The 121896-nt window shown below is 45.0% G+C and overlaps 2 protein-coding genes, 1 long non-coding RNA gene and 3 other non-coding genes across 9 annotated transcripts; 2 read left to right on the top strand and 4 right to left on the bottom strand.

Annotated features, from left to right (window-relative positions):
- The first annotated feature begins 662 nt into the window (after window positions 1-662).
- On the top strand, window positions 663-19179 carry eif4a3 (eukaryotic translation initiation factor 4A3). Its single transcript, XM_033025804.1, has 12 exons — window positions 663-847; window positions 6038-6110; window positions 6196-6262; window positions 6686-6748; window positions 8939-9071; window positions 11264-11344; window positions 12009-12150; window positions 13844-13982; window positions 14732-14847; window positions 14946-15053; window positions 16462-16589; window positions 18867-19179. Exons 1-12 carry the CDS (start codon window positions 703-705, stop codon window positions 18881-18883), a joined length of 1212 nt encoding a protein of 403 aa, XP_032881695.1. The 5' UTR covers window positions 663-702; the 3' UTR covers window positions 18884-19179.
- A 4475-nt stretch (window positions 19180-23654) lies between these two features.
- LOC116975763 lies at window positions 23655-33472 on the top strand. Its single transcript, XR_004412755.1, has 3 exons — window positions 23655-23669; window positions 24421-24426; window positions 33306-33472. It is a non-coding gene; the product is annotated as an uncharacterized LOC116975763 (long non-coding RNA).
- LOC116976574 lies at window positions 24641-24754 on the bottom strand. Its single transcript, XR_004412983.1, has one exon. It is a non-coding gene; the product is annotated as a U5 spliceosomal RNA (small nuclear RNA).
- LOC116976573 lies at window positions 28877-28990 on the bottom strand. Its single transcript, XR_004412981.1, has one exon. It is a non-coding gene; the product is annotated as a U5 spliceosomal RNA (small nuclear RNA).
- LOC116976577 lies at window positions 31247-31360 on the bottom strand. The gene has a single exon (XR_004412986.1). It is a non-coding gene; the product is annotated as a U5 spliceosomal RNA (small nuclear RNA).
- Window positions 33473-42518: 9046 nt separating the features above from the next.
- Window positions 42519-84739, bottom strand: atl2 (atlastin GTPase 2). 4 transcript variants are annotated; one of them, XM_033025801.1, is made up of 15 exons: window positions 84245-84410; window positions 63884-64131; window positions 62734-62868; window positions 60178-60282; window positions 59784-59834; window positions 59465-59521; window positions 58017-58109; window positions 57394-57532; window positions 56495-56622; window positions 56325-56381; window positions 55044-55115; window positions 52061-52492; window positions 44619-44633; window positions 44224-44505; window positions 43794-43909 (listed from the first exon to the last, which is right to left on the bottom strand). In XM_033025801.1, the coding sequence occupies exons 1-14, from the start codon at window positions 84393-84395 to the stop codon at window positions 44404-44406; spliced, it is 1785 nt and encodes a 594-aa protein (XP_032881692.1). In that variant the 5' UTR covers window positions 84396-84410; the 3' UTR covers window positions 43794-43909; window positions 44224-44403. The 4 variants fall into 4 exon arrangements, with proteins under 4 accessions (XP_032881694.1, XP_032881691.1, XP_032881692.1 ...); XM_033025803.1 differs by lacking the exons at window positions 44224-44505; window positions 44619-44633; window positions 84245-84410 and adding an exon at window positions 84621-84739 and having other exon boundaries at window positions 42519-43909; XM_033025800.1 differs by lacking the exons at window positions 44224-44505; window positions 44619-44633 and having other exon boundaries at window positions 42519-43909; window positions 84245-84432.
- Between the last annotated feature and the right edge of the window lie 37157 nt (window positions 84740-121896).

Below are 121896 nucleotides of genomic sequence, written 5' to 3'. Positions count from 1 at the left end.
CTACCTGTCCCGCTGTGTTACTCCAGTATTTTGTGTCTATCAAGAGAGTCAAGTGTGTAGAAAGGAACTGCAGATGTTGGTTTCTACCAAAGGTAGACACAAAATGCTGGAGTAACTCAGCGGGACAGGCAGCATCTCTGGAAAGAAGGAACAGGTGACATTTCGGATCGAGACCCTTCTTGATCTGGACATATTGCAATCTTCCCACCTCAAGTTGCGATGCTTTAGAAATCATGTTCTTTCCTCTTGGTTATAAAAAATAACTATTCTTGCTTGCATTCTTCTTAATGCTGCCGCGCTGTCAATATTTTGCAGTATTTCGTGTTCCCTCTGAGTCAAGCGAATCTAAAGACGAAAATCCCATCACCTGTCCATAACCACGTGCCCCTGTCCCTGTCAATCAGCCTTAGGACCGCCCTGCGATGACGCCAACACGCCGAGCACGTCCGGCCCCCTCGGTCACGTGATCACGCTTGCCTCGGGAGGTTGTGTCGGCTGCACGCAATGTATGTGTCCGGACGCATGCGCGGTGTGGGCCCGGGAGGCCAGTGCCGGCTCGCTGCGCATGCGTGTCGCGGTGGCTGGCTGATCTCGGCGCATGCGCGGTGTGGGCCCGGGAGGCCAGTGCCGGCTCGCTGCGCATGCGTGTCGCGGTGGCTGGCTGATCTCGGCGCATGCGCAGTGCGAGGCTGGTGTAGAGCGATGGCGGGCGTGGGGAGGAAGCGCGTCCTGAAGGAGGAGGACATCTCCAAGGTGGAGTTCGAGACCAGCGAGGAGGTGGACGTCACCCCCACCTTCGACACCATGGGGTTGCGGGAAGACCTGCTGCGGGGCATCTACGCCTACGGTGAGTGCGGCCGCGCCGGCCGGGGTCTGGGCCTGGGCTGTAGGCCGCTGTCGCAGCGCATCGTGCCGGGATCTCGGCTCCGGGGGCCGGCGCCTCGCCGGGGGGGGGCCGGGCTCGAACCTCGGCTCAGGGTCCCGGGGGCTTCAGCTCTGGACCAGGCCCTCGTGGGGAGCCTCGGACCCCGGGCCACTGTCTCTTGATGCTGGGGCCTGCGGTCTACATTGCTGGGCAGCCCCCGGTCCACGTACTGAATTATCGTTGGTGTCGGCTCAGTGGTATGAGATCAGGAGCTTTTAATGGTTCAATGGTTCGTTACCGACGTGCAGTGAAATTGTATTTTTTTGCGCACAGTTCAGTAAAGTATTGCTTCACCCAACCACAATCCCCGATTGGTACAAAACAATGACATTCTTACTTGCCAAAGCTTAATGGGCGGTCCCGATGAGTTACTCCAGCTTGTATCCATCTTCGGTTTAAACCGGCATCTGCAGTTCCTTCTTACATAATGTAAACACAATAACATGTGGATAAATATACAATGAAACATAGAAAATAGGTGCAGGAGTAGGCCATCCTGTACCTGCCTTCTCTCCATACCCCCTGATCCCTTTAGCCACAAGGGCCACATCTAACTCCCTCTTAAATATAGCCAATGAACTGGCCCCAACTACCTTCTGTGGCAGAGAATTCCAGATTCACCACTCTCTATGTGAAAAATTAATCAACAATACTAGGGAACCATAACAATTCAAAACTGGAGTCAGTAGTGAAACCAAAGACACAGTCCATGGTGTAGGGGGGGTTGCACGTAAGGTCACTGGGTCATAGGGCTTGACGCACAGTGCCGCGCAATCCATCTGGAAGACATCCATAACTTCCGGTATATGTTATTAATGCTAGAATCGCGTACTCTACTACAGGTTAAAAACCGCCAAAATGTTGAATTTTTGCGCTGAAAAAAAATGTGGAAGTTGGGGTAAGTGTGAGAGACATGTACACAACTTCAGAATTCCAAAAGTGAAGCGAAATGAAGGTAAAGAGAAGCGAGAGCTGAAGGGACAAAAACAGCTAAAGTGCTTGGTGAACATTGGCCGAGTAGATATCGGAATTGGAAATATTGGGAATTATCGCGTTTGCTCACTGCATTGCATCAACAGTAAGGTATTATTTGTGGTTTTTCTTGATTCCTTTGGTATCTAAAAAGTCTCAGAAGTGATAAATCTGGCTGTAAATTTTGCTTCAGAGGCGTTTTCATTTTGTATGTAAAAACCCAGTTGAGAACCATGGGCGATTTTAAATTTTACAGCCAGAATTATCACTTCTGAAACTTTTTAGATGCCAAAAGAATCAAAGCAAATGGCCAATGTTCGCCAAGCACTCTGGCTGCTGTTGTCCCTTCAGCTCTCGCTTCTATCTACCGTAATTTCTCCTCACTTTTGGAATTCTGAAGTAGGTTAAATGTCTCTCGCGCTTATCTGATTTCCATAATAATTTACAGCACAAAAATTGACAGTTTCGGCGGGTTTTAACTGGCCCGCTACGCTGGAAACAATGGTGTGCAGTTCATCGCGTGTACTCCACTTGGAGTAGCGTAGCAACAGCACGGGTCATGGGTCGTGACCCGACTGCCATGAAACCTCCCTATATCATAGTTGCTGAGGTTAGTTTTGAGCAGCGTTCAAGATCTTGAAGGTTGCTGGGAAGAAGCTGATCTTGAACCTGGTGGTCATGGTTTTCAGTCATACAGCACAGACACAGACCCCTCAGCTCAACTTGTCCATGCTTGCCAAGGTGCCCTTTCTTCACTAGTTCCACCTGCTAGTGTTTGACCCATACCCCTCAATTCTCCTACCCGTGGAAAACAAACATAGACTGTTTCATCGAACGCTTGCGATCGATATGCTGCTGGATTTCCAGGTTGCTAACCAAAGAGTTATTTCCCTTCTCGTTCCAACACCGACCTTGCTGTCCTGGGCCTCCTTATTTGCCCCAGTAAAGCCACACATAAACTGGGGGACAGCACCTCTTTCCACTTGGATAGCATACGACCCAATAGTATGAATATTGAATTCTCCAATTTCAAGTAGTGAAGATGGTTGTGAAAGATTGCAGCAGGATCCGGATCGAATGGCCATATGGGCTGAGGAATGGTTGATGGAATTTATAGTGATGCAAACCCGCTAACGGCGCTCTCAATACAAACCCTCCCGCACTGCCTCGGCGTGCGGGAGAGTTTGTATTGAAAGCGCCGTTAGCGGGTTTGTAAGCAGCGGCCGCTATCAGGGCGGGCGGGAGGAGGAGGAGATGGAGCCGCTGTTAGGGACCCGTCATTCGCTCCTACCCTTCCTCACCCCGCACCTAGTATCTTTCCCACGCAATACTGCCGTCACCGCCGACACAAAACGTCGCGTTCCTTTTCTCCAGAGATGCTGCCTGACCCGCGGAGTTATTCCAGTTTTTTGTGTCTGTCTTCGGTACAAACCAGTATCTGGTTGCCATGCCGGTCAAAATGGCTCGGTATTTAGGTTGCCCGGCGGCGCTTTGAGTGGTCAGTGGCACCCGGGCTACCGTTAATTTTGAGCCCTGTTTACAGAGTACTATGTTTACATATTCTGTTGTGCTGCTGCAAGTAAGGATTTCATTGTTCTAACTGGGATGTGAGAGAATAAAACACTCTTGACTCTTGACTTGGTCACTAATGTGTGGGATAGAACTAGTGTACGGGTGATCGATGGTCGGCATGGACTCGGTGGGCCGAAGGGCCTGTTTCCAAGCTGTATCTTTAAATTAAACTAAAACACTAAAACCAGAGGAAATCTAAAGAAGGGTCTCTACCCGAAATGTCGCCCAATTTCTTCTATCCAGAGATGCTGGCTGCTCCATGGAGTTCCCCCGCACAACTAAAGCATGGAATAGTCTTCACCCTACCATAATTATCCAACCAGAGGCAATTAAATTTAAGGTAGCTCTTTTTTCCCCAAAATCCTTTTTTGCTTAAGTCCAAGTCAAGAGAGTTTTATTGTCATGTGTCCCAGATAGGACAATTATATTCTTGCTTGCTGCAGCACAACAGAATATGTAAACATAATACAGAACAGGAGATAAAAGTTCAGTGTGTCTATATACCATAGACCCTATATACACACAATAAATAAACAGATAAAGTGCAATAGGCTGTTATTTTCAGAGTTTGGTGGTAGAGGGTCCACTCCAGTTTAAATTCCATTTGGAATATGTTTGGAGGACCAGGAAACCAAGAAGCAAGAGTTACTCCAGGGAGTTATTCCAGCTCCAGGGGGTGATTCTGTGTTGGTTTTCAGTGGTCGTGGCGAGGCGGCGACCGGACAGCAATGGTGGCCAGATCTCCCACAATGCAAAAGGAGGGAGAAAGTGCCCGGCACCGACCAGTTGCCGTGGCAGTGAGCATGTGCAGGACGGCCGATAATGTGCTGGCCGTGGTTGCGCGCGGGTGCAGGGGAGGGTGTGCAGGCCGTGGCAGTGCACATGTGCAAGGCGTCCGACTGCCAGCGGATGAGGAGCGGGCGGAGATCGGAGAACCGGCGGCCCGAACATGGATACGGATGGCGGAGAGTGACAGAGATAGAGAGGGGGGCCCGCTCAGAGTTGAACGATAGGTGTCCCGGGTGCGTACCAAGCCGGGCAAAATGGCACGGCTTTTAGGTTGCCCACCGGGACTTTAGGTGGCCGTTGGCACCCGGGCAACCGTTAATTTCGATCCCTGTAGATGCCCAGAGTCTTTTGCCCAGAGTAGGGGAATCGAGGACCAGAGGATTTAGGTTCAAGGTGAAGGAGAAAAGATTTAATAGGAATCCGAGGGGTAACTTTTACACACAACGGGTGGTGGCTGTATGGAACAAGCAGCCAGAGGAGTTAATTGAGGCTGGGACTATCCCATCGTTTAAGAAACATTTAGACAGGTACATGGATAGGACAGGTTTGGAGGGATATGGACCAAGCACAGCAAGTGGGACTAGTGTAGCTGGGACATTGTTGGCCGGTGTGGGCAAGTTGGGCCGAAGGGCCTGTTTCCACACTGTATCACTCTAGGGCTCTTAAGTAATACCCTCCCCAACTCAGTACACACACATCTCCCCCACTATCCCATAGCTTTTCTACCCTCTTCCCTTCCACTAATATTCCTCCCTCCTTTACATTTCACTCCTCCTCTTCACACCTTAGCTAACAACCTTTTGTCTCCTTGTCACTTACTCCACCCATCTGCCAATCACCCCACCACCTGTATCCACCTATAATTTGTCAAGCTTTGTCCTGTCTCCACCTCTCTTTTCCAGCTCTCTCCCCCTACTCCATTAGTTTGAAGAAGGGTCCCGAACCGAAACATCGCCTGTCCATTCTCGCCACGGTTGCTGGATGACTCGCTGAGTTCCTTCGGCATTTATTTTATTTTATTTTGTAAACATGCATCTGCAGTTTCTTGTGTCTTCATTGAATGATACCAAGATATGACCTGTGGTGTCACAGTCATCGAGGGAGCCTCCGTACAGACTTGACCATGGCACCCAAGTTCAGGGTGGAACCTGGGTTTTTGGATCTGAGGTAGCAGATCCATCACTGCACCATTGTGCTGCTTGTTCTCCAAACCCACTGTTGGTCACCAATGGGCCAACTCATCAGCCACTGAAGCTTGGCATGTTTAGCAGCAGGCTTAGATTACATGTAGACTGTGTCTTTGGTTGCAATACAGCCTATGGTTTGGCACTATTATAGTTTCCCAGTATTATGATTATTAATTTATGATAATGCTGATTATTGTGTATTATCTGTGTATTGTTGCATTAATGGGCCTGTTAAGCTTCAAGTAAGAATTTCATTGTTCTGTTACCAGTACCTATGATGGTTAAACACACTTGACGTACCAGAAATTCTTATCTTAATATGTGGCTCAAAGGTGGGCGGGTATGAATTTAATAATGTTATCCCTCACATCTACTAATAAGTTAATCCTCACCTCTGTAGTGGTTGTTATAAAATAACAGTTTGCCCTGAGTGTGCTGTTGATACTTTATCATCACATGTACCTAGTTGCTATTAGTGACGTACACCCTTTTCCCTCCCTTGCACCACAGAAAACACGTGTCGTATTTTATTGCAAAATGATTTTATGAGAATTGTCCAGTGTAATATAAAACAATGTTTTTCTGCTTGTAGGCTTTGAGAAGCCATCGGCTATTCAGCAAAGGGCCATTAAGCAAATAATTAAAGGAAGAGATGTCATTGCTCAGTAAGTATCTCTCGCTCAAGTTGTGTAACTACACATTGTTCAGATTGATGTGTTGATATTTAATCTGTTGATATTTTCTCCCCAGATCCCAGTCCGGAACAGGGAAGACAGCAACTTTCTGTGTGTCAGTGTTACAATGCCTGGACATTCAGGTAAGGCACCTAATAGTAGAAACAAGTAATTGTGGATACTGTTTTACCAAGATTAGACACAAAATGCTGAAATAACTCAGCGGGCCAGGCAGCATCTCTGGAGAACATGGATAGGTGACGTTTTGGATTGGGTTGAAGAAGCGCCCCGACTCGAAATGTTACCTATCCCTGTTCTCCAGAGATGTTGCCTGACCTGCTGACTTACTCCAGCACTATGTGTCTTTCCTTAATACACACTAATAGCTGGATTTAACTATATTTTTAGTAAACCAATTATATTTCAAAATTGCGTACAGGGAATAATTAAGGATATGACTTGCTAAGATTTATTTCAGTAGTAATGTGGGATTAATAAGGGCCATTTTGCAGTTCATAGTGGAATGTTGATTGCTTCTCTCTTTAAAGCACTTTTTTTCAACCTAGGTTCGTGAGACCCAGGCTCTCATACTGGCGCCAACACGGGAGCTGGCAGGGCAGATACAGAAGGTAAGGACTCCAGTTTTTACAAGGCAGGCTTTCTTCAAAAGTCAAGAGTGTTTTATTGTCATATGTCCCAGGTAGAACAATGAAATTCTTACTTGCTGCAGCGCAACAGAATATGCAAACATAGTATGATATGACAAAAGAGAGAGGGAAAAGAAAAGCTCAGTGTGTGTGTGCATACACACATACTCACAACATACCCATATACATACACACACACACACCTCAAAAAACAAACAAAATAGTGCAACAATAATAATGATAGTCTATTGTAGTTCAGAGCCTATATGAGGCTGTAGTATTTAATAGCCTGATGGCTGTAGGGAAGAAGCTGTTCCTGAACCTAAACGTTAAGGTTTTCAGGCTCCTGTACCTTCTTCCCGATGGCAATGGTGAAATGAGTATAAGGCCAGGATGGTGTGGGTCTCTGATGATGCTGGCTGCCTTTTTGAGGCAGCGACTCCGATAAATCCCTTTGATGGTGGGGAAGTCAGAGCCGGTGATGGACTGGGCAGTGTTCACCACTTTTTGCCATAAAACAACGTGAAATATTTCTTCTTCTTTTGTGTGGCGTGCACAGCCTAAAGTTGTAGGACAACTTGTTCTATTTGATCTTCTGGTTGTGCACGTCGAGTTGATTACATTAGTCGAAATGATCAGCCGAGTTGGATGATCAGCCATGATCATATTGAATGGCGGTGCAGGCTCGAGGGGCCGAATGACCTACTCCGTCACCTATTTTCTATGTTTCTATGAAACAGGGCGGACCACGTGAAGGTTGCAATCTTCCACCCTGTGAAATATTTGATTTCTTCCTACACAGTCCCTGTAACTGGGTGCTCCGCTTCGCTCCCACGTGTTTGTTGGTTAATTGGCTTCTGTAAATTGCCCCTTAGTGTGTAGGAAGTGGATGTGAAAATGGGATTACAGAACTAGTGTGACCGGGTGATCGATGGTCAGCATGGACTCAGTGGGCTGAAGGGCCTGTTTCCATGCTGTATGTTTCAATCAATATAACTGGAGGCTCAGTGACGGATTACGTTCTAGATGAACGGAAGCATTTTGAGAAGCTGCTCATCTGATAGCTTTCACTAAGAATCATTGTGCATTGTCATGGTGTCTTGTTAAACATGATTGAACTGACATCTACCTATCTAGACTTAAGAGGTGTCTTTAAAAGCAAAGCGCAAGTAAGATATCACAACATATCTAGTGAGTAATTAACACCTTAATTCTTAAATTGGAAATTGGAAGTAATGACCCTGCCAACCAATGTCTGTTCATATCTTCAGATAGCTTCCATTCATATAATATCTTCCAAAATCTCCAAGATGTCCGAATGAGATCAGGATGGATTACTTTATGCTGTAAGCTGGTTGGGGTACGTAGAGAGCAGTCTTGCTCTTCCCTGCAATATTCCTAAGATCTAGACATGAGGAACTGCAGATACAGGTTACAAAAAGTGCTGGTAGACAAAAATGCTGGAGAAACTCAGCGGGTGAGGCAACATCTATGGAGCGAAGGAGTCGGTGACGTTTCGGGTCGAGACCCTTCTTCAGACCGTCGCTCCATAGATGCTGCCTCACCCGCTGAGTTTCTCCAGCATTTTTGTCTACCTTCGATTTTTCCAGCATCTGCAGTTCTTTCTTAAACAAAAAGTGCTGGTGTAACTCAGCTGATCGGACAGCACTTTGGATTGAGATCCTGTCTGAAGAAGGGTCCCGACCAAAAACATCACCTATCCATGTTCACCAGAGATGTTGCCGAACCCGCTAAGTTACTCCGACACTTTGTGTCCTTTTTTTTATTCCTAAGATCTGCCATTCCTCATTCTTACTATTTAAAGCTTTGTGGAAGTTTTCTGGAATCGGATGAGGAAGACAATCCGCACTTTGTGAATCTCAACTTTCTCAATATCTTAATTAGCAACTTTTTAAGATACTGTGCCATTTCAGTGTGTTGTGTGTGCGTTGGTCACCTCCCTCGCTCTGGCTGACTACATCAACCTACTGTGTGTGTGTATTGGTGAGGTACCCTCACCCTCGGTGACTACATGAACGTGCAGTGTGTATGTTGGTCATGTACCCTCGCTCTGGGTGAATACATGAACCTACTGTGTGTGTGTATGTTGGTCATGTACCCTCGCTCCGGGTGAATACATGAACCTACTGTGTGTGTGTGTGTGTTGGTCAGGTGCTGCTCGCCCTCGGTGACTACATGAACGTACAGTGCCACGCTTGTATCGGAGGGACCAACGTTGGAGAAGATATCCGGAAGTTGGACTACGGGCAGCATGTAGTTGCTGGGACTCCGGGCCGTGTATTCGGTAAGGAACCCGTTTTAGCCATTTATTTTTAATCATCACACATTTAATTCCTTTTAAACAAGTTTGCCGGTCTGCATTTTAACCTTAATACCTTAACTAGGTAAATACTGTATTTACCCCTTGCACATGGTCAGTTTTGGCAATCTCAATGAATCACTCCAGTATTTTCCCACCCTTCTCCATGGTGCAAGTATTAAATACAAGAGCACATAGCTTTGAGGTAAGAGGGGCAAAGTTTAAAGATGTGTGGGGCAAGATTTTTATATGGCGGGGGCCGGGAACACACTGCTGGGTGGTGGTGGTGGTGAAGCCAGATACAATAGTGTTTAAAAGGCTTTTAGATACAGTGCATTCAGAAAGTATTCAGACCCCTTCACTTTTTCCACATTTTGTTACGTTACAGCCTTATTTTAGAATGTATTAAATTCTTTTTTTTTGTCGTTAACCTACACACAATACCCCAGAATGAAGAATCGAGAAGTTTAGAAATGTTTGCAAAGTAATTAAAGAGAAATAACTGAAATATCACATTTACGTAAGTATTCTGACCCTTTGCGGTGACACTCAAAATTGAGCTTAGGTTCATCCTGTTTCCTTTGATTATCCTTGAGATGTTTGTACAACTTGATTGGAGTCCACCAGTGGTAAATTCAATTGATTGGACATGATTTGGAAAGGCACACACCTGTCTATATAAGGTCCCACAGTTGACTGCATGTCAGAGCAAAAACCAAGTAATGACAACGAAGGAATTGTCCGCAGACCTCCGAGACAGGATTGTGTCAAGACACAGATCTGGGGAAGGGTATAAAACAATTTCTGCAGCATTGCAGGTCCCGAAGAGTACAGTGGCCTCCGTCATTCTTAAATGGAAGAACTTTGGTACCACCAGGACTCTTCATAGAGCTGGTCGCCCGGCCAAACTGAGCAAACGGAGGTGACAGGGAAGTGACCAAGAACCCGATGGCCACTCTGACAGAACTCCAGAATTCCTCTTTGGAGATGGGAGAACCTTCCAGAAGCACAACTATATCTGCAGCACTCCACCAATCAGGCCTTTATGGCAGAGTGGCCAGACGGAAGCCACTCCTCAGTAAAAGGCACATGACAGCCCGCTTGGAGTTTGCCAAAAGGCACCTAAAGGACTCTCAGACCATGAGAAACAAGATTCTCTGGTCTGATGAAACCAAGATTGGCCTGAATGCCAAGCATCGCTTCTGGAGGACAACAAGCACTGCTCATCACGTGAAGCATGGTGGTGGCAGCATCATGCTGTGGGGATGTTTTTCAGTGGCAGGAACTGGGAGACTAGTCAGGATCAAGGGAAAGATGAACGGAGCAAAGTGCAGAGAGATCCTTGATGAAAACCTGCTCCAGAGCGTGCAGGACCTCAGACTGGGGCGGAGGTTCACCTTCCAACAGGACAACGTCCCTAAGCACACAGCCAAGACAACACAGGAGTGGCTTCATGACAAGTCTCTGAATGTCCTTGAGTGGCCCAGCTAGAGCCCGGACTTGAACCCGATCGAACATCTCTGGAGATAGAAAATAGCTGTGCATTGATGTTCCCCATCCAACCTGACAGAGCTTGAGAGGATCTGCAGAGAAGAATGGGAGAAATTACCCAAATACAGGTGTGCCAAGCTTGTAGCATCATACCCAAGAAGACTTGAGGCTGTTATCGCTGCCAAAGGTGCCTCAACAAAGTACTGAGTAAAGGGTCTGAATACTTATGTAAATGTGATATTTCAGTTATTTCTTTTTAATTACTTTGCAAAAATTTCTAAGCACTTGTTTTTGCTTTTTTATTATGGGGTATTGTGGCTAGATTGATGATTAAAAAAATGAATGTAATCCATTTTAGAATAAGACTGTAATGTAACAAAATGTGGAAAAAGTGAAGGGGTCTGAATACTTTCTGAATGCACATGGACCTGCAGGGAATGGAAGGATATGGATCATGTGCAGACAAAGGAGATTAGTTTAACTTGGCCTGAAGTTCAGCACAGACATTGTGGGCTGAAGGGCCTGGTACTGTGCTGTACTGTTCTATGTTCTTATCAAATGACAGGAGCAGGCCGGCAGTCTTCCAAGACTTTAACCTTTGCTGAGCTTCTACTCCAAACTGCATGACTGACAATAACTTCAGAGGTCACATGGAAGGGACTTTAATTGTAGGTTTTATTTCACAGATATGATACGGAGACGGAGTTTGAGGACTCGTGCCATCAAAATGTTGGTTCTGGATGAAGCAGATGAGATGCTGAACAAAGGTAACTGCTCGCTAAATTCTGCGACCAGGTTCAATCAGTGTGTAGAAGTATTCCTTTCGGTGAAGAAGTAGAAGAGGTGTTACAGCTAAAGCTTTTACATTTTTAACGGAAATCTGGAGGATGATCATGAGGAAATATTTTACAACATCTGGGGGAGGGGGTAGAAACCAGACCATGGGGCATCGCTTACAAATTTGTGTCAAGATCAGGAAATGCAGAATCAGCTGGCTCTACGAAGACACAAGGAACTGCAGATGGCTGATGTTTCAGGTCGGGGCCCTTCTTCAGACTGATGGTTAGGGTTAGATGAAGAAGGGTTCTGACCAGAAACGTCATCTGTACATTGCCTCCACAGATGCTGCCTGACCCGCTGAGTTCCTCCAGCTCAGTAATTTTATATATTGTACCTGAAACAAGTAGTGGAATTGCAGAGAAATTGTAAGCAGTATGGCTTCCCATTTTCCATCGTCTGACCAGTTGTTTCACGAGTCCTAAGACTAAAACTGTTTGAATCGTTGTTTTAAATCAACACATCTGTGGAAGGCTACTGATTTAGTGCTGAATTGTGACTGTGACTAGCGTCAAGGATTGTATTTGAGATGCGGTGTGGGCGGTGGGTGTTGTGTGTCTGACGGCACCATGTAGCTTGGTTTCCCACCTGCAGGTTTTAAGGAGCAGATCTATGACGTGTACAGGTACTTGCCGCCGGCCACGCAGGTGATTCTCATCAGCGCCACCCTTCCCCACGAGATCCTGGAAATGACCAACAAGTTCATGACCGACCCCATCCGAATCTTGGTCAAACGGTACGTGTCTCCCTGTTTGCCTCAGAAGCTCATAGTGTTGTTTGTGTCATTTCAACATAGGGAGAGGTTGGATAGGCTGAGACTTTTTCCTTTGGAATGTAGGAGGCTGGGAGGTGGCCTGATTGAGGTGTACGGGACAACCTTTAATTGGACTTTACAGCAATTTATCTTGCACTAAATGTTATTCCCTTTATCCTGTATCTGTGCACTGTGGACAGTTTGATGGTAATTATGTATAGTCTTTCCACTGACTGGATAGCATGCAACAATACAGCTTTTCACTGTACTTTGGTACACATGAGAATAAACCAGACTAAACTGAACTGATAAACGAAACCAAAAAAAAAATCAGCTGTTCAGGCACTAAGTGGTGGCATTATTCCCAAAGTCTGTTTTGGTTCCATTTAAGCATGAAAAGATGCAGAGAAGATTTACAAGGACAGGCTAGGACTTTATTCCTAGGAGGAAGGCTGAGGGGTGATCTTACAGAGATGTATAAAATCATGAAGGAAATAGATAGGATCAATGCACAGCCTTTTTTTCCAGGGTGGGGGAATCAAGAACCAGAGGACGTGGGTTTAATGTGAGAGGGGAAAGATTTAATAGGAACCTGAGGAGCAACTTTTTCCACACAGACTGGTGGGCATATGGAATGAGCTGCCAGAGAAGTGGAAGCAGTCTGAAAAAGAGCCCCCAACTCGAAAAGCCACCTATTCCTTTTCTCCAGAGATGCTGCCTGGCCCACTGAGTTACTTCAGAACTTTGTGTCTATATGCCAGAAGAGGTAGTTTAGGCAGGTACTAAAACGGCATTCAAAATACACTTGGACAGGTACATGGTTAGCAAAGGTTAGAGGGATATGGGCCAAACAAGGGCAGATGGGACTAGTGTAGATGTGGTATCTTGGTCGGTATGGACCTCTCAAAGCCCAGTCTGCCAACCTACCTTGTTGCAGCTTTTGCACTTTTTGTTTTCTCAGTAGCATAAAACTATATTCTGCACTGTTTCCTCTCTCTTCATACTCGTATGGTTTGTTTTACCTGTATTGCAAGCAGAACAGGGTTTCACACTTTGACTCTCTGACTCTATTTACATTCTGACAGATCCGTTTCCCATTTTGTTCTCTTGATGCTTTGGGGTTAGTATTGTAGAAATAGAAATATAGACATTTCATATATATGATTGTATGCAAAGTATTACTGGTATTGAAGAGGTTTTACACTAGCAGACTGACCTGTAGATCAGAAATTGACCTATTTCCAATGATAGCTTAAAATGTATTCACAGGGACAATTCAGATGCCTGCTGTTTTAGGATTAGGTTTATTATTGTCGCATGCACCAAAGTTTTGCATGCTCTCCAAATTGAGTTCAAACTCAAGTACAATAGGTAGAGCAAAGGGGAAGATACAGAGTGCAGAATATAGTTGTCAGCATTGTAACACACCAGTTCCAGAGACAAAGTCCAATGTCCGCAATGGGGTAGAGGAGAATCGGATGGTGACCATGCTTATGGAAGAACTGTTCAGAAGCCTGATAACAGGGGAAGGAGTTATTCCTGACCCTGGTGGTGCGAGTTTTCAAGCTTCTGAACCTTCCGCCGGCAAGAAGGAATGGCCGGTGTGGGTCTAGTTTAAATGGGGGCTTCTTGATCGGCATGGACGAGTTTTAATGTGACTATGTTTTGCCCGCAGTGATGAGTTGACCTTGGAAGGAATCAAACAGTTCTTTGTGGCAGTTGAAAGGGAGGAGTGGAAATTTGATACCCTGTGCGATCTTTACGACACGCTGACCATTACCCAGGCTGTCATCTTCTGCAACACCAAGCGGAAGGTACAGGAACGTTCCTTCTCCACCACTGCGGAATTATACATTGTAGCCACAGCTTATCATCAATTCCTTTTACGCATTTTGAAAATGAGAAACAACATATTTTTGATTCATCTCAAGGGCACACAGGAAGTAAACACTATTGCCTCTCAGATCTGTATTTATTATGATCGCCAGCATGGACTCTGGAATTTGTTTGTTCCCTGTCACAATATAACAGGAAGAAGTCACACAGCACAGAAACAGGCCCTTTGACCCAACTCGTCCATGCCAATCAACTTGCTCCATTCGTGTCAGTCCCATTTGCATGCAGTTGGATCCATGTCCCTCTAAACCTTCCCTATTCATGTAGCCGCCCAAATGTCTTTTTATGCTGTTATAGTTCCTGCTTCAACTATCCTCTGGTAGTCATTCCATACGCCCACCACATTGTGAGTGAAAAGGTTGCCCCTTGGGTTTCTCTTAAATCTTCCCCCATCACCTCAAACCTATGTCCTCTGGTTCTTCATTTCCCTACTCTGCATTAAAGACATTCAGAGGTCGCGATCGGCCGCCTCACCAGGCCTAGGCGCTACATTTTCGGGGGGGGTGGGGGAAGGTTGTCTGGATTAACGGAGGGCACACCACCAGTTGCTGGAAAATTGAGGGTGGACCTGTATTTTGCTTGCAAGTGCTCATTGGGGTTCAGAATTGCCCGGCTCAAAGCGAAGGTAAACAGCCAGCTGTTTTCAGTGGCCGTGTCTTTACCGCAGGTCGACTGGCTGACTGAGAAAATGCGAGAGGCCAACTTCACGGTGTCCTCCATGCACGGCGACATGCCGCAGAAGGAAAGGGAGTCCATCATGAAGGAGTTCCGCTCTGGTGCCAGGTGGGTAATGCAGAGGGTTCCCACCCCTCGGCTAGCAATTTCCAGTGCCTGAGATGGTGTACAGCTACTGCCTGTGTCCTCTCCTCTCTGTTTTCCAGCCGGGTGCTCATTTCCACAGACGTCTGGGCCAGAGGGTTGGACGTTCCCCAGGTGTCGCTGATCATAAACTACGACCTACCCAACAACAGAGAGCTCTACATCCACAGGTAATCGCCAGGGGCTGCACTGCGCCGAGCCTCACAACGCCACAAGCCCATGGTCTTCATGGTCCTGGTTCTCTTTATAATCCAGTTCATGTGTGAAGTTGCATCAGGTTCGTAGAGCAGTACTGCATAAAAACAGGGTATTTGGCCCACCTTGTCCATGCCAACCAAGTTGGCACACTGGGCTCAGCCCATTTGCCTGTATATGGTTTATAAACCTGTCCTGACAATATATCTGTTCAAATGTCTTAAAAGTCCGAATTATTTTCGCTTATAGCTTCCTCTGGCAGCACATTCCAATAAGGACTACCCTCTAAGTGGAAAAAGTTGCCCATGAAGTCCCTCTTAAATCTCTTCCCTCTCACCATAAGCCTGTGGCTCTAGTTTTAGAATCTTCTATCCTGGGAAAAAGGCTGATGATGATGATATCCATGCCCCTCATGATCTTATAAACCTCAATAAGATCACCCCTCAGCCTCCTACGCTTCAACGAAAAAAGTCCCAGTCTATCCTACCTCTCCCATTAACTCAAGCCCAGGTAACGTCCGGGTGAATCTCTTGTGCTCCCTTTCCAACTTGACGGCATCCTTCCTGTAGCTGGGTGACCAGGACTTCACACGGTGCTCCTGGTGTGGTCTCACCAACCACTTGTACCGCAGCATCACAATCTCCTGCCACGATGCTTATGTTGAAATTCAGAGTATCCAAGCACCACCTGATAATTATTTCCCTGGTTGTGTGTTTCAAACAATCTGTATTTACAGCCAATTTATTTTAAAGAAATACTGTATTAAAATACAAAGTAAGTAAACGACTTGACTGAAGATAAAACATTCAAGTTTGAGAATGTTGCCAGGACTCGAGGACCTGAGCTATAGGGAGTGGTTGAGCAGACTAGGTTTTTATACCTTGGAGTGTAGGAGGCTGAAGGGTGATGTTATAGAGGTGTGTAAAATCATGAAGGGAATAGGTTGGGTAAATGTCTTTTTTTGGGGGGTAGGGGAATCAAGAACCAGACGACATAAGTTCAAGGGAAAGGGTTTAATAGAAATCTGAGAGGCAACTTTTTCCACACAGAGGGTTGTGGGCATATGGAATGAGCTGCCAGAGGAGGTAGTTGAAGCAGGTACTATAATAACATTTAAAAGACTTTTGGATAGGTACATGGATAGGAAAGGTTTAGCGGGATGTGGGCCAAATGCGGGCAGGTGGGACTAACCAAAGGGCATGTTTCCATGCTGTATTGTTCTGTGTTGGGAAATGCTAAGAGATCAGAGGAGTGTTTATTGTAACAATCAGCTTTACTTGGAGAATGTCCCTGCATGCAGCCTCAGTGGGGGGGTGGAGGGGTTGACATCTCTCCCTCCCCCATCCCTCCAGCACTGGCCCATGCTGTTTCTTTCTGTTGCAGGATCGGCCGATCTGGTCGTTACGGCCGCAAAGGCGTGGCCATCAACTTTGTGAAGAACGACGACATCCGTATTCTGCGGGATATTGAACAGTACTACTCCACGCAGATCGATGAGATGCCCATGAACGGTGAGCCCTGGTCACAATCCCTCACGGCTGGCTGTCTGTCAGACAGAGGCTGGGCAAGGCTGGAGTCACAGTTACAGACACACAAGGAGTCGCAGATGCTGGAGTCATAGTTATTGGGCAAATTGTCAACCAACGGCTAGCAACTGAACTGTTTTATCAGCACTAATAATAAATTAATGGCATCAATAGTAAACTGGGATCCGTTAGCTTGCACTAAATTCCCCATTGAACATGGCCTGTGGAATACAAGCACCAGACCATGGGAGGCCTTGGGTAGTGTTGATACATCATAGAACAGTACAGAAACAGGCCCTTCAGCCCACAAAAGTCTTAAACGCCACTATCATATCTGCCTCCACCACCCCCTGTCAGTTAAAAAAGACTTTGCCTGCGCACCTGCTTTAAACTGTGCCCCTCTCATCATACAGCTATTCCCTCTGAACTTTGATATTTCCATCTAGGGAAATGGTTCTGACTGGTTGTTTTACCATTGTCAATTTCAGTCAGAACGAGCGATGCTCACTGTATTATGCTCCTAACTGAGCTGATAAAATGCAAGGACAAACACGGGTGACAGTACCCCTTGATGTTCATAATGATAATCATAATCATGCTTTATTAGCCAAGTACGTTTTGCAGCATGCGAGGAATTTGATTTGCCATACAGTCATACCAATAAAAAGCAACAAGACACTCTAAATCAATTTTAACATAAACATCCACCACAGTGACTCCTCCATATTCCTCACTGTGATGGAAGGTGAAAAAAAAGTTCAATCTCTTTCCTTCTTTGTTCTCCCGCGATCGGAGGCCTCGAGCCTTCCGTTGACAGGGAAGATCTTGGCTCCTGTAGCCTGGCGTTCAGGCCCTCCGTGTCAAGTCAATTAAGCTCCCGCATCGGGGGGATCTCAGCTCCCCGCGCCGGGCGATCGGACCCCGGGTTGGGGCTGGTCGAACCTCATGCGAACGTCCCGACATAAATCTCTACCCGAGACTGCGAGCTCCTCGATGTTGAAATCCAATGGCACGTCGATCCCAGGCAAGGGATCGCAGGCTCCGATGGTAAGTCCACGGCCCTGCGATGGGGCTCAATGTCAGTCTCGAGCAAGGCCTCCAGCTCCATGATGTTAGGCCGCAGAGCGACCGGAGATACGATCCGGAAAATCGCATCTCCGGCAGGGAAGAGATTGAAAAAAAGTTTCCCCCGACCCACCCCCCACATAAAATACACCAGGGAACATTAACACAAACTTTTAAAAACGCATTAAAAATAACAAAAAAGACGGACAGACCATTGGTGAGGCTGCCATCGCTGTCAGTGCCACCGGGTGGCGCCGCCAGTTACCTTTTACCCACTTGCACCGTATTAAGCCATAAATAATGTTAAGTCTAGAAGGAGTGAATCCTTCGACCTTCTTCTGACACTTTGGTTGATATAATTTTGCTTCTACTTCACTTCCCTGTAACTTCTGCTCTTGGAATCCACAAATCATTCTATCTATCGTTTACCTTCCACAGCTCCCTAGGATGAAGAATTCCAAAGATTCACTGCACTCCTCCTCAACTCTGTTTGAAATGTAACATCCTCACCACATTCACCCAGTCAAGTTCCCTCTGAGTCTTGAGGTTCAAAATAATCACTTATCGTTCCACAAAACTCCACCGTGTATAAGCTGAACCTTTCATCTGCCAGTGTCTTCATCCAGGGATCCTTTGAGATAACTTTAATGCAAGTCAATCCCTCAGTGAATAAAATTTGGGTGGCACAGTGGTAGAGGTGCTGCCTTACAGCGCCAGAGACCCGGGTTCGATCCTGACTACCTGACTATATTGTCCCTAGTGTGTATGATACTGTTAGTGTACGGGGTGATCACCGGTCGGCGCGGACTCAGTGGGACGAAGGGCCTGTTCCCACTCTGTATCTTTGAAGTCTAAAGTAAAGCTAAATGCACAGAACTGCAGATGCTAGTTCACAAAAAAAGACAAAGTGCTGGAATAACTTAGTGGGTCAGACAGCACCTGTGAAGGGAATGAATAGGCTGCTCTATGTTCTCCAATGATGCTGCCTGACCTGCTAAGTTACTCCAGCACGTTGTGCCCTTGTTTAAAGTTGAAGGCTATATGTTAATACAGTGAAGGCTCCAGTTTTCTTTGGAGGCATTTTTCAGAAGATATTAAGTTTTATGCCGCAGATTTTGAATGGAATGTGTTGGTCGAGTTCAGATTATGCCAAATTAACATGAATATGTTAACATTCTCTATTTGTTTCTTTTCCAGTTGCTGATCTTATATAAGGGGAATGGAAAGAGCAGAGGGTCTGAATGACCAACGGATCGCATTTCTTTCGCTTCTGTAGAACAACCACTGGATGCTGTAGATCCAAAGAAATTCTTCTGTTTTTCACACCTGATGTTGGTTTCAGTACCCCCTCATTTTGTAAAGTAATGTTTTTGGTTTCTTTTGTACGCAAGGGATTGCTTGGATTTTCTTTTACGACATTGGTAAATGCATTTTAGTATTGAATCTGCAACTGTAACACTGTTTGTGGATACCATTTAACCATTAAAGTTTGGTATCAATTTTCCTTCAATTCTCATCTAAAATGCAGGATATTTAGTGTAATTTAGAGACACAGCATGGAAATGGGCTTTATGGCCTACAGTCCGTGAAAATACCATCGATCACCTGTTCATACTAGTTCTATGTTATTCCACATTCTCATCCACTCACTACACACTAGGGGTAGTTTACTGAGGCCAATTGACCTACAAACTCGCATGTCTTTGGGATGTGGGAGAACACCCACGCTGTCACAGTGAGAAGGTGCAAGCTCCAGACAGACAGCACCTGAGGTTGGGATCGAACCCGGGTCTCTGGCGCTGAGGCAGAGGCTCTACCCGCAGCTCCATATTGTCTCCCTCACTGGTTTTCTCGGTGACTACCTAGAGTCATTAAGGTGTACAGGACAGAATCAAGGGTTACAGTGGGAAGGGGGGAGAATGAGAGGGAAAGATAGAGTGATCGAATGGCAGAGTAGACTCTGGGCCAAATGGTCTCATTCAGCTGCTGCCTCATGGTCTTGTCAGTCAAAAGATGTTGACCCCCCATGAGAAGTGTATGTGACTGACAAAATCAGCTGCAGGATCGAAGAATTGCAATTCTAACTTTATTTAGAGGTTTTAATTTTTGAGATTCTCGTGAGCTTGCAGAAATTGGGACGTCCATAATGTTTGGGACAAAGACCCATCATTTATTTATTTGCCTCTGCCCTCCACAATTTGAGATTTGTAATAGTAAAAAACCACATGTGGTTAAAGTGCACATTGTCAGATTTTAATAAAGCCATTTTTATACATTTTGGTTTCACCATGTAGAAATTACAGCAGTGTTTGCACATGGTCCCCCCATTTCAGGGCACCATGATGTTTGGGACACAGCAATGTCATGTAAATGAAAGTAGTCATGTTTAGTATTTTGTTGCATTCCTTTGCATGCAATGGCTGAAGTCTGCGATTCATGGACATCACCAGTTGCTGGGTGTCTTCTTTGGTGATGCTCTGCCAGGTCTGTATTGCAGCCATCTTTAGCTTATGCTTGTTTTGGGGGCTAGTCCCCTTCAGTTTTCTCTTCAGCATATAAAAGGCATGCTCAATTGGGTTCAGATCAGGTGATTGACTTGACCATTTTTTAGCTTTGAAAAACTCCTTTGTTGTTTTAACAGTATGTTTGGGATCATTGTCTTGCTGTAGAATGAACTGCCGGCCAATGAGTTTTGGGACATTTGTTTGAACTTGAGCAGATAGGATGTGTCTATACACTTCAGAATTCATTATGCTACTACCATCAGCAGTTGTATCATCAATGAGGATAAGTGAGCCAGTACCTTCAGCGGCCATACATGCCCAGGCCATTACACCCCCACCATCTTGTTTCACAGATGAGGTGGTATGCTTTGGATCTTGGGCAGTTCCTTCTCTCCTCCATACTTTTGGATGGCTCTTGCCATCACTCTGATATAAGTTCATCTTCGTCTCATCTGACCACAAGACATTTTTCAAGAATTGTGGTTGCTCTTTTAAGTGCTTCTTGGCAAATTGTAACCTGGCCATCCTATTTTTGCGGCTAACCAGTGGTTTGCATCTTGCAGTGTAGCCTCTGTATTTCTGTTCATGAAGTTTTCTGCGGACCGTGGTCATTGACAAATCCACACCTGACTCCTGAAGAGTATCTGATCTGTCGGACAGGTGTTTGGAGATTTGTCTTTATTATGGAGAGAATTATTCTGTCATCAGCTGTGGAGGTCTTCCTTGGCCTTCCAGTCCCTTTGCGATTAGTAAGCTCACCAGTGCTCTCTTTCTTCTGAATGATGTTCCAAACAGTTGATTTTGGTAAGCTTAAGGTTTGGCTCTAAAAGTTTTATTCTTGTGTCTCAGTCTCATAATGGCTTCTTTGACTTTCATTGGCACAACTTTGGTCCTTTTGATTAACAAGTTCCAAAGGTGATGGAAAGACTGGAGGAAAGACTAGGTGCTGAGAGCTCTCTTATAATCTGCATTAAGGAGGCATTTAAACACACCTGAACAATCACAAACACCTGTGAAGCCATGTGTCCCAAACATTATGGTGCCCTGAAATGGGGGAGACTATAAACACAGTGTAATTTCTACATGGTGAAACCAAAATGTATAAAAATGGCCTTTAATAAAATCTGACAATGTGCACTTTAACCACGTTATTTTTTTTCTACTACAAATCTCAAATTGTGGAATACAGAGGCAAATAAATAAATGATGGGTCTTTGTCCCAAACATTATGGAGGGCACTGTGTGTCTTTGTTCAGTAAAGTCATCTCTGACAGAACTGCAGATGCTGGTTTACAAAAAAGTACACAAAGTGCTGGAGCAACTCAGCGGGCCAAGCAGCCTCTCAGAAGAACATGGATAAGCAATATTTCAAGTCGGGATCCTTTTTCAGGCCGATTGTGGTCGTGAGGCAGAAGAGGTGAGGGGAAGGATAACGGGAAGGATAACGCCTGGCAAATGATAGATTGGTGGATACAGGTGCGGAGGGGAGGAAATAATGGGCAGATGGGTGAACAAAGGCCAAAGTTGGAAAGACAAAGAATGTCAGATAATGATAGAAAAGTTGTGACCAAAGGAAGGAATATCAGTGGAAGATGAAGGGGAGAAATTAGTACCTGGTGGGGCACGGAAAAAAGAAGGGGAGGAAAAGGTATGTTAGGGGGGTTTGGGTTACTTACCTAAAATTGGAGATTTCAACGTCATTTCATTGTAAGCTGCCTAAGTGGAATATGAGGTGCTGTTCCTCCAGTTTGCGTGTGGTCTCACTCTGGCAATGGAGGGGATCAGACTATCTGTGATCTGACTCTGCCAGTCTCGGCTACATATCGCTGTCTGTTTCCCCACTCTGCTTGATCCCTGCATGCTCCAAATATGTGTCCAGTGCAGCTTTGGTTCAACATCTGTGGCATGAAGAAGAACTTCTGACTGATCAGTGTTAAAGAGCTCACCCCTCCCCTCACACTAAACCCTTTGGTTACAGGTTTCAACCTTCCTAGGAGCACACATCTCTGAAGTCCTCTTTGGTATTTCTTAGATCCCAAGTCAAATGAAGTTGTATATGTGTACACAAATAACTGAACTTGCTGGTGTAGCTCTAGAGTGGGTGTTTTGGGTCAGGACCCTTCAGTAAGATACAATGACCTTGAGTCGATGTCGTTTGGAGCTTATTTGGAGGTTGTAAGGAAGAAGCTGCTCCTGAACCCCTTCTTCCCGATGGTAGGAATGAAATGGGAGACGGTGTGGGTCTTTGATGATGCTGCTGCCTTATTGAGGCAGCTCCTCCTGTAAATCCCTTTGATGGTGAGGAGGTCAGTACCAAATTACAGCCTTTTTGATTGTGGAGACCTCTGAGACTTCACTACAGTTCTTGTCGCTCGACTACAGGAAAGATGTCATTAAGTTGGAAAGTGTGAAGATCAGCAGGATGTTCCCTGAGCTTGAGTTACAGGGAGACGTTGGATGGGCTGAGATTGCTTTCTTTGGAGTGTAGGAGGTTGAGAGGTGACCTTATTGAGATGTACAAGTTAAGGAGGGGGACCAACATTCTTGCAGCCAGGTTTGCTAGTGCTACACGGGTGGGTTTAAACTAAATAGTGGGGAGGAGCAGTTGACAAATTGGGAGTATAAGGGTGGAGTTAAAGGAGAAGAGAGTACAGGAAAAGTTATGAAAGACCAGAATTAATGAGACGGAAAGTTCAAGGGATAAGAGAGTAAGGTCAGGTGAAAGAGGAACCGGTGTGAGAGGGAAGGTGAGTACCAAATTAAAAGTGTTATATATGAATGCGTGAAGTATAAGAAATAAAATGGACGAGCTTGAGGCGCAATTAGAAATTGGTGAGTATGATGTTGTGGGAATTACAGAGACATGGCTGTAAGAGGATCAGAGCTGGGAACTGAATATTCAGGGGTATACATTGTAGATCAGTGCATGCTCCTTTAACATAGTGACCTCACCACTACTAACCACTCCCCATTGTCTCTTGTATAATTGTAGCTTCCCCACCTCCAGCTCTCTCTCTAGCTCCAGTGATGACCACGGACAGCTAGTGCATAGTGTGTGTAGTGCTTATAATAAAGTTATCGAGTAAAACACTTTGTGTGACAAGCAAGTCATTTTACATACATCCTATCGAAAAGACAGACAGGTGGGCAGAGGAGGTGGGGTGGCTCTGTTGGTATGGAATGAAATTCAGTCCCTTGCGAGGGGTGACATAGAGTCAGAAGATGTAGAGTCATTGTGGATAGAACTGAGAAATTGTACGGGTAAAAAGAACCTAAAGGGAGTTATCTACAGGCCCCCAAACTAACCTGGAAATAAGGTGCAAGTTGCATCAGGAGTTAAAATTAGCATGTAACAAAGGTAATACTACGGTGGTTATGAGAGATTTCAACATGCAGATGCGGCGTAGACGGAGGAATTGGGGGTAGGGGATGGAGTCCCTACAGGGAAATGTCGGAAATGGTCCAGGAGTATTTGAGTGCCGGATGGAAGTTAGTGGTGAAATGGATGAAGTCAGTGAGTTGTGTGTGGGTGCAGGAGGTAGCACCAATGCAGTCGTCGATGTAGCGGAGGTAGAGTTTGGGGATAGGGCCACGGTACGTCTCGAACAAGGATTGTTCGACGTACCCAACAAAGAGGCAGGCATAGCTGGGGCCCATGCGCGTGCCCATAGCTACGCCTTGTATTTGGAGGAAATGGAAGGAGTCAAATTAAAAGTTATTACGCGCAAGGACCAGCTCCACTAGGCGGAGGAGAGTATCAGTAGACGGGGATTGGTTGGTTCTCCGGTCGAGGAAGAAACGGAGGGCTTTGAGACCCTCCTGGTGGGGGATGGACATGTAGAGTGACTGGACATTCATGGTGAAGATGAGGGGATGGGGGCCTAGAGAATGGAAGTCCTGGAGTCGACGAAGAGCGTGTGATGTGTCTTGAACATAGGTAGGGAGGGAATTAACCAGGGGGGATAGGATGGAGTCGAGGTATGTAGAAATAAGCTCGGCAGGACACGAACAGGCAGAAACAATGGGTCTGCCAGGACCCACAGTCAGGTTTGTAGATTTTGGGGAGAAGGTAAAATCGGGCCGTGTGGGGCTGGGGAACGATGAGGTTGGAGGTTTGGGTGGGCAGGGAGCCGGAGTTGATGAAGTCAGAGATAGTGGCCTGGTGCTCGTCTGTGGGGTCATGGTCCAAGGATAAGTAGGAGGAGGTGTCTGAGAGTTGGCGAGTGGCCTCAGCCTTGGGGGGGAAGGAGGGGGTATGAGGACTATAGTGGGTGGGGAAGAGCTGCGGTTACATGGTTCGAGGGGGAAGGGGAAAAACCAGTGGAACAACGAGACCTGAGTGTCCTTGAACATCAGTCACTGAAAGGTCTGTTTTAGACCTGTTCCCACAACTGTTAGCTGAGATCACAATATCCACAAGCACTCCATCTCAAGAAACAATTTATTTCTATTTTTTGTTTAATGACAAGCCCCACAGAAGCAGGGCATCAAAAAATTAGTGAAAACTCTGAGTGTTCCTCTCCACGGAAATCTTTAGTAAAAGGCGAAAGATTTATACGATCTGAAGAGAAACCAGAGTGTATTGAATAGAACAGTCTGCGCCTCCCCCTCACTCTGCGCCTACCTCTCTACGGTAACGGTGAGCAGAATCATTCATAACCAAAACCACACCAGCAGTGAGAACACCACCCAACAACATGATAACGTTATTTATAAATCAGGATAGAAGAAACACGGAGAAAACGCGTTATAATAATTTCCTTCTGTGCAAAGCATTCTGGTATGCAAATAGAGAGTTAAATCCCTCCCTAACTATGTTCAAGACACATCACACGCGCTTCGTCGACTCCAGGACTTCCATTTTCCAGGCCCCCACTCCCTCATCTTCACCATGGATGTCCAGTCACTCTACACCTCCATCCCCCACCAGGAGGGTCTCAAATCCCTCCGTTTCTTCCTCAACTGGAGAACCAACCAATCCCTGTCTACTGATGTGTTCAAAAGGGAACTGCAGATGCTGGAATATCGAAGGTACACAAAATTGCTGGGGAAACTCAGCAATTTTGCTGCTGCACCCGCTGAGTTTCCCCAGCAATTTTGTGTACCCTGTCTACTGATACTCTCCTCCGCCTAGTGCAGCTGGTCCTTACCCTTAATAACTTTCTTCTCCTCTTCTACTATAGATGAGGGTCTCACCAGGGTCTCTTCTATACCCTGTGACTCTACTCTCACTCCCCATCCCCCCCACTCGTAACAAGGGCAGAGTCCCCCTTGTCCTCACCTTCCACCCCACCAGCCGTCACATACAACAAATAATCCTCCGTAATTTTCGCCACCTCCAATGTGATCCCACCACTCGCCACATCTTCCCATCTCCTCCCCGTCTGCTTTCCGCAGAGACCGCTCACTCCGTATCTCCCTGGTCAATTCGTCCCTTCCCAACCGAACCACCCCCTCTCCTGGCACTTTCCCTTGCAACCACAGGAAATGCTACACTTGTCGCTTTACCTCCCCCCTTGACTTCATTCAAGGACCCAAGCAGTCGTTCCAGGTGCGGCAGAGGTTCACCTGCACCTCCTCCAACCTCATCTATTGCATCCGCTGCCCTAGATGTCAGCTGCTCTACATCGGTGAGACAAAGCGTAGGCTTGGCGATTCGCTTCGCCGAACATCTCCGCTCGGTTCGCAATAACCAACCTGATCTCCCGGTGGCTCAGCACTTCAACTCACCCTCCCATTCCGAATCCGACCTTTCTGTCCTCGGTCTCCTCCATGGCCAGAGTGAGGACCACCGTAAATTGGAGGAGCAGCACCTCATATTTCGCTTGGGCAGTTTGCACCCCAGCGGTATGAACATTGACTTCTCTAATTTCAGGTAGTCCCTACTTTCTCCTCCCCTTCTCAGCTCTCCATCTGCCCTCTGGATCCACCTCTTTCTTTCTTCTTCCCCCCCCCCCCCCCCCATGTTTTGTCTACCACGTATCAACATTATACTGCATCTGCCATGCATCTGCCCACTCACCCAACTTGTCCAAATCACCCTGCATCCTCATAGCATCCTCTTCACAGTTCACCCTTTCACCCAGCTTTGTATCATCTGCAAATTTGCTAATGTTACTTTTAATTCCCTCATCTAAATCAATAATGTTTATTGTATAAGAAAGAACTCCAGATGCTGGAAAGTCGAAGGTAGACAAAAATGCTGGAGAAACTGAGCGGGTGAGGCAGCATCTATGGAGCGAAGGAATAGGCAACTTTTCGGGTCAAGACCCTTCTTCAGTCGGAAGGTAAATAGCTGCGGTGCCAGCACCAAGCCTTGCGGGACCCCACTCGTGAATGCCTGCCATTATGAAAGGGACCCGTTAATCCCTACTCTCTGTTTCCTGTCTGCCATCCAATTTTCTATCCATGTCAATACCCTACGCTCTAATTTTGCCCACTAATCTCCTGTGTGGGACCTTATTAAAAGCTTTCTGAAAGTCCAGGTACACTACATCCCCTGGTTCTCCCATGTCCATTTTACTTGTTACACCCTCAAAAATTCCAGAAGATTTGTCAAGCATGATTTCCCCTTCGCTGACTTGGACCGATCCTGTTACTGCTAACAAATACGCCACTATTACATCTTTGATAATCGACTCCAGCATCTTCCCCACCACTGATGTCAGGCTAACTGGTCTATAATTCCCTGCTTTCTCTCTCCCTCCTTTCTTGAAAAGTGGGATAACATTAGCTACCCTCCAAACCACAGGAACTGATCCAGAATCTATAGAACATTGGAAAATGATCACCAATGCGTCCACAATTTCTAGAGCTACCTCCTTGAGTACCCTGGGATGCAAACCATCAGGCCCTGGGGATTTATCAGCCTTCAGTCCCATTAGTCTACCCAACACCATTTCCTGACCAATGTGAATTTCCTTCAGTTCCTCCATCACCCTAGGTCCTTTGTCCCCTGGTACATCTGGGAGATTGTTTGTGTCTTCCTTAGTGAAGACAGAACCAAAGTACCTGTTCAACTCGTTTGGGGATTGGATGGAGTCCAGGTATGTGGAAATAAGCTCGGTAGGACACGAACAGGCAGAAACAATGGGTCTGCCAGGACAGTCAGGTCTGTGGATTTTGGGGGAGAAGGTAAAATCGGGCCGTGCGGGGCTGGGGAACGATGAGGTTGGAGGCGTGTGAGGACAGGGAGCCGGAGTTGATGAAGTAAGTGATGGTGCTAGAGATAGTGGCCTGGTGCTCGTCTGTGGGGTCATGGTTCAAGGATAAGTAGGAGGAGGTGTGTGAGAGTTGGCGCGTGGCCTCATCCTTGCAGAGATCAGCGCACCAGACTACCACGGCACCTCCCTTGTCGGCAGGTTTGATCACTCAGTCTGGGTTGTTACAGAGTGAGTGGAGGGCTGTACGTTCACGGGGGGGGGGAGAGGTTAGAGTGAGACAGGGAAGTGGAGAAGTTGAGGCGGTTGATGTCCCGCCAGCAGTTTAAAATAAAAAGGTCTAAAGATGGTAGATGGCCAATGAGGGGGAGTCCAGGAGGAGGGGATCCGTTGGAGACGGGAGAAGGGGTCATCAATGGGGGGCGAGGACTCCTTCCCATGGAAGAACGCTTTGAGGCGGAGGCGACGGAAGAAGAGCTCCACATCATGGCGGACGCAGAACTCATTGAGGTGTTGACGGAGGGGAACAATCGTGAGGCCTCTGCTGAGGGCAGACCGTTCGGTATCAGAGAATGGGAGGTCAGGGGGGATAGTGAACACATGGCAAGGATGGGGGTTGGGGCCGGAGGAAGGCAGGTGAGTGTGGACTGGAGCCGAGGCAATGTCTGGTGGGGGTGGGAGGGGGTAAACATAGAAACATAGAAATTAGGTGCAGGAGTAGGCCATTCGGCTCTTCGAGCCTGCACCGCCATTCAATATGATCATGGCTGATCATCCAACTCAGTATCCCGTACCTGCCTTTTCTCCATACCCTCTGATCCCCTTAGCCACAAGGGCCACATCTAACTCCCTCTTAAATATAGCCAATGAACTGGCCTCGACTACTCTCTGTGGCAGGGAGTTCCAGAGATTCACCACTCTCTGTGTGAAAAAAGTTCTTCTCATCTCGGTTTTAAAAGATTTCCCCCTTATCCTTAAGCTGTGACCCCTTGTCCTGGACTTCCCCAACATCGGGAGCAATCTTCCTGCATCTAGCCTGTCCAGCCCCTTAAGAATTTTGTAAGTTTCTATAAGATCCCCTCTCAATCTCCTAAATTCTAGAGAGTATAAACCAAGTCTATCCAGTCTTTCTTCATAAGACAGTCCTGACATCCCAGGAATCAGTCTGGTGAACCTTCTCTGCACTCCCTCTATGGCAATAATGTCCTTCCTCAGATTTGGAGACCAAAACTGTACGCAATACTCCAGGTGTGGTCTCACTAAGACCCTGTACAACTGCAGTAGAACCTCCCTGCTCCTATACTCAAATCCTTTTGCTATGAAAGCTAACATACCATTCGCCTTCTTCACTGCCTGCTGCACCTGCATGCCCACTTTCAATGACTGGTGTACCATGACACCCAGGTCTCGCTGCATCTCCCCTTTTCCTAGTCGGCTATGAGGACTATAGTGTGATCGAGGAAGGAAGGGCTGAAAGGTCTGTTTCCAACCTGTTCCCACAACCACCAACACACAATTTATTTCTGTTTTTTGTTTAATGACAAGCCCCACAGAAGCAGGGCATCAAAAAATTAGTGAAAACTCTGAGTGTTCCTCTCCACGGAAATCTTTAGTAAAAGGCGAAAGATTTATACGATCTGAAGAGAAACCAGAGTGTACGGAATGTAACAGTCTGCACCTCCCCCTCACTCTGCGCTTACCGCTTTTAGGTAACGGTGAGCAGATTCATTCATAATCAAAACCACACCAGCAGTGAGAACACCACCCAACAACATGATAACGTTACTTATAAATCGGGATAGAATAAACACGGATAAAACGAGTTATAATAATTTCCTTCTGTGCAAAGCATTCTGGTATGCAAATAGAGAGTTAAATCCCTCGCTAACTATGTTCAAGACACATCACACGCTCTTTGTCGACTCCAGGACTTCCGTTCTCTAGGCCCCCATCCCCTCATCTTCACCATGGATGTCCAGTCACTCTACACCTCCATCCCCCACCAGGAGGGTCTCAAAGCCCTCGGTTTCTTCCTCGACTGGAGAACCAACCAATCCCCGTCTACTGATACTCTCCTCCACCTTACCCATAATAACTTTTCGTTTGACTCCTCCCATTTTCTCCAAATACAAGGCGTAGCTATGGGGATGCGCATGGGCCCTAGCTATGCCTGCATCTTCGTAGGGTATGTTGAACAATTCTTGTTCGAGGCGTACCGGGGCCCTATCCCCAAACTCTACCTCCACTACATCGACGACTGCATTGGTGCAACCTCCTGCACCCACACACAACTCACTGACTTCATCCATTTCACCTCTAACTCCGGCACTCAAATACACCTGGACTATTTCTGACATTTCCCTACCATTTCTTGACTTCACTATCTCCATCGCAGGTGATAGACTACTGACCGACATCCATTATAAACCCACTGACTCCCATGCCATTCTGGAATACACTTCTTCCCACCCTGCTTCCTGTAAGGACTCCATCCCCTACTCCCAGGATGAGGTGTTCTGTAAACCATGCTGACTCGGACCGATCCTGTTACTGCTATCCAAATACGCCACTATTTCATCTTTGATAATTGACTCCAGCATCTTCCCCACCACTGATGTCAGGCTAACTGGTCTATAATTCCCTGCTTTCTCTCTCCCTCCTTTCTTGAAAAGTGGGATAACATTAGCTACCCTCCAAACCACAGGAACTGATCCAGAATCTATAGAACATTGGAAAATGATCACCAATGCGTCCACGATTTCTAGAGCTACTTCCTTGAGTACCCTGGGATGCAAACCATCAGGCCCTGGGTATTTATCAGCCTTCAGTCCCATTAGTCTACCCAACACCATTTCCTGACCAATGTGAATTTCCTTCAGTTCCTCCATCACCCTAGGTCCTTTGTCCCCTGGAGATTGTTTGTGTCTTGCTTAGTGAAGACAGAACCAAAGTACCTGTTCAACTCGTTTGGGGAAAGGATGGAGTCGAGGTATGTGGAAATAAGCTCGGTAGGACACGAACAGGCAGAAACAATGGGTCTGCCAGGACAGTCAGGTTTGTGGATTTTGGGGGAGAAGGTAAAATCGGGCCGTGCGGGGCTGGGGAACGATTAGGTTGGAGGCTTGTGAGGACAGGGAGCTGGAGTTGATGAAGTCAGTGATGGTGCTAGAGATAGTGGCCTGGTGCTCGTCTGTGGGGTCATGGTTCAAGGATAAGTAGGAGGAAGGTAAATAGCTGCGGTGCCAGCACCAAGCCTTGCGGAACCCCACTCGTGTGTGAGAGTTGGCGCGTGGCCTCAGCCTTGCAGAGATCAGCGCGCCAGACTACCACGGCACCTCCATTGTCGGAGGGTTTGATCATTTAGTCTGGGTTGTTACAGAGTGAGTGGAGGGCTGCACGTTCAGGGGAGCGGGGGGAGAGGTTAGAGTGAGACAGGGAAGTGGAGAAGTTGAGGCGGTTGATGTCCCGCCAGCAGTTTAAAATAAAAAGGTCTAAAGCCGGAAGATGGCCAATGAGGAGTCCAGGAGGAGGGGGTATGAAGACTATAGTGTGGGTGGGGACACATGGTTTGAGGGGGGAGGGGAAGACCCAGTGGAACGAGACGAGTGTCCTTGAACACCAGTCACTGAAAGTAAGCATGCTGGTACAATAAGCAGTGAAGAAAGGGTAATGGCATGTTGGCCTTCATAACGAGAGGAGTTGAGTAAATGAGCAAAGAAGCCCTTCTGCAGTTGGTGAGGCCACACACCTGGACTATTGAGTGTGCCATTTTGGTCTCCTAATTTGACGATCGAGGAAGGAAGGGCTGAAAGGTCTGTTTCTGACCTGTTCCCAAAACTGTTGGCTGAGATCGCAATATCGACAACCACTCCATCTCAACATACAATTTATTTCTATTTTTTGTTTAATGACAAGCCCCACTTACGCAGGGCATCAAAAAATTTGTGAAAACTCTGAGTGTTCCTCTCCACGGAAATCTTTAGTAAAAGGCGAAAGATTTATACGATCTGAAGAGAAACCAGAGTGTACGGAATACGACAGTCTGCACCTCCCCCTCACTCTGCGCTTACCCCTCTAAGGTAACGGTGAGCAGAATCATTCATAATCAAAACCACACAAGCAGTGAGAACACCACCCAACAACATGATAACGTTACTTATAAATCGGGATAGAAGAAACACAGAGAAAACGAGTTATAATAATGTCCTTCTGTGCAAAGCATTCTGGTATGCAAATAGAGAGGCGAGGCCTATTTGGAAACAGATGCCAGCTGCAAGAAACAGGACTGTGAGCCAGTAGAGGCTGAAGTTGCAGGAGTTCCCTTTCCAGTAAGTTGGTCAACAAAAACAGGATTTAGATGCGATGAAAGCACAAAAACTGCAGATCAGTAATAAAAATGTAAAATGCTGTGAAGTGGGAACACCCCGAGCAAGAGCAGCCAGAGCACAGAGAGCTGGAGGAACTCAGTGGGTCAGGCAGCTTCTGTGGAGGAAATGGACAGACGATGTTTCAGGTCAGGACCCTTCTTCAGACTGATGGAGTAAGAGGGAGAAAGCTGGAAAAGCGAGGTGGGGACGGGACAATTGATAGTTGGGTACAGGTGGTCAATAGTCAATTTGTCACATGTGCAACTACACAATGACATTTATTTTGCAAATATAATACATGTGGGCGCCAACATTATTGGCGCCATTATTCAAAGTCCAGTCGTCCCACGCACTTGGATTACTGGAACATTTCCCGCAAACCAGTGTCCCTCTCCTCTCCTAGACCGGTCTCCTATAGCCGACCTGAAGGTGCTGGAGGCATTCTGGAAGAATTACCCTGGTGCACCCTCCTACCGATCCTTGCCACTCGTGTCTGACTTCTCCAGCTCCCTCCCTCCTGGTAACATCATCCGCCAACCACGATCCTTCTGGCAGGTTCCTGAACCCGCCGAAGACCACGACAGGTGAGCCGGGTCTTGTCAGGTAGCTCCTCTGAGGTCGGGTCTGCAGGGCGGGTTAGCCGGGCCTACCAGGCGGGTGAGCCAGGCCTGCTGGGCCTGCCGGGCTGGTTAGCCGGGCCCACCAGGCGGGTGAGCTGGGCCTGCTGGATGGGTGAGCCGGTCGTGCCGGGCAGCTCTACCAAGGTTGGTCCGCGCGGCGGGAGAACCGTGCCTACTTGCCGGGAACATCCCAGCCCGCTGCCCAGTCAGTGATTGGCAGATGGGTGGAGCAAGTGGCAAAGGCTGAAGGGAAAGAGGAGACATAAGGGTTTCATATAACGAGAGAAGGGGAGTGAAATGTAAAGCTGGGGGGTGGGATAAAAAGGAAATGTGCGACTCAGGGATGAGAGATGAGTTTACGGAGTAGGGGAAAGCAGCAGGGTGTCTGGAGGAGGGTGGAGGAAATGTGTGCACCCCGGGGGAGGCCGGCAGGGGAAGGAGGCAGGAAAGGAGGAGGGAGGGGGGGGGGGGGGGGGGAGGGATAATATTTGAAATTGAAAATTCAATGTTTCTACCATAGAAACAAGGAACTGCAGATGCTGATTTATAAAAAGACAGATACTAAGTGCTGGAGTAACTCAGTGGGTCAGGCAGCATCTCTGGAAGACAATGAAGTGTGATGCTTCGGGTCGGGATCCTTCTTCAGAATGTAAATGTTAAAGCCGTTGGGTTGTAGGTGACCCAAGCAGGATATGAGGTGCTGTTCCTCCTGTTTACTGCATGTGAATGCATAACATATTGTATGGAAATGTCCAAGGCAGAGTCACAGAGTCATACGGCACGGAAACAGGCCCTTCAGCCCAACAGGTCCAGGCCAACCAAGATGCCCCATCTACACCAGTCCCACTTACCCGTATTCTAAATATCCACCCACCCACCGACTGAAAAAGTTGGCCACTAATAAACCTACAAACCTGCAAGTCTTTGGAATGTGGGAGGAAACCGGAGCACCCGGAGGATACCCATGCGGTCAGTATATAGGAAGCTATTACTAGGGAGAAGGTGCTTGGGAAGCTGAAAGGACTGAAGGTAGATAAGTCACCTGGGCCGGATGTACTGCACCCTAAGGTTCAGAAAGAAGTGGCTTTAGAGATTGTGGAGGCATTGATAGTGATATTTCAGGAATCACTAGAGTCAGGAGTGGTCCCAGATGATTGAAAAATTGCCAATATTACCCTGCTGCACAAAAAGGTTGCTCCCTTAAGGTTGCCGCAGAATAGTGGGAACTATAGGCCGGTTAGTCTGACTTTGTTGGTTGGTAAGATTTTAGATCCCATTATAAAGGATAAGGTCATGGAGTACTTAGAAGTTCATGATAAAATAGGCCGAAGTCAGCATGGCTTTGTGAAGGGGATAAATTTGCTGGAATTCTTTGAAGAAGTAAATAGCAGCCCAGACAAAGGAGAATCAGTAGATGTTGTTTACTTAGATTTTCAGAAAGCCTTTGATAAGGTGCCACACGTTAAGCTGCTTAGGAAAATGAGAGCCCACGGTATCAAAGGGCAGATACTAGCATGGATAGCAGGTTGGCTGAATGGCAGAAGACAAAGAATGGCAATAAAGGGAGCTTTTGCTGGCTGGCTGCCAGTGACTAGTGGAGTTCCGTAGCAGTCGGTGCTGGGGCTGCTACTCTTCACGTTGTATATTAAAAATTGGATGAGAGGATTGAAGGCTTTGTGGCAAAGTTTGTGGTTGATACAAAAATAGGTGGAGGGGCAGGTAGTGTAGAGAAAGCAGGGACTCTGCAGAAAGACTTGGACAGGTTGGGAGAGTGGGCAGAGAAGTTGCAGATGGAATATAATGTAGCAAAGTGTGGAGTCATGCATTTTGGTTGTAGGAATAAAGGCGTAGACTATATTCTAATTGTGGTGAAAATCCAGAAATCGGAGGTGCAAAGGGAATTGGGGGTGCTGGTGCAGGATTCGCAAAATGTTAATCTGCAAGTCGAATCGGTAGTAAAAAAAGCAAACTCAATGCTAGCATTTATTTCAAGAGGGCTTGTATGCAATGTTGAGTCTCTATAAGGCGCTGGTAAGGCCGCATTTGGAATATTATGAGCAATTTTGGGCACCATAACTGCGGATGTGCTGGCTCCGGAGAGGGTCCAGAGGAGGTTTCCAAGAATGATCCCAGGAATGAGTAGGTTAACCTATGATGAGCATTTGTTCGCACTGGGCCTGTACTCTCTGGAATTTAGACAATAGACAATAGGTGCAGGAGTAGGCCATTCGGCCTTTCGAGTCAGCACCGCCATTCAATGTGATAATGGCTGATCATCCCCAATCAGTACCCCGTTCCTGCCTTCTCCCCATATCCCCTGACTCTGCTATTTTTAAGCCCTATCTAGCTCTCTTGAAAGCATCCAGAGAACCTGCCTCCACTGCCCTCTGAGGCAGAGAATTCCACAGACTCACCACTCTGTGAGAAAAAGTGTTTCCTCGTCTCCTTATTCTTATGAAGAGCGTTTGTTGGCACTGGGCCTGTACTCGCTGGAGTTTATAATGAGGGGACACATCATTGAAACATACAGAATAGTGAAATGCTTGGATAGTGTGGATGTGGAGTGGATGTTTGAGTGGAGGGGAGAGTCTAGGACTAGAGGTCATAGTCTCAGAATTAAAGGACGTTCTTTTAGGAAGGAGATGAGGAGAAATTTCTTTAGTCAGAGGGTGGTGAATCTGTGGAGTTCTTTGCCACAGTAGGCTGTGGAGGCCAAGTCAGTGGATATTTTTAAGGCAGAGATAGATAGATTCGTGATTAGTACAGGTGTCAGAGGTAATGGGGAGAAGGCAGGAGAATGGGGATAGGAGGGAGAGATAGATGAGCCCTGATTGAATGGCTGAGTAAACTTGATGGGCCAAATGGCCTAATTCTACTCCTATTCCTTATGACCTTATGAAGGAACTGCAGATGCTGGTTTACACCGAAGATAGGCACAAAATGCTGGTGTAACTCTCCGCTGCCTCCACGCATTCCACTCTCTGGGCCCTCACCCCCTCATCTTCACCATGGATGTCCGGTCACTCTACACCTCCATCCCCCACCAGGATGGCCTCAGAGCCCTCCGGTTCTTCCTCGACCAGAGGAGCAACCTATACCCAGCCACTGACACTCTCCTCCGCTTAGCGGAGTTGGTCCTCACCCTCAATAACTTTACATTTGACTCCTCCCATTTCCTCCAAACACAAGGCGTAGCTATGGGCACACGCATGGGCCCCAGCTACGCCTGCCTCTTTGTCGGGCACGTTGAACAATCCTTGTTCGAGACGTACCAGGGCCCCATCCCCGACCTCTACCTCCGTTACATTGACGACTGCTTTGGTGCCACCTCCTGCACCCACACACAACTGACTGACTTCATCCACTTCACCACATACTTCCATCCGGCACTCCAATACACCTGGACGATTTCCGACACTTCCCTACCATTCCTTGACCTCACCATCTCCATCGCAGGGGACAGACTCCTGACCGACATACATTACAAACCCACTGACTCACATGGCTATCTGGACTACACGTCTTCCCACCCTGCCCCCTGTAAAGACTCCATCCCCTACTCCCAATTCCTCCGCCTACACCGCATCTGTTCCCAGGATGAGACATTTCATACCAGGGCATCGGAAATGTCCTCGTTCTTCAGGGAACGGGGATTCCCCTCCGCCACCATAGATGAGGCTCACACCAGGGTCTCATCCATACCCCGTAACACTGCTCTCTCTCCCCATCACCGCACACGCAACAAGGGCAGAGTCCGTCTGGTCCTCACCTTTCACCCCACCAGCCGGCAAATACAACACATAATCCTCCGCCATTTCCGCCACCTCCAACGTGACCCCACCACTCGCCACATCTTCCCATCTCCCCCCATGTCTGCCTTCCGCAAAGACCGCTCCCTCCGCAACTCCCTCGTCAATTCTTCCCTTCCCTCCCGCACCACCCCCTCCCCGGGCACTTTCCGTTGCAACCGCAAGAAATGCAACACCTGTCCCTTCACCTCCCCCCGCGACTCCATTCAAGGTCCCAAGCAGTCGTTCCAGGTGCGACAAAGGTTCACCTGTATCTCCTCCAACCTCATCTACTGCATCCGCTGCTCTAGATGTCAGCTGATTTACATCGGTGAGACCAAGCGTAGGTTGGGCAATCGTTTCGCCGAACACCTCCGCTCAGTCCGCAATAACCTACCTGACCTCCCGGTGGCTCAGCACTTCAACTCCCCCTCCCATTCCCAATCCGACCTCTCTGTCCTGGGTCTCCTCCATTGTCAGAGTGAGCAACAGCGGAAATTGGAGGAACAGCACCTCATATTCCGTCTGGGGACCTTGCGTCCTTATGGCATTAACATTGAATTCTCCCAATTTGGCTAGCCCGTGCTGTCTCCTCCCCTTCCTTAACCCTCTAGCTGTCTCCTCCCACCCTCCCATCCGCCCACCCTCGGGCTCCTCCTCCTCCTCCCCTTTTCCTTCTTTCCCCACCCCCCATCAGTCTGAAGAAGGGTTTCGGCCCGAAACGTCGCCTATTTCCTTCGCTCCATAGATGCTGCTGCACCCGCTGAGTTTCCCCAGCAATTTTGTGTACCTTCGATATTCCAGCATCTGCAGTTCCCTTTTGAACGCTGGTGTAACTCAGCAGGTCAGGCAGCATCTCTGAAGAAAAGGAATAGGTGACATTTCAGGTCGGAACCCTTCAGACTGAAAGATAGAGGGTGGGGGCGAGAAAAGTCCAGAACAGATTTGTTCTGACAATAATGACACTTTATTATTACTTGTCACAGTGAAATTCTTTGTTTTGTACATCATACACAAAGTATTAAAGAGTCGCCACATATAGAGGGCCGACAAAGTTACAAAGTGTTCAATGTAGTCCCAATGGTCCGTCTTTGTTCAAGGCGGTCCCTCTTTGTGCTCTGTCTTTGTGCCCAAAGATTATAGAGGAGCGTACAATATGTTATGCTCCTCTATAATCTTTGTTTGTGCCCATGGTGCCTCCCACAGGTGTGTCTGAAGAAAGTTTGCACGCAGGCAACTGGCAGCTGTATCCGTGCTGCCCCGGGTCCCTGTTTCCTGCAACACATGCCCATTATTGGAACTGCTCAATGCATCCTAACATTGGCACACAGATTCACACAATGACTCTTTGGCAGAGGTGAACATTCCCAGCGGTAGGGGGTGGTTATGTGAATCTGTCCCAACCTGAATTCTAACCTCTTTCCAAGGCCAACTCTTTCATACACCTGCCCTGATAAGCGTAACCATTTACCTTCAGGGTTTGATGGTTCAACGCGTCTTTTAATTGAGATACATAAACGATTCCACAATATTCACTGAGCTGTGCAGCACAGAAACAGACCTTTTGGCCCAATTTTATCCATCTTAATGCTCTTCAAGTGCCCCAACAGCACCTCCTTCTTAATTAGTATTCTCCACACTGATCTCTCGGTCCTCTGTCCTGTAGAAACAAGGAACCGCAGATACTAGTTTACCAAAAACAGACAATGTACTAGAGTAACTCAGCAAGTCATTCAGAGATGCTGCCTGTCCCACTGAGTGACTCCAGCATTTTGTGTCTCCTTTCACTGTTCTCCATGTCTTTGGTGAAAACAGATGCAAAGTACTTGTTTAATACCATACCTTCATCCTCCGATTCCAAGCACATCGCCTCCTTTTATCTGCAGTGTCCCACTTTCTCTCTGGCACACCAGCCACTGTCCATTTTTCAGCCCCTGTGGCTAACAGTGACACAAATCTTTCTGCTAGAACTGCATCAATTTCTTCCCAAGCTTCCCACAACGTCCTAGGATAGACCTGATCAGGCCCTGGGGGTTTATCTACCTTAATATGCCTTATGACTTCTAGCACCTGCTCTTTTGTGATATGGAGATGATCAAAGACATCACCATTTATTTCCCTGAATTCCTTAGCTTCCATGACTCTCCCACATTAAATACAGACCGGAAAAATTCATTCAAAAGCTCACTCAGGTTTGGTGGTTCCATACATGGACCACCATATTGATCCTCAAAGGGACCTATTCTCTCTGCCGTTACCCTGCCTCTCCCAAGAATCAAGAATATTTCATTGTCATATATACTGAAAACAGAACAATTAAATACTTATTTGCAGCATCAGAACAGGTAAGAAGTAGGGTCTCGATCCGAAACGTCACCTATTCCTTCGCTCCATAGAGCCCTCCCCCACCGAGTGTGGCCCTCCCCCACCGAGCCTTGGCGGTGGCTGCACTGAGCTTCAGTGAATCCCTCAGCATGTACTCCTGCACTGCTCCCGATGTCCTGGATGCGGTGATCAATACAGGGAGGGCCGGGCCACTGATACTAGCCTGTGCCTCCCTAGCCAATGACCTTACCGCACGTCACTGCCGTCCAGGTGAGACAATGGTTCATGTCAACCTCCTCTAACTTCATCTCCTACATTTCATGCTCCCGATGTGATTTCCTGTACATCGGTGGGACTGTGCTTACACTCGGCGACCGTTTTGCTGAACACTTGCGGCGGGTCTGTCAAGTGCTGCTGAGTCTACAGTGCGGCATTCCCTCGACACCCCTCCGACGCCGTGCTCCCTCCGCCCCTCCCACAACGCGGCGCTCCCTCGTAGCCCCTCCTACAACACCGTGCTCCCTCACCGCCCGCCCACAACACGGTGCTCCCTCACCGCCCTCCCACAACACGGTGCTCCCTCCGTCCCTCCAACGGCACGGCTGCGGGAGACGCCCTGGGGCATGGAGGGCGAGCAAGGGCCATCGGAGGCGAGGGGACGGCGGTTTAGTGGGCCGCTGGAGACCCTGCAGCAGCCTAGGGCTCATTTGGATCGGGCGCCGCTCGAGATTATAGGATCGTCGTAGGAGTGGCAGCGGCAGGCAGATTACCAAGTTTCACTTGTACTGGTGGGAGTTGAGTCTGGAGCGGTGTTTGTGGTCAGTAGCATCAAATTAGCTCTCTCCCACACAGATTTACCCGGTCCAGGTGTACTGGGTAAGAACAGTAAAAGTGTCTTGGATTTCGTTGAAGCCGTGGGAGGCGACGGAGACCTATGCCAATTTTTGACGACATAGGCATAGACATCCCTATCTTATCACGAGAAGACTGCTTTAGTTACTTTCCAAAACAGACCTTCACAAGACTGCTGCAAAAGCATGGAGGTGCAGCAACAGCAGAAAGACTGGTTTGATTTATGAAGTACTGATACTTTTTGTTTTGTGCCACGCCCTAACGATGGCGGCCTCTCGGAGTTATGCAGCTGCCGCACGTTCGGCAGCCTCCGAGACTAAGTCCCATGAGTTGATGGGGCGTACACATGGTGTAAAAATGAATTTGCCGAACAACCAATCCTCTCAGGCCATTCTAGATGCTCTGGATGAGACTATTGGCAGGGAAGCCATAGTCTCAGGCGGGGTGGTCAGTGGGAAGTTTGTATGTATACCAATGACTGCGTATACTAAAGGCGATAGCCCTAGATCTGGAAAGGGGGATAAGGGCGGGCGGTAATTTCACGGCGGTGGACCCATGGGGGGGTGAAATGACTTTTTGTAGTTTCTGCTTGCACGAGGCTGAAGGGCTTGGCCAGGCAAAGACAAGGATCAAACCCGCAGTGGTTTAGGTATTGAATAGGGGATTCGTTGTTCGTTCAAAAATATGTTTAGTTGTTCCAGTGCTTGACTCAGTATTTTACTGAACTAGACTAAGGGTGGTAAACTTTAGGAGCATATTTACAGTTGCAGCCCCTGTTTGACTATCTGAAGGGGCTGCTCAAGTATTGGTTGCATTTTAGCCCCATGCTCGATATTTGGGCACCCGGTACAGAGGGGGGGAGGGGGCGTCTCCCTGTCAAGAGGGGGGAGGGGGCGTCTCCCTGTCAATTTGCTCCTGGCCAAGATGGCTATTCGCAGGTCTAGGCAGCGGGTTGTCGACAGCCGCACCAGGGTTGGCTGCCTACTCCTTTCCCAGGCCTACGGTGTCCAGGGGGACTTAGGAGGCCTTCCATGAACAATGGTCGCAGCGGAAGGTCGAGTGTATTGTTGTTAAGTTGCCGATATATTAATTTGATGACTGTTTGTTTGTAAACTCAATAAAGCCAGTGTGTTAATACTCTGTTTTTATTTTCTGAATAAAAGTATTTGTATATCAAAAAAGAATTTAAAAAACTGCACAGTACTCCCTCCGCCCCTCCCACACTGATTGACATCTATGATGACACGTTGCCCAGCCCCACCTCCTCTCCTGGCACATCACCATGGCGAGGCCTGACACGCTGGCCGCCTACAGCAAGGCCTTGGAGCAATACAGAGCGGGAGGTGCGGAGGGATAGCCGACTGCTGCTGCCCCCAACCTATCCAGGGCAGTCACGGGCCAAGAGCCTGTTGACCCTGGCCCAGCTGAAGGTGGAGACTGCCTAGGCGCAGCTAGGCCAGAGCACACAGGAATACCAGCAGGGCCTGGAGGCTGTAGGCACTGGGCAAGGTACAGGAGCAATGGACCAAGATGATCCGTTTCTTGCAGATGATGTCCAACCTGATTCCAGGCAGCCTGGTCACTGGTGGATGACTCCAGCTAACGTAGTTGGGCCAGGTCCCAGTTGTAGAGGCCACCGACATCTCCTGTCTACACAATCTCCCAGACCTCCCTGGAAGTCTCTAAGCACCCATTGGACCCAGGCTCCCAGAGGAACCCGGAAATCATGCTGGAACCTTGAGATGTTGTCTTAATCACCTCCTGCACCATAAAACTGACACTGAGCAGCCAGGTAGTTGAGGGTGCAGGAGCAGCTTCAGGCTATTTCCTTGGCCTCTGCCTAAGAGGCAGAACCTCAAGAATTCCCTGAAGGAGCAGCGAGCCTAATGGAGAACAGGGATTAATTAGCGAGGGCACAGAGGCAATAGGCCAGCACTGCATACAGCCCAACCAATCTTTTATAAAGCCACATCATTACTTCCTGACTCTAATACCAAGTCCTGATCTCTGAAGGCACAAATACCATATGCCCCTTTCATCACTCCTTTTACTTGTTTTGCCACTGTAAAGGAGCTATGGACTTGGATAATAAAAATCCCTCTGTACCGCTTCGTTAACTGTATACCTTCCCTTTACATTTAAATTTCCAAAGTGCAACACCTCACACTTGCTCAGATTAAACTTCATCTGTCATTTCTCTGCTAGTTTCTGTAGCTGATCTATATCCTGCTATATGCTTTGACAGCCCTTCCCCAGTCTGCAACGCCAGCAACTTGTCATCTGGAAACTTACTAACCGACTCACCTACATTTACTATGTAGTTTATATACATCACAAATAACCTAGCCCAGAGCCCTGTAGAACTCCACTGGTCCAGACCTCCAGTCAGAACACCCTTCCACCACTACCCTCCGCCTTCAATGGCTAAGCCGGTTTCAAATCCCGTGCGGGAAGGAACTGGTATAAACCGAAGATAGACACAGAATGCTGGAATAACTCAGTGGGTCAGACAGGTGAACTTCTCTAAAGTAGACATACCTTGAGGAGATTTCACAGTAGGGCAAACAGAATGTACAGGAAGGAACTACAGCTGCTGGTTTAAACAAAATGTGCATCAGCTTCAGCCTATCATAAACAATAGGTGCAGGAGTAGGCCATTCGGCCCCTCTAGACAGCACCGCCATTCAAAGTGATCATGGCCGACTGATCATCCACAACGTACCATGAGGTGCTTTACCATATGCCTTACTAAAATCCATGTAGACAATATTAATTGCCCTCTCATCACCAGTCACCCTAAAAAAGCTCATTACATAGACATTGCCTGCTGCGGTAAGGCCATGCTGACTCTAAATTATCTTCCAAATGAGAGGCTTGAGCAACGTGGTGTAGGGAAATGCTTTAACCAACAAACTTGTCATTTTTCAGTGCCATACATACTTTGCAAAGCATGCTAAAACGGTACAAATCATGCTTATCAATGACCATCAGAATGACTTGTGTAGCTTTGTCTAATTGATCATGGTCTACCTTGGGTCAAACTAATTACTCCAGCTGATTTTGAAATGCACATCCAACTAAACCATAAAGTAGTAACTGCAGGGTCAATTGTTTTCAATTATGTTTCAAGAGCAAAATAAAGTTTTATTAATGCTAAACTAAATGTCTTTATTCCATCTGAACCACAATATACAATACTGAAACACTTGAATGCTTTTATGCAACACAATCAGTAAATTGTGAAAATTGTTTAATGTTTAACTAAACAATTTATATTACCCATTACTGATTATATACAGACACAATCACTCAGGAAAAAGAAAACATGTTCTTTGTTGACACTTAAATGAGGCCAATATGACCTAGATACATTTTACAGATTAAGTCTTAAATTTTAAAATGCTTTTGACATTTAAATCACCTGTACAATACATCTTGCAGGTTTCATTCATTTCACAAAAAAAAACAGAAGCTGGAAACGTCAGAGTACTTTAATTTTGTGTTGAAAAATAAATTACAGGATATAACTTTAAAATGCAACAGAAGATAACCGAATTTCACAACTAACATTACCAATGCTTTGCAATAAGGGGTGGGATTGCAATGCTCAAGGCAGGTAATTATCACAAACATATCAAAACCTCAAATTTAATGCATTCTGATGCTTACATCACTCACAAATACAGTCCTTTACATTAACTGCACGGAGCCTACCACTGTACCAGATTTTGCCATTAACTACAAAAACTTTGATACAAAATTTGGTATTTATATATTTATATTTAATATACATGCCCCATCTCTATAATTTGATAGAAAATTAAAAATAACGCAGTGTGCAGGCAAATGCTAACCGATAACTATGGGTAAGAGTTCTTTGTGGACGGAGTGATCGCCATCAGAAAGAGAAAATTAAAGCACATTGGATGGATTTATGGCAGTAATGAAGTGAAGTTCCCCGTAGTTCAAATGTCACTGATTCACAAGGTCCTCGGGTTTTGATCAGGAGCAAGGCAAGCCTCACTCACTCTCATCCAACAGTAGGTTTGTCCACAACATAACCTGACAATCTGGCTAGTTTGGATTTGCAGTGTAATACTGGTAATTCAGGCAAAGCATTAACAAAGAGAAAATGCAGACTGGTTTCAAGCTTTACTATTCATCACCATCTCCATTTATCTGTACTGAACACTACGATGCACCTCAGTCTCTCGCACAAACCCACCAATGGTGACCGGAATAAGAGTTTCAACTCGTGTACATGACAAAAAGTAACATTCAAAATTAACTTTTAAACTCATCCCCGTACTTTCTTGTTTAGTCATGTAATTCACTCTACCCAGTATAAAAATCTTCTGTCAGTTTCTTCTTTCTTCAGATCTTTGTGGCAGCATGAGGTGAAGTTGGGACTTTCACTTCAAAATCTATGCAGACTAATTATAAATTGACTCACCAAGTTCATAACATACAGGCAACACTCGACAGCATGAGGCAAGTTGGATTGTCAGTTTGTCTTTAATTTGGCATGCTGGGAGGCCTGCTCGGTCAACCCTGCTTTGATGGAGTTTGCTACAGTTTGCTTTATGTTCTCCTCCATCAAATTGTCACTCAGTGGCTTCAACATCTGTAAGGTGGGAATGTTAAAAGAAAAGGGGAGACTTAAAAACAAGCAAGTAACCGACAGCAGCAATACCATGACCATCAAAACTTCCCCTAATAAGGAGCTTTGACAATAAAAGGACACAGGAAAAATGGAATGGAAACCAAGTTCAACCCTGACTGGTAAAGAAAAGTTAAGTGAAAAGTATGCTAAATCATGGCTTGTGCAATTGTGGCATATATAATACAATGGATAACAAGATTTTTAATATATATATATTATATATATATATAAAACAATTTTTAAAATGTCAATGGTCTTAATTAAGATGCATTTACCACAACTCTTTCAAGTCAGTCTTGTAAGTCACTTGAAAAAAAATAAGCAGCGCTGCACCCTATGTTGAGTTAGCCATATACAATTTATAGCTTGCCGCACAGCCAAACCCTGATCAGTTCAGCACTGTACAGGCCACCGTCCACACTTCCATCCCCATCCCAAGCAATGAGAAAGCACATCTAGTTTTTCTTCTTGTTGTTGTTTGATGATAGCCTCAGTGTAGATGTAACAGAACGATGGATCACTTTATTTCGAGCTGAAGTGAACAGCTTGCTTAATACCTAGAACAAGGAGTTGTTAGTTAGTGAGCACCAAAGCACTTGATTTCTCAAAAAAAAGAATCGATGGGGACAATTAAAATATTGAACAAGTTTTCCAGAAAACAAATTTTCACCTTCTTTGGACTCCTCTGGATTGCAAGTAGAAAAGAGAGAAAAAGGCAGTTAGTGTACAGTGACAGTATAGACAAGATTTAAAAGTCCAGGAACCGAAGCTTAATTTGAAGATCCCAGATCAGTCTGCAGAGCACAAAGCAGCCAGGGGGAGAATCTGTTCTATTTATCCCAGAACAGAAACATTGATTGAGCTGCCCAAATCAAGTTTTCTTAAAAAAATTCACAACCCCCTCCCTAAACTGAACAGCAACAGTCTATGTACTTTTACTTTATTGAACTTTCCTTTGCTTATTTGTTTTAAGTGTAGAGTTTGCAGACCTGTTGTGCTCCTGCAACAAAGAATTTCATTGTTCTGTTTCAGTACACATGGCTATTAAAAAACAGTCTTGACCCGGTTTTGCCTTTCAATGAGATCAAAGCAGACCTGATTACCCTCCTGCATTCTCATCTTTACCACAGAGTCCCTTAATACTTTAACACAATGCAACTAAGGACAAATTTGAAATTATCAGTTGTTTTAATGCCTAGTAATGTTTGCAGAGTTCCAAATTTCATGCTGCAATGAACTAGGAACAGGCCCTTCAACACACAATGTCTATGTTGAAAATGCTAACTTAATCTAATTTCATCTGCCTGCACATAATCCATATCCCTCCATTTCCTGCATATCCATGTGCCTATCCAAAAGCCTTAAATGCCATGATCATTTCTGCCTCCTCCACCACCATCCCAGGCACCCGCCAGCCTGTTTTTTTTAATGTCCTGCACATCTCCTTTAAGCTTTGCCCCATTGGAATATAGAATCCAGGCATATTTAAACTTACAAGAGGCTCAGAATGAAGAGAAAGGGAATATCTGTGATTAGATGGGTACCAAGATGGAGGACAAAGAATGGTGCTAACCAGGAGAGGGTGCTAGAGCCTTGTTAATGGCAGCTAATCTGTCTGGAAGAGAAATAAATATTTGCTGGAACTAAAATACAGAACACAGCAGCTGCATGAAATCTAAAATTAAGGAAAATACTGAGAAACCCCAGCAGGTGAGGCAGCATCTGTAGAGAGAAAATCCACATCAGAACTGGCCTGGGCAAAAAAAAAAACTGCAGACCATGAAATTCATATAAAATGCTGGAAACACTCAGCACTCAGGTAATCAAGATGGGAGGGAATACATCGAAGTCCCTCACCCTGAGCGTAGGATCGCCCCAGGGTTGCGTCCTCAGCGCCCTACTGTACTCCCTGTACACACATGACTGTGTGGCTAGGTTCAGCTCCAACTCAATAATCAAGTTTGCTGATGGCACTGTGGTGGTGGGCCTGATCTCAGACAACGATGAGAAGGCCTACCGGGAGGAGGTGGCTGATCTGGCACTCTGGTGTCAGGATATCAGCCTCCTCTTGAACATCAAAAAAACTAAGGAGCTGATCGTGGACTTTAGGAGGGCACATCATCCGAGGACGTACACACCATTGAGGATAAATGGGGATACTGTGGATAGGGTGAGCTGCTTTAAATACCTGGGAGTCGACATCTGAGGATATGACATGGATATCACACGCCGCAGCACTTGTGAGTAAGGCAAGGCAGCACCTCTACCACCTCAGGCAATTGAGGAAATTTAGAGTGTCTCCGAGGATCCTCCAGTGCTTCTATTCAGCGGCTGTGGAAAGCATCTTGTCCGGAAATATTACAATCTGGTTTGGGAATTGCTCTGCCCAGGACAAGAAGGCTCTGCAGAGAGTAGTGCGTTCGGCCGAACGCACTATGGGAACTTCACCCGCCCCCCTGCAGGAACTATACATCAGGAGGTGCAACTCCAGAGCTAATAAAATTATGGGAGACCCCTTCCACCCCTGCAACGGACTGTTCCAGCTGCTAAGATCAGGCAAACGCCTCCGTGCTGTGAGAACGGAGAGGTTGAGAAGGAGTTTCTTCCCAGAGGCCATTAGGACGGTAAACTCCTATCTCACCTGGGACTAACCTTACTGTACCACTCTACTGCTTTAAAAAAATAAAAATTTTAATTCCCCTTTTTCCTTCCGCCCACAATATTTAATATGGAAAAGAATATGTGATTCTGTTACATTCTGTTTGTAGTTTGTTTGGTTGTTTGTTTGTCCTTTTGCACAAAGTCCGCGAGCATTGCCACTTTTCATTTCACTGCACATCTCGTATGTGTATGTGACGAATAAACTTGACTTGACACTGAGAGACAAACAAAAGCTAACACACCAGGCTTAGATAAGGAACTGCAGATACTGGAATCTTCAGTACAACAAATAGGTATGTTGCAAAGCCTACCTGAAGCGTCGCTGAAAATCTGTCGCTGCGGGTGTGCGCGATTTTGGCGCCGTTTAGAGGGGGCGGGTTTAAAACGCGATTTTCTCTAGGCTGTTCAAATCGAAGATGTTTAGCCTAGTTAATTATTAACGAAAAATCGCTGGAAGACCCCGTCGCAAAAGCTATTATTAGTTTTAAAGGCCTCGTATAATAGTTATAGTAGTTTAAAAATCAATCTCTAAACCCGCGAACAACGGCAGCTGTCAGGGTCTCATAGAGCAAACAACTGAAGGTAGGTTGCATATTTTTACATTAAAAAGGGCTTCTTAAGATCCCTTTATACAAAGTTTAATATTGCGAGTAGCTCATTTTGGGCCCATTATATCCTGCAGTATTTTTCTGGGCATTTGAGGCACAAATCTAGCGCAATGTGAACGTTCTAAACCAGCGCGTTCACAGGATCCCAGTAGAAAGCTGATTTAAAATGGACTTTAATTTACAGCAATTGAACACTAAATTCCTTCCATTTGGCCTATAAATTAATGTAAATGAGATTTAAAAATCATGTTTTATTGTGAATTATTTATGAATATTATTTGCACACTTAAGCTATTTAAAAATGTTAATCATTTATTAAGAAATGGATAGATGTTTAGATCTAGTAATTGAAGTTTGAAATTAGCTACACTTGGGTAACTAACTAATTATATGCTTTAATTTCAGGTCATCCAAGTAAGATTATTTTATATTTGTTTCAGAATGGCTCAATCTACGATAACTGAAAATTTCATTCAGTTCTCTTAATTTTTAAGAAAGTTATGGGCTTTTGACTGCACACGATCACAGCTTTTTTGTTATGTCCATAGAAAATCAATAGGGAACAAGATGCTCATTTCCGAGTATGAAAATGGCCATAACTTTTTAAATACTTGAGATATGAAAGTGAATTAGGTGTCAAATTAAACTTCTTTTTATGCTTTATCTGATGGGATAAATTACAGACTTGATTTTTTAAATCTCAAAATTTTGTGACATTGCTACAACAAATGTCAAGCAACATCTATGGAAGGAATACTATAGATGGCACGTCAGATTGGGTCCCTGAAATGCCACCCATCTATTCCTTTCAGATGCCGCCAGACCTGCTGAGTTACACCAGCACTTGGTTTTAATTACAGACTAGGCCAGTGAACCTACAAGGACATTGACCTCAATGCCAATCTTGCGCAGACACCTTGCCCACAAATCCCCGTGGACCTGCTGGGCAGCACCTGCATTGCCTGCTTAGACCACAATTAACCACCTGTTATAGGCTGGAAAGGCTCACTTTCTGAAGGCGTGGAAGGCAGCATTGAGCCTGCGGCCAATGTTTGCAGAGAAGGTGAGATGCTCCTCCAAAGGATTGGGCCTTGTTTGTACAATGCAACTGAGTGGGGGTGGGATGAAGGACTCCATACTCAGGATCAGCCCTGCAGACTAAATGAAGGTGTTCTGCAAAGCAGTCAGCCCAGCTCTGTAAAATAATAAGAGCAGTCATAGGCCAAGCAGCACTTTGGGTCTGGTCCACCATTCAGTAAGAGCAGGCTGATCCAAACAAACTGGACCTTCCTGTTCTCATTCTATATCCTTTGGTTCTTTTGAAGTTCAAGCATCTGTCCATCTCTGCCTTAAACATGCTCAAATAGCTCCACCCTCATCGCTCTCTGGGCCGGAGAACCCCAATGAGTAACATGAAGAAATCTATCATCTCAGTTTAAATAGGTGGTCTTATTCGGAAGCTAATTCAAGATGCCACTCCCAATCCAATTGGAAAAATCTTTGCAAGTTCTACCCTTTCAATTCTCGTGAGAATGCTGCCTCTCGTTCTACTCAATTTCAATGAGTACAGACCCAACCTGCACATGTTAGTTTCATACTTCAACTCTTTTCATCCCAGGAATCAACTTAACAAATCTTCATTGAACCATCTCCAATGCAAGCAAAATTGCATGCAATATTCAGGAGAATGGACTGCCAACATTTTGGACTGGGACCCTTCTTCAGATTGAAGAGTCTGTCAATTCCCTCCACAGATGCTGCCTGACCCGCTGAGCTCCTCCAGCACTTTGGTTAGTTGAAGATTCCAGCATCTAGTTTCTTGTGCCTGCAATTCTCTACAGAATACAGGCAAGACCACATCTGAATTTGCATCAAAACCTCACTAGTTTTCCCCCACACTATCTCCTCTTACAATATAAGCCAACATTTTACTCACCATCTTAATTAGTTGCTGTACCTTCATATCTTTTAGGTTTCACGTACTCGGCCTCAGATCTCAACATTGTGGCCACTTTTAAGACAATTTACTTTTCCACTCATCATTCCAAGGTTTTTAAACCCAACTTCTTCCTCACATTATACATTCCATTTGTCAGTTTCTTGCATTCTGACTTTTCTAAAATTACTTTGTATGTTCTAGGTCCTTGTTACAACTTGCCAACCCATCTAGCTTTGTATTGTCAACTGATGTATTCCTGTGTTTGACTGCACAATTTTTCCCACCTTAGATCTCTGATAACGTTTAAATGTTGCCCATCTCACCTTAAAGCTTTGATCTTTGATTTTTCCATCCTTAGAAAAAGGTTCTAACTGTTTTCCCTATCTATGCCTCTCATAATTCTATATATTTCTTCGAAGTCTTCCCTTCAACTTCTGTTGTTCCAGAGAAAACAATTCAAGTCTGTCCAAGATCTCCCTGTGACTAATACCCCCTAATCCAGGCATTATTCTGGTAAACTCTTTCCAAAGCCTCCACATCTTTTTTGTAATGGGGCGACCAGAACTGCACGCAATACTCCATATGCAGCCAAACCAAAATCTTATAAAACTGTAACATGACTTGGAATGGAACCAACTCACCCAATTCAATTTATTCAGTCAATTTCCTGTAGATATGAAGCTGCAAAATTACATTGGTTAAGTATTTGATCCCTCAGTCCCATGAGGACCTAATTCAATCTCAATTCAAGGATTTAAATTCACCATCTAATCTGCGACTCCACATTGCTGAGTGCTGTGCTGTCATGTTGTATTTTGAATGTGATGCTAAAAATGTGGTTCCCACTGTCGTCTATGATATTATTCCATTGAGCAGCAGGAGTATCTCCCATCTGACACTAATGATACAGATTAGACAGTCATTCTTACATGCTACCTGCTACCTAAATATTAATCACCATATTTCAACAATAGTCACAATAGTGAATTTGGCCATAGATGTACAATTTCGTAGAAAGTATTTTGGGATGTACCCAGGCTGTGACATTTCCTATATAAAATTTAAGTCAATCTCCCCAGCATAACAGCAAAACTCAGACCAGTAATTCCGTGGCCATGCTACAAGACTGAACCAATGCAGCAGCTCTTTGCTTGGAGGGGCGAGTGTAAACTTTTAAGAAACAAGTGGAAAATACCATCAATTTCTAAATTGCAATTTTGATTTCCTTTAAAGGATGTCAAAGTGAAGATGAAAGCGCAATTCATGAATTAAATTAAGGTGTCAGTAGTGCAGCTGATAGAGCCGCTACCTCAACGCCAGAGACCAGAGTTCGATCCTGACCTCGGGTGCTGTTCATGTGGAGTTTGCATATTTTCCCCCCACATCCCAAAGACGTGCAGGTTTGTAGGTTAATTGGCCTCTAAAGCTCCCCTAGTGTGTAGGGAAAGGGATAATATAGAATAAGTGTGAATGGATGATTGATGGTGGACACGGACCCGGTGGGCCGAAGGGACCGTTTCCTTTATACCAAACTAAATAAATTGAGTTTATCCTCACTTTCATCTGTTGAAGATGGTTAACTGCCATTCAGCGATCAGGACTTTCATTTTAAAAAGTGCTGGAGAAACTCAGACGGTCAGGCAGCATCACTAAAGAACAGATAGGTTCTATCAGGATAGGCGACATTTCGGATTGGAACTCTTCTTCAGACTAATTGTGGTGGGCGGGTGGGAGTAGAATGCAGGAAGAGAGGGGCAGGACAAAGCCTGGCAAGTGATAGGTGGATGCAGGCGAGGGTTTTTGTTTGATAGGCTGATGATTGGATAAAGGCCAGAGATGAAGACAAAAGGGAGAATTTTCATTTAGTTTTAGACAATAGGTGCAGGAGTAGGCCATTCGGCCCTTCGAGCCAGCACCGCCATTCAATGTGATCATGGCTGATCATCCCCAATCAGTACCCTGTTCCTGCCTTCTCCCCATATCCCCCGACTCTGCTATTTTTAAGAGCCCTATCTAGCTCTCTCTTGAAAGCATCCAGAGAACCTGCCCCCACCGCCCTCTGAGGCAGAGAATTCCACAGACTCACAACTCTCTGTGAGAAAAAGTGTTTCCTCGTCTCCGTTCTAAATGGCTTACCCCTTATTCTTAAACTGTGGCCCCTGGTTCTGGACTCCACCAACATCGGGAACATGTTTCCTGCCTCTAGCGTGTCCAAACCCTTAACAATCTTATATGTTTCAATAAGATCCCATCTCATCCTTCTAAACTCCAGAGTGTACAAGCCCAGCTGCTCCATTCTCTCAGCATATGACAGTCCCGCCATCCCTGGAATTAACCTTGTAAACCTACGCTGCACTCCCTCAATAGCAAGAATGTCCTTCTTCAAATTAGGGGACCAAAACTGCGCACAATACTCCAGGTGTGGTCTCACTAGGGCCCTGTACAACTGCAGAAGGACCTCTTTGCTCCTGTACTCGACTCATCTTGTTATAAAGGCCAACATGCCATTCGCTTTCTTCACTGCCTGCTGTACCTGCATGCTTACTTTCATAGACTGATAAACAAGGACCCCCAGATCCCGTTGTACTTCCCCTTTTCCCTTTCCGCTTTGCCTGACAGAGATAGAAGCAGACCTGTACAGAGAAGAACATTTACCAAGATACAGGGATTGCAGAATTAAAGCAAGCATTTTCATGCAGCGGCACATGCTGTTTGTACTTGCACCCAAATGATTCCGTGAAAACCTCTGAAAACTAGATTTCCCAAATCTAGTTATTTATCTCCAAATCATATATATGAAGCTCCATTTTTAATATTAAAACTTAAAGTTGGCATTATTTTACATCAAACTGATCATATCTTAGATACAATAAAGCAAGGGAGTGGAGAAAGAATGTCACTTACCTGCTCCCATATAGTTTCAGCCACATAATCGATGATTGTTCCAAATTCTCTGAATTCACCAGAATATTTGGTGTAAGCCCAGGTACAGAGGGAGATCAGAGCTATCCCCATCATGAGATTGCATAGCAAAGCTATCGAGTTCAAGCCAATAAATCCAGTCACTCCCGAGATTATGTACATGGTAAACATCACAGCAAAGAGTGTGGCCGGTGTACGTGCAGCATAAAAAATATTTTTGCTGTCATTGTGCTTTACAAAGTTTGCATAGTTCTCATCCATTTCTTGCTCGAGCTGCTCTTGGTAGCGTTGACAGAACTCTTCCCCGCCCATTTTCTTGACTGACCGAAACTGCTTGATGGAAGCTTCTTTTAAGGTTAAGTGTCGTTGTTCCAGATCACCTGGTGCTATGTAAGGCTTATCTCCCCCACAAAACTGCAAGAACAAACACATTCATACCATGAGTACAATATTATGCCTAAGCACTATATAATCACATTAAACGAAGGCTGCAACGTCTCCACGTAATTTTAAGAATGCACCTTAATCAAACCTATCTTAGTTATTGGTGGAAATAATTGTTAATGTTTGTTTTAATACCAGTTTTGCTGTATTGCATTTTAAATGTTTGCCCTCTTGAAGATGGGGAACATAGGAAGAAAAAGAATCCGATGTGATAATCTGCTGCTCCATGCTGACTTCTGAGAGACCACCTATTAGACAGGTACGTGCCGTCAGGGTAGGCAAGGTAGGCAGTGCCTACCGTGACTAAAACTATAAAATGGTAATTATTAAACATAAATAGTAAAAGCATGGGAGAATTATGCCTACCTAAGATCGATCTCTTAGGTAGGCATAATTCTCCGTGCCTTTCATGCGAAGTACACGTAATACGCGGAGGTCCGTGCAGCTCACGTCGTCAATTTCAAGGGGAGCTGAAGGGAGCTGAAATTCTGTCTTTGCAGCGTGGACTGTGTACAGCGCATGCGCAGCGCAAGTTTCTTGGCGGGTTTTTCAAACATGGATTGCCATTATCTTAAGAGTATCTTAAGAGACAAAGCGAGAAGAATAGAGTTAGTGTACAAATAATGTGGTAAGTAGATTTATTCGAGCTATATGTTTTTAAATACCGTATTTCCCGGCAATGAAGACGCTATTTTTTACCCAAAGAGGCCGAAGGTTAGGTTGTTAGTCAAGAAAGATAGACTTGGCTATCCCTCAGTACAGCAATATTAAGAACGATAAGAACGAACATTAGGAAGCGGCTGTAAAGTGGGAAGCGGCTGTAAACGAACAGTGCCGCTGGGGGGGGGGGGGGGGAGGGAGTTCTTTTCACAGCGTGTGGGGAGTCTGGCCAGGGGTAAAGTTGCGGTGAGGGCAGGAGCGTTGAGGAGGAGGGGGTCGGGGATCATGCCAGCAACCAGCTCAAGAGCGGGACAGCGGGCGATGGATAACAGGACAGCAGGGCGGTGGGGCTTATTCCATGTGTCAGTGCGAGTAACCTCATTCGTCCCTTGTTCGCGCTGACACAGGAGGAGTAAGCTCCACCGCCTGCTGTCCTGTTATTCATCGCCCGCTGACCCGCTCCGCTCTATGATCTTTGCTCTTGAGCTGGTCCCCTCACTGTTCAGACGGAGAGCACTGCCAGAGGTGAGCGGGCCGGCAGAAAGCGCTGAAGTCCCGGCAGCCGCTCGCAGCCAGCCGAGCTACTTCCCTCACTGGCCACAATGCGGTGGCTCTGCGCCCGGAGCGACGTGTGAGTGGGTTACTGGCATGATCCCCGACCCCTTCCCTCTCAACGCTCCCGCCCTCCCCGCAACTTTACCCCTGGCCAGACTCCCCACACGCTGTGAAAGGAACTCACCCCCCAATTGGTCCCTTGAACTAGTATTGTCATTCAATAAGATCACTACTGATTCAACTTGTCCCGGTGTGCTCCCGTTTTTCCTACCATCTCTCCACCTGCCATCACCCTCTAACCCCCACCCATTCAGTAATTCAGAATGAAGGAGATTTGGAAGCATTGGGCAAATGGAATTGTTACTTTCTTTATTTTTATTTTATATTTTCACAGAGAGAACTATCTGCACATGCGCGGTTTAAGATTTTTTTTTAAAGCTGATTGACTGCCCACCCTGAGTAATTACTCACGGCACGTGCTTGCTATTAGACCATGTGACCACCTATTAGAGACCTGAATTCAGTGCGGGGAAAAAAGGAAGGTTGTGTAATTTATGTGGGTTTGAGAAAGCAACAAGATGAATATGAAATGTACAGAAATCAAATGTTTTATTTTGAACTGAGCACCCACCAAAAGCTTCAAAATAGGGCGCTGAAAAAATGCAGCTTTTAAAAGCTTTTGAAACTTACTGACCAAATTACTGAATCTGATGTAGGTCAACACAAAAGGATAAGTATGGAAATGCACATATTAAAAGCCCTTGGACTCAACACTTTGATTGGTTTGAAATCTTCCTTTTCAATAGTAATTAACATGTAAAACTCAATTAATGGGCAGTCAGAATCTATCCTTCCTAGTAGATGGACCCCAATTTTGCTTGGATCTCCAGTTCTAGCTTTTCCATTTTGTGATTACATTTTCTTAAATTGAAACCCACTACCCATAGTTTTGTCCATTCATTCCATCAAAATTAACAACTCCCGCGGGAAACTGGTGAAGGGCTTGTCTACAAGTCATGTAATCAAAATTTAAGTAACTAAAAAAAAAAAATCACAAATGGGGACAGGAAATAATTATAGTTATTACTTAAGTGTAATTAATTTTATAGAGATATGGATTATACAAAATAATTGACAGGCAAAAAAAAAGTGGAAATAAGCTTTGTTCCCCATAGTTCAGTAACTATAATGGTTACCAAAACCACCAGGAAAGGTAGGGCATGCAGTCACCGTAATATGCCCTATACCACAGATGTATGGAACATTGAAGTATCCAAACCATTTTTGCAGATTCATAATTACATACCATCTCCATAGCCTTGCTATAGGCATCTTTTGCTCCTGCAACAGCAGTTAAATTGTTGGCTTCAGCTGTTGCCTGTAAAACAACAATTGCTTTAATGAACTTTCCCTTGTCAAACATCTGCCTGAGACCAGACTTAATAATACTAATATAAATGGCACTGCAAATGAACTTCAAGTATTTTTGAAGACAGTCTCAAGAATAACGATGCTTATTGTTTAGAAAGCTACATTCATACGTTTCCAGCTGTGAAATTCTTGGTTTAAAGATTTTTCAGCTTTCAAATACTCCTGGTGCTGGGAAAAACAGAGGGATCATTCTAACAAAGGACAAAGAGGTGGTTTATCTGAGAGCAATCCAAATACTAAAACACAAATAGAGCATGACAAGATAAACATTTTACTGAATGGAACACTCTTGTTCTGAAGCACTCCCTGCCACTGAATGTGTTATAACTAATATACGGAAATATATTAGAGGATTTCATCTCTCCAGCAGATAGTAGCAGCTGCACTAGCTTTCAACATGCATTTAAAGTGCAAAACCTGAGAAAACAGAAATCAAACTCTGCACAGTTTAGAGTGCGTACTAAACCGAGAAATTCAAAGCATACAAATTTAAAAAAGCTCAAAATTAAAGCAAATTAATTAGAGATAAAATTTTAAAAGATTATACAAAACAAAATTTGGAACAATTAAGATTTATGAAAGTCAAACAACCATGACAAGAGGATAGCATCAAGCCTATCAATTAAACATAAAGCCAGTTTACCAGAGGATGAGCTTCAGTCAACTCTGATGTGTTAATTACATTACTGATCCTCCTGACCTGCCTTTTCTACTTGTCATTCAGACTTCTAGTAACATCTAATTTGGCAAGTTAATTTCCATTTTGGATTCAGAGCAGACTGGGTACCACTGGACAATGCAAACAACAACTCAGCAGAATTTGATCTGGTTAATGCTATCCAAAATGTTTTATTGATATCAGTTCATTACAAGAACCTTTATGCTGCTGCAGAAGTATGGAGTTAGTCTTTCAATACTGGTAGATGTATTTATTTCAATTATTCTACAGATGCTACAACAGATAATGCAACTAATTCATTAGTAAGAGCTCACTATCTTCAATATCTTTAAACTAGAACACAATTGGAACATCTATTTCACAGGTTTAAAAGTACAATTTAAATATTCATGCTTAATTCTGAACTTTGTCAACCAACACTAAGCAATTGTTTCTGATTCCAAGAAGTCACAGCTATTTAAGACAGAATACAAATACCTGTAACATAGATTTTGGATGAGGCAGTTCTTCTCCTTGATAAATTTTGATGTAAGCCTGATGGACAGGAAATATTTTATTATTAACAGGTAAGTAATCTCCTAAAATGCAATTTCAGCTGAAAATTACCAATATGTATACCAGCAGCAGCATGCACTAACTGTTCATACCTTGAAGTATTCAACTAAATCCCGACAAGTCACTTTGCTTCCTCCGATTTCTTTTTCTACCAAATTCTCAGGGGACAGGAGAAAGGGCACCACATTGCGGAGTTCCTTTTTAAAGTCGCCGTCAATATCTATTGGAACAAAGTAAATAGCAATATAAACAGCGGCTAAATTAACAGCTTGCATTGCACAGAACATTACAGCACAGGAACAGGCCTTTCAGTCCACAATATCTGGGCCGAACATGATGTCAAAATAAACCAATCTCCTCCATCCATACATGACCGATATCCTTCCGTATCCACGTACTGATCTAAAAGCCTCCTAAATGCCACTATCATAATTGCCTCCACCACCACCCTTGGCAGCGCGTACCAGGCACACACAAAAAAAAAGTAAAAAAGACTTCATATCCCCTTTGAAAGACTAGAGGGCATAATATTATCATCTTAAAGTTCCACTCTCTAGTCTTCGATATTTCCACCCTGGGAATAAGACAGGTTATCTACCCTATCCATGCCCCCATTTTATATTCTTCTATCAGCTCCTCAATCTCCGGCATTCCGGAGAAAACTGCAGGTCAGGTCGACCCATTACAAGGATGTGGAGGCTATGGAAAGGGTACAGCGGAGGTTTTCAAGAATGTTGCCTGGATTAGGGGATACAGGGAGAGATTGGACACTTAGACTGTTTTCTCTGAACCACCCCCTCCTTGTAGCTAATCCCCCCCCCTCCCCTCCCCTTAAATCAACATCAAATTATGTTGAACTGATTCTCTTTGAATGTAACACAAGAAAAGTCAAATATCTCGCCAAATCTGGTCACAACAACTGATCTGAGAATTCAAAGACAAATATCTGCATGCAACATGCACACAAATGCCACTGAGGGCCTTGGAATACCTTTTAATCTCCCATCAAAACCAGGATTTGTGGCTACTTTCAGACCGGGATGTGGCATTAGGAAGCAGGTGATTTTGGCAAAACAGGAATGGATATGTTTCCTAACATTCTGCAACTCTTCGTGTTGGTTTTGTTTTATCTAAAGGGGAAAACAAAATAGCTGGAGTTAACTGAATAAATGTAACGGTTCCAACTTCATCTTTCTACACTCATTGCAGAAACAAAAGTTAACAGGCGAGTCCACCACAGAAACAATTACTTCCTGCTGGAAGAAAATCACCGGATCCCCTCAAAGATAACAACTCAGACATAATAAACATGTTGCAGACCGACCTTGGATTTACAAGTCCATTAATTTCAAAGGAAACTAAAATTGAGGTACCGCACCTTGACAAATGAGTAGAAATATCTTATATAGTATCATCTTAAGGCTGTAAAAGGTTCAGCTATCAGCAGGGGACAGGTGGCCATCTGCCACAGGATTTATATCCTATAAATTTCCGATTTCACTCCAACTTGTAGGAATGTAGGGAACAAAACAAATGTAATGAAATTGAACAGCAAGACATGTAGTTAAACATTTCAAAGATACACAAAACCTTGATTACATTAAAATATTTTACCTCCAACCGTTTTTCTAAGAACCTCTTGCCTCCTTCCAGCCCATATGAATGTTCGTAGGGATAACTCCAATCTCTTATTAAAAACATTAATGTCTACAGGGAAAGAATACAGAAAATCAATATTATTTCCACCCGATTCATATGTAAAAGAGGAATTTGAATCCGCAAAACATTTCACAACGCAAGGATGCTCCAAAAATCAGGCAGAATTTTCATCTGCTCCCCAGTATTTTGGGTAGACCAGTTACCCCAAAGTTCTGACGTTTAGCGGCAGCATGGACTCATGCTGGATGTGTAATCTTCCTTTGCAGCAAGGGGATGTTCACAAGCTCACTGCAAACTTCTGCAGATGTGCCACATTCCAGCAGGGAAGCTTGCCCATTAAACAGTGCCAGGTTACACCTAGAGTAAGTGCAGCCAGCCTGGTAAAACCATTGAATGGAAAGGTTGCCAAGATCACAGCAGATAAATCTTTGTTGAGTATGTTTAAATGTTTTAAAGTGCATAATTTTTACGGTTTGTTTATATTATAGTCCCGTGTACCAAGATAGAGTGAAAAGATTTGTTTTGCTATCCAAACAGATGATAACATTCAAAAGATATTTGACAAGGACAGGAAAGGTTTAGACGGATATAGGGCAAACACGGGCAGGTGGTACTAATGTAGATGTGGCATCTTTGTCGGCATGGATGAGTTGGGCTGAAGGACATGTTGAGCTGTGTCACTATGACTGAGCTCAGATATACTGTTCATAAATACAATCATGGCAAACTCAAGTACAATAGAGCAAAGGGAAGATACAGAATAGTCTCAATTTTCCAAAGTTCCATTGATATTTGAAAATAAAATTAACATTTCTAAAATAGTTCCAAGATGTTTTCCAAGTATTCAATTTCCGTGTCGGTAGGCAAGCCTGGGGGAAGAACCTCACCAGATGTCATCCTCATTCTACACGTGCACTTGACCACTGATGCGGCAAGAGAAGCACTGCACTTCCCCCTGGAATACCAAGGTCAACAGCAAATCTGTCCCAATTACTATTAAGTGTAGTCATTGTTGAAATATAGGAACTGCAGCTACAATTGCGCACTTAGCAAGGTATCACAAACAGCAGATACAAAAGAGTTGCTGCCTTACACCGCCAGAGAACAGGGTTCAATCCTGACTAAGGGTGCTGTCCATATGGAGTGTGCACATTCTCCCCGCCACCTGCATGGGTTTGCTCTGGGAGCTCCAGTTTCCTCCCACACTCTAAAGACGTACAGGTTTGTAGGTTAATTGGCTTGATAAAATTGTAAATTGTCCCTTGTGTAGGATAGTGTTAATGTGCAAGAATTGCTGGTCGGCGCGGACTCGGGTGGGCTGAAGGGCTTGTTTCCCGCACTGTATCTCTAATCTAAACAAATATGGTTTCAATGCAGTCGTATAGCATAATAAGCATTCAAACCTGAAAGGGTTTCTGGTGCACTTCCTCCATAGCCAGGCGCCCATATTCTGTGAAGAGCTGGAAAAGGGCATAGAGATTGTGAAACCATTTTTCAAATTGGATTTAATCAAAATGCACTGGAATAACTCAGGTCAGTCTGAATGGTCCCAACCTAAAACATCACTTATCCTTGCCAGAGAGTTAAAACCATCGCAGAATACAAGAATGAACCTCAGGAGGTCACATATGGGGATAGTCGTTGTAACGGGATCTTAGAACAAAAAGCCTAATGCATGGCACATCAAGATGTCCCTGGAATAAGATCATACAAGCACAGTACCTGAAGGTGTTGCAGATCATCCTCTTGAATGTTCTGAGACAAATTGTATACCTAAAATAGAAAATGAAATGAAACATTTTTGGAATTGTCCACAAAGATGCTGTTTGTTTCATCATCCAGTCTTTCTGGGTAAAATGGTCCTATCTTACTCTTTTTTTTTAAGCACATTTTTAAAAGTTACTACTTATCACCTTTTCAGCTGGTACATTCCAGATAACTTGCATCACCAAAATACATTCACCTCATTCTATCTCGTCATTTGTATACTACTACGATTTGAGAAATCACCAAGATTCAATTCAATATAGTAACTGAACTCTTATTCTACACAAAACATTAAAGAACATTAAAATCAGTATAGTGACGGGAAAAAGCCTCCAAATTTGAGCGTTACCTGAACAGAACTCGTCATGGTGCTAAGAGCAAACACGGTAGCACAGTCTCTTATGGTTGACTGGCTGTCAAAGGCCCCCTGAGTGTCCATTAAAAGTACCGCAACCTGGAAGGAAATAATTATAGCTTGAAGCAGTTATTTCTTTTAAATGGCAAGTCTGAAAACTTTGAGTGTCTATTAAATGCCAATCACATCTGCCTTGATTAGTACAGGTGTCAGAGGTTATGGGGAGAAAACAGGAGATTGGAGTTAGGAGAGAGATAGATCAGCCATGATTGAGTGACAGAGTAGACTTGGGCCAAATGGCCTAATTCTGCTCCTGTCACTTATAACCTCAACCACCAAACCTGACAGCGCGCCCCAGACACTCACGACCCTGCACAAAGCAGTCTTTTTTAATGTAGCCATATTTCAGTTAATCCATCTACATAGAAATCATTCCTAAACTTTACCTCTAGTTCCTCTATGTTTTGGATTTCATATTGCTGTTTAATTTGTCTTTTAACTGTCATTTATACTTCACTTTTCTAAAAAGAACTACTGCATGAAAACAGGCCCTCAGCCCACATCAACCATTACCCGTGTCACTCATTCCATGTTATCCCACTTTCTCATCCACACCTACAGACTAGGGGCAATTTATAGAGGGCCAACTAACCTATAAATCCATACGTCTTTAAGATGTGGGATGAAACCAGAGCACACAGAGGAAGCCCACAGTCACAGGGAGAACATGCAATCTCCACACAGGCAGCACCCGAGGTCGGGATCAAACCCGGGTCTCTAGTGGTGCGATTCAGCAGCTCTACCAGCTGCACCTTTATACCTCTACAGCTAATTGTTCCAGCATTTCTTATCGACACCACCCTAACTCACCTTTATTTTGCCCTCATGGCAATATTCAAGGGGCAGGTTGATGCATTTTATTCCCCAATAATTCTAAATGCTATTTACACAGATGTAAACCACCAGGGGAACAAAGCGTCTTTTGAATAACTGGTCATTTACAACTTTCCATCTACAGCAATAGTTTAATGGTTTGGTTCTTTATTGGCATGTATGCACAGTACAGTACTCAAAGCTTCATGTTTTATTTTAAAAAGCTTTCACCTTGGCTTCATATGCATATATCCATGTTTCCTTTATTTTAACAGAAGGTGCACGTCAAAGTTAGAGCAAAATGTGGTGGCTTTGTTGACCAACACAAAGCCACGGTTTTGAACAGAAAGAGCCACTCATTGATGAGAAATACAGTTGTTTGTGACAATGAGTACCACAGGAATAAGAGTGTTTTGTGGAAGGCTCAACGCGAGCCGCAACAGCCATTGGACCCTGCGGCAACTAGTGATGGAGTGCTCGCTGGTGCACCTTGCAGAAGATGTCGGTGACCTGGCCAGGAGTTGTTCTCCACCACCTCCCTCGTTCTTGCTCCTCTTCCCAATGTCGCTCCGACAGTGGCTGAATCTGGAAGTGCAGCGAGGCCTGGCAACACTTTTACATCAATGAAGCGGACGGAAAGCCCTCGCCATCCTCCCACTGAAATAAACAGGTCATTCAGGAAACAGGACCTCCTACTGCAAATTGTTTACGTATGTGCGAGTGTGCAAGGCGCCTATTACGCAAGCCTGGGAGTGCCTGCACTCAAAATGGATTCCTGAATATTGGTACCCTACTATTCCAAGACATGAGATTTTACAAATATCAAAATAACTCAGCAAAACACCCGATAGAAGTATATAAAATTTGAGGGGCCTAGAGAGGGTAGACAGCCAGAACCCTCTCTATCCTCCCCCACCCCCCGGGTGTTAATATCAAAGAACAGAAGGCAGAGTTGCAAGATGAGAGCGGCTAGGATTAAAGGAGATGGGTATTAGAGCAAGTTTTCTTTTACATGCAATTGGTGGTGGGTGCTTGAAAAGTGCTGCCAGGGGTGGTGGCAGCAAGTACAATAGTGCATTTAGGAGGTTTTTGATAGGCACATGGATATGCAGGAAATGGATGGATATGGATGAAGACAAAGTGCTAGAGTAATTCAGCGGGTCAGGCAGCATCTCTGGAAAACATGGAGGGGCGATGTTCTGGGTCAGGACCCTTATTCAGATTCCAGAGTTCATATGGATAATGTGAGGAAGAGGAGATTAGTTTAACTTGGCATAATGTTCTGCAGAATCATTGTTTGCCAAATGGCTTGTTCCTGTGCTGCACTGTTCTACATTCTAATAGCTTTAACAGGATTGGAATCTACTCTAGCATTGTACTAATGGATTATAGCAATGGAAATTAGCAGCTAGTGAGCAATTATTTAAGAGCTTTCAAATGTTCCTACCCTTCTCCCCTCCTCCCTGCCCCAATTCTAAAGAAAATAACCCTTCTCATACGAGTTAACATTTAAACTTCTTGCTTCGATTTTGTCCTTGCTGAGATGAGTCAACACCACATGAAATTCTAACATCGGGTTGAATTGGAATATTTGTAGACAGTTCCTGTACAGAATAATGCATAATGACTTGACACACGTGATTTAATCTTTTTTGTAGAGTTCAATGCTAGGCACACCTGACTTCCATCTGATTTGTGGATCACAAAAACTTCACTCCAAACTTGTATACCAGTAGTTTCCCGTTCGCATCCGCCTCGCCAGGTGAACCCAGTTAACGGCTCATCATCGCCCCCTAGCCAGCCGCCCGCTTCCTGCAGAGAGAAAGATGCACTAAGAAACTGATCTGTATGCCAAAATGTTTCACCTGAGCAAAGTACATTGAGTCATTGAACTTAGCAACTATGTTACTATGATTAACATTCAAATATTGAAGTCAGTCAACTATATCCATCCATAAAAGCTAACTAGGTCTCCAATTAGACATGCAAAGAATCCTGTGGCTTCCAGTTACCTATTCGGTTCAGCAGTTAATTCATGCTCAACAAATTCACTGATCAACCCTGATCAAAAGATAAGCAGTAATTTAAAAAATAATAATTTAAATAGCAATTCTGCCACAAATACTCTACAAACTTTAGAAGATCCAAGATTTAAATAATATTACATGGAGCATTGTACACGAAAGACCAACTACCTAGGTCAAACATTTACTAAACTCCATCTGGTAGAAGATGGTAGACTTTTTGTTGGAACCGAGACAATCTGTCATTTAAATTAAGAATTAAAGAATTCAGAGCAAGTGAAAATGGATGCAAAGATTGGCATCATGTGCAGCAGATATTGCGAGTTAACAGAACAGTACAACACAGGAACAGGCCTTTCGGTCCACAATGTCTGTGCCGAATATGATGTTGACCATCTCTCATCTACCTGCACTTACACCATATCCCTTCCCTGGATAATATGATTACCCAAGTCTAAAACACCACTGTCATATCTGCTTCATCCACCAGAGGGTTCCAGTCATTCACCATCCTCTCTAAAAAAAACTTACCCAGCACATCTCCTTTAAACATTGCACCTTTCACCTTAAAGCTAGGCCCTCTAGTATTGGATTTTTTTTCCATCCTGGGGAAAAAGGTTCTGATCATCGACCCTATCTATTCCCAATTTTATTAATTATGTTTCATACACACAATTTCATATATAAAGATCATGTTTTGTGGTCAATGACTAAATACAGCAGCTTAAAATATTTCTATCATTTACATTACAAAATAATTAGATTTAATAGCAAAGTAAAAAAAATGTAGGACAGACTCTTACCTGACTGTACATGTATCTAAGCATGAAATCCAACAAAAACGATTTGCCTTTACGAAATGCTCCGGCCACCGAGACAACCACAACATTCAAGTCCCGAATGTGTTCTTGCAATAAAATTCGCTCCAAGGATGCTTCATCCAGATCAAAATGATGATTATCTTTATGAGCCAACACTACCTGTATAGGCCTGGCCTCTTTCATATGTATATCATCCAAAGTAATTGGAACCTCCTGGATGCCAGACTCATCTGTTTAAAAACACAGTAACTTAGTTTAAGATGCAAATAAAAAATTGGTTTCAGTCCATTCATTAATTTATTTGATTTGATTGGATAGCATGCAAATCAGCTTTTCGCTGTACATCAGCACGTGACAATAATAAACGTAAACTTAATGAAGTTTTCCTTTCCTAGCTTTCAAATCAATTAGTCTAAAATGAAATAGGCAAACAGATACAGACTTTGGACAAAAAAATACAAAGTTCTGGTCAAGAATCCTTGCTAAGTTCTGCAATTAACAGATGGTACACCTGAATGTAAAAATAGTTGCCAGCCCATTGAGCTCAAAAAACCCAAAAGGACACATTTATTTAAATAGGCAAGTTATCAAAATATCCATTCAAATAAACAGATAAACGTGCTGCTGTAACACGTTTAACGTTACACATTAATAAGCAAGTTGCAAATATATTTTCAGTGATTTAAACTCACTTTTCACCATTTAAATGTATTCTCTGCCCAACAACATATGGGTTCATCATTTATTTTTTAATTTTCTTAAATTCCGAGATTTGGCGAAGGTTCCATTTTAAAAACAGCAACACAAGAGAATAAAACAGCAAACCACAGACCAATTAGTTTAACATCTGTATTTGGATTAAAATGCTCGTGATTATTAAGGATGTTAGAGCAGAGCATTAGAAAAATTAATAATCAGGTAAAGTCCATGGGGAATATAAATCATTTTTGACCTATTTATTGAAGCTCTGAAAAAGTCACATGCAATGGATAAAAGGGAACTGGTGGATGCAAGACATATAAATTTCCAGTAGGCATTTAATAAAATGCCGCAAAGGTCATTACAAAAAAAAATAAATCATATGTTGAGAGCTCGAGATTGCCTGGTTAAAAAGGAAAAGACAAAGCATATATTTCCCTTTGTGGGAATGACAAAATAGATGTAGAGATAAAAAGAATAAAGTTACAAGATTAAACAGTCTGTTAAAATTAGGGTGAGCAGGATCTTTGACAAATAATGGCAGTTTTTTTTTAGGAAAGATAGGCTTCAATATGCTGGAGTTTAATATAATCTAAGAGGAGGAAGAGGCAACCATGGCTGACAAGAGGTTAGGGACAGTACAAAGTTAAAAGAAAAGGTGTATACCATAGCAAAGAGTAGCAGGAAGCCAGAGGATTGGGAAACTTCCAAAGGACATCAGAAGGTAACAACAAGGACAATACGGGGTAATAAGATGAAGTACAAAGATAAGCCCGTCAAAAATATAAAGAAGGATAGTAAAAGCTTCTTTAGGTATGTTAAGAGAAAAAGATTAGTCAAGCCAAATGTGGGTCCAGAAACAGGTAAAAATATTATGGGGAACAAAGAAATGGCAGAAGATTTGAACCAGTACTATGGTTCTGTCTTCACTAAAGAAGACAAACAATCTCCCAGATGTACTAGAGGACAGAGGATCTAGGCAGACAGAGGAACTGAAAGAAATTTGCATTAGGTGAGAAGTTGTATTGGATAGACTGATGGGACTGAAGGCTGATGAATCCCCATGGCCTGATGGTCTGCATCCCAGGGTACTCAAGTGGCTCTAGAAACCGTGGATGCAAGGGATGGCGAACTCCTGCAACGGTGCACGAACATGTCGCTGCACTTTGGCGGTTTGGCACGGGATGCCGGTGCGTGCCCAATGTCCAACCTGCTTACGCAGCCCGTGCCATATGAAGCGGGAGGCTATAAGGGCCGTTGTCGCCCGGATGGAGGGATGAGCGAGTCCGTGGAGCACCTCAAACACCCTGCGCCGCCAGGCGACGGGGACGAAGGGTTGCGGAAATCCAGTGGAGACATCGCATAACAGCGTTGCGCCCCCAGGGCCACAGACAACGTCCTCCAACTGCAAGCCCGATACCGCCGTGCGATAGGCGGCCATTTCCTCGTCGACCAGCTGTGCGGCTGCCAGATCGGAATAATCAATATCCTTTGCGACTTGAAGAGCGGTGTGAACCGCGGGTCGCGATAAGGCGTCGGCCACCATGTTGTACTTGCCCTCGACGAAACGGATGGAGGTGGTGTACTCGGACACGTAAGCCAACTGCCTCTGCTGCCGCGCTGACCACGGGTCTGAAACCTTGGCAAACGCGAAAATTAGAGGCTTGTGATCCGTGAAGGCGGTGAAGGGCCTCCCCTCCAGGAATTAGCGAAAGTGGCGTACAGGGCAAGGAGCTCACGGTCGAAAGCGCAGTAACGACGCTGAGCACCACTGCTGAAGAAGGCGGGTGGCCGCCAGTACCCGTCAACGAGCTGCTCCACCACTGCCCCGACCGCCACCTCAGAAGCGTCCACCGTCAGGGCGGTCGGGGCATCCTCTCGTGGGTGGACGGGCATCGTGGCCCCAGCCAGAGCCTCGTTAGCTCTCTCAAATGCTGCAACTGCTTCGTCGCACCACTCAACCTCCTTGCGATGACCAGCGGTCAGGTGGAAAAGCTGGCGCATGATTGCAGCCGCCAAGAAACAGTAAAACGCAACCACCCCCACGAATTCCTGGAGGCCCTTAACTGTGGTCGGAAGTGGAAACGGCAGACTGCATCCACCCTGGCCGGCAGAGGCACCACCCCTTGTGGAGTTACGTGGTGGCTCAGGAAGTCGATGGTCATCACCCCAAAACGACACTTGGACGAGTTCAGCTTGCTGGAACCAGATATCAGGCTCTTCGGTCCACCAAGTAGGGAGTTTCAGCGCAACGGCATTGTTGTCCATCACGATTCGCGATGAACGTCGCGGTCACCAGTTGTAGTGGCCTGGATACGGTCAGGAAAAGGCCAGACGCCAGGCAGGTTCAGAAGAAGTTTAATCAAACATGGCAAACACACGGAACACACAGCAAGCAGCCCCCGGGAAAACCCCATGGCCAGACAATCGTCCCTACCCCTCAAGAGCCGAGGGGGATGACCCAAGGAGTGGCCTAACCCCTAGGAACCACCACACAGGTACAGCAGGCAGTGAAGAAAGCTAATGGCATGTTGGCCTTCATTGCGAGAGGATTTGAGCTTAGGAGCAAAGAGGTCCTACTGCAGTTGTACAGGGCCCTGGTGAGACCACACCTGGAGTATTGTGTGGAGTTTTGGTCTCCTAATTTGATGAAGCATCCTTGCTATTGAGGGAGTGCAGCGTAGGTTCACGAGGTTAATCCCCGGGATGGCGGGACTGTCGTATGAGGAAAGATTGGACAGACTGGGCTTGTATTTACTGGAATTTAGAAGGATGAGGGGAAGATCTTATAAAGACATCAAAAATTATAAAAGGACTGGACAAGCTAGATGCAGGAAAAATGTTCCCAATGTTGGGGGAGTCCAGAACCAGGGCCCACAGTCTAAGAATAAAGGGGAAGCCATTTAAAACCGAAAAAAGTTTTTCACTCAGTTGTGAATTTGTGGAATTTTGCCACGGAAGGCCAATTCACTAGATCACTTTAAAAGAGAGTTAGATAGGGGCTAGCAGAATCAAGGTGTATGGGGAGAAGGCAGGCACGGGTTACTGATTGTGGATGATCAGCCATGATCACAATGAATGGCGGTGCTGGCTCGAAGGGCCGAATGCCCTCCTCCTGCACCTATTTTCTATGTTTCTGAGAAACAACTCTATGGAAACATACAACATTTGATGGGTCTTGATAGGAGCATGTGGAGAGAAAGGGTCCTCTTGTTGGAGAATCTAAAACCACGGTTTAAAGGAAGGGAGTTCCCACAGAAGACGAGAGGCGATTTTATTGAGCTACAAATCTTTGCTTCCACTGCTAATTGAAGAGTTGAAGTCTCAATATTTTTAGGCAGATGCAGATGAATATTTGACAAGCAAGGAGGTGAAAGGTTACTGAGAGCAGGCAGGATTTCAAAGTTACGGTCATAATCAGATTAGTATTTTATTTAATGGTGACATACTTGTAGGGCTGAGCAGCAAATTCACAATCTCAGAAATAGAATGATTATAGGTGATTATAGATACAAGGTGGTTAATAAACAGATTACCATTTACCAGAATATTTTTATATGATCAATAGCTGTACATAAATCTATCAATAAAATTTCCACATTTCATCCTGATCAACATCATGTCCGATAGTAGAAGGGTCTTTGGGTTTAACAGCTCTGTGGAACGACTGATAAAATAGGGGAGAAGTCAGTGCAGAACTCCCTTAGGGGCTACAAAGGAACATCAACGTTCTGGAACAGGACTTGAATCCAGAACTATTTGACACCATCATTGATCAACTAAGCTGCAGCCAACCCACTTCAGAAACATTCTTACTCGGGCAACAAAAAAACTTTTAGTTGAAAGATTCAAGATTCAAGAAGTTTATTGCCATGTCAACATGTTGATAGGAATGTGTCTTGGTTCGCTCTCAGACAGATACAATACAGTACAATACAACCACCACGTACACCACAATAAATAATACAGACAATACCGTACGAAGGACAATATATACAGGAAGGACAGTACCCAGCAGCGTCATGTTAAGCGTAAGTACAAGTGCAAAAGAAAGTGCAAAGTGATTAGTGCAAATTCAAATATCTGATGGCTTGGAGGTAGGTGCTGTCTCTGAAGCGAGATGTTTTACTTTTAATGCTTCTATATCTCCTTCCTGATGGGAGGAGATTAAAGAGGTAATGTGCCGGGTGAAAGTGGTCTGCTATGATTTTTTTGGCCTTTCTGGTGAGTCTTGTTGAGTAAAGTGATGTCACTGAGGGAAGTCTGCTGCAACCAATGATCTTAGAAGCTCGGCACACTATTCTCTCCAGCCGAATCTTATCCTGCGAGGTTGTGTGACCATACCAGACAAGCATGGAGAATGCGAGTATGCTTTCTATGGTAGACCTATAGAAGTGGGTCATGGCTGGTCGACTGACCCACTTGTTGAAGAACAAGCAATAATTTTAAATGTCATCAACTCCTATTTGATTCATAAGTTAATTAATTTGTACTACAGGTGCACAACCTTTTATCCGAAATTCCAAATAACGAAAAGCTCCGAATAGCGGACATTTTTTCTGTCCTTGAAGAAAGGTTCTTGAAGACGTTCACCGAGGGCGGCCCGCAGAGGTGACAGCGGAACCTCCGGTCGGTCCTCGAAGAAAGGGGAACTAAATCCCCATTCATAAAAGAGAAGGTGAGGGTATATTGCGCGGGAGGGTTAATAATTGACAATCTGCTGCTGCCTGCCCGCTGAGTTAAAAAGTTCCCACGCAAGACTCACGATACACTGTGTATCGTGAGTCTTGCGTGGGAACTTTTTAACTCAGCGGGCAGGCAGCAGCAAATTGTCGCTCCCTTCAGTTTCACCCCACCTACACCCCTCTGCTTCCCGGCCATGTGTGTGACCCCTTCCCTCCCCTCTCCAGCTCCCCGCCCATTGCACCGGCGCGGGGGCTTTGCACTGTCTTCACGTCGGCGATGCCAGCAGGTCAGTGCCAGTCACCGGCGACGTCAGGACCAACGGGACACCGACCCCCAGGCCCACTGCAAGCACGGAGATCCCAGAGACCCACAGCCAGCAGCAGCCCAGCCCCGTTCCAACTACAGAGGAAAACTGAAAACTGGCCGGAGACGTCAGGACCACCAGAAGCCGCTCCCCGATGGGCCGCTACGGCGACAAGTGGCAGTTCGCTCACAGCCCGAGCTGCGCCCCCTCATCGGGACACCGACCCCCAGGCCCACTGCAAGCACGGAGATCCCAGATCAGCAACTCCGCTCCAACTCCAGAGGAACACGCTCCCCGTAGGGGCAGAAGCTGATGGTGTGCAAGGTACGTCTTGTTCTTGGGGTGGCGCAGCTCGGGCTGTGGGCGAACTGCCACTTGTCGCCGTAGCGGACCATCGGGGAGCGGATTCCTCTGGAGTTGGAGGGGGAGGGGGGTATTGTGCTGTTTGATCGCCCCCTGCTATCCCAGGGACAGGGAGACACAGCGGCTTTTGAGAATGGTGGGCAATCACTTCCAAAGTTCTGCCCACACAGTCAGTACACCTCTCCTACACTTGTCTCCCGCACTAAGATCATCTCGCAGAGAATGATCCCAGCCTAACCCTCCCTATTCTCTCCTATTCTGCAAGAAAAAACTACATTGAAGATTCAAACTCGTGATCGAGTAACTGCCGGGATCGAGGCGCAAACTCTCGACCTTGCGGATATGAGCCGAGCACTCTACCACTGAGCCAGCCGTTAAAATCTACTCTAAAAATCTTCCATTCCGAAAGCCGAAAAATTCCGAATTACGAAAAGTGTCTGGTCCCAAGGCTTTCGGATAAAAAGTTGTGCACCTGTACTGTCAACAGAAAATTATAGTAAAAATAATTACGACGAATTTCCCCAATTATTGCAGACTCCAACCCAGACACCCATTGCTTCTCCACTTCCCTGCACTGGCATTGTGCTCCTGGGAACCAGCCATTTACACAGTCACACCACAAGGTATGCTTATTTACTGGATTTCTCCACACCTACCAACACCTCCATTCACAGACAAGGGAATATAATGATTTTATTAAATTCAGTCATACAAAAGGAATCCAGGCGAAGTCAAGACATTTCAGGTCAACTGAGACCACACATGCAGACAGGATGAGAGAAAATAAAAGAGCAAGAAAGCCCAGCCATGGGATCCAGATCAGATGCCCAGACTGATCCGCTGATCGAAGATCAGGACTTGGTTGAGTTGCTACCTACTCTGGCCACTGGCTCAGGACAGCACCTTGTTTGTGCAATTTGTCTAGAACAAGTATCAGTGAAAACAGTGAACACGTTGGGGGTCTCAGCTCCTCATGACCTAAAGCTGCAATGTTTTGTTCAATTCACTCAGGTGACTGTTGCTTTTGTTACAACATGGTCCGTATATTCCTTTGCATCACTGAAATCAACCCAGCTTCAACAAACCAAATAAGCACCAAATCCCCAAATAGGCAATCAAGTGGCAGTTTAAACCAAAAAAACATGGGACAAAGGAGATGCATATTAAAAAAAACAAATTTGGAAGAACAGATCAAAGATGAATGCCAAGCCTAGAGGAATTTAAAACTAGAAATTTAAATAGAAGTTATCCATTTAATTGGCCTTCAAAAGTAAACCTTCTACTGCTTAGCAGTGCTAAATACAGACCATGTTGTAATAAAAGCAACAGCCACCCGAGTGAATTGAACAAAATATTGCAGCATTTCTGGCGCCGTTCTACATATCTCAAATCTAGAACCAAAGGTGTGGACAACTTTTAAGCTCAAATAAACATCCAAATTGTATGTGGAATCTCATTCATATCAATAATGCCACATAAACCAATGCACTATATGCACAAAAATGCTATTTTTACACTATTAATGTACACAAATGAAACTTTACTTGGGACGCAACTGTGAACATTAATACAGTACCTTCTATTATACATAAAGTCCCAGAAGGGCTAAGAGTCAGTGTCGCTTTGTCTGAAGTTAGCAACTAAATAGTTTTTCACTAACAATTTGAATCGAGAGAGCAATTGTGCATAAACAGGTCTATGAAAAAAAAGAAAGATTTTTTTCAGAGTTAAAGTTTCAAAAAGTTACTCCCATTTCCAACATTGAACAGTCCTTTGGAAAGTATTCCGGTGGTATTGGGATCTAGTTTTTTCCCCTCGTGGTAGACTATAGGAACCAAAAAACGTATTAACCTAAATTTCAACAATTTCCTGGGAAAGTGTGTAAACCATCTCCTTCAACCTGGGGATTTAAAGTCAATTACCAACTTTCAGCGGAATTAATTTTAATTGCCAATGCAGGCTAAGTAGGAACAAGCTTAGTTTGTAAGAAAAAACTAAGCATTATCTCAAAGAATACAACAGGCAATAACAGGACAAACTATTGTTAAGCCGATAGATCCTTCACAAACTACCAATGTGTATCGGGGAAATCTTTTAGTACTTTAAATTCAAACAGAAGATTTACACAAAGCACTTTTTTGCGGAAGGGGTCGGCAGAAAGTATCAGGCAAAAACAATTAGTACAGAGGTCTATTTATTTTCAGACTCATGAAAAGATTAAGACAGCCTTTCTTAAATTCCTCATTATACATCAGGATATCAAATTGATGCCTGGAATTTGTAGACACATCTCAGATATGTAGGAAGGAACTGCAAATGCTGGTTTAAACCAAAGATAGACACAAAAAACTGGAGTAATTCAGCAGGTCAGATAGCATCTCTGGAAAAATGAAATAGGTGACGTTTCGGGTCAAGACTATTGAGGTAGGAGGTATACCCCTATATTATTCCCGTTCCCATACTAACCATTCTGTCCTAGGCCTCCTCCATTGTTAGAGGTCAAATGCTAAGTTAGAGGAACAGCATCTCATATTTCATTTGGGCAGCTTACAGCCCACAGCAGTGTGAATATTGATTTCTCAAACTTCAATTAACCCTTGCATCTCCTCTCTCTCCATCCTCAAACCAGCTTCAAAAAGTAGTCTTGTTGAGTCTCATTGCCTAACTCGTTCTCACCTAGCACACAGCTAACAATGGCCTGTTCCCTTTATCATAGTTGCTCTTATGCATATCTTTAATTCATTTCTCTCTACATCACCGTCTATATCTCATTTCCCTTTCCCTGACTCAGTCTGAATGGTCTCTACCCGAAATGTCACCTCTTCCTTTTCTCCAGAGATGTTGTCCGACTCCAGTTTTGTGTCTATTCTCAATCTAACCATTTCCTTAACAAAGAATGCTAATAACTGAATTATGGAATTATTATTATGAATCATATTGCACCTCTATGATCAATGATGCAAATTATTTCATCTATTAAACGATGTTAACCAAGTAAAAAAATGCTCAACTGCATATCAAACACTGATTGTCATTAGTAAGAATATACTATTTTCCTTAGGAAGTTTTAACCTTTACTCATTTTTAGTTTAGTTTATTTTCATGTGTACTGAGTGTAGATTGGTTACTCCACACTAACCAATTGTAGTGCTTTATTATTAGAAGCTCCGCCTACTACACGGTTCATATTATCGTAACCCAGCTTGTGCTGTTAGTCTATTCACCGCTATACAGCTGAAACAACATGCTGTTGTGTACTGTAAGTGTTCTTTAATAAAATTCTGTTGTACCATGTTTGTGAGAATGACTGGGTCATTTACATGGTGTTAAGAAGTGGATCGTAACCCACTCCATGTTTAAGTATTTCGGTTTTTATTTTGTCCCCCGAGTTTTGTTCCTGTCTATTCACTGTTGCTACCTGCCATGGCCAGCTCGCTTCGCTGTCCAGACCCTTTGATCTTTGACTCGAACATTGCTGATTGTTGTTGCGTTTTTGAGCGTGACTCTAACCATTACATTAGTGCTGCTCATCCCAACGCTGCACCTGACCTGCGTGCTTCTATACTACTATGTCACTTGCCCTGAAGCAATGAAGCGCGCTGAGCGTTTCGACTACGTGCCTGCAGTTTTGGATCACAACAACCAGATTGTGGTGCCTGCTGAAATTATTGATGACCCTGCAGTCTTACATGCTAAGTTCAGACAGCTGACCTTCGCTAAGTTCAGACCTCCGCTACATCAACGATTGCTTTGGTGCTACCTCCTGCACCCACACACAACTTCCATCCAGCACTCAAATACACCTGGACCATTTCCGACACTTCCCTACCATTTCTTGACCTCCATCGCAGGTGATAGACTTCAGACCGATATCCACTATAAACCGACTGACTCCCATGGCATTCTGGACTAGGGCACCAGGGCATCGGAAATGTCCTCATTCTTCAGGGTATGGGGGTTCCCCTCCCCTACCATAGATGAGGCTCTCACCAGGGTCTCTTCAATACCCCGTAACACTGCTCTCTCCCCATCACCCCACTCATAACAAGGGCAGGGTCCCCCTAGTCCTCACCTTTCACCCCACTAGCCGTCACATACAACAAATAGTCCTCCGTCATTTTCACCACCTCCAACGTGACCCCACCACTCGCCACATCTTCCCATCTCCCCCCGACTGCTTTCCTCAAAGACCGCTCCCTCCGTTACTCCCTGGTCAATTCTTCCCTTCCCTCCCGCACCACCTCCTCCTCCCCGGGCACTTTCGCAAGAGATGCTACACTTGTCACTTTACCTCCCCCCTCGACTCCATTCAAGGACCCAAGCCTGTCAGTGGATGTGGTTTAACGTCATTTTCAGCAGGCCTTTGATCCGGTGCTTTTCAGAAAGCTTTTGATAAGGTGCTGCACGTGAGGCTGCTAAAAAAGATGAGAGCCCATGGTATCAGTGGGCAGATACTAACATGGATAGCAGGTTAGTGGGATGGCAGAAGGCAAAGAGTGGCAATAAAGGGGGCTTTTTCTGGTTGGCTGCCAGTGGGGGCTTTTTCTGGTTGGCTGCCAGTTCCGCCGTAGTCGGTGCTGTAGCTTCTACTCTTCATATTGTAGATCAATGATGGATGAGGGAATTAAAGGCTTTGTGGCCAAGTTTGCAGATGATACAAAGATAGGTGGAGGGGCAGGTAGTGTAAAGAAAGCAGGGACTCTGCAGAAGGACTTGGACAGGTTGGGAGAGTGGGCAGAGAAGTGGCAGATGGAATACAGCGTAGCAAAGTGTGGAGTCATGTATTTTGGTAGTAGGAACAAAGATGGAAACTATTTTCATAATGGGGAGAGAATTTAGAAAACAGAGGGGCAAAGGGACTTGGGATTGCTGGTGCAGGATTCCCAAAAAGTAAATTTGCTAATCGATTTGGTAGTAAGGAAGGCAAATGCAATGCTAGCATTTATTTCAAGATATTAACGAACAATATATAAATATATTAAGTAACACATTTAAGAGACTTGGGTACATGCTTTATGTTAAAATTACATTTCCTTCAGTGATGGTTACCTGCATTTTATTTTAAATAGAGGATAGACACAAAAAGCTAGAGTAACTCAGCGGGACAGGCAGCACCTCTGGAGAGAAGGGTGGCATTTCGGATCGAGACCCTTATTTTAAGTCTCCCAGAATCATTTAGTTAATTTCCCTACATTTTTAGTTTTTCCTAGACATGTTCCAGAATCATTCAAGGTTACACTGAAGAATACATTCCATTCTCACAGCTCAACCAATAGTTACTACTAAATAAAAACCCCATTTACATCTCTCATTTGACTTAAGATGCCTTCATTCCACCCATAAGAAATGGAGCAAAATTAGCCCACCGAGTCCACTTCACCATTCAATTATAGCTGATCTATTTTTCTCTCTCAACCCCTTTCTCCTGCCTTCTCCTGTAACCTTTCACATACCTGACAATACCTACCAATCTCTATCTTAAAAACACCCAATGTTTTGGCCTCCACCTCCTTCTTTGGCAATCAATTCCACAGATTCTCCACCCTCCGGCTAAATAAATTCCTCATCTCCTTTTATTTGGAGGCTTTATTTGGATAGGACAAGTTTAGAGAGATATGGGCCAAATGCAATCAGGTGAGACTATCATAGATGGGGCATGTTGGCTGGAGTAGGCAAGTTGGGTTGAAGAGCCAGTTTCCATGCTGTACTATGACTATAATTTAGTCAATCTCCCTGCCTTTTAGACATCGGCTTTTGGCTCAGTAGAACATTTAAACCACAGGAACCTATTTTCAAGTTCCAAATCAGAGAGAAGCATATAATCCAGCATGATACCCAAGTCCAACACTACATTGTATTTCACTGTCAGAGGTGGTATGTTTTACTCGCTGAGTTAAACAAAAGTAATCGTGTACAATCTGAGATAGACAAAACATTTCTTGCCATAGATATGAAACTGTAAAATATCTATAACTCATTGCTGGAGAAACTCAGTGGGTGAGGCAGCATCTATGGAGCAAAGGAAATAGGCAACATTTCGGGTCGAAACCCTTCTTCAACCCTTATTTCCTTTGCTCCATAGATGCTGCCTCACCCACTGAGTTCCTCCAGCATTTTTGTCTACCTTCGATTTTCCAGCATCTGCAGTTCCTTCTTAAACATTTTGTATAACTCATTGCTGTTTGCAGGGCTACGCTATATACTAACTGGCCCAAAACAGTGACATTTCAAAACTGAGCAATATTGAGGCTATAAAAGCCATTCATGAATTGCAAGCCCTTTCTTAAATCCTCTCTTCAACTGAGATGTGGCAAGCCTCCCGACCCTGCCACAGAAACTTGAGAATATGCAAGGTGTCAGCTAATTCCAACTGTACAAGTTAATTGCACAATAACCTGTTGCCATTGCCACACCTTTCCCACCAACTTTAGTACTTTATACTAGTTATGTCAATAGAAGCAAGTCATAAAGAGAGTCAGAAGCAGATACTTTGAACAGTCTCTGAACATAAAAATAATACTGTAATAAAACTGTAAAAGAATGTTATGTAACTATACCAATAGGCAAGAATTTTGATACTGCTGAGTAAAATAATTCCCATAGAAAGAATCAACACTGTTGGATGCAACAATGATAAACATGGAGATAATTCTCTCTTGCTACTCAGCAGGAGGAAAAAAATCAGATATGTGCAATCATCTGTGAATCAAAAGCCCCCCCCCCCCCCCACTTGTATCCACCCATTTTCTAACATCCATTGTCCTGACCCACCGCTCTTCCAGCTATCCCCCTCTCCCACACCACAGGCCGAAGGGCCCTGCCCAAAACGTCACCTATCCACGTTCTTCAGATATACTGCCTAACCCGCAGAATTACGCTTTTTTTTGTATAAACCACCATCTACAGTTCCTTGTTTCAAAAATAAAGCTCCTGCGCTCACCTGCAAAGTTCTTAATGTGTACCCACATGCACCAAGAATGACTCCCAATTAATGAAGCAAAATTAGCTGAACTCAAAAATACTCAGCTATTCAAATATCTTAAGACTGCTAACACTGCAGCAAGGAAGCTACCATACAAAATTCATAAGGAGAGTTAATATAAAACTGCAGGTGCTACCAGTCTGTCCACATGCCGGTTCTGAAATGGGGCAAAAATGTTCAGAGATGGAATCTAAACTGCAGGCATACGACATTTTTAGTTAGAGCTCTTTCCACATGTACTAAGGGTTTTAGACAAAATAAACTTGCAAAACTCAGCGTTCCAGGAGTCTCCATATGACTGTGGAGACAGTATTAAAATGTATTTAATTAACAACTTTGTGTCAATAGGTACAAAGCACTGGAAAAAAATTGGGAAGTCCTTATGAAGGTTTAAATTGCAGGGAAGGTGAAGAAAAAACAAGGGAAAGATCTGCAAATGGAATGTAAGTTGGGAGAAAAGCATTCCTCTATTCATCTTTATTTTCTCATAATATCTGAAATTTGTTTAAATCACCATTTAATCGTTAAATACCTGACAATATAATCAGTGGGTAATCTCAATATAATCCATGCAATTCAGATATCATTGTATTAGATGGTTGTGGGACTCTAAATCAACATGTCTATGTTATAGATTACTGAAGTACACCATATATGAGATAAGGTCATAAAGTCATGCGATTAGACTAGAATTAGGCCATTTGGCCCATCACGTCTACTCCACCATTCAATCATGGCTCATCTATCTCTCCCATCTAACCCCATTCTCCAGAGTGTACTGCCTTCTCCCCATAACCTCTGACACCTGTACTAATCAAGAATCTATCCATCTCTGCTTAAAAATATGCACTGACTTGGCCTCCACAGCATTCAGCGGCAAAGAATTCCACAGATTCACTACCCTATGACTAAAGACATTTCTACTCATCTCCTTCCTAAAAGAACGTCCTTTAATTCTGACGCTATGACCTCTAGTCCTAGACTCTCCCACTAGTGGAAACATCCTCTCCATATCCACTCTATCCAAGCATTTCACTATTCTGTATGCTACAATGAGGTCCCTCCTCATTCTTCTAAGAAACTGTCTATGAAAGTAAGCATGCAGGTACAGCAGGCAGTGAAGAAAGCGAATGGCATGGTGGCCTTTATAACAAGAAGAATGGAATATAGGAGCAAAGAGGTCCTTCTGCAGTTGAACAGAGCCCTAGTGCGACCACACCTGGAGTATTGTGTGCAGTTTTGGTCCCCTAATTTGAGGAAGGACATTCTTGCTATTGAGGGAGTGCAGCGTAGGTTTACAAGTTTAATTCCCGGGATGGCGGGACTGTCATATGCTGAGAGAATGGAGCAGCTGGGCTTGTACACTCTGGAGTTTAGAAGGATGAGAGGCAATCTCATTGAAACATATAAGATTGTTAAGGGCTTGGACACGCTAGAGGCAGGAAACATGTTCCCGATGTTGGGGGAGTCCCCAGAACCAGGGGCCACAGTTTAAGAATAAGGAGACGAGGAAACACTTTTTCTCACAGAGTGGTGAGTCTGTGGAATTCTCTGCCTCAGAGGGCAGTGGAGGCTGGATGCTTTCAAGAGAGCTAGATAGGGCTTAAAAATAGCAGAGTCAGGGGATGTGGGGAGAAGGCAGGAACGGGGTACTGATTGGGGATGATCAGCCATTATCACATTGAATGGCCGTGCTGGCTCGAAGGGCCGAATGGCCTACTCCTGCACCTATTGTCTATTGTCTAAATTCCAGAGAGTACAGGCCCAGTGCGAACAAATGCTCATCGTAGGTTAACCTACTCATTCCTGGGATCATTCTTGGAAACCTCCTCTGGACCCTCTCCAGAGTCAGCACATAATTCCACAGATCTGGTGCCTAAAATTGAGCAGTATTCCAAATATGGCCTTACCAGCTTCAGAGCCTCAGCATAATATCCCTGTTTTTGTATACAAACCCTCTTGAAATAAATGCTAGTTTGCTTTCTTTACTACTGATTCAACTCGTTGATTAACTTTTTAGGAATCCTGTACCAGCTCTCCCAGGACTCCATATAACTGTACCAAATGACAAGTATGCTCTGATCCAGAGTACAATACCAATTTCAATCAATAATTAAGAGTTCAGTTAGACTCTGACATAAAACAATTTAACTTATTTTGCACTATTCCAGTCGGCCACAAAAAGATTTGCACTCGTGTGCATAAAAGTGAACAAAAATATGCCAGAGGTAGACAAAAATGCTGGAGAAACTCAGCGGGTGAGGCAGCATATATGGTGCGAAGGAATAGGTGATGTTTCGGGTCGAGACACTACTCAATAACTATACTTCACATGGCTGTGTAAATAGTTAGAAACAAAATGTTATATCACAGATGTGCATACTGACCGAGATAATATGGTGCTATCTGTATCGCTTGCCCCAATAATCTGAACCAATTCAGTTTCTGATGGGAAGTTAGACACTGCCTCATGGGAATACAGAGTAGTGGATGCTGCCTGGCCCATCACAGGTATTGATCACCCCACCAAGAAAAAACCCACACCACATTCATCTCGCTGCTACCATCAGGAAGAAGGTACATGTGCTTGAAAACCATGACCACCAGGTTAAAGAACACCTTCTTAGCAACCATCAAGTTCTTGAACACCACACAACACTAACCTCAGCAATAATCCACTATGCATTATGTGTTTGGTTGCTCTACGGACTGAGTTTTATGCACCATTATGGTTATCGTATAATACGGTTATTAATTGTTATCGATTAATATATAATGTGTTATTGCATTTATGGGCTTGTTAGCTGCAACAAGAATGAATTTTATTGCTCCAATTTTGGTACAAACTACTTAAACACTCAATTTACTCAGGTAGGTTATCAGGAGGCATACATAATTTAGTAGACACCTCAATTGTATTAGCAGGGTCCTACAAAGAAAAATCAAGTTAAACTAAGTTAAAAACACTGCCATCCCAATTACAACTCCAACAGGTACTCCATCTTTATGAGTTGCTGTTAGGCCAGATCATTTTACCTACGGCTGGCAGTTCTACAGAGAACCACCAGCAACATGCTCCTCACAAGTCAGCTTGTTTCCATCTTTCCCACCTACCCATCAAAATGTAGTTGTCAGAGGCAATCTAAAGGCCAGATGCCAGTGCCACCAAGGTTACCCTCTGTTGGTGGAGCATTGATACAAAGGCCAGTTGGCTGGCATGAGTGAGAGCATTAATTTGAATGGAGCCATAAACCTTGATTAAAATACAGATTTTTCTCATAATTTTAATTTCATTGACCACCATTTTTTAAAATATTAAAAAACATATAATTATTTACATTTAATTGAACGTCTAGATTTAAGTCTTAACACATTGAACAGAAAGCATACAAAAGTATTTGATAACAGCAAGCTACCAAACGCTCATATGTTCATTTTGCAGAGACCTCTCAACCAGGACAGTGGCAGATTCGAGATAGGGATCAATGTCAATCAAAAGGCATAAATAGAAGCGAGGTTGATGGGTTGACTGTTGCTACCCACGGAGGGTTAAATCAAAAGGAGGGATCAAAAAGAAGCGTTATTTCACTTAACTGGCAGCTGTAAATAAGCTTTCATATCCCTGGGATTCTCACTCCCAAGAATGAAACAAAATGCAGGAATTGCAAACACTCAAGGCACAAATAATGACTTCTTCACAGCAGCTAAAATAATGTTGATGTGCATGGAGTGTCAAAATTTAGAGGGGCACATAACAAATAAACATACTGCAATTTTCAGTAACATGAATCCACATCATCTGTTTAAGCATCCATAGTATTGAAATAAACTTTCACTTACTTTTTACCTTCAAATTCCATAAAACAAGCTTTATTCCACACCTCAAAATTTTGGGGGGGTGATTTGTGAATTCTGCAACAGTGAATTTCCATAATGGTCATAATGAGGGGTTGCTTGTACTAAAGTGTGCCAGACAAATTAAGTGTTATTTCCATTCACCTTTGGGCCTTCTTGTAAGAAAGATTTTAAAGATGGTAATCGGCTCCGAGTATCAGCAATGCAGTTTTAAGGCAGCAAACCACCAGCGGAGGAGGAAGCAAATGTAGTAGGGCCGGTACCTGTCATGCAGGCTGCTATTGGGCTCCTCTGTCATCGCAGTTGCTTGTTGGTAAGTTCATTGATTATTTTAAATTTCTGCTAGTGTAGGTGGATGGGAAGATTGGAAATTGAATTGTATGCAAATTGAAATAGGTCACAGGAAAACAAATTAAGAATTGGACTGATGCCATTGCTCAGAGCCAGAAGAGACTAGATGGACTTAATCGCTTTCTATTTTTGAGAAAATTTGAATAAACGCTACCTTGATATCAAGGAGAGTGACTCTCACCTGTAACAGTGAAGCCAACTGATTCTCTGCAGCTCCAGTGCACAGATTATAGGTGTCATTTGATCGAATTGTACCTGGCACCTTCCATCATTTTGCTGATGATCAAGAATAGATCGAGTGAGTCAGCCAGACGCCATTTGCCCCGATTTCTATACAAGGAGAAACCACGTGTAATACTGCACATTGTTGGATAGATGCCAGTGTACTGAAACAGCGTGGTTAGAAGTGCAGCGAGTTCTGGAAATACAACTCTCTGGCACTACAGCCAGGATGCTATCAGGTCCTGTAGTCTTTGCTGCATCCAGTTTTGCCAGCTGTTTCATCACTCAAATTAAACGAAGACCGGCTTTTGGACTGTGGGCAAATCAGAGAAAAGCTGAAATTGATCATTGAAATTGATCATTGGCACTTTGATGAAGATAATTTGTAAATAGTGCAAACTCATCTGTGCGGTAGAGGTGAAAGGGTCTACCATTGTGATGGGGAGATATTATGAGCCTCTTATCAACCATCTCCTGTCCACCATCAATAACAGGACATGACACGATTGCTGAGTCTTGATCGCTGGGGTATATCCATGGCAAGCTGATTAGCTCGCATCTTGTCCCATGTTGCAGTTACATCCAATGCATGCTGCTTGTGACATTTAGCAGTGTCACAGCTATTAGATTCACCCGTCAATGTCATGTTTTGTCTGCCAGCATGTTATTCTTCAAGTCAAGATGAGTAACCTGGCTCCAGCCCGGGTAGAGTGAAGGTTATGAAGGCTTGAGGTATTAACTTGCAGTGGAATACAAATCTACAGGTGATCCACAGACACGTGTGTGGCAACAATTTGTATACTAAAAAACACCGTCCCACGTTGAATAGGTAAATCGTGCCAATGCTGTAGGGGTCTTTGACCTGAAACATTGACCGCCCCCCCCTCTCTCCATAGAAACTACCCTCCCTGCTAAATATTACAAGATTATTTATATCCAATGCTGATACCCATTTCAGATTTAGACAAGATGCACATGTTGATCTGCACAAAATGAAATAATGGACGAAATTTGGCAAAACAAAGTACGAGATTATGCACAATACACCTGCAGTTTCACCCCTTCTGGCCCCGAGACCATTCCCTCCGCAACTCCTTGGTTCACATCCCTTCCCACCCAAACCCCTCCCTCCCCAGGTACTTTCCCTTGCAGCTGCAGATGCATCCAAGGTCCCCAACAGTCCTTTCAGATGAGGCACAGGTTCACTTGCACCTCCTCCAGGCTCATCTGCTGCATCCGTTGCTCTCGGTGTGGAGTCCTATATATCGGCGTGACTAAACACAGACTGGGCGATCATTTCACTGAACCACTACGCTCAGTCCACCTTGGCAATCTCCTTGTTGCCAAACATTTTAACTCCCATTCCCATACTGACGTTGCTGCCCTGGGCCTCCTCCATTGTCAGAGTGAGACCACACACAAATTGGAGGAACAGCACCTCATATTTCACTTGGTCAGTTTACAACCCAGCAGTATGAATGTTTAAGAAAGAACTGCAGATGCTGGTAAAATCGAAGGTAGACACAAAATACTGGAGTAACTCAGCGGGTGAGGCAGCATCTATGGGGAGAAGGAATTGGCGATGTTTCGGGTCAAGACCCTTCGTCAGACTGATGTCAGTGGAGGGGGCAGGACAAAGAATGGAGGCTGAGACAGTAAGACTAGTGGGAGAACTGGGAAGGGGGAGGGGATGGAGAGAGAAAGCAAGGGCTACCTGAAGTCAGAGAAGTCAATGTTCTTACCGCTGGGTGAACACTACCCAAGCAAAATATGAGGTACCGTTCCTCCAATTTGCCCTGACAATGGAGGTCTAGGACAGAACGGTCAGATTGGGAATGGGAGGGGGAGTTGAAGTGCTGGGCCACCGGGAGATCAGCTTGGTTAATGCGGACTGAGCGGAGGTGTTCAGCGAGGCGATCGCCGAGCCTATGCTTGGTGTCGCCGATGTAGAGAAGGTGACACCTGGAACAGCGGTTGGAGGAGGTACGTGAACCTCTGCCTCACCTGGAAAGATTGCTTGGGTCCTTGGATGGAATCGAGGGTGGAGGTAAAGGGACAGGTGTTGCGTCTCCTGCGGTTGCAGAACGGAATTTCTCTAATTTCAAGTAACCCCTGCATTCCCTCTCTCCACCCCTCCCCCACCTTAGTCATCCCTGCAATTACAGTTTGCATCCATACCATCACTTCCACAGCCAACTATGGCCCATTGTGGGTTCCACCTCTCCTAGGTCAACAGTGCCTGCTCTGATTTGTTCTGAACCTTTTCATACCTCAAGGTTCCCTCCCCCTGACTTCAGTCTGGAGAAGGGTTGCGACCCTAAATATCACCTGTTCCTTTTCTCCATAGTTGCCCCCTGACCCGCTGAGTTACTCCAGCTTTTTGTGTCTGCCTACAGTTTCAATCTAGGGCTTGGAGGGGACGGATTGGGACCCGAGTTATCTTTCCCCAAGAGACAGGAGCCATGTGCCTTGAATGAAAGCGATTGCATAACGTTTTCCTCCTCCCTCCCCATGGAAAACGTGCTGGTGGTGGGAAGGGAAGCCAGGCGCAAGGGCATAGAGTCAATGAGACCCCGCCGCTCGGAGAACAGCGGGATCCAGCAGCCTGGGACCCGGGGGGGGGGGGGGGGGGGGGGGAGGAGAGGGCCAGGGAACGGATCACAGAAAGGGTGGCGGGAGACACTGATCTAACTCAAACCATGCACCACGCCACACACTACATAAAATGAGGACACGTCGAAACGGTAGCAGCCGCGCGTCCGTCCCCTGCCAGCCGCCGTACCCACTCGCTCCCCCAATATCCTCGCAGATAAACATCGCCCTCCCTTGCAACACCCTTTCTCTCTCCCCAACTCCCAGCCTCCCTATTGGTAAAACTCACCAGTTCTCTGTTCCCGCAGCCCCAGCCGCATTTCCTCCGACCTCTCCGCCGCCTTCAGCAACATTTTCCCTCCCCTTCCCCGCTGAGGGGCGCCAGGATACATCCGCTCCAGCAGCGGGACCTCCGCCACGAGAATCTCCCCCACCCCCATCCACGGCGCCTGCGCGCGGCCGCAGCACTCAGCGTCCAGTCCACTGCGGGTGCGCGTCCGCGCGCGAGCAGTTGCCGTTGCCGCTGCCCCGCCCCCCGCGCGCGCCGCCGTTCAAATCCTTCCACCAACGAACTTTTAACGGTCGCCGCCGGCCAAAGATGGCGGCGCCGCCGCTGCCCGGCAGCTCGGATGCTCGATCCGAACACTAGGTGAGCCGAACGTTACCTTCGGCGCTGCTGTTGCTGTCATCCGCACCGTCGCCTGTGCCGCCGCCACGACAATAGATTCGTGATCCTCCCAACTCGGCGCCCGCCGCCATCTTTCGCGTGTTTTAAAACCAATGACGTCAAAGGGGGAGGGCGGCCCTTTTATCAGCGCGGCTCCGCCGGGATCCCGGGCTGGCGGCACCTCTATGATCTTTGGGCGGCACCGCCAGGTCCTAGTGCCCGCTGACGGCATATCATCACGTTTGTGGGCGACACGAGCGGGTGATCACTTCACGTCGTATTTACCCACGATGGAACAATGTAATTCTTAGTTGCAACCAAAGATCCTAGCTCTAGGATCTTTAGCTGCAACAGCTTAACAGGCCTGTAAACCCGCAATACATATAGATAACAGCTAAGCAGAGCACCCCTTTCCCATCAGGCAAGAGGCACAGGAGTGTGAAAACGCATACCTTCAGATTCAGGGACAGTTTCTACCCAGCTGTTATGGGGCAACTAAACCATCCTCTCACCAACTAGAGACCGGTCCTGAGCTTCCTCATTGGAGACCTTCAAACTATCTTTAATCGGAGTTTTCTGGACTTTATCTTGCACCCTTTACCCAGTATCTATCTGTACAATGTGGACGGCTTGATTGTACGAACTGGATAGCATGCAACAAAAAAATAGTCACTGTACCTCGGTGCACGGGACAATAAATTAAACTAAACTAACAGAACATAGAATCGAACAAGTTCATAAATCGGATGATGAGTACATGGAACGAGCTGCCAGAAGAGGTAGTTGAGGCAGGAACTATAACAACATTTAAATGACACTTGGACAGGTACATGGATAAGAAAGGTTTAGATGGAGAATATAGAAACAAGGAACCACAGATGATGGTTTACAAAAAAATGACACAAAGTGCTGGAATAACTCAGCAGGTCAGGCAGCATCTCTGGAGAACATGGAGATTAGTCTGAAGAACGGTCCTGACCCGAAACATCACCCATCCAAGTACTGCTGAGATACTGCCTGGCCCGCTGAGTTACTCCAGCACTCTGTGCTTTCTTCTGCCAGTGGACGTAGTCGAGGCGGGTATTTTAGCACCATCTAAAAGACACTGGGACGAATACGTGGATAGTAAGGTTTAGAGGGATATGGGCCCCCTCTCACATCAAAGCTATGCCCTCTAGTCTTTGATATTTCCATTAATACATAATAAACAAATATACCTGATGGTATACCCGGTTGAGTTCTCAAAACCTGTGCAGAACAACTGGCTGGAGTTTTTGCAGACTTTTTCAACCTCTCATTACTGAGGTCTGAGGTTCCCACCTGCTTTAAGAGGGCATCACTAATACCGGTGACCAAAAAGAGTAAGGTGACGTGCCTCAACGACTATCGAGCAGTGGCACTAACGTCTGTGGTGATTAAATGCTTTGAGAGATTGGTTACGGTGCATATCAACTCCTACCTCAACATGAACCTGCACCCACTACAGTTTTCCTACCGTCACAACAGGTCAACGGAGGATGCGATCTCACTGGCTCTCCACTCTGCACTGGACCACTTGGACAATAAAATCACTTACGTCAGGCTGTTGTTTATAGACTACAGCTCGCCGTTCAATACCATCATCCCCTCCAAGCTGGTTACCAAGTCGCCCTCTACATCGGGGACCTGGGGTGGAGGGTATTGCACCGAGGAATTCCCTGCAACCTGTTTCTCTCGTGGGTTCACAGACTCGCCAGCCACATGTCACTTTTGCGGGCTGGAAGAGTCTGTGTACCACATACATATGGAGTGTGTGAGGCTGCAGCTTCTGTTCCAATAACTAACGGGGCTGCTCCTTGCCTTCTGGCTGCATTTTTCACCCACCATCCTCATCTTCGGACACCCTGTGCTTAGGGGAGAGGGTAGTGCCGAAGATACCCTGGTTGGGTTGCTCCTGGGCCTGGCCAAGCTGGGTTGAATGTATCCTGGACAAGGATTGTAATATAGTTATTTAGTAGTTTACTTGGTATATATTTGTTTGTCTTGTATTATGGTGGTGGGTTCTGTTTTGTTTTATTGTGTTGTAAATACTATTTTAATATTTGAATAAATATTTTTGATTTAAAAAAAAAGCTGGTTACCAAGTCCCGCTTTAAATGGGGACCTGGGGTGGACGGTACTGCACCAAGGAGTCCCTTGTAACCTGTTTCTCTCGCGGTTCACAGACTCGCCAGCCGCCTGCCACTTTTGCGGGCTGGAAGAGTCTGTGTACCACGTGTATATGGAGTGTGTGAGGTTACAGAGAGTGGTGAATCTCTGGAATTCACAGAGAGTGGTGAATCTCTGGAATTCTCTGCCTCAGAAGGTAGTTGAGGCCAGTTCATTGGCTATATTTAAGAGGGAGTTAGATGTGGCCCTTGTGGCTAAAGGGATCAGGGGGTATGGAGAGAAGGCAGGTACAGGATACTGAGTTGGATGATGATATGATCATATTGAATGGGGGTGCAGGCTCGAAGGGCCGAATGGCCTACTCCTGCACCTATTTTCTATGTTTCTACAGCCCCTATTCTATTGTCTAAAGGGGCTGCTCCTTGCCTTCTAGCTGCATTTTTCACCCACCATCTTCATCTTCGGACACCCTGTGCTTAGGGGAGAGGGTAGGGCCGAAGATACCCTGGTTGGGTTGCTCCTGGGCCTGGCCAAGCTGGCCATCCACTAGTCACGGCGCCAGGCGGAAGAGGGCTCCGCCCGAGCTGGCTGCCTGCCCCTTTTCCGGGGTTTACGTCCGTGCGCGGGTGGTGTTAGAGAGGGACTACGCGCTGTCCACGAGCACCCTGGAGGATTTCCGGGACTGTTGAGCACCGCGGGGGTTGAATGCATCCTTGACAAGGAGTGTAAGATAGTTGTATAATAGTTTATTGTTTGTCATGTATTATGGCGGTGGGTTCTGTTTTGTTTTTTACTGTACTGTATATATTATTTTAATATTGGAATAAATATTTTTGATTAAAAAAAAGCTTTAGCATTTCCAAACCAAAGGCAACACAGCTTTAGCACTTCCAAACCAAAGGCAACACAGCTTTAGCATTTCCAAACCAAAGGCAACACAACTTTAGCATTTCCAAACCAAAGGCAACACAGCTTTAGCATTTCCAAACCAAAGGCAACACAGCTTTAGCATTTCCAAACCAAAGGCAACACAGCTTTAGCATTTCCAAACCAAAGGCAACATAGCTTTAGCATCTCCAAACTATTTTCAAACCACATTAAGGGCACTGACAGGTCAGTAAAACCACTCACAGTTTGGTAGACATGTGTTCAGTGTTATTCACAGCTCAGACTGAGAGAAGTGACCCTCTCGCTCCCCCGTCTTGCAGAGACTGGCTGAGGCACTCAACACTTACGGGTTTTATAGTCCCTCTGGAAGGGACGTGGCCTTCAGGAGAGAAAATCTCAACATTTTTTAAACACTAATAACTCTTTTATTTTTCATCGATGGGAAAAATCCTCTTGTCCTGCGCAGCGGAAGGGGACTGAGTAAGATGGCCAAAAGTCACAACCGTAAGTGGCAGCGTTTTTTCTAAAATCAATATACAGAACAACAGGAAGTGGTCAAGATCAGACTTTTAGTAATATACAGTGCATTGAGAAAGTATTCAGACCCCTTCACTTTTTCCACATTTTGTTACATTACAGCCTTATTCTAAAATTGGTTACAGTCATTTTTTTTTATCATCAATTTTACACACAATACCTCATAATATAAAAGCGAAAACAGGTGTTTAGTAATTATTGCAAAATAATTAAAAATAAATAACTGAAATATCACATTTACGTAAGTATTCAGACCCTTTGCTGTGACTCTCAAAATTGAGCTTTGGTGCATCGTGTTTCCATTGATTATCCTTGAGTCTACAAGTGGTAAATTAAATTGATTGTACATGATTTGGAAAGGCACACACCTGTCTATATAAGGTCCCACAGTTGACAGTGCATGTCAGAGCAAAAAACAAGCCATGAAGACGAAGGAATTGTCTGTAGACCTCCGAGACAGGATTGTGTTGAGACACGGATCTGGGGAAGGGTATAAAACATTTTTTGGAGCATTGCAGGTCCCGAAGAGCACAGTGGCCTCCGTCATTCATAAATAGAACTTTGAAACCACCAGGACTCTTCATAGAGCCTGGCCAAACTGAGCAATCGGGGGAGAAGGGCCTTAGGATAGAGACTTACTAACATATTCAGGGAGGTGACCAAGAACCCGATGGTCACTCTGACAGAGCTCCAGAGTTCCTCTGTGGAGATGGGAGAAACTTCCAGAAGGACAACTATATCTGCAGCACTCCACCAATCAGGCCTTTATTGTAGAGTGGCCAGACAGAAGCCACTCCTCAGTTAAAGGCACATGACAGCCCGCTTGGAGTTTGCCAAAAGGCACCTAAACAAGATTCCCTGGCCTGATGAAACCAAGATTGAACTCTTTGGCCTGAATGCCAAGTGTCACGTCTGGAGGAAAACAGGCACCGCTCATCACCTGGCCAATACCATATCTACAGTGAAGCATGGTGGTGGCAGCATCATGCTGTAGGGATGTTTTTCAGCGGTAGGAACTGGGAGACCAGCCAGGATCGAGGTAAAGATGAACGGAGCAAAGTATAGAGAGATCCTTGATGAAAACCTGCTCCAGAGCGTTCAGGACCTCGGACTGGGGCAGACGTTCACCTTCCAACAGGACAACGACCTAAAGCTCACGTCCAAGACAACGCAGGAGTGGCTTTGTGACAAGTCTGTGAATGTCCGTAAGTGGCCCGGCCAGAGCCCGGACTTGAACCCGATCGAACATCTCTGGAGGGACCTGAAAATAGCTGTGCATCAACACTCCCCATCCAACCTGAGAGAGCTTGAGAGGATCTGCAAAGAAGAATGGGATAAATTACCCAAATACAGGTGTGCCAAGCTTGTAGCGTGATACCCAAGAAGACTTGAGGTTGTAATCACTGCCAAAGGTGCCTCAATAAAGTACTGAGTAAAGGGTCTGAATACTTATGTAAATGTGATATTTCAGTTATTTATTTTTAATTATTTTGCAAAAATTTCTAAACACCTGTTTTCACTTTTTTATTGTGGGCTATTGTGTGTAGATTGCTGACAAAAAAAATGAATTTAATCAATTTTAGAATAAGGCTGTAACGTAACAAAATGTGGAAAAAGTGAAGGGGTCTGAATACTTTGAATGCACTGTAGATAGGTATAGATATATATGTGCGTGTGTACTTGTGAGTATGTGTATATGTTCACACTGAACTTTATTTTCTCATTTATCACATTTTTTCCAGTGTACTATGTTTACATATTCTGTTGTGCTGCAGCAAGTAAAATGTCATTGTTCTATCTAGGACATATGACAATAAAACACTATTGACAAAGTATATGATCAGTTAATAACCCCAATATTAGTGAAAAACATCACAAAGGCAAAGAAAGAATTAAATCAAATCTGATCATCAAACTGAAAAGAAGATTTAAGAATATACTTCTTTCTGACGAAATGATTCAACTTAAGGATTTCATCCCATCTAAACTAAACTAAGTTTAGACTTTTTTTCAGCAGTAGCCGTACCTTTCTACCAACGCCCACAGCTTAACGAGTTCTAAGCCCACAATGATGTTGACTTCTATTTCCGTCGCCTCCAACTCCAGACCAGAAGCAGATCAGATATACCATACACAGATACAGTCAGTTCAAACTCAAATACAGAGGTAAGGCGAAGATACAGAGTGAAGGATATCGTTCTCAACATTGTAGCGCACATGTCCAGTGTCCACAATGGGGTAGAGGTGAATCGGACAGTACCCTAGTTTATGGAAGGACCGTTCAGAAGCCTGATAACAGAAAGAATGAAACTATTCCTGAGTCTGGTGGTGCACGCTTTCAAGCTCCTGTACCTTCTGTACAGATGGGAGCAGGGAGAAAAAGGAATGTCCGGAGTGGGACGTCATTGTTTATGTTGGCTGCTTTTCAGAGCCAGTCTTCTTTTTGCGTATCGCGTGCACAGCCTAAAGTTGTAGGTCAACTTGTTCTATTTGATCTAATTGTTTATGCACATTGGGTTGTTTGCATTAGTCGAAACAGGGTGGACCACGTGAAGGTTGCAATCCAAGGTAAATGGAGTCAGTGGTGGGAAGTCTGGTCTGTGTGATGGATTGCAAATAAAGTTCTTGTAGCAGCATTGAATATGGACACAGACCCTTCAGTCCATGGGCAGAAGTCCGGGTGGGGGGGGGTGGGCTGTCCCCCCCCCCCATGTTTTGAGAGGTGGGGGACAATCCCCCCCATGTTTTGTGAAACATGTTGCAGCAAATCCGCCCGGGAATGGCTGTAGCGCCCAGGTGGGCTCGCCTGCCCCGGGACTGGCTGTAGAGCCCAGGTCTGCTGGCAGGTCTGGCTATAGCGCCCAGGTCAGCTGGCAGGACTGGCTGTAGAGCCCAGGTCAGCTGGCAGGTCTGGCTGTAGCGCCCAGGTCGGCTGGCAGGTCTGGCTGTAGCGCCCAGGTCAGCTGGCAGGACTGGCTGTAGAGCCCAGGTCAGCTGGCAGGTCTGGCTGTAGCGCCCAGGTCGGCTGGCAGGTCTGGCTGTAGCGCCCAGGTCGCCTGCGTGCCCCGGGAATGGCTGCAGTTCCAGATCGGCTCGCTTGCCCCAGGTCTGGCTGTAGTGCCCGGGTCGCCTGCGTGCCCGGGACTGGCTGCAGTTCCCAGATTGCTAAAACAAATTGAAAAAATATACGCCTGCGGGCCGAATGATTTCGGGTTAAGGGCAGGATCCGGCCATAGGTTGCCGACCCCTGTCCTAGATTTCAGGCCTCATTGTGTCCCCCCCCCATGTTTTAAAAGCGATTTCCGCCCAAGTCATCCATGCTGACCAAGATGCCTCATCTAAGCTAGTCCCATTTGCCCACATTTGGCCCTTATCCCCATAAACCTTTCCTATCCATGTGCCTGTCAAAATGTTTTTTCAATGTTGTTGTTGTACTTGCTTCAGCTATCTCTGGCAGCTTATTCCATATACCCACCACCCTCTGTGTAAAAAAAGTTGTCCCTTAGATTCCTATTAAATCTTCCCAACCCCAAACCCAATACTAGAGCCAAAAAATTCCAACAAAACAAAGAACAACTTACAGGGAATATGATCATCAAACTGAAAAGCAGATTTAAGAATATACTTCTATATAACAAAATTCAACTGAAAGATTCTGACTGTTCAGACTTCTTAACTAAACTAAGGTTTGCCTTATTTGTCTGGATTGTATGCAAAACAAGAAATTCACTATCTCAGTACATGTGACAAAAAGCACCATTGAACCATTAAAAAGGTCATATGAAAAATTAAGAAGCTCACTATTCCCAAATTAATGAGATTTGATTATGTCACCAAAATTACATTGATTACATACTAAAATGAAATATATTAATAATTTTTGGATCTGCAGATGTTAATTCCTACATGGTATGGATTCTGTCTTTTTTTTAAATAATAAGAGCAACACAGTGACAGCTTCTAGAGCCGCTGCCTCACAGCCCCTGAGACCCTTAGGTTCTGTCTGTGTGGAGCTTGCACGTTCTCTCCATGACCATGTGGGTTTCCTCCCTCGCACCAAAGGCGTGTGTGTTTAGGTTAATTGGCTTCTATTGTCCCAAGTGTGTAGTGAGTGGATGAGAAAGTAGAATAACATAGAACTAACGTGAACAAGTGATTAATGGTTGGCTTGGACTCGGTGGCGGAATGGCCTGTTCCAAAGCTGTATCTATAAAATAAAATAAACTTATTTTTCAATGTTTTCACCTCACAATCAATAGTTTCAATCAATCAATCAATCAATCAATCAATTTTATTCGTCACATTGCACATAAAGTGCAAGTGAAATGTTCAGTTTTGAGAATAAATGCCTACTAAACACAATCCATCCAAGTACTCTTTGGGGGCAATAAACTATTTTGTTTCTCCCTGCAATGGTAGCAGTAAATGTTTGTCCCAGCCTTAGTTTCAAGGTTGCTCTGCAAAGCTTTACTTAATCGCCTTTATTCCGTGAAAAGAAGCAAAAATATTTGCTACTTTCCCCAGTTTACAAGAATGAATGGAATCATTGTGGGTACATTCATATGCCACGTACAGAATGTCTACATAACTGGCATTTCTGATGACATGAGACAGGTTGTGAACCAATTTAAACAAGTGTGGCTGTGTTTGTGGAGTGTGTAAATAGGTCACATTTTTTAAAGTCAATCTCAAACCAAAATATAGCTCCTTAACGCATTTGCAAGATCCTGATTTTGCAGGCTCCATACATTGTAGAGATGGTTAAAAATATATCCTGTAAATTAAATGTAAGATAAAGGAACAGAAAATTGCATAAGGCCCCTTAAATCAGGAAGATCAAACGTCACCTATTCATTCCCTCCTTAGATGTTGCCTGTCCCTCTGAATTACTCCAGCACTTTGAGTTTTACATAAAATCATGGCTAATCCGGTTATTCACCTCAACTCCACCTTCCTGTAGGTTCTGCATAAGATTTTGTTCAAAGTTTCAAATATCTCATTCTTAATATATTTAATACAAAGCTCTGGGTAGAGAATTCCAAAGTGCTACAACCCTTTTAGAATAAATTCTTCCTCATCTTTGTCATAGCGTCATTTAGCATTGAAAGAGGACCTTCAGCCCAACTCATTAATGGCGACCAAAGTGCCTCATCTAAGTAGAAGAACTGCAGAAGCTGGTTTACAAAAAAAGACACAAAGTACTGGAGTAACTAAGTGGAGCCATACAGTAGGTAGGTAATGTTTTGGATTGGGACCGTTCTTCAAACTGATGCCCCATGTAAGCTAGTCCCATTTGCCCGAGTTCACCCCCTATCCCTCTAAACATTTCTCATCCAGGTACCTGTCTGAAGAAGGGTCTTAACCCAAAACGTCACCCATTCCTTCTCTCCAGCGATACTGCCTGTCCCCCTGAGGTACTCCCGCATTTTGTGTCTATCTTCGGTATAAACCAGCATCTACAGTTCCTTCCTACACACTACCTGTCCAAGTGTTTTTTAAATGTTGTAATTATACCTGCCTCAACTACTTTCATAATAACAAAAATGTATGCATCTCAGTCTTAATATACTTAATACAAAACACTGGATAGAGATTCCAATAAAGTATAATCCTTTAATGTATTTTATCTATAACCCTTTGAAAAAGAAATTCCACCTCAACTCCATCCTTACCTTGAAACTCTGCTCATTAGTTGTAGTTCCTTCCACCAGGGTAAAAGCACCATGTGAAATGAAACAGAAAATGCCGGAAATGCTCAACTGGTAAGACAGCAACTGCGGTAAGAGAAACAGTGAACATTCCACGACTGGAACACTGATCTGTCCAGATCTCATGGAGCTTTATATATTTTTTATAAAATCTCCTCCCTTTCTTCTTAACTCTAAAAGCTGCTGGGCACACTTCACATCCTTTTCTGATAACTTCCTTATCACAGGATTAAATTAACAGAACTTCACAACACTGCCCCCAAAGCAAGTATATCTTTCCTTAAATTCCGGCATCAAAACCGCTGAAACAGGCCGTTCGGCCCAACTCAACCATGCTGACCATCTAAGCTAGTCCCATTTGCAGATTAGCTGTTGCATCCATGACTAGACTTGAGGGGCTGAATGGTCTAGGTTTCCTTCAGAGATATTACAAATAACAAATCTGCCTCTCATCTTTCACACGGTTTGCATGGGCAAGCTGGGACAAAGGGCTGTTTCTGTGCTGTATAACTCATGTGTCAGACGACGTATAGCTCACTGTTGGCTTCTGTCGTCGTCCAACATGTTGACAGAATTGGTCACCCGACGCGTCACAGAGTGCATCGTGTCGTCGTTTCCGGGGATCGCCACAAGGAGGCTTCTGGCATGATCCCGAAACATAGAACTGCAGATGCTGATTAATGCACAAAACGACAAAAAGTGCTGGAATAACACAGCGGGTCGGGCAGCATCTCTGGAGAACATAGGTGACATTTCGGGCCGAGACCATTCTTCATACTGTATAACTCGATGACTGTTACATTAATTTCACACCCAACAAAGATAAAATACAAAAGGTCAAGTCTGCACAATTCCACTCACCAGCATCCGGGGACATATCACAGTCTGTGTGGAGTTTACACATTCTCCTTGTAAACGTGTGGGTTTCCTCCAGGTGCTCTGGTTTCCTCCCACATCCCATTTTACGAGGATGTTGCCAGGACTAGAGAGTGTGAGCTATAGGTCTCACATATGAGTAGGCTAGGTCCCTATTCCTTGGAGCGCAGGAGGATGAGGGGTGACATAGAGATGTATAAAATCATGAGAGGAATAGATCGGGCAGATGCACAGTCTCTTGCCCAGAGTAGGGGAATCGAGGACCAGAGGACATAGGTTCAAGGTGAAGGGGAAAAGATTTAATAGGAATCTGAGGGGTAACTTTTTCACACAAAGGGTGGTGGATGTATGGAACAAGCTGCCAGTTGAGGTGATTGAGACTGGGACTATCCCAACTTTTAAGAACCAGTTAAGACAGGTACATGGATAAGACAGGTTTGGAGGGATGTGGACCTTCATGACCTAGAAATGTCATCTTCCATTTCCTCCACAGATGTTGCCAGACCCATTGAGTTCCTCCAGCACTTTGCGTTTTGCTCAAGGTTCAAGCATCTACAGTTCGGAGTAGAAACAAGGAGCTGCAGATGCTGCCTCACACAAAAGGTCACAAAGTGCTGGAGTAACTCAGCGGATCAGGCAGCAACTCTGGAGAACAAGGATAGAGGACGTTTCGGGTCAGGTCCGTTCTTCAGACTCCCTGAGTGCAGCACCTACCTCTGTGTGCTGCACCCAGAGACTGCATAATTAACTCCTCATTATTCTCCTGCAAGGGCGCAACTGGGTGAAGTCAGCCCTGACCTTGTCTCAGTGCTTCTTCAGACCAAGATTAGCAGCTCATGATCATGCCAGGGTTACTGATGGGGATATCCTATCTTTCTTGAACAGTGGCAAGCAAAAGTCAATCTGTTCAAAAGAGAAAAAACAAAAATAAAAAAAGATAAATAAATACAACATTTTTATTCAGAAGAGGTTGAGGGTTGACTAGATAGAATTATGAAAGGTAGAGAGTCAGAACCTTTTTCCAGGGTGAAATGTCAAAGAATAAAGGGCTTAGCTTTAAGGTGAGAGGGGAAAAGTTTGAAGGAGATGTGGAGGGCAAGAGTTTTACATAGAGAGGGAGGGCAAGTTTTTTACACAAAGTGGTGAGTGCCTGGAATGTGCTGCCAGGAGTGGTGGTGAAAGCAGATTCAATAGTGGTGTTTACAAAACTTTTAGATAGGAACATGAATATGCAGCAAATGTAGGTATATGGATCACGTGTGGGCAGAGGAAATTAGTTTACCGTGGCATCATGTTCGCATTGGATATTGTGGGCCGAAGGGCTTGTTTCTGGGCTGTGCTGTTCCATGTTTGCTGAGGCACAAATGCTGCTTAATTTAAGACCACATCACTAAAATTTCTTACTTAGAACTGGTTCTCACTTTCACACCACAACAATGCTCTTTAACTTTGACAGTACAACGGGTCTGGTGGGTCCCAAAATCATGAAATCATAGCAGATACCAGTTCAAGAGTCTTGAAAGGGTCTCAACCCGAAACATCTACTCCTTTTCTCCAGAGATGCTGTCTGACCCACTGAGTTACTCCAGCTTTTTGTGTCTTATCTTCGCTTTAAACCAGTATCTGCAGTTCCTTTCTACACACCATTTCAAGAGTGTTTAATTGTTAATACCAATAGCGGAACAATTAAGTTCTTCCATCCCTTTATCCTGGCCTACTTTTTAAAATATATGTATAAAGCAAACACACACAAAATAATTATAAAGCATGTGTTATGGCACAAGCTCTTTCACACTTTGTGGTAAAGGAACAGCTTAAGTAAGCAGATTTATGAACTGAAATCTGCCTTTGTTAACCATTAACGTCCAATTATGATATATTGATCACCAGAGAGTCCCACCAAGTCTTTCTGATCCATCAACGAACAAATAATATACTATCAGACCAGTAGAATAGGTTTTGCAAGAAAGAAGAATACATATAGACCGATGTTTTTACCCAGGGTGGAAATGTCAAAGACTAGAGGGCATAACTTAAAGTGAGAGGGTAAAAGTATAGAAGAGATGTGCAGGACAGGTTATTTTAACACAGAGGTTAGTGGGTATTTGGAACGCATTGCCAAGGATGGTGGTGGAGGCAGATATGATGGTGGCATTAGAGAGGCTTTAGATGGGCACATGGACAGGCAGCGAATGAGGTGAAGACAGAGGAGAATAGTGTAACTTAGCATCATGTTCATCATAGATATTGTGGGCTGAATGGCTTGCTTCTATGCCATTCTGCCCATTTTCTCCACAGATGCTGCCTGACCCACTGGGTTTTTCAAGTACTTTGTTTATTGCCAGTAAATAATTATGTTTAGCTTTTTCAGTGATTTAAAATCATTTTACTCACACACAGTTGATGCTTTCTTTGGTGGTTGAACTCATTGTCCTTTTCAGCAGCAGTAATAAAAGTGCACCGTTACTGCTCCTACATAAAGTTTTTTTCATGTTAACGGGCAATTATTTTACACTGCGTGGTGGCTTCAGGGACATTTCAAATGCTCTGGTATGCAGATGAGTTTGAGTGAAAACTCACTTCATAATATTCATTTGAAAAACCATAACACTTTGCAGGAAATATTAAGCCTATGTCTTTAATTGGACCAGGAATTCACTGGTTCCAATGGTGTCTTTATTGTCACGTGTGCAGAGACACAGTGAAAAGCTTGTTCTGCACACGACATGAGTACAATAGATCCTCTTCTGAAACAGCACACGTAGTTGCCACGTGCCGGTGCCATCTTGCAACTTCCAAGTCTCTGTAAATTCGCATCTTGGCCCAAGGAAATCTGCAGTTTAATATTTTCTCACTTTAAGGCACGATGTCCTGGCGGCACTGGATCAGTGAAGATGGGGTCGGCCTGGCCCAACGGGATGCCATCGGCTCCTTCCATCGCTGCACCATGCAACTGTCGCAGGCTGTGCTCGGTCCGCTGGCTCAACTAGTTGCTGTAAGTACTCCCGCAGCCACCTACGCCAACACCACTACACGCGGCCACCGCAAACAAGTCATCCATCACCACCAGCAGCCACCCCTCTGCCTCCCTGTGCCAAGGTCATCGTGTCCCACTTCTTGAGCCAATTGCAGAACTTTAGGTCGCCCTCTGAGGGAGCAGAGGTGAGTTCACATACCGTTCACAGCTACCGACTTTCCCTTTCACAAGGTCATAAGTGATAGGAGCAGAATTAGGCCATTCGGCTCATCAAGTCTACTCCGCCATTCAATCATGGCTGATCTATCTCTCCCTCCTAACCTAATTCTCCTGTCTTCTCCCCATAACTCCTGACACCTGCACTAATCAAGAATCTATGCCTTAAAAATATCAAATAACTTGGCCTCCACAGCCTTCTGTGGCATGAATTCCACAATTCACCTCCCAATTCATCTTCCACTGTGCCATCTTGGAGGGTGCATGTCAAGGCTTTAGCTCATGATCCAGAGGAAATACAAGCAGACAACTGCTACAGTGACGTTTCTTCACTTCACCAATGCACAGAAGATTCAACGTCGAACTCCAAGCACAGAAAGTTAAGCCTTCGTACAAAGATTTTTCTGGGTTGCTCCCAACTGATACTTATTGATTAAATTTTGTCTGTAATTAGAAACTAGGTTAGAAAATTAGATTTCAGTTTTATTAAATCCCAAAGTGCCAAGATCTACTGATGATGAAGTTACCTTTGGGTCAATTTTCCCTTTCACTGCTTAATGAGATGCAATTCTTCTTTTAAATGCTTGCAATTAGCAAACTAAATCCCAGGGAGAATGAACCAGTACATTGTTCCTTGACCAAAATATAAAATATATATTCTGGGAAAACTTTGCAGCTGAGGCAGCACCTGTACGAAGAGTTACTGTTAACGTTTCAGGTCAAAGACCTGTTGTGTATTACCAGCACCCTTTCAGTTTTATTGCAAGTTTCCAACAACAGTCATTTTTAAAAAAATTTTTCATTCAGTGTTCATTGATGCCAAGCTTGCTGAGTGTGGGCTCAGATCATGTGTTATTCTTTCTGCTTTGCCAGGGGCTAATGTGAAAAAACTTGAGGGAAATTCAAATTTAGTGTATCACCCCCACACTCCACAATTTAACGATAGTCCAGAGACTGGGTTTCACCTGCTTTTTGGAAAACACAATTTCAAGTTCAAGTTCATGTTTATTGCCACTTAACCAATTAATGTACAGTGAAATTTGAGTTACCATACAGCCTTACTAAGTGAATAGCAACAATACACACAGCCACATAAAATAAAATTTAACATAAACATCCACCACGGTGGAATCAACATTCCTCACTGTAATGGAAGGCAATAAAGTTCAGTCATCTTCCTCCTTTGTTCACCCATGGTCGGGGCCTTTGAACCCTCGGCAGTTCACCGCTGCCGACGGTCCGATGTTCAAGTCCTCGCGTCGGGATGATTGAAACTCCAGCATCGGGACGGATCGGAACACTCCATGGCATGGAGCTCCCGAGTCGGCCTCTTCTTACCGGAGACCGCGGCGTCACGGTGTTAAAGTCCACAGGCCTCGGCCAAGGATCGCCCACTCCAAGATGGTAAGTCCGCGCCGCGCCCGCGGCTTGAAGCTCAGGGCTGGTCTCCAGGAAAGGCCGCACCACTCCACGTTGTTAGGCCGCATGGAGAAAAATCGCATTTCCATCGAGGTAAGTGGCTGAAAAAAGTTTCTCCCGTCCCCCCCACCCCCACACATAAAACATACCAAGAAACATTAAGACATACATTCAAGACATACTTAAAACAATCAAAACAGAGAAGGGACGAGACAGACTGTTGGCGAGGCGGCCATTACAGGCGCCTTACTACAATTTTACTACGCCTTTACTCAGGTGGCTAAACATGAGATATGGAGACACTAGGAACTGCAAGGGCTGGTCTAATTGTAGTAAGGAGGAGAAAGCTATAAATTAGATGGGGGTTTGACAAAGCCTGGTGTGATAGGTAGATACAGGTGAGGGGGGTTTGATTTGCACTTGGGTGGACAAAGGCCAGAGATAAAAAGAAGATAAATGGCTGTAAGATAAGTAGATAAATAGAGAGGAGTGAAATGTGAAGCCAGAGAAAGGTGGAATGGTAGGGTGGTGCGGCGGGATAGGGGGGGAATGGGAGTGTGTCCGGTTTTTCTGTAAATGGATATTGATTTAGAGAGTCATAGAGCTATACACCAGGGAAACAAGATCTTCGACCAACCTTGTCCATGCCAACGTGGGCATATTGGGCTAGTTCCATTTGTGTACATTTGTCCATATCCGTCTAAACCCTTCCATGGTTCCCTGAAAGTGTCGAGTCAGGTGGACAGGGTGCTGAGGAAGGCATTTCACACGCTCGTCTTCATTGGGAAGGATATTGAGTACAAATTTTGGCACATCATGATAGACCAGTACAAGTCATTGGTGCGACAACATCTCAGTCTGAAGAAGGGTCCCAAACCAAAACGTCACCCAACAATGTCCTTCAGACATGCTGCCTGACTCATTGAGTTACTGCAGCACTTTGTGTTCCTCTCATGTTCCCAGCCTTAGAAGTTCTTTGTATCTCCATTCTGGCATGCACAACACTACCATCAATCTCCGGTCCTCATTTATATTCTGTGCAACCTATTCTCTTGCATGACCATCCGGTTTCCTACATGTAAAAAGAATGCCCTGGTCAGTTGGTTATTTGCTGCTGTAAATTGCCCCTAGATGGGTGATAGAATTTGAGCAGAGTTCATGGGAATATGGGAGAGTAGCAATGTGGGATTGCTGTAAATGGAAACAGATTTGCAGAGTCATAGAGCTATACAGCAACGGAACAGGTCCTTCAGCCTACCTTGTCTATGCTCACAAGTTGGCATGCTGGGCTAGTACCATTTGTCTGTACGTTGTCCATATCCCTCTAAGCTCTTCCTATCCATACACAGTATCTACTCAACTGTCTTTTAAAGGTCATCATTGTATCGGCTTCTACAGCTTCCTTTGGCAGCTCATTCCAAATACAGACTACCCTCTGAGTGACAAAATTACCCCCGAGGTCTCTTAAATCTTCCCCCTCTCACCTTAAGCCTTTGCCCAATAGTTTTAGAATCCTCTACCCTGAGAAAAGGATTGTGTTCACTTTATCCACGCCCCTCTTGATCTTGTACACCTCAATAAGGTCACCCCTCAGCCTCTTAGGCTCTAAAGAAAAAAGTCCCAGCCTATTCAACCTCTCCCTATAACTCAAGCCCGCAAGCCCAGGTAACATCCTGGCGAATCTCTTCTGCACCATACCAGCTTAATGACATCTTCCCTGTAGTTGGGCAACCAAAACTGCACACAGAACCCCCAACGACTTGTCCAACTCCAATGGGCCGAAGAGTGTTTCTATGCTATGTGACTATATGACTTGATGAGTTTGTGAGCTCTACCACCCAATTTTGTCAAACCTCAGGCAGGATACAAGATGAAACCCGAGGCCTGGTGTTAAAAAAAGGGGATTATTCAGTAGCACATGGAGTAAATAGGAAAACTGTTTTCTTCCACGTTAGTGAGCTGGATTAAAGGCGCAGACTAAATGAATGTCTGTTGCTGTGAATAATGTCGTGATCATCACTTAAATTAGCACACATATAAAATAAACAGTCTACATCATGAGGACAGCTTCCAAAGTAGGTCACAACGAGGATTTACCACGGCAAAATCTATTTGTAATTCAACTAATTTTTCGTCAGGAAGATGTAGCCTTGATCATGTATAAACATATTGCAAGAGAGTTAAGAGTGTTTAATTGTCATATATACCGGCCACAGAACAATGCGATTATTACTTGCTCAACATTACAGGCCCATTAACACAATATGGATAAATATACAATAATCAAAAGTACAATTAATTAACAACAGTAACACTAGGTAACCATAATAGTGCAAAAATCAAAGTCTGTAGTGCAACTAAAGACACAGTACATGGAAGGACATAGTTGCTGAGGTTAGTACTGTGCAGTGTTCTCGAGCCTGATGGTTGCTGGAAAGAAGCTGTTCTTGAACCTGGAGGTCACGGTTTTCCGGTTACTGTACCTTCTTCCCGATGGTAGCAGCGAGATGAGAGTGTGGCCGGAATGGTGCGGGTCTTTGATGATGTTGGCTGCCTTTTTGAGGCAGCACCTCCTGTAGATCCCTTGGATGATGGGGAGGTCAGTACTCATGATGGACTGGGCAGTGTCTACTACTCTCTGTAGTCTCCTTCGATCCTGGGTGTTAAAGTCACCGAACCAGACGGTGATGCAACCAGTCAGTACTGTCTCTACTATACAGCTACATCTACATTTATGTGACTTTGTTCAGGGACTCGACCTCCACTGCCTCAACTGGTGGAGAATTCCATAGGCTTACCACCCTCTGAGAGAAGAAATATCTCCTCATCTCAGTCCCTCACGTCTTGGCCTGCAACCGAGACTTTGAGATGAGTTCATCAAATCTAGGGAGATCAGAGTCTAACTCACCTGGAAACAAGGAGGTCTACAGGGGCAGGGTTGTATCACTTTGTGCATCTGACTAAAGGTAGAAACCCACATGTGTCCCAAGGACTAGAATGGAGGATAAAACCTTACAGATTCTAATTACTACATAGAGTCATTGAGCCATAACAGCAGGGAAACAGGTTCTTTGGCCCAACTTGCCCCTACTGACCAAGATTGCCCAAATGCCTGCATTTGGCCTCTATCCCTCTAAACCTTTCCTATCCATGTCCCTGTCTAAAAATATTTTAAATGTTGTTATTGTATCTGCCTCAACTACCTCCTCTGCCAGCTTGATCCATATACCCCTACCCTCAGTGTGAAAAAGTTGCTCCTCAGGTTCCTATTAAATCTTTCCTCCCTCACCTTAAACCTATGTCCTCTGGTTCTTGATTTGTCTACTCCGGGTAAAAGACTGTGTGCATGTACCCTATCAATTCCCCTCAAAATTTTATACAGCTTTATACAATCATCCCTCAGCCTCCTGCGCTTCAAGAAATAAAGTCCTAGCCTGCCCAAACGCTCCCTGTAGCTCAGACCGTCGAGTCCTAGCAATATCTTTGTAAATCTTCTCTGCACTCTTTCCTGCCTAATCTCTAACACCATATACATTTAATTTGAGAACATATATTTTACCATATATTACTAAGCTAAATGCTGCCAATAGAAAATGGAAGTCATTTATTTTGTTCTTCTGAATATGTGCATCACACAAACCAATCGGAATGAAACATTCGATTGTGTGAAACTACTGTACAGAGGCTATTTAGTTTCCATTCTAGGGAGGGGATTCACCAAAGATATCTGTTAGCAAGCATGTCTTTCATGTTGTGTGGAGGCTCTGAATGAGTAGTGTGGTTACCATGGTAGCACACCTTGTGTTAGTCATATGTCCTCCTTTCAGTGCAACCTCTGGATGAGACACCCAGCAACATGAAACCATAACCATAACCTTAAACCCACGTCAACTCTGTCTATCCCTCTAAAAGGATGAGAGGGATAGACAGAGTTGACGTGGATAAGCTTTTCCCATTGAGAGTAGGGAAGATTCAAACAAGAGGACATGACTTCAGAATTAAGGGACAGAAGTTTAGGGGTAACATGAGGGGGAACTTCTTTACTCAGAGAGTGGTAGCTGTGTGGAATGAGCTTCCAGTGGAAGTGGTGGAGGCAGGTTCGATTTTATAATTTAAAAATAAATTGGATAGGTATATGGATGAGAAAGGAATGGAGGGTTATGGTCTGAGTGCAGGTAGATGGGACTGGGGGAAAATAAGTGTTCGGCACGGACTTGTAGGGCCGAGATGGCCTGTTTCCATGCTGTAATTGTTATATGGTTATAAAGTTGCAAACTAGTTTCCTCTTCACCGTGCTAATCCACCTTCTCAGTAAGCAACAACAAACCATTATATGCCTCAAAATATGCAGATTCCAAGCAAGTTATTAATGATTTGCCCCATTCAAGCTCCTCCCCCACCTCCATCCAGGGACCTCAGTAGTCCTTCCAGGTGAGAAAGAGTTTCACGTCCACCTCCTCCAGCCTCATCTACTGTATCTGGTGTTCCCGATATGGTCTCCTGTACATCAGTGAGACCAAGTGTAGACTCAAAGAACACTTGCGCTCAGTCCGCCAAGGCCTACTGGATCTCCCGTCTGCTAACCATTTTAACTCCCCTTCCCACACTAACCTGTCCAGGGCCTCCTCCATTGTCAGAGTGAGGCCACACGCAGGCTAGAGGAACAGCACCTCATATTCCGCCTGGGGTGGACTAGAACCCAATGGTATGAACACAGACTTTTCCAATTTTGAGTAACTAACCGGCAAACATCCCTCCCCCCTTTTCCATCGCCTTGTTTTCCCTTTTCTTCCCTGTGCCCCCATTTCTCTCTTTCCCCATCCACCTTTCTCTGGTTTCACATTTCACACCTCCTTTCTCACACGCAGGTGAACATGCAAACTCCACACTGCCAGTCAGAGTCAAAACGGAGTCCCTGGAGGTGTGAATTATTGGCTCCACCGGTTGTGCCGTTGTGTGGCCATGTCCCTCACAGATGTGGAAAGCCTGTCTGGCGAGTGCATGGCGTTCCCTCCAGCAGCATTGTTGCGCTGCCTTGGGAGCGGACTGGTCAAGGGGCTATCCCAGCCCGCTTTGTGGCATGTCCAAAATTGTAACGTAGCAAACAATGTTGAATAGCTTTACTATCAATAGAACTTGTCAAGACATTGGAGCCTGGGTTGTGAGGGGCCAGTTGTCTTAAACACATCCGCTGCAGGGATACAAGCTCTGCAGCTGACTGTGTTTTGCTGCCACTCAAGCGAGTCAACAGTGTTTAATTGTCATATCTACTGGCAACAAAACAATGACATTCTTACTAACTGCAGCTTAACTGGCCTGTTAATGCAATAAAACACAGATACATATAAAAATAAATCAATAACTGTACTAGCTAATCTCAATACTGCAAAACCAAACTCCATAGTGCAACCAAAGACACGGTCCATAGAAGATCATAGTTGCTGAGGTTAGTGTTGTGCAGCGTTCAAAAGCCTGATAGTTGATGGGAAGAAGCTATTCACGGTTTTCAGGCTCATACACCTTCTTCCCGATGGTAGCAGGGAGATGAGAGCATGGCCAGGGTGATGTGAGTCTTTGATGATGGTGGCTGACTTTTTGAAGCAGCACCTCCTGTAGATCCCTGCGATGGTGGGGAGGTCAGTACCTGTGATGGACAGAGTGTCCACCACGATCTGTAATCTCCTTCATTAGTCATAGAGTGATACAGTGTGGAAACAGGCCCTTCGGCCCACCTACACTAGTCCCACTTGCCTGCGCTTGGTCCTTATCCCTCCAAACCTGTCCTATCCATGTACCTGTCTAATTGTTTCTTAAACGATGGGATAGTCCCAGCCTCAACTACATCCTCTGGCAGCTTGTTCCATACACCCAACATCCTTTGTGTGAAAAAGTTACCCCTCGGATTCCTATTAAATCTTTTCCCCTTCACCTTGAACCTATGTCCTCTGGTCCTCAATTCCCCTACTCTGGGCAAAAGACTCTGTGCATCTGCCCAATCTATTCCTCTTATGATTTTGTACACCTCTATAAGATCACCCCTCATCCTTCTGCGCTCCAAGGAATAGAGACCCAGCCTACTCAGCCTCTCCCTATAGCTCACACCCACTAGTCCTGGCTACATCCTCGTAAATCTTTTCCGAACCTTTTCAAGCTTGACAATATCTTTCCTATAACATGGTGCCCAGAACTGAACACAATATTCTAAATACGGTCTCACCAACGTCTTATACAACTGCAACATGACCTCCCAACTTCTAAAACTCAATACTGACTGATGAAGGCCAAAGTGCCAAAAGCCTTTTTGACCACCTTATCTACCTGCGACTCGACCTTCAAGGAACCATGCACCTGTACTCCTAGATCCCTCTGCTCTACATCACTACCCAGAGGCCTACCACTTACTATTTAGGTCCTGCCCTTGTTCGATGTCCCAAAATGCAACACCTCACACTTTTCTGTATTAAATTCCATCAACCATTTCTCCACCCACCTGGCCAATCGATCCAGATCCTGCTATAATCTTTCACAACCATCTTCACTATCTGCTAAAACCACTCACTTTTGTATCATCAGCAAACTTGCTAATGTTCTGTATGTTCTCATCCAAATCATTGATGTAGATGTGGATGACAAACAGTAACGGGCCCAGCACCAAACCCTGAGGCACTCCACTGGTCACAGGCCTCCAGTCTGAGAAGTAACCTTCCACCATTACCCTCTGCTTCCTTCCATGGAGCCAATTTGCTATCCATTCAGCTATCTCTCTTTGGATCCCATGCAATTTAACCTTCCAGATCAGCCTACCATGTGGAACCATGTCGAACGCCTTACTGAAGTCCATGTACACAACATCTACAGCTCTGGCCTCATCAACCTTTTTGATTACATCTTCAAAAAAATCAATCAGGTATGTGAGACACGACCTCCCATGTACAAAATCATGCTGACTATCCCTTGCCCATCCAAATGCCTGTATAGCCTATCCCTTAGAATAATCTCCAGTAATTTACTAGCTACAAATGTTAAACTGGATTAACATGGATGTTTGAGTACTGAATCAGGCCGTGATACAACCAGTCAGTGTGCTCTGTACTGTATGATAAAGTATTCATCAACATAGTTAAGGCAGGTATAATATTAAAAAGACAGTTGGACAAGTAAGTGGAATGGAAAGCTTTGTGGGAGATATGGGCCAAACACAGGCAAATGGGATTAGCATGGATGAGGCATCTTTGTCGGCAAGGATGGGTTGGGCGGAAAGGTCTGTTTCCGTGCTCCATGACTCTAGAGCTCATTACAACAGAAGATTTGAAGGCATGTATTTCAGTCCCTGCCTTGTCATTCAGCTTGCAGTTTTCAAACCCTGCAGCATTCTAAAAACACCACATTGAACGGAGGTAGCACAGAGTGAAAACAAAATCAAGCAGCAAGCTAATTGCAAGTAACTGATGATCGTGTTAAGTCATATTGGGCCAAGCTGATCCCAAATGTTGTGAGTGTGTCCGACTGTAGAAGGTCAACAGATGGTGTTAGTTCTATGGTCAAGTTTCAATTTAGCCTGAGGACTGATATGGCTATGTTTACTCCCCATACTTCATATGTAATGCGTGCATGTCCTTCCCCATATTTTGATCACTCACAAGTTGCGTAAAGGCATTGGACAGCAAGTAATGTAACTTCTTGGATGTTATTGTTGTTTTGTTTAGTTTAGTTAAGAGATGCAGCATGGAAACAAGCCCTTTGGCCCGCCGAGTACTCACTGACCATCGATCACCCGTTCACACTTGTTCTATATTATCCCACTTTCTCATCCATTCCCTGCACACTATGGGCAATTTACAGAGGCCAATTAACCTACAAACTTGCACATCTTTGGGATGTGGGAGGAAACTGGAACCCACGCAGCCACAGGGAGAACGTACAAAAGAGGGAAATATAGAATTTCCTGTGCCTAAGTCACCACATTTAAATCCAGGCATTATACTTAATTATATTTTTAGTTTAGTTTAATTTAGAGATACAGTGTGGAAACAGGCCGTTCGGCCCACCGGGTCCGCGCTGACCAACGATCCCCGCACATTAACACTATCCTACACCCACTAGGGACAATTTTTACATTTACCAAGCCAATTAACCTACAAACCTGTACCTCTTTGTAATGTGGGAGGAAACAGAAGATCTCGGAGAAAACCCATGCAGATCACGGGAGAATGTACAAACTCTGTACAGACAGCGCCCGTAGTCAGGATCAAACGTGGGTCTTTGGTGCTGCATTCTCTCTAAGGCAGCAACACTACCGCTGCACCACCGTGGTTCAACTTCCAATAAACAAATGCAAATGCACTCAGTCTGTCACCCAGGGTAGGGAAATCAAGAACCAGAGGACATAGGTTTTAGGTGAAAGGGGAAAGTTTTAATTTGAACCTGAGGGGCAACTTTTTCCATGCAGGGTGGTGGGTATATGGAACGAGCTGCCAGAGGACACAGTTGAGGCAGGTACTATAACAACATTTAAAAGCTATCTGGATAGGTACATAAAAATGCTGGAGAAAATCAGTGGGTGAGGCAGCATCTATGGAGCGAAGGAATAGGTGACGTTTTGGGTCGAGACCCTTCTTCAGAGAGGAGGAGAACTTCTTCAAAATGAGGAGATTTTGCAGTGGAGTAGACAAAGATACATAGGTACGAAGGTACATAGCTAGGAAAGGTTTAGAGGGATATAGGCCAAACATGGGCAGGTGGAACTAGCTTAGATGGGGCATTTTGGTTGGCATGGGCGAGTTGGGCTGAAGGGCCTGTTTCCGTGCTGTTTGACTCTATAACTCAACTTAAGAATAGCTCTAGTTTTTGTTTAGTTAAATGAATAAGTTGAATGCAGCTTTTGTGGGCATGAATGTTATATTTGTGCAGCTGGTGATGTACTAACTGCGCATTTAGACCTAGGAGGTGCCTGTTCATGCTGACCCAAGAGCATCCAGGAAAGGCAAGAGCAAGTGAAACTCTATACTCAGCCCATCTGTGGTCTTGAGGAAGTATTGCTGACTCCAGGGGCAGGAACCGCTCTCACGCTCAAAATAACCCCAGGCATCTGCAGCTCTTATCATCCTCCACACAATAATTTCTACTTGTTGCAAACAAAAGTTATAACTCCAAGTATGTTTGAGCACACCCTGGCACAGAGATGTGGTATCAACAGCTGGTCACTATTGCATTTGTGTGTGCCATACGCCGATATATTATACCAAGAAAAAAAACACGCGCACACATAACAGTATCAAATGACCATCGCCGTCAGACTGGGAAGTGCAGATAACCAGCAGCTGACATCAGCTTGTGGCTTAGTGACTTATTCTCAGCTGTTTGTGATGAGAATGCAACAAATATTAAAGCCTTAGGTCTCAATGCCACAGGATGGGGGAGAAAACTTCTCAGACTGGATCAACCCTGGGTAAAAGACTGTGCATTCACCCGATCTATCCCCCTCATGATTTTATATACCTCTATATGATCACCCCTCAGCTTCCTGCTCTCCAAGGGATGCCCAACCTCTCCCTATACCTCAGGCCCTCGAGACCCGGCAACATCCTTGTAAATCTTCTCTGCACTCTTTCCAGCTTGACAATCCAATTTAATGGTGCCACAATCTTGCTCTCAACAACAGCGTGATCAATGAGCTGATTGTTGGCTTTAGAAGAGGAAGGCTCCACAAACCTGTCTTCATAGATGGGAGGGTGGTGGAGAGTGTCAACAACTTCAGTTCCTGGGCCTGTATATCTCTGAAGATCTATCCTGGTCTCAGCACATTGATGAAATCGCAAAGAAAGCCCATAATTCCTTCAAGGTTTGAGAAGGTTTAACATGTCACCAACTCTATCAAACCTCTACATGTGGACGGTAAAGCGCACGCAGACAGGGTGTATCGTGGTCAGGTTTGGAAATTTGAATGCTCAAGGATGAAAATTACAGAGAGTGGTGGACGCTGCCTGGTCCATCACAGGTACTGACCTCCCCGCCATCGACGGGATCTGCAGGAGACGCTGCCTCAAAACGGCCGCCAGTATCGTCAAAGACCCCACACCACCCTGGCCACACTTTCATTTCAAGATTCAAGATTCCATTTAATTGTCACACGTACCAATTAAGGTCCAGTGAAATTTGAGTTACCATCTCGCTGCTACCATCAGGAAGAAGATACAGGAGCCTGAAAACCATGACCTCTAGGTCCAGGAAAAGCCTCTTCCCATCAGCCAACACTGCACAACACTAACCACGACCCTATCTCAGCACTGAGCCACTACGGACTTTGCACTATGTGGTTGCTCTATGTGCTCTGGTTTGTGGACTTTTGTAGTCTAGTTTACTTTGAATAACTGATATTGTATATTTAATTTTTGTTGTAGTGTAATGTGCCTGTAAAGCTGCAGCAAGTAAGAATGTTATTGTTCTGGTTCATATCTGGTGCGTGTGACTAATAAACACTTGTGACTGCACTCTAGAACAAGGTGACCTCTACAGTTATGGCCTCCATATTCCAACAAGACTTGGCGTTGGCCATGGCTGACCTGTTCACTGGAGCATACGAGAGGGAGGTCCTTCATGCAGGCACGGATGCATACAGTCTGTTACCGAGGGTAGGGGAATCAAGAACCAGAGGAACTGTGTAGGAAGGAACTGCAGATGCTGGTTTACACCGAAGATAGACACAACATTTTGGAGTAACTCAGCAGGTCAGGCAGCATCTCTGGAGAAAAGGAATATGTGACATTCTAGTTTCCCTCTCCCCTGACTTAGTCTTAAGAAGGATCTCAACCCGAAATGCACCTATTCCTTTTCTTCAGAGATGCTGCCTGACCCAAAGAGTTACACCAGCATTTTATGTCTTTTTGGAAGAACCAGAAGACATGGGTTTAAGGCAAATGATTTAATAGGCACCTATTAAAGTTGAGGCAGGTACAACTGCCCACATCAAATTCCCCATAAGAGGGTGTGGTGAGCAGTCTTACATTGATAGTCATACAGCACGGAAACAGGCCCTTCCACCCAACTCGTCTATGACAACCAAGATGCCCCATCTCTACTCGTCCCACCTGCCCACATCCCACATGCGCGTTTTCAAGCTTCTGTACTTTCTGCCGGACGGGAGTCGGCTGCTTTTCCGACGTCCCAACCCAAAATCTTCTTTAGTTTAGAGATACAGCATGTGAACAGGTCCTTCGGCCCACCAAGTCCATGCTGACCATCAGTCTCCTGTTCACACTATTCTATGCTATCCCACTTTCTCATCCACTCCCTGCACCCGAGGGGCAACTTACAGAGGGCCACATACCCTACAAACCGACACGGCTTTAGGATGTGGGAGGAAACCAAAGCACTCGGTGGAAACCCCTGTGGTCACAGAAGGAACATGCAAACTCCACAGACAGCACTTGAGGTGAGGATCAAACCCAGGTCTCTGGGGCAGTGAGGCAGCAGCTCTATGGGCTGTAACCCCATCTAAAATCTATGCCCTCAGCATCTTGATTTCCTTACTATGGGTGAACGACTTCACCCTATCTATTCCTCTGTGCTCCGGTTTCCTCCCACATCCCAAAGGCATGCAGGCTTGTAGGTTAAATGCCCACTGTGAATTGTTCCTAGTGTGTAGAGAATGGATGACAAAGTGGGATAACATGGAAAAAGTGTGAACGGTGTTGATGGTCGGCATCAATGGTGGGCCAAAGGGCTTGTTTTCATGCTGTATCTTTCAAGCAATCAAAACACTATCACTGGACCAGCTGATATTTCTGCTCATAACAGCGAGGGAGAGTGAGTGAGTGAGTGAGTGAGTGAGTGTGTGTGTGTGTGTGTGTGTGTGTGTGTGTGTGTGTGTGTGTGTACACACTTGCGCACCGGGTGAGCTTGACATGATCGTGGCCAGCCGCCAGAAGCTCCCCACACAAAGGGAGAGACAGGTGGGAGAAAACAAGGGACAAAGACCTTCCCAAGCTGCTAACATTCACAAAGTAACATGCGGCAATGACATTTTCAGAAGCACTCAAGGAATATGGGTCAACAAGGGATTATTGGTGCGATGCTTGACAAATTATAAATGAAGACTGACTGTAGATTGTATACTTGAGTCATACAGCAGAGAAACAGACTCTTCATCCCATCATGTCCACCCCACCTGTTTATACTAATCCTCCACTCATTCCATTATATTCTCCCATCTGTCGCCGAATACTCTGTCGAACCTCTACAGATGTGCAGTAGAAAGCACACTGACTGGTTGCATTGCGGCTTGGTTCTGCAACCCGAACGCCCAGGAATGGTGGACACTGCCTGTTCCATCACAGGTACTGACCTCCCCACCATCAAAGCGATCTACAGGCCCTGCCTCAATATGGCAGCTAGCATAATCATCAAAGACTCACACCACCCTAGCCATGCTCTCATCTCGCTGCTACCATCGGGAAGAAGGTACAGGAGCTTAAAAGCCGTGACCTCCAGGTTCAAGAACAGCTTCTTCCAAGCAACCATCATGCTCATGAACACTGCACAACACTAACTTCACCAACTATAATTTACTATGGACTGTCTAGGATACAGAGTTGAGCCGTTTTTCAAATTATGATGACATTAGGCCAATACACAACCCCCCTCTGACAAGTCACACAGAGCCTAGGGATCATGACAGGGCTCTTTATTCAGTCTTCATGATGGACATTTAATATTTTCAAATAAAAAGCACACCTGATAACTGCATCTACACCATTAACATTGGACTTTGTCTCGGGAACTGGTGCACTACAACACTGAGAACTATATTCTGCACTCTGCATTTTCTCCTTTGCTCTACCTATAGTATTTGAATTTGACTTGATTGTATGTATGTACAATATATATGATTTGATTGGGTAACTTGCAAAACAAAGCTTTTCGCTACCACAGGGCAATAACAAACCTAATCTTAACGGTTTATGATATTCCTTCATATCATTATAATAAAACTAAATGAGGTAAGTCAATGGGGACACCGGGAACTGCAGATGCTGGAATCTTGCACAGAACACAAAGTGCTGGAGGAACTCAGCGGATCAGGTGGCATCTCTGGGGAACATGGATAGGTGATTTTTTGGTCGGAACCCTTCTTCAATCAGTGAAGCATTAGTACAAAGCAAGGTAGCTCGTGTCTCCTTGATGTGGACAGGAATAGTCCACATTCCTGTCCGACAGGTGGACAGGTCAGTGGCTCTAACCCAGGAGATGAGACTTGACCGGCGAGATCGACATCAGGCAGAGCCCTAGTGGTGGGTGACTCCATTGTCCGAGGTACGGACTGGAGATTCTGTGGCGGCAGCCGAGACTCGAGGATGGTCTGTTGCATCCCTGATGCCAGGGTTAAAGATATCACAGACCGACTTCAGAACATCCTCGAGAGGGAAGGTGAACAGCCGGCAGTAGTTGTGCACGTGGGCATGAATGACGTCAGGAAGAAGAGGAAGGAGGTTCTGCAACGGGAATTTAGAGAGATAGGAAGAAGATTGAAAAGCAGGAATTCTAGGGTGGTTATCTCTGGATTGCTTCCAGTACCTCGTGCTAGTGAGGGCAGGAACAGGGAGATCTGAATGTGTGGCTGAGGGGCTGGTGCAGGGAGCAAGGATTTAGATTTATAGACCACTGGGGTCGCTTCTGGCGTAGGGGTGACCTGTACAAAAGGGACAGGTTACATCGTAACAGGAGGGGGACCGATGTTCTGGCAGGCAAGTTTGCTAGGGCTACACATGTGGGGGGTTTTTTGGGGGGTTTTTTGAAATTTTATTAGAAGTAAGTACAGTCATATGGCACCAAAGTGCCTAATATATATTTTCATAATACATTTTATGTACAACTTCTTTTTTTTTTTACATTGAAAAAAGATTAGAATAAGAAAAAGAAGTTAGATAGTAAAGGATAGAAAGATGTGAAATATATAGTGTGTGAAGAAAGAAAACGAGTAAATGAAGAAAGTTGAGAAAGAGAAAATAGAAAAAATAAAATAAAATTAAAGAAAAAAGGAGATCATTATTTATAATCTTGACCAACCCTCGTCCAGTCCTGAAACAGTTCTTTTACAATCGTGTTGCACCATATGATTCCAAAAAAACGACGAATGGAGACCAACTCGTTATGAATTGGTCTGATTTATCCATTAGGAGGAATCGCATTTCCTCAAGATGAGCGGTGTCCAACATACTTGCAATCCACATTTTAAGCGTTGGTATTGATGTACCCTTCCAAAATTTAAGTATTAATTTTTTTGCTATTATTAAACCATGTGTGGGTTTTAAACTAAATAGTTGGGGGGAGGGATTGACAAATTGGGAGTATAAAGATGAAGTTAATGGGGAAGTGAGTACAGGAAAAGTTACAACAGACTCCTGAATTAATGGGAAGGAAAGTTCGAGAAGGGATAAGAGAGTAAGGTCAGGGCCAATAGTGAGCGGTGTGAGAGGGGAGGTGAATACCAAGGTCAAAGTGTTGTATATGAATGTGCGAAGTATAAGAAATAAAGTGGACGAGCTTGAGGCTCAGTTAGAAATTGCCAAGTATGATGTTGTGGGAATTACAGAGACATGGCTGCAAGAGTGCCAGGGCTGGGAACTGAATATCCAAGGGTATACCTCCTATCGAAAAGACAGACAAGTGGGCAGAAGGGGTGGGGTAGCTCTGTTGGTGAGGAATGGAATTCAGTCCCTTGCAAGGGGTGACATTGAAACAGGAGATGTCGAGTCAGTATGGATCGAACTAAGGAATTGTAAGGGTAAAAAGACCCTAATGAGACTTATCTATAGTCCCTCAAACAGTAGCCTGGATATAGGATGCAAGTTAAATCAAGAGTTAAAATTTGTTATGGTTGTTATGGGAGATTTCAACATGCAGGTAGACTGGGAAAATCAGGTTGGTACTGGATCCCAAGAAAGGGAGTTTGTGGAGTGCCTCCGTGATGGATTCTTAGAGCAGCTTGTACTGGAGCCTACCAGGGAGAAGGGAATTCTGGATTTAGTGTTGTGTAATGGACCGGATTTGATAAGGGAACGAGGTTAAGCAGCCATTAGGAGGTAGTGACCATAATATGGTAAGTTTTAATCTACAATTTGAGAGGGAGACGGGTAAATCGGAGGTGTCAGTATTACAGTTGAACAAAGGGGACTATGGAGCCATGAGGGAGGAGCTGGCCAAAGTTGACTGGAAAGATACTCTAGCATGGATGACAGTGGAACAACAATGGCAGGTATTTCTGGGAATAATACAGAGGGTGCAGGATCATTCCAAAGAGGAAGAAAGATTCCAAGGGGAGTAAGGGGTGACTGTGGCTGACAAGGGCAGTCAGGAAGGTATAAAAATAAAAATGAAGTACAACATAGCAAAGATGCACAGGAAGTCAGAGGATTGGGTGACGTTTAAAGAGCAACAGAAGATAGCTAAAAAGGCAATACGGGGAGACAAGATGTGGTACGAAGGTAAGCTAGCCAAGAATATAAAGGAGGATAGTAAAAGCTTCTTTAGGTATGTGAAGAGGAAAAAAATTAGTTAAGACCAAGGTGAACAAGGAAATGGCAGATGAGTGGAACAGGTACTTTGGATCCATCTTCACTAAGGAGGACACAAACAATCTTCCTGATGTACTAGTGGCCAGAGGATCTGGGGTGACGGAGGGTGAAGGAAATCCACATTAGGCAGGAAATGGTATTGGGTAGACTGATGGGACTGAAGGCTGATGGTCTGCATCCCAGGGTACTTAAGGAAGTGGCTCTAGAAATTATGAACGCATTGGTGATCATTTTCCAATGTTCTCTAGATTCAGGATCAGTTCCTGTGGATTGGAGGGTAGCTAATGTTATCCCACTTTTTAAGAAAGGCAGGAGAGAGAAAACAGGGAATTATAGAACAGTTAGCCTGACATCGGTGGTGGGGAAGATGCTGGAGTCAATCATAGAAGATGAAATAGCGGCACATTTGGATAGCAGTAACAGGATCGGTCCGAGTCAGCATGGATTTACGAAGGGGAAATCTTCTGGAATTTTTTGAGGATTAACTAGGAAAATGGACAAGGGAGAGCCAGTAGATGTAGTGTACCTGGACTTTCAGAAAGCATTTGATAAGGTCCCACATAGGAGATTAGTGGGCAAAATTAGGGCACATGGTATTGGGGGTAGAGTGCTGACATGGATAGAAAATTGGTTGGCAGACAGGTAACAAAGAGTAGGGATTAACAGATCCCTTTCAGAACGTTGGGGGTGTCCAGAACCAGGGGCCACTGTTTAAGAATAAGGGGTAAGCCATTTGGAACAGAGATGAGGAAACACTTTTCCACACAGAGAGTTGTGAGTCTGTGGAATTCTCTGGCTCAGAGGATGGTGGAGACTGGTTCTCTGGATACTTTCAAGAGAGAGCTAGATAGGGCTTTTAAAGATAGTGGAGTCAGGGGATATGGGGAGAAGGCAGGAACACATTGATTGTGGATGATCAGCCATGATCACATTGAATGGTGGTGCTCGCTTGAAGGGCCGAATGGCCTACTCCTGCACCTATTGTCTATTGAATAACTGCTGCAGGAAGATTAGATAGGCAGATGGTCACACCATGTCTGACAGGTGGTTATGTGACAAATCACTGACCTGAGAGAGAGAGAGAGAAACAACAGAGACAGTCTGTCCACTTCCTCCTCTAGTGAGCCCAGAAACAACAGCGTTAGTTGTACATACTCAAGGCGTTCCCCAAGGCTCCGTACTCGGCCCCCTCCTCTTCATCATCTACATCCTCCCCCTTGGTCAGATACTCCGCCACTTCAATCTGGACTTCCACTGTCACGCTGATGACACCCAGATTTACCTTGGCACCAAATCCCCCCACAACCCCCCCCCCCCCCTCTCCCATATCAACTCCTGTTTGTCAGCTATAAAAACCTGGATGCAACATAATTTCCTCAAACTCAACAGCAATAAGACAGAATTCCTCCTTATAGGCTCCAAAGCCACACTCAGCAAAATCAATAACCCCACTCTCACCATCGACGGCACCACTGTCTCCCCAGGCCCGCAACCTTGGCGTGATCTTTGATTCCACCCTCTCCCTTGAGCCTCACATCCGCCATGTCATTAAAACCTCCTTCTTTCATCTCCGCAACATCGCCAAACTCAGACCCTCTCTCACACCACCCGCTGCTGAAAGACTCATCCATGCCTTCATCTCCTCCCGACTGGACTATTGCAACTCACTTCTCCTTGGCATCAGCTCCACCTACATCAACCGACTCCAACTGGTCCAGAACGCAGCCGCCCGACTCATCACCCATACCATATCCCACCGGATCACCTACAAAATCCTGATCCTCACCTACAAAGCCCTCCACCATCTGCCCCCCCCCCCCCATATCTCATTGACCTCCTCTCCCCCTACCAACCCTCACGGTCCCTCAGATCCACATCAGCCGGTCTCCTCTCCATCCACAAGTCCAACCTCCGCAGTTTTGGGGACAGAGCCTTCTCCAGGGCAGCTCCCAGGCTCTGGAACTCCCTCCCCCAACTGATCCGCAATTCCGTGTCCCTCACCATCTTCCAGTCCCGCCTCAAGACCCATCTCTTCACCTCTGCCTATCCTTAGCCCCACGTCCCCGTCCATTTTCATCTGTGCATTAATTGCCTCATACTGTGTTTTGTATTGAATTCTGTCTTTACTTTGTGTACTAGTCATGTCTCTACTATTTATTTCATTCCCCTTACATGTCTTTCCTCTACATGCTCAATTTTTGTAAGGTGTCCTTGAGACTCTTGAAAGGCGCCCATAAATAAAATTTATTATTATTATTATTATTACATGTACACTGTTCCCTGAAAGTGGCATTCGCAGGAAGACAAGTTGGCCAAGAAGGCTATTGACACACTTGTCTTTACCAGTAAGGGTACGGAGTATAGTAGTTGGGATGGTACGTTAAAGTTGTACAAGACGTTGGTGAGGCCGCACTTGGAATATGGTGTTCAATTTTAGCCTCCCTGCTTTTGGAAAGATGCCATTAACAAAGGAAGGATGCAGAGAAGATTTACGAGGATGGTGCCAGGACTTAAGTGCCTGAGCTATAGGGAGAGGTTAGGCAGGCTAGGACTCTATTCCTTGGCTAGGAGGTTGGGTAGGCTAGGACTCTTTCTGGCAACTGAATCATCCTACAACAACCAGAGAGCAGTGCTGAATTAGTATCTACCTCTTTGGTGACCATCCATGTAGTTGATGATAGTTGAGGCAGGTACCATAACATAATTGAAAAGACATTTGAACAGGTACATGGATTGGAAAGGTTTGAATGGATATGGGCCAAACATGAGGAATAGAGCTAGTGTAGATGGAGCATCTTAATCGGCATGGACGAGTTGGGCCGAAGGGCCCGTTTCCATGCTGTATGACTCTTATTAGTGAAGGGCACATTGATTCTTTCCTGTCCTCTGTTGAGGAGAATGATCCAAACACAAATTATGAATTTATTGTATTATTGATTATTGTATATGTATTTGTGTATTGTTGTTGTAATGGCCTTGTAAAGCTGTAGCAAGTAAGAATTTCACAGCTCCATGGCCGGTGACAACATGACAATTAGACACTCTTGATGTTCCCTGTCCATTCGCTGCTGCTGGATTCGTTACATTCCTTCAGCACTTTGCTGCTTAATTGGCCTGAAGTGCGGAGGAGAAAAGTCAACATACATTGTGGGGTATGGAATCACATAAATAAGGCTGGGTGTGAACTGTGGATTGTGAGCTGCAATGATTTCAACATTACTGATACAAAGACAAGTGTTTCGTTAAACATTTATGTTTTATTTAATGAATTTAAAAACATTTATTGCCATGTGGGATTCGAACTCTTGTTGGCCCACTCTCGTATCTACTAAGCAACGGTACAAGGGGGTTCCCAGGTTTAGGATCAATGGTAGAGAAAGAACACTTCAACCATATAAAATTAGAAATGAAACATTAATTAAAACAACAACAATATAAGCAACTAAACAACCAAACAGTGAGTCTCACACCTTTTCATTACACACTTGGGACTGTTTAACGGAGGCCCAGCCCAGGGACCTCGAGGGTCCCAGTACCATTGTCATCCCATCCCAGTCCGGGGTGAAGGCCCATGAGCTGATTCACACCAAGCACTTATATTTGTTTACGTTTAGCTTTATTATTGTCACCAAGGTACAATGAAAAGCTTTGTTTTACATGCTATCCAATCAGATTAGATAATTCTCTACATAAATACAATCGTCAAACTCAAATACGATAGGTAAAGGAAAGGGAAAGTTTGAAAACGCACATTTCCAGATTCAGGGACAATTTCTTCCCAGCTGTTATCAGGCAACTGACCCCATCCTCTCACCAACTAAAGAGCGGTCCTGACCTCCCATCTACCTCATCAGAGACCTTTTTACCATCTTTAATCGGACTTTATTAATAATAAACTAAATAAGATACTGTGCAGAATACAAGATTAAATTCCAGGCACTCTGCACACTCTGTGTAAAAACAAAACTTGCTCCACACATCTGTAAATTTTGCTCCTCTCACCTCAAAACCTTGCCCTTCAGTATTTGAATTTTCCACCTTGGTAAAATGTTCTGAGAAAAGTTTGTTTAATTTTGTAGAGTGGTTTATTGTTGAAGGCAGGAACACGGGTTCAGTCTTGGTTTCCATGGTGACACCCTGGGCTTCTCCTGTGTTCCTCTGTTCATCTGCAGCAAAGAGTCAAGAGTCACCAAAACCTGTCAGATCTTTCAACAGCTTTAGACTTTGCACTATCGGAGTGAAAGATAATTGCTGCCCCACTTAATTCAAACCGAGTGTCAGGGACAAACTGTGGTCTCTGCTAATGGAGTCATAGAGCTCTACAGCACGGAAACAAGCCCTTCGGCCCACCTTGTCCATACCGACCAGGTTGGCAGTCTAGCCTACTCCCGTTTGCCTGCATTTGATCCATATCCCACAAGACCCTTCCTGTCCATATACAGGGCTGCCAACTCTCACGCATTGAGCGTGAGACTCACGCATTTAGCAAAATTCTCATGCTCTCACGCTGTTCACAGAATTTCTCACCATCAATTAAAAAAAAAAAAAATTTAAATAAAGTCACGAGCAATTCAATTCGCCTAAGACTTCCAGATCTCCTCCACACTCAACAATAAGAATAGTTTCTGTCGGCGGGTTTCCCTTAAAGAACGAGCAATTTGATTGTCTTAAGCCCATCGCACACTATTTAAAATGGTAATGTAACTGCAGTGCTAATGGTTCCATTTGACATTCATGGAACCAAAATCTTCAGGTGCTCTAAATTGAAAATGAAGCAAAAATTGTTTTAGAGGCGAGTAAAAACCATGAAGGGAATATATAAGGTGAATGCATACTCTTTTTCCCGGGATATGTGATTCAAGAACTAGAGGGCATTGGTTTAAAGCAGGGCTGTCAAACTACCGGCCCGCGAAGGGTTCCAATCCAGCCTGCCGGATGATTTTGGGGAAAAAAGTATTCCCATGCAGATGGTGTGAAAGGTGAGACACAGCAGTGGTCCTAGCACCGACCCTTGAGGCAAGGCACACACCTCCCACCCTCACCTCCGGCGGCTCTGTGTCCGTTGGCCTCTCTGTCCACACCCCATGGAGAGAGAGGCCCCCTCCCTATCCACAGACACTCCCACCCTCTCTACCCCCCGGGTGAGTGGGGGAGTCGGTGCCACCTCCGGAGCTGCGGGGATGATTTATTTGTGCAGAACAGTGATGGAAGTCCGACTCCTCTTGCATTGTTTCTATGGGGTTTTTTTCTCTATACATATGCATAACAGCATGAATATACAGCATTTCCATACATGAATACACCAAGGTCATTCATGTGCTGCACCTGTTGATCAGAGCCTGGATCTACTGTGGAATGTAATTAGGAATGTAATGGGGGAGAGAGGGGGAAGGGAGGGAGGGAGGGGAACTAGGCCGAGTTCCAGGCCCTGGCACTGCTCTACAACCTGGGTAGGTCCTGGGGCAGGGAATGGGAGTGAGGGGAGGAGGATGAGGGAGATGAGGAGGATGGAGATGGGGTGGGGAGTGGGGTGGTAGAGCGAGATGGGGTGGAGGGGGGGTGGAGGTGGAGAAGGGAGATGGGGAGGGATGGAGAGAGAGATTCCCCCTCCCTATCCACAGACACTCCCACCCTCTCTACCCCCCCCCTCCCTCTCTACCCCCTCATTCTCCCTACCTCGCCCTCTCCCCTCCCTCTACCCACCCACCTCCCTCTCTACCCCCATCCCCCTCTGTACCCCCCTCCCCCTCCCTCTCTACCTCCCCCTCCCTCTCTACCCCCCCCCCCCTCTACAGGGATTGAAGATGGAAGGCGAGGAGCAGGAGGGGGGGAGTGCTGGGGGATGAGGAGAGATGAGCTGAGCCTGCACAGTTGGGGGCTATTTGTGAGTGGTGGAATCTTGTATTGGGGGAGCAGAAACAACCAAAGCTCTAAGATCTTTGGACACAACGGCTCTGCACTTGGTCTAGTGTCTCTTAAAAGTCATAATTGAATCCACATCTTTAGCTTCCTCTGGCAGCTCATTCCAGATACAGACTAACCTCTGAGTGAAAATGTTGCCCTGAGGCGCCTCTTAAATCTCTCGCTTCTCACCCAAGCCTATGCCCGCTAATTTTAGAATCTTCTTCCCCGGGGAAAAGACTGTGAGAGTTCACTTTATCCATGCCCTTCATGATCTTATACACTTCAATAAGGTCATCCTCTTCTTCCCCCCCCCCCCCCCACCCCATTCCAGTAATCTGCTCCTTCCCCTTCCTCCTTACACTAATCTCCCATCCATAAGAACCATTCTTCCCATTTATCTTATTCGGTCCCCTACTACTCACGTCCACACGTCTTTGGGATGTTTGAGGAAATAGGAGGAAACCGATGTGGTCACAAAGAGAACGTGCAAACTCCGCGCAGACAGCACCCAAGGTCAGAATCAAACCCAGGTCTCTATGAGGCAGCTGCTCTACCAGCTACGACATTCTTTGCCCAACTCTCCTTTCCAGCTTTCTCCCCGCTACTCCATTAGTCTGAAGGGTCAGGAAAGATGGGGAGTGAAATGTAAAATGCCAGGGAGAGGAATGGGTATCTGAAGTGCATGACCTTTGGTTGTTTACCGACCTCAAGCCCTGTGTCTCTACTTAGAAACATAGAAAATAGGTGCAGGAGTAGGCCATTCGGCCCTTCGAGCCTGCACCGCCATCCAATATGATCATGGCTGATCATCCAACTTAACCTCTTCTTCCCCACATTATTTACATGACCTAGTTTTCAAATATTACACCAATATATTTGCAAATATCCTAAAAATAGCACAGTGAGCTTTACACAAACAGGAATCCAATATGCAACAGGTAAAGAATGAAGTGCAATTTTTTAAGGGCATTAGGGCCTTAGAGAAAGTCCAAAGAATTATTAGAATGGCACTTGGAATGGAAGAGACCT

Source organism: Amblyraja radiata, chromosome 8 (assembly GCF_010909765.2).
Source record: "Amblyraja radiata isolate CabotCenter1 chromosome 8, sAmbRad1.1.pri, whole genome shotgun sequence".
Taxonomy (NCBI): Eukaryota; Metazoa; Chordata; class Chondrichthyes; order Rajiformes; family Rajidae; genus Amblyraja; species Amblyraja radiata.
Note: the sequence above shows the minus strand (reverse complement) of the source record. Positions and strands in the feature narration are given on the sequence as shown.

Bases quoted from the DNA above. Each gene is read 5' to 3' on its own strand.
- eif4a3 (XM_033025804.1), top strand. From the start codon at position 703: ATGGCGGGCGTGGGGAGGAAGCGCGTCCTGAAGGAGGAGGACATCTCC. The intron at 6,111-6,195 runs GTAAGTATCTCT...TTTTCTCCCCAG, and splicing joins GGAAGAGATGTCATTGCTCA to ATCCCAGTCCGGAACAGGGA. The intron at 13,983-14,731 runs GTACAGGAACGT...TCTTTACCGCAG, and splicing joins TCTGCAACACCAAGCGGAAG to GTCGACTGGCTGACTGAGAA.
- atl2 (XM_033025800.1), bottom strand. From the start codon at position 84,395: ATGGGGGTGGGGGAGATTCTCGTGGCGGAGGTCCCGCTGCTGGAGCGG. The intron at 64,132-84,244 runs GTGAGTTTTACC...GTTTTTAAACAG, and splicing joins GCTGCGGGAACAGAGAACTG to ATGAGTCTGGCATCCAGGAG. The intron at 57,533-58,016 runs GTAAAATATTTT...TTTCCCCTTTAG, and splicing joins TCTTAGAAAAACGGTTGGAG to ATAAAACAAAACCAACACGA.